The sequence below is a fragment of the Lycorma delicatula genome, chromosome 4, assembly GCF_047948215.1.
Source record: "Lycorma delicatula isolate Av1 chromosome 4, ASM4794821v1, whole genome shotgun sequence".
NCBI lineage: Eukaryota > Metazoa > Arthropoda > Insecta > Hemiptera > Fulgoridae > Lycorma > Lycorma delicatula.
In genome coordinates this window covers 43,360,885-43,481,185 of record NC_134458.1, presented here as the reverse complement: position 1 = coordinate 43,481,185, position 120,301 = coordinate 43,360,885, and the positions used below count along the sequence as shown (strand labels likewise).

General features: G+C 28.5%; 2 protein-coding genes across 4 annotated transcripts; one reads left to right on the top strand and one right to left on the bottom strand.

Annotated features, from left to right (window-relative positions):
- Positions 1 to 9,941: 9,941 nt before the first annotated feature.
- On the bottom strand, positions 9,942 to 43,655 carry sea (mitochondrial citrate transporter scheggia). The gene is made up of 5 exons (XM_075362812.1): positions 43,327 to 43,655; positions 23,086 to 23,296; positions 20,039 to 20,262; positions 17,708 to 18,002; positions 9,942 to 16,529 (listed from the first exon to the last, which is right to left on the bottom strand). Exons 1-5 carry the CDS (start codon positions 43,451 to 43,453, stop codon positions 16,421 to 16,423), a joined length of 966 nt encoding a protein of 321 aa, XP_075218927.1. The 5' UTR covers positions 43,454 to 43,655; the 3' UTR covers positions 9,942 to 16,420.
- Positions 43,656 to 44,010: 355 nt separating this feature from the next.
- Positions 44,011 to 111,117, top strand: Rilpl (Rab interacting lysosomal protein like). 3 transcript variants are annotated; one of them, XR_012756083.1, is made up of 8 exons: positions 44,011 to 44,752; positions 47,959 to 48,094; positions 54,200 to 54,327; positions 57,627 to 57,830; positions 61,925 to 62,097; positions 66,857 to 67,005; positions 68,448 to 68,561; positions 89,578 to 89,600. XR_012756083.1 is itself a non-coding variant. In XM_075362809.1 (7 exons), the coding sequence occupies exons 1-7, from the start codon at positions 44,453 to 44,455 to the stop codon at positions 110,768 to 110,770; spliced, it is 1,176 nt and encodes a 391-aa protein (XP_075218924.1). In that variant the 5' UTR covers positions 44,012 to 44,452; the 3' UTR covers positions 110,771 to 111,117. The 3 variants fall into 3 exon arrangements, 2 of the variants coding, with proteins under 2 accessions (XP_075218924.1, XP_075218925.1); XM_075362809.1 differs by lacking the exons at positions 66,857 to 67,005; positions 89,578 to 89,600 and adding an exon at positions 110,650 to 111,117 and having other exon boundaries at positions 44,012 to 44,752; XM_075362810.1 differs by lacking the exon at positions 66,857 to 67,005 and having other exon boundaries at positions 44,014 to 44,752; positions 89,578 to 89,970.
- The last annotated feature ends 9,184 nt before the right edge of the window (positions 111,118 to 120,301 follow it).

Here is a 120,301-nt window from a genome sequence, read left to right as displayed (position 1 = left end):
AAGTGTAAGGAAAAGTTAAAAAATCTTAAACTTTTATAGAAATTTCATAAAAAATAATTAAAAATTGAACCCTAGGAAAGATAAACGACTTTTTTATTTTATAAAAATAAAAAAGAATAAAAGTAGAAAAAGAAAGAAAAAGCATTATCCAGGGAAAAAATTCCGTAAAAGACATCACGGTAAGAATTGTAAATGGATATTAAGACAATGGCTATTAGCGATTTACGTCAATTTCATACTAGATGTAAAATTATTTTAGGATTTCTACAACTGTTTGTCAGTATTAGTTTAAATAAATTTCTATGGATAATTACTGCATTTAATTAATCTATAAATTTCTATTTCGGCTTGAATATAATGAAAAATCCAATTGCAATTACAACCAGTTATCAATGAAAAGTCTAATAAGACATTCCCAAACGAGCATTCTTATTGTTACTGTTCTCTCAATTATTAATTCATTACTAACAAAGTTATTATCTGTAACTGAAAATACTTAAATACGCATTTTAGCATATATTAATTTAACGCTAGTAGTATATTAGCGTATATTAACTTCCGCTACAAAGGCTAAGTTAATATAATTTATTTATCCCGTGTTTCCGCGGTTATACGGCTTTTTTTCAATTATTAAGAAGTTAGTTTTTCCGCCATTTTGGAGGTCTTATACTTGATTTACAATATTGATATTTATGTATTTTATACGTTTTAGTAGACCTTACATTAGTGAGTTTGAACCAACTTGATAACTTACACCGTTATTACATAATGATTATTATAAAATTTTTATTTTGGCGCCAATTTTGAGGTAAACCCGACGACCGATTGCTGTCATTCGTGTTTTTTTGTAATCCTGTAACGATGCTATTTCCGAATTCCAAATCAAAATAAAAATCCGAATCAATAAGCTTTCACACAGATTCATATTGAATTCAATTAAGCTGTTCATTGGATGAAAATTACGTAATTTGCAGTTAAAATCAGTTTTCATACATTTGATAAGATTAATAATAGTCCTTTTCACCTCGTTAATATAACAACCAATAGTACTGATCCTTTCTTTTACACTTTTTTACATTTGAATGATAAAGGCTTTGCTAAATATATCGAATTAGATTAAGGTAGTTATTTTTTTACTCTTATAATTATACTTGTTTTATATTCTTTACAATTGTTTAAATTAAGTATAATTTTAATATTATTTATTTTTATAATTAAACACAGTGTTCCAGGAGGTGTTGGCCAAACCTAAGGGACTTATTCAGGACATCGAAATAAACAAAAAAATAAATTCATGTAAAAAAAATGCTAAAAATAGAAAAAAAAAATTTTTTAGAAAAAAAATAAAAAACAAAAAAAAATAAATAGATTAAATAAATTAAAATTAAAAAGAAAATAGAAATTATTTTTAATTTAACTAATGAAAGAAGTGAAAACAGGCCCAAAGTTGTCAAACTGCGTCATTTTAGCTATCAATTATAACAATTTCAGCCACATCTCATCTGTTTACCAATCGATTTGAACAAATGACATGTTATTTGTTGTCAGTAATAAGCATTACATTTTATCTAATAAAACATAATTCGATGAAACTATTATTTATGAGCTATTATTATATATTAATGGTTAAAAATTTTAAATGGTCGTCATTTTGAAATTTCATTTAAGTATCTCAGTTTGTACTTAAGATATAAATTTTTATTAAGAAATCACAAGTTGGTGGGAAGGGGCAGGAAGAAAATGAAGAAATATGGCATTTGACCACATGAACTTCTTTGTTCATTTTGATGACTGAATCGGTCTCTTAAGTTTGACCAATACTTTGAAACGGTCTATTTTTCAGTATAAGACACTATACCCCAAGCATCCAGGGAACCCTATGGGGGTAAATTAAAAGATTTTAAATAGAAAGGGTAGGATTTGTGATAGATTAATTTAAGGGGCACTGAAAAGCAAATATTTTAACGTAAAATACTTCAAGCTATGTCAACACTACCCAAAATGATAATCATTTAATATTTTTCTTAGCTAGTTTCAGAAGTGGCTTTACAGTAAACCCCAAGTAGTGGTTTTATAATAAAAAAAATATATGAAGAGTATTCAACTTAAAAAAGGCCCCATCATTCAGTATTTTACACTAAATGCATATTTTTGTTAAAATTCATATATTGGTATGAAATGGGTAAAATAATGTGGAAGATGGTATGACTGGAGCTGAAATGGGAAGGACTGTTTATTGTCTGTTGACCATGTATTCACAATGAAAAACTATTTAAGACAAAATCTCATGTTGTGTCTGCAAATGTTCAGGGAGAAATTTGAAAAGGAGCACCAGTAAAAAGTGTGATACAGAAGTTAGTTAAACACTTTGTGAAACCAGGTTCAGTGTTAGACCAAAAATGTGCTCAACACAGGTCGGCTTTAATGATGCAGGTCATACAGGACATTAAAGCAGCAGTTACAAGATCTCCTTGTAAATCTTTGCATAAACTTAAGGTGGGAAAAGAACTTTTCACTTGGTCCAGCCCACACTACAATGAGAATGCTGAGATATTATCCATATCAAATGCAGGTTTTCCATAAGTTAACTAATACTGATTATGCTAAAAGGGTTTACTCAAAGGTCCAAGAACTTCATTAGAGACAACATGGACATTTTAGATCAAGCATTTTTCACAGATGAAGCATGGTTTCACCTTGGTAGGTATGTAAATAGTCAGAACTACCAGACCTGAGGTACTGAAAACCCACACGTTTTCTTTGATCTCCTCTACACCCATGAAAAAGATGCGTATGGTGTGTGGTTTCAAGGCAACAAATATCAGGACCCTTGTTCTTAGAAAAAACTTTGGATGTTGCCATCTTCCAAGAAATTATTCAACGATTCATAGCCTTACTACAAGAAGACAAGCGTGATTGCTGGTTGCAACAAGACAATGCCAATTGCCATATTCAGCTCGTTCTACTATGGTGATGCTGCAGGATTTTTTCAGTAGAAGAATCATTTTTAAAGGATTGTGGCCATCAAGATCCCCTGATCTGACTAGTCCAGACTTCTTTCTGGGGGTTAATTAAATTAAATTTTTTATAGGAGCAATCCACATACCCTGTAGGAATTGAAGACAAACACATTACCAATGCCATCCACGAATTTGACAGGGTAAAACCAACAAGTGTAGCCAGGAACATGGTCAAACGTATTGACAAGTGCACAAAAGTGGATGGACATCATTTTCAACACCTTCTGTAAATTATTAAGTAAGTTTTTTCCAATAAACTATTATTTAAAGATTAAACTAAATGATGTAGCTTCTATTAGGTTGAAAAGCATGTGTGTATGTGTATATATACATATATATATATATATATATATATATGTACACCAAAGATAAAAGTAAAATACAGTTTTGCACCAGCAGTACAGAATTCAATAATGCTTCTTACTTTATGATTATTGTTTTTCCATTTTAAAAGTACTTTCGAGGGTTTCCCTCATCGTCAGTTAATAAAGACTTTTTAAAATCACATTAAACTCAAAAACATTAAAATTGTTGCATATTATAAAAATATGTGATGGCCACATGAAATATTTTATTTTAATTTTTTGACTATGTATTTCTATAATATACGAAAATTTTAATGTTTTTGAGTTTAATATGTGATTTTAAAAAGTTTTTATTAACTGACAAAGATGAAAACCTTTGAAAGCACTCTTAAAATGGAAAAACAATAAACATAAGGTGAGGCATTATTGAATTCAGTACTGTTGGTGGAAAACTGTGTTATACTTTTGTCTTTGACATAACAGGTACAGAGGATATGGACAAATAAAATAACAAAAAAAGTATTGATTTTACTATATATATATATATATATACTGAGTGGATTTGAAATTATTATTATTATACATTCTGATTATATCTATTTTTATCTAAAAACATGCTACCATTTGTTACTTTTATAATAGTGTCATCTTCATACTCTGTCTGAAAGTTGATCAACTTGGAAATTCTTTTGTACATATTTATATAAAATCTCTCCAAAATGTCTAAACTTTTACTATTATTATTTAAATTAAATTTCTTGATTTCCACTATTTCTAAATTTTTCCGAATATCAGATACAGAATGTTTGTTATTAATAAAGTGGTCAGCAACATTAGATAAACCCAATTTACCATTTTTATAATTTGTTATGTATTAAAAAATCGTTTTAACTAATAGGTCTTTTAAAAATATGTGTTTTAAAACACATTAAAAAATAAAATATTACAAAACAAAATATCACTATAACTTTCTTATTAAGTAAAATATCGAATTCGTTTGAAGTTCCTACTATTCTTTGGATAAGGGCCTAAAACTTATGTAAGTAAAGTTTTTTGATATCACCAACCATTAGCCCAGGAGGTGGAAAAAATAGGATTTCGAAGATAAAAAAATTCTACCTGCTACCTGCTTTAATAGGCACAGTATCGAATCTGTTTAAAGTGATCGTTAGTCCTTTAAACATCACCTAAAACTTTTGTCTAAAACAATTTTTGATATGACCAACCCTTACAGCAAGGGATGACCAAAATGTTGCTGGAATTGTAAGACGGGGCTTGTCGTTTGCTAAACATGTGAAACTTTTTTCACATGCACCACTGTCGCATTGTATAAATTTGAAGTTTTTCTTAACTTTAAGGTGAAATTTTTTTTATCTCCTACTTAGCACCAGTGAAATCTACCTCCACCTTCCAGCGTACCAAAAGGAATATTTTTTTAAATCACAGTGCAACAATAACACTGTATCCTTTAAACACATAAAAATAAACCAAATAATTTTTTAAATCTTAGGTTTTATGGATAAAAAGTTTATTTAAACTTCAGTTTAAAAACACATATCTATAAATAGCCCATACAAAATAATATATTAATTAACATTCATCTTCCTTCTGCTGTTATTTTACTTAAAAGGATGCATAAAAAAAAATCTGGTGAAGATATTCTATTTTTCCTGGAATTTATAGGATGCCATGCAGATATTCCACTTACCCTAGGATAGGTGGATTATTTGTCCTAGTATCAGCATCTGTAATCTCTAAGGACACTGCATCCCCGTGAAACTCACACCTTACCTGCAGATGGTGTATGATTTCTCCAGTTTCTCTGTTATCAGGCAGTAAATCAAGTAATTTGTGTAAGATCTCAGATATGCATGAAATTACATCAAACTGGATCGAGAGGGGAGGCAGAAGAACATCCTTACGTCATTTGGGTCCCAATATCCTATAGATGACTCCCCAGGAATCCTTGTTCCCCTGCTCATGCACAAAGGAATGCCAGGAATCCCTTTTTGCAGTTCGACCGTTGTGAAAATATTGAGATCTACAATCTCTATATTCAGACACAAGAACTGCATGCTGTTCTGGATCACCTTCACATTTAGTTCTCCACAAATGACTGACAGCCTGTTTCAACACTGACTGTTCCCGACTCCACCGTGGAGCAAACCTCTTTCAACCAGAACTGCAAGGAAGTGAAATTTTGGCAGCATCAATAAAGGCTGCCAACAGAATCACTGCCAGGTCCTCCTTACTGATCCAAAACTCTAAGCCTGGCCGAAAGAAAATCAACAAATATTTTCCAGTCCCACATGCTTGTACAAAAAATGACCCTGCTTAACCAAATGTTACATTGATAGCGCTCACTCAAAACACCAGCAATCTCATAGAGAATCAATCAATGATCGCTTGAGCAATCATCAACTACCTTCCAGTTACAAACATTGGTAGTGATATACCTACCAACGATAATGTCGATGTTCATTCCTGCAAACAACCATCGCCCATCTACATTACCTGCGTAGGTGGGTAACTCCCCTGGTACATTAAATACCTGAAAACCATGCTAGGGTACGAAGCCCTCTACTAATTCACCACCATCATCGGTGAAACTACTATGCTGCAAAAGTGACTTAGCGTTCACATCCGCATCAATAAGGATTGGACTAGTACCAGAGAATCAAAGGATATTATCCCAGACCTCAAGATGATGATCAGCAGGATCAGTATACTGAAAGTATGAACTTGCAACATACAGATGCAAGTTGAGAATATCCACATGGTCCACAACATGATGATTATTTGAGCTGTCCATTGAAGACACAATCAAACTCTCTTCTGCACAAATAGCGGACATACTATCTGAACCAAAATAAAACCTCTTCCAATGAGAAAAACCTGGCAGTTCACCAGATATAATGTATGGATGCTGTAACAGAGCAACATCCAACCCTCAACATAGCGCTATCTCACCAAGCTCAATCTGAACAATATAGGCACCCTGTGCATTTTTACCAAATCTAACCATTAAATAGTTAGTTGTAATACATTTCGACAGCTCTCAAATATTGCTCACATTCTTTACTATTGACAGGGTGCTTGTGGTCTTTTCGAGAGCGCTTACAATTAATGCAAACTGGATCATCTGACTTCTTAGAACACTCTTCACACTTGTGCACCTTGTCGCCACAATGAGCACACATTGGAGGATGATTACAGAACTTAGCACTATGACCATACCTGCAGCACTTAAAACAACGCTGGACATCAAATATTCCTTAACTAGAGTAGAAGAGAAGTCTATAAACAACCTGCCCTCCTTAGTGAAGCTGTTAAATAAAGTATTACTGGCCTCAAAGATACTGTGGTAGTGCTCTGCCTCATGCCTACCCGATATAAACAACAGCCAACATTCAGATTTGAAATAAGCCTCGTCCATCTGAATATTCTGCTTTCTAACGAGAGTCATCAACTCATCCTCAGGTAGTCGCCGATCTATATCATAAAAAATGATTCTTGGGCGCCTCTTGTTCTTAGGGTCAACTTTCATATCGGACTTACCAACCTTTAGAGAGTCAGAAATGACCTTAATGGTTTCCTTGTCATCAGCAATGACAACTAACCCGTTTTTTGTTTCCTTAATATTACGAATCTTCAAGCTCGAGCATCTTTTGTTTAAGGACTATCTGAAATTCTTTATCCTTCATCTCCTTGCTGGATTTAGTGGTTGCCCATTCCCTTAAATTTACGAAGACCACCTCCGATTGTTTTCAGGTCAGACTTCCCTTGCACTTTTCTTTTAAAATATCTGCATATCGTTTACGGAGGAACTGAAACCGGCTGTTGAGCCAGGACCAAAACAGGAACAGTCTCCCTAACCACAACCTCCCAGCTGGCTTAGCAGCTAACCACTCATACCCCTTTGCCCCGGCAGTCATGATCGACTTAAGCTCCTTAGATTTAGGAATGATTTTTCTTCGAGCAGTCCTAGATTTCTCTATAATCTTTAACAACTCATCAAAGTGTTCATTAAATGCTCTAATGAGCACAATTGAACTTCCAACACCCCCAGCCACTCTCTCAAAATCTTGGATGTAAATACCCTTGTCAGTGTGTACAGACGTTCCTGACACCCCAGTCTGTGACTCCTCCTTTCCAGAAAATGAAGATGAATTGTTGAGTCGCACCTCAGCAATGACCTCTCCGGGTTTGCCCCACCTGGACCTACCCTGTTGTCTGCCTTCCTGCTTGGACATGATGTTAACACAAAAACTCTAAAATAGAAACAAACACCAGTACACAAAATGATGTTTGTTTACTAACAAGATCCAACTGATGGCAGACCTCTATAAAAATAAACAAACAAAATGTCGGCAAATCAACAGCTATTTTGAAAATAAACTAAATAAATCTAAAGAAATTAGAATAATTAAATTCATTATATAGTGTAAACAATAAAAAAGGACTAGGAAGGCAGTCCTGATAAATTACCAACCGAGGAGGGCTGTTTAAATAAATAAACTATCCACCTAAAAATATGGCCTAAATAGCCTATTGGCTAACCAAGCATCAAAATTTATAAATAATAAAATGGAAATATATTATTTACATTATCTAACCAACAAACCAAAAATTGGTAGAAAATAATATACGAATTCTAAAATTCTATATTCTGGAGCTCATACAAAACAAACCTATTGCTTCGTTGTTTCAACTCAATTCATTATATCCTTTTTTTTCATTTTTTATTAATTAACTTTATTTCTATTTTGCAATAAATATTTAAATTAAACTAATCGTTTAAAAAAAATATTAATTTATGATTATCAGTGAAAAAGTTAATTTTTGAACTGATGTTTTTCTATGCTCCAGAATTTAGTTTATCTAAATCCACCTGTAAAATTACAATTCTATTTTTATTAACTACAAATGTTACATATTTCTACATGAGCTTAATCAAAGTCCTGTATTTTTAGGGCAAGTATTTCTTGAATAATAAGTATCCAAAAAAAATTACATAATTGTTTAATTCTGATAATAATTTGAGATTCATAAAAACACATTTATCAAATATTTTTACTAGATTATGGTCATTTACTTTTCTATTTGTTCTACACCAATGTCTTAGAAAATAAAGCCATTTTATTATTTCTATAAATCACCTTTATACCCTAGCTTCTTGAAATAACCAAAATTCTTTGTATATTCAGTAGTAGCCAATAATCTTGAAGTAATACTAAACAATATGAAAGCCAAACCAAATTTAGTAATATCAAAAGTTCTTGTAATAGTAATTCTTCCTTACAGCCAAATAGTACGACAAAATAATTGAATTATATTGAGTAAGTAATTCTTAAATGGACAGAAGGAAATTAGTATGACATTTAACAAAAAAACAAATACTATAATATTCTGAGTGATTCATGCAATTTTACTTCCATTCGTGAACCATATGAAACAACAGTTTACATAAACTTAGGTCTGGGAACATTTTCATTTTGAGTTATGAGGAGTGAGAAATGTTTTCCATATTTGTGCTTAGAAGATAAAATAGTGAACTGGATGAACATTTAAATAAATTACAATTTTACAAAGAATTTTGTGCTCTATAGAAAACAGTACAGTATATTATATGAATGAAATCTAGTACAAATTTTTAGTTAACAAATCTCTTTGTTAACAGTATATGTAATCTACCTTGCTTTACATTTTATTTGGTAGTAATATACTTGAATAGTACTATTAGCAGCTTCCTTTATAAATTTATTGTTACTGTTGTATTTTTTCATAAGATCATTGTGTACTTGATCTATAATCTTAATTATAGTTATTAGATAATGAAAAATAAGCTATAAATATTACCTTGTAAAACAGTATTGGAATATCCTCTACCTATATCCAAATAAATTTTAGTCAACGACATAACCGTTATGTGTTATAAGTGTTATCTTGACAATATGTTGTCAAGAGATGCTTTGGGTCTGTGAGAAAGGTCCACAATCCCCTTTCTGGGCTGTTTTTTTTTTTAATCTTTGGTACAGTAAATTAAAAATTTTAAAATGTCATTTTCTTATATGTAGAATTTTCCCAGGTGTTATTCCAGACATTATGAGAGTTTTAGTATAAATAACAGTACATAGCAGTTAAAACTAGAGAAAAAACACACTAAGTGGGTTATAACTAAGTTATTATTATTAAAAAAAAATAATGCTTTCATTATTTCATTCCAGTGACTGAAATATTAACTAAGAATCAAACATTCTGTACTAATTTCATGTAAAACACTAAATAAAGTCATTGCAAGCATAGCACCCCATCTGTTAGGAACAGTACAGTCTCATAACACTGCTACACTATATGATGTATTTAAAACTTAAAAAGTATTCTCAAGAAAGATAATGAGACTATATAAGCGTGTTCAGATACATAATTCATAGTCACAATTTATAAAATTTGTATACAATTACGTTTTGCAGAATATCTATCATTCTTACTGAATGATAACCATAAAATGTAATTGAGTGAAAACACAAGAAATGGAGTGTCCTACAGGTTTTAATCAGTGAATTGAACACTGGCAGGGTAAAAATGTATTTAAAAACAAACAGTAAACCAAATGTTTAAAATTATTTTTTTATTAACAATAGAGATATTAGCCACAAAATATTTTGTGTTAACTGTAGATTTTCAACCTAATAAATATCATACTGCATCTACATATTATAAATATACATAATTATATATTATTCTTATTTTTATTCATTAGTTTTTTATTTATTTTTTTTTTACAAAATGTACAAACATCCATTACCATATTACCACCACACCAATATTATATAAAATCTATAAACATTTTAACTATTAAAGTGAACACACACACACACACACACACACACACACACATACAAATATAAATATATATCATACAATGCATTAGATTACATTATCATACATGATGATGCAGTTAACTAGAAGAAAATCTAACAACAGACAGTAACTAAGTTCAGAGTAAAATATAATCATTAAAAAATCTAGCATTATCATAATTTTAATGAAAAAAATCTGTTTAGAAAAATCAGTTTGTTTTCTTAATGAATAAAACAGAATAGTTTCAATACAGAACAAACACTCATTTAATCTATAATTTAAAATTAATACCTACATTAGGTCTTTCCTCCCAAAAAAAAGGAGTTCTATCGGCATAAACTTTGCAAAACGTAATCCTGTTGTCTAAAGAAAATGCTTATTTCTACACTGTCAGTTTGTTAAAGGTAAAAATTGCAATGTTGGTTCATATAAAAATGTAGTTATACTATTCATATTAAAAATATTAATATTAAAATAAGAGTACATGTTTAATTGATCACAATAAATTATTATTTAAAAGAAAAATATTTATGTACTATGTAAAATAAATATTATAAATTACATAAATAAAATTAACCTATCAAATGTCTACCTTTATGACAATTACTAGTTGAGAGCAAAACATTTCTAGATTTAATTAAAATATAACAAAAGAAATAATAAAATGCTAAAAAATTAGGAACACAGTACCACATTATTACTAGTACATTTTTCTACAATTTGCAAGCCTGAATGTATAATTATAATTAAAAAAAAAACAAACTTAAATTAATTATACGATGTACAAAAATTTTCTTAATTTTTACAGTATACTGTTCAGGAGATCGCTAGGTAAGGAATATATAACAATTTGTTCTCACTTAAAGAAATTTAAAAAGATTAGTAAATACCTGAGAGTAAAACGTTTAAACAAGATTCATTTAAGATTTCATAGGCTGTAATTTCTTTGAAAATGAAAACAAACTGTTATATGTACAGTGAAGCATTGGAATTCTATGGCCTTTTCTAAACATGAAGCTCCAAAATTGTGAAAGTGACTATCATACTGTTTTTCAACTGGATGATATCGATGATTACAGAGTAGTAAAAAATAGCTATTGAGAAAGATGTTCTTAGGATGTGCCAGATTCTGATAAAGGCATTTTTTAGGGTGTGATAATTAACTAGATTTAACTGCATATTACAATTTTTTCTGAAGTTACTTAAAAAGTTTGTCACAAAATCCGGGAAGATCTCAACTTAAGCACAGGATAAATGATAAGTTAAAAGGATCATAATAAATAGTATAAAAAATTGGAATGCTTTTGCTCTTTAGAACACAACAGTATGTACAGAATGGTGATACATATCTTCTCAATATGATTTTCAAAAAGATAGCTTCTTTCATGTATTTACTTTGAATTAAGAGTTAGTATTAAATTATATTAAAGAAAAGTTATTTTTTTATTAAAAGGCATCAGGTTTATCTAAAATAATATTTGTATAGAACTAAAGAAAAAATTATTATAACAACCACACATTATTCTACTACTTAATTTGAACCTAACATCTGACAGACTGTCAATTTAAACATCGCTATTAATATATTCTTACTTAAAGGAAAAGATTATGGAAAAGGAAGCTAATACATGCAGTCACTATCTGTAACTTTTCTCTCTATGAAAATAAGTAAAGAAGGCAACTGTAATGTTTCAAAGGCCGATCATCATGCATGATTAAAATGTATGCAAGTAATAAATAAACTATATTTCCCATTCACACATTACTTAGCTTACTACAGCAAGTTTTAAAAATATCTATAATATATAAAAAGCACCACAATAAAATGAATTTTCCAAAAATAAATAAAAATCATTTTGTACTTAGTAGCTCTAACACAAAATACATATTAGGAGTAGCAACACATATGTATATTATACCAAAACAAAACTTAAGACTAGAGTTTTCCATAAAATATGTTACCACAATTGAACTTAAAAGTAAAAAGTACAATTAAAATTTATAATTTTTTTTTCTGATAAAACAGTAAGCCATTTCAATATATTTCTGTTTCTCAAACTTTTCATGAACAGTGATCAAATTAGAGAATAAAGTTTAGAACTTTTTTTATATTTGATTTAAAATAAAACCATTGCTAGTGTAAATAATTTTTTTCAACTACTTTTATTATGACTACATTAAGAAGTAATATATATCTTACATTTATATTTTAAAATATTTCTTAATTTATATTTAACTTTCCCACCAATTAACACCATTTTCTTATTTTTTAAATATTTTTATTTGTTGTGTGTATATATATATATATATATATATTTTTTTTTTAAGTTTTCATCCATAAAAACAATATAAACTCTGTCTAATAGATTGTAATAAGCAGTTCTAAAATTTTTCTTCAGTTATGAGAATCTTAATTCTCAATTATTCATCAAGAACAGAAATAAAAAAAACTATGTCACAGTAAGTGTGCCAGAAAGGGATGTTGTACTGCTGTAATGATTTTTGAAAAACCCCGTTTTTTGCTAACTCCAGTTCTTGAGAACAAATTTGCTTGAAAATCAATAGGGTATTTCTACTAGGTTTACATCATCCTACAAATTTTCATCAGAGTTGGTAAAAAATTGTACCCAGTAGAATGAAAAAAGCTGAAAATGTACCCAAAAATCAAGTTTTTTGGATCTACCTCTGGTTCCTGGGAACCGATTTGCATGAAAATGAATAGGGCTTTATTCCCAATAGTTTTACATCACTCCACCAAGTTTTGTCAAAATCATTTAAGATTTGCGTCTGGTAGTGGACGAAGAACTCTTATAGGTACATACATACATATATATATATAAATAATCATTGCAGAATTGTATTCAGGAGGCTCCAAAATGTAAAGAAAAGTTGGTCCCCCCCATGTGACACTTCCTTAGAAAATCTGACCAGGTGCAGTAAAGACTTTTACAAATTCTTTGGAAATCCACTAAAAAGAGAACAATCTGAGTAGCTAATTTAACAACTTGCTTTAAAAAGATTATAATCTGCAAGACAGGGGGTGCCTCAATTTTCTATCATCATTTTAATTCTGAATGACTTATTCTTCTGAAGATTAAACCACATTACTATACTGCATATATTTATTATGTTAATTCCTTTCAAATAACCATTGATAACGGTGGTAAAAATGTACAGTATGTGCATTTTCATATAAACATTTATTACGAATAAATACAATGTTTATCCATTTACGAATATGTAAACATGAAAAGGTATTTTTCCAAACATTATATAATATCTTGTTCTGAATCACTGTCTAATGATGGATTAATAAATATTCAAACTGAAAACCGGTCCAAAAATGGTGGAAATGAAGAAACATTACCAATAAAAAGTCTGTTAAAAACTAGAGTAATTTTTCATCATTTGCAATATTCTTTATTATTAAACAATCTGATGCAAATAAGGTAATAAGTTCATAAGGTTACTGGAGCATTAAGAAATATATTACTAACTACAAACTTTTTTTACAATGAAAAAAAATAAAAAAAATGTGGAACCATTGTTGTCCTGTTATAAACATCACTATCAAAATCAGTCATCCACTCGAAAAAAATGCATAAAATATTTAAGTTTTATCAGAATATTTTTAATCTTATAAAGAAAAATTTTACTTCTTTGATTTTCATATTCATAGTTTTAATGAACTTTAAACATTACATAAATATTTTATATATTCTAAATTTAACTTGATGATAAATTATATATTAAAACCTTTTATATTCAGCAGAGATTTTTAATTAATTTTTTAAGATGAAGAAGATACTCTTTTGTTTTATATTCAAAGAAACTGTTAACGAGAAAATGCAAAAAAAAATTAAGTTTACATTTGGTATTTTCCAAATCTATAAGAAGCAGTATGTTTGCTGTGTGTTTAACATGCCCTCTTTATACTGATTTTTTGACTAGGTTTTCGATGGGTGTTTAAAAATCTTTTATTGCCAGTCGAATATAGAGATTAGGTAACTGCTTAGTCGAATGTTAACTTCACATCTTGTTAATACACTTTTTCACGATCTTTTGGTGCTGCCTGAGAAAAATTACATTTGAAATCCATAAACTTAGAAGAGATAGCTCTGTTGTTAATTAATAACTGTCCAGGACATCTGGACATTGAATAGTTAAGATGGAAAAATAATAATTACGTTCTTGCCACCAAACTGCACAGGCATCTTACAACCAATGGAGCAAAACAAGATCCAATTGATTAAAATTAAATACAGAAAAGACTTACTTTCAGTTATTTCTCAAAATGATAACATAATAGCTTGCTTAAAAAAAAAATAATCTGAAAAATATTGTAATTTCTCTTGCTGCTGCTGCTTGGGATTCCATCGACAAGGCTTTAATTCGAGGATTATGGAAAAAAAACATTTACATTCTATGATGAAAGATAATGAAAATGTAAGCACTAGTCTAAGTAAATGAATAAAAAGTGTAGTAGAAGTGACTACAACTGGAAATAACAAAAGAAGATAATATGAACCAGATTAATGTAGATGTGAAAGAATGTGTCTGACTTAAATCAATGACATTATTGAAGCAGTATGACAAGGGTTAAATGAAAACATTGAAAATGATGATGTTGATGAAATTGAAGTGGGAGTGAAAAGCATAAAGCATGAAGAAGCAGTAAAATGTTTTAACTCTTGTATTCAGTGGGCAACAGAGGGCAACATTCCACTGCATAAACTACTTTTATTGGCTGAAATACGAAAAGACGGAGTAGAAACATCACTAACTTCAATGAAACAGACAAAATTGCTGAATTTTTAAAGATACAATAATAAAAATCCATTTTTAAAATGTAAATATCAATACAGTAATAAAAGTGTTGTTTGTATACTAAAAGAAAGTTTCAGCACTTATTTTGACTTCCAAAACTCACCTCAATATACTGTGTATTCTGTACCTTTAAGTTGAACTCTTGATAATCTGGACAACGATGGAATTTTACTTGATTGGGTTATTTAGGGGCTTCTGCGTGTATATATATATATTTATATAAAACATAATTTAACAATACATAGGAATAATATGAATCTTAAAGATTAATTTCAGTAAAATAATATTTTATACATATAAATATAAACAGAATTTTTTCAGAATCACTGAATTTTTATATTATAATTTAAAAAAAAACAATTTTTTTGGAACATATTCCAACTGAGATTAACTAATCCTTAAATTCAATACAATTCAGTATGGAACACATGTTCTTTTCAGTACACTCTGACAATAAATTAATTGCTGTAGTACATGTAACTGAGATTATTTTAATTTAAGCATTACATGGTAATAATTTTTTTTGTTCTTATTAAGATATTACAGTACCAACAAAAGTGAAGGCAAAGGGCAAGAAATCACTATTTTATTATGTTAATAAACATAATTCATCAAATAAGACAAAATGAGTTGGATATGTTTCACGTTGACCCCTTTCTGCTGCATCAAGAATCATCTCATTGATGATCTTTTCCCCGTTAGAAACATGGCATTTTTAAAAAATACCACTTTTATTTGCTAATTTACATTTTCTTATTTTAGTTTTACATAATTTTATTTTTTTAGGACCACAACTACATCATTATACAACAGGTGGTTGAATATGATACTAAAAATTAAAAATAATTTGATTCTCAAAGTATATTGCACAAAACATTAACCAACTGAAAAACCTATCAGTAGGTTAAAAAATCTCAATTTTTTACTAACAATGAATTATTAAATCCATTTACTATAACCTATTTGTAAAATTAAGAAACTATAAATAAGAACTTTTAGTATTTTTATGTAAATATCAAATAAATAAAATTATGTCATATTATAAAAAAGTAAATGCTTGGTCAAAATTAATTACACTGATAAAATATTATATCAGTTTTAAATAAAATTGTATGATAAAAATCACATTCATGGAATGTTATGTATAAAAGGTAAATAGGCATCATATAAATATGATGCTAAGTTTTAATAAATGCAGTTATGGAATTACAATAGCATTTCATTATATCAAAATATTGTTAAGTAAAATTTCAATGATATAAAAATACACAGAAATATCTCTTTTTTTTCTTAGATATTATGGTATGAAAAATATATATACTTTTAAAATATAAAAACTAGCTAATGTTAATTGTGCTTTGTACTAAGTGCAAAGCATTTGACACCATCCTTCAATAAATAAACTTAAGGCCAGACTTTGTTAAATAACTCCATGAAGGAATCATATATCATGAATGTAATTGCGACGTCCAGACACACTCTACTCAGTCTAGGTACTGTTCCTTTGTAGAACCTGAAAAAATAAACAATTAATTATTAGTGTAACAATGAAAAATAAACAGGTGTATCTAAATATTTAAAAAAATAAATAATCTATAAAATTAAATTCAGAATTAAGAAGTAAAATCAAATTTATAGATATGTTGTGATAAAAAATTCTGCAAGTATACATAAATATACAATAAAGATAAGTATTAAAATACAGAACCACTCCATCTGAGTAACTACGATAATAGTTCTTTAAGAAACTTACCACCTTTTTAAGAAAGATGGTAATTTCTTGTGAAACATGGATCTGATATTTCATTACAATTACAACCATGTCATTAAAATTTACAGTGTTTGTGTAAATTGTAAAGTTTGTACATCTATACATGTTGGGAAATTACCATCTGCTTAGAATTTGTGGAACATTGAATTATTTTAAAAACTGCAAAACCGTTAAAATGAGCTTATACACTGATAAGTTTGTATGAAAAATCAATAATCAATATGTCTTCTAGTACTCTAATGGTTCTCCTTGCAGTCATTAATCTTTGGGATAGGTTCTAACAATATCTGAAACATGTTGGTATAAAATTACAAGTCACTTATTATACTTTCAAGATGAATGAACTAGCAAAATTAAGGAATATTCACTTTCATTTTGTTCTTGACTCTACAAATACCTTCAGAATACCCCCAAAATATTCTGCCACATTAAAATCAGAGAATTTCTGGCCAACTCTGTATTGAAAAAATGTCAATTCTACTTTAATGCAACATGTTTTGTCTTTCATTCTTTTTGAAACATGATGCTTTTTTGTGAAGAAAGCAAACAAAAACATTACAGCCTAGTGTATCATTAGGATCTCTTAAAAAGTAGGAAAAAAATGATTGCTTAAATGACATTCTGAAATATTGTTTATTTACATGATTTTCCTTTCTATTCCATGATCAACAAATATGCATACATATTGACATTACATATAAATGCATTTCTCTGAAAAAATTAAACAAAACATTTTTATCATGTTAAGCATAAACAAAATGGTATGTATGAAATGTGATAGAAATAATGATCTTTATGGCTAGGTTTCCTATAATCTAGTAACAGTTGTTCTTGGTAAATAAAATTTTCAATTTTTATTAATATTTAGTAAATTTTATAACCTAAATTAGAAATTTGGAAGTAAATTTTTATATACTTACGCTGTAGGTCCCTCATTCTTCCATATCTTCAAGAAGCAATCCATTGTGTTTGCATATTTTGATGCTTCCAGTCCCTGCATTCTTGTCTTAACAACATCAATAGGTGTATTACCAAACACAGAAGCAGCTCCAGCAACGGCTCCAAATGCACCAACAACTAACTTAGGTACTGGTTTAGAAGGATCACCACCACGGTAGTAATCTTTACATGTCTCCATAACAAAAAATCTAATGGCCTGATTACTACCCTGTTTTAATATTGTGGCAGTCAAACCTTGATAAACACCTCGGAATCCTAAAAATAAAAGAAAAAAATTAGTTAAATGAACGTTATTCATAACTTTATAAGAGAAGTGTAATATGTAATGGAGAGAGCTTGTCAAGGCTTAAATGCTAAACTTGTAAAAAGTTACAGGTGTACAAAAAAAGAATATCTGGGTTTTAAAGCTATTTAATAGCTCTAAACTTTGATTTAAAGTAATGAATTACAAATAAAATGAAAAAGTAACTTTTACAGCTTTTCCCAAAAAGTGTTCCATGTGAACACCTTTTTTCATGCAATACAAATCCACCTGATAGGAGAGTTTGTCCCCTACTTTAACCAGTATGTCTGGAGTAATGGAACTGACAGCTGCTTCAATTCTCTGTCTCGAATTGGGTAGATCAGTAGACAGTGGAGGCATATACACAAAATCCTTTATAAAACCCCAAAAGAAAAAAATTACATGAGTCAGACTGACTGACCTTGGTAACCACCACACACATGCTTGATATCTGGTCCATGCCAACTGATTCAGCAGTTGGGAAAAATGTCATTCAGCCAATCCCATATAGAGTTTTGCCAATCAGCAGGCACACCATCTTGTTGCCAAATAAAATTCTCTGGTTCATCTCGCAGTTAAGGAAAAAGCCATGTACACAGCATATGCAAATAAGCAACTCCTGGTTACACAACAAAAAAGAGCTGACCATAAACTTGATGTCTAGATATTGCACAGAAAAAGTCTAATTTTGGGGAGTCCCTTTCACATTGTTAAAGTTCATGGGAATTTACTGACCCTCCAGATATGAACACTGTGTGTTAACTTTTCCATTAAGATGAACTATTGACTAAAATAAATCACTAAATCTCAATACGATCAAGAAAGCTATCATCTTTATTCTGCAGCATTTTGATTGCAAAGTCAGCAAGCACAATAGGCTACTTGGTAGGCTTCAGTGTTTTTAACAGTCATAAATGGTATGGATGCACATGTAACAATTTTTTCTTTATATTTTTACACTGTCATTACTGGCATCATTGCTAGTTTGCTACTGACCTTCCTAACAAATTTTTTACGACTATGTAAGAAAAACTCCTAACAAGTTTAACAATTTTTTCAGCCACCCTCGGCTGTCCTGTGTTCTTCCCTTTACACAGACATCTGGTCATTTCAAACCGATTATGCCATTGACGAATGTTATTGTTACTTTGAGGATCACAATTAAACTTTCAACAGAATGAACGCTGAACTGTAACTACAAATTTACGTTTAACAAACTGCAAAACACAGAAGGATTTCTGTTCAGCAGCTGCAATCGCTGCTAGTGACATTATCAAGTGGAAATATAAGGAATCAATCTATGGGCATGCGCATAATTAAATTGTTCTTTTTGCTCTTTGATTCTAGTCTTAACTCAACACTGTATACCTAATCCAAGAGATATTACAACAAATTAAAACCCTGATATTCTCTTTTGTACATCCAGTAGTTTTAGGTGTAACTAATTTTTTTTTTTCAATCTAATAATAAATTGAGAATATTTTCTTATAAAAGTTATGTTACTTCATTGAAGTAAAATAGAGGTTTAAAGTCATTTTTAAACAATTTTTTTTAATAATTTTTAAATACATTTTTTAAGACTTATTTGAAGAACAAAAAAACTAAAAATATCTAATGCTACATGAACTTTTGTAGACTAACACAACTTTTTTTTAATTATGAATAAAAATTAAATTTATTAAAAATATCAAAATACATACAGTGCATTTCTAAATAAAAAAGAGTGGTTTGATTATTTTGGAGTGGTTTTACTTTAGTGACACAGTATATAATTAATTTTAATATTTTTACTTTAATGTGCAATTTAAAGAAATGAATTCAATCATGACTACACAGGTTCTTACACTGGTTTCCCATGATCATGTCTCTGTTGTATTATGTCCATAACACTGTTAGAAAGTATAATAATGTTGAACATAACTTTATTTTATATCTTATTCATATGTGACTTAAAAAAAATTAAGTTAGTAATACAGAAATCTAATTATCAACTGGCAGTATTACTCACCTTGTTCCTTTACAATACAACCAACACCATGAAAAAATCCTTTATATTTTGGATTACCAGAACGTTGGTCATTAATAAACTTTACTTTCACCGTTTCCATAGGTGTTACAGCAAATATAGCTTCACAAATACCAGCACCGAGACCACATGCCACTCTCATTTGCGGACTTAGGTTACCTCGTTCATCCACTGCTTGCTTTTTAAATGATTCAAAAGCACCAAACCTGAAGTAATAAATTAAGATATTATTGTTTCCAATCTGGTTTTATTAGGACATGCAACAGAACACAAAAATGGCACAAATCAATTTTCTACTAACAACATACTTGAGTATTAATTGCATGATCAGGATGGTCGAAAAGAAATATGAATATGAACAACTACAAATGTAATAGGTGTAAAACCAAATTAGAGGAAACTAAACAAGAAATAAGTAAATACTACAGGTTTGGATGACAAAGAGATCAGTGAATTTAATTTAAATAGTGGCAGAAACAAAATTCAAATACCCATTATTATCAAAAACAATTAGTTCTAAAAAATATATATATATATATATATTAATGCCAAAAACTATTTTGTAGGATGAAGATTCAAGCCTTTTGCAAATCAATAAAATAGATATGGTTCAGGAATTCAACAAACAACAGCATATTCATTGTATGCATTAAAAAAATATTAAAGGGCACTAATATTGGTATCTATGTATGGTACAGGGAGATATGTCCATAAACTTAAATCAATGACATCTTAACTATTGGCTATAGTTATGAAATTATAGCAAACACAACAATTTATGGCTTTCAGCCCTTTAACATTAATTATAAATAAAATATAATAAAATTAAAGGTAACTTGGAGAACATCTGAGAAAGGAAAGTACCTGTAATGATTACTACAACTAAGGAATTGGAAGTTGTGTTATATAAATATTGATAGAAAGAAGACAGTTAATATAAGGCTTGGAAAAGGCTTCTGAAAGTCTCCAAACCATTAACTTTTCCCTGCCATATATGGAAGAACTGATAAAATTTTAATGAAACATTATCAGGTTTAACATTGTAGTTAACTAGAGAACAAGCATTCAGCCCAGTTGTACAAGCGTAATGATAAGAAAAATCCCATCTTGAAAATTATCATGATTCAGTCAACAAACATTGAGAAAATCTGGCACTATATGAATTCAGCAATTAATTTACACTTATACTGGTCGCAGTCAAAGATGGCATTTGTGTTTAAACTATTGTATCTCATTTAAAAAGAACGCACAATAAAAATGAAGGTATTATTGGAAACTGCAATTATTTTTTTGCTAACTGGATTTAGCAGATTTTAGTTACCTTTATTCATTTGAAAATTAGGGGTGTGAAAAGCAGAAAACTCACAATTTTTTGTACTTTTTTTGGAAATGTCAACTTTAAGTTACTACTATAAAATCAAAACTGATAAGAGATAAAAATTTTCTACTTTTTGAGATAGATTAAACATTGTTTCTGCCCAAAATTAAGATTCAGCCCAAAACTACTATTATTTAAGTGTACAGGTTGTTTCAAGTAAAACCATCACATTTCAATTAACATTAGGTAAAGAAAAAATAAATTTCCACTAATATCAGGCATTAATTTTGTAGAATTTATATCTGTACAGTATAAATTAATAAACATTTGCATTTCATGATGATCATATACAAGATCATAAAAATCAATTTAAAAATGTGGCAATATATGACGGACTGAAGAAGCCATCTCAGCGAGCAGTATAGTCTCAACTATGTAATACCTTCTGTTTGTGTTCTATTCATAAATCCTTTACACCATTACATGTGTTAATCAATATTTATGTTAATTACATTATACATAAATAAATATATTATTACAACTATATGTACATTTCAAGTCATGCATGAAATGAAAAAGGGTCTTACTTTAGGTTTATAAAACAAATAATGAAATTATTAAATAAATATAAAATAATAAATTATTTATTACTAAATAAAAAATAATGAAGCTGTTAAGAAACACAGTTGTTTTCTTATTTAATTATTATTTGAATACTGATGTATGCCTAGTAGAATTAAATTTATGTCCCTCTTCATGGATAAGAGACTGTTATGCAACAGCAAATGTTATAGTAGAATGACTAATAACGTACAGAACTCATGTTATTGTTGCTATTTCTTTATGTTCTTCTCATATTATGATGTCATCGTATATTAGTATAAATTAATTGCAACATCATTATTCAGTCTGATGGGTTCATTAAGTCCTCAGCTGTGATATCTGATAAATTACTTGGTTTTTTTTATTTCCATACGTTCAGTTCACGTCAGTTTCTTAGCAAGTTTATATAACAGTGCCGCATTATGTTAGACAGTTTAGAATAGTATGTTAATTTATGTTTTTTTATCAAGATTTTTTGTTTTTCGTAATTTTTCTGTGACTATCTTAAGTGTATGAATGAGATGGAAACACCTTTGTTTTCTAGTCAACATGGTTGTACAATTAAGAGTAGTTCTGGAAATATAATCTACAACATAAACAAATTTTTTCAAAAGCTATCTGACTGAATTCTGTAGTGCAATTAACTTTGATAAAGTTCAAGAACTCACTGCTGAAGCATATGGCATTGGTTGAGGTCAGTACAAAGGTTATGTAGGACAGCTAAGGAGTGTGAAAGTAACAGTTGTGTTCAGCTTGAAATGCTAGGGAAAAATAAGCCACAAAATGCAAATCTGTTACTGAATGATTTCAACCATCATGTATTGTGTTGAATCATATATCTGCTACGATTGGAATGAAATCCCTACCATTTAGAAGCTCAGAGAGGAAATACGGGAAAAACTGGATGTAAATCTATCATCTACTACCATTTGTTTTTAAAAAAATTGGTTTTTTGTTATAAAAAAAATGAAAGATGGTCGATATTCCCTTATGGAAAAACCTGATATTGCATTAAAAAGAATTGAATTCTTAAAGGCATTTCACAAATTAAAAGCGTCAGGAGATGATCGACAATATTAGAAATAAATAAGAATACAAATAAGCACACCTAACTGCTGATTTTGGAATAGAACCATACAAAAGTACACTAAGGCCACGGTATAATCCAAAGAATCCATGGCTTTTAACAGTTTTCTTAACACAATCACCAATTCCAGTATACTGTTTTGATGCACCAGATTTTTCATCGAGCTGTAGCTGTGTTTTGACATATTCTGTAGGATATGTTATGCATATTTCAATACCACCAGTTATTCCACCTAAACAAAAACACCACAAAAAAAATTAATATTTTAAACCAACTATTTTTGTACAAAAGGGCAGAATACAATAAAATGGAATTTACTGTTAATTACACAGGGCCTGGTCATCAAATTAAATTTTTTTAGAATTATTTTTTATATTATTTTCATAATCACATATATTAATTGAGATTGCATTGTTACAACTTTATAAAATACTAATGACATTTTCAGGATTTTCCTCAAAAGTAAAATTGTTCTCATATCATTTTAATAATATTTACCCGTTAATAGAAACTTTAAATAAATTATATTATATTAAATATTTAACTAAAAATTCTGTAATCTAGAATCTTATTACAGATCGCTTTAAACAGAGTGTATATCTTTTTATATTGTATTTAAATAATATTTACTAAAATAAAATAAAAGTAAATATTACACACATGCAGTTAACACAATCAGTTTTAGGTAATGTTCTTCATATACTAGACAATCATTACCATGTAACAAGCCTGCTGCTGACTTACAAAGTACATGTAGATAATGAATTGACAGAAATAGTTACAATTAAATAATACGCATAGCAATTACAGGATACTCAATCAATCTCTTATGCCTGGAGCACAGAAAACACCATTAAAGTCATAATTATAAAATAGTTCTTAGCTTATTTTTTTTATTATCGACAGTTAAACTTCAATGAACTGGATGCTCAATTTACCTTCTAATTCCAGATTACAAAACACAGTTATTAAATAAATAATTCATATTTAAACTTATTATAAATAAATAATAGACTATTATCTGTATAACTGTTTATTACAAATCAGAATATATATTCTGATTCTCATTATATATTACATTCTCAATATATTATATTGTTTCTCACTAATTTTTAATTAAAAAAAAGTACACAAGTTACAACAGATGTAATACAAGAGCCTATAACAAATAGTTTACATATAATAACTGTTAACTGATCCATAATCAACCTTCTAATTTTAGATTTGTTAATTATAAAAAAAAGATAATCTAAGTTAAAAAAAAATATATATATATATAATTTATACTAAGAATATAAACAGTCAGATAAAAAGTAAACACAAATTTAAGACCATTATAGAATCACTAATTCTACACAGAAATGAAAGTCGGCCTTGCAAAGCCTAAGTAAATCAGTGAAGTAAAACAGTGAAAAGGCTGTGTAACAGTAAAATGAGGGATTTGGTTATAAGGACAGCAAAAGGAGTTAAGAGTGTAAAAGAATGATTGAAACTCAAGGCAGTTTACTTGTAAAAGATGTGTGTGAGGAATAAACAGCACATATAAGAAAGCCAGTTTAAGATGATTTGCGAAAAAAGTAAAGTCAGAGGGTGAAATGAACAGGATGACTACAGAAACAACGAAAATAGAAACGAAGAAGGGTAGGTAGTTTGAGTCACAAATCAAGCAATTGTCGAAGTAGAAAATTACCATGCTTACAATAAAAAAAAAACTTCTTTTATGGTAAAAATATGTATGACTCCAACAGTTAAAAGAAACCTTAATGGCAGTAAAATGTTAGAAATATAAATATCACTAGAATATAGATTTGGATACAAAAAAGTTACAAGATACATGCTCTATAGTTTTTAAAATTTAAAACCATAGAATTTATAAATTGGCAAATAACTGAATAGCATCAATATGTGATAACTACCACAATAATATAAGATACCATTCATCATTCAAAAAATAAAATTATCCTTATATGTTCACAAGCACATTACATCTACAATATTGGGCATTCTCCAAAATTTTCTACATATACGTTTTAGATTTTTTATATATTATGAATATTAGAATAACCTCTGTCATAATCTGTATAGCAAGAGAAGTCTGGTCAACCAAGGATGATTTTAACCATTGAAATTAAAAATGTGGTTCCTGACAAGAATACAGTAGTACAGTAATACAGTTGAATACATAGTCTACAATGCAAGCAAATAAAATTATGCTTTTTCTATTAATAATACAGAAAAAGGCTGACAGCATATTTTATTGCCTTCTGAGCTGCCAAATATACTCAAAATTTAAATATTCACTTTAAGACAACATAATAAATAATGAATTACAACATATCAGCTTAACAAATCAAACTAAAAGGACGTGCATTAAATCAGTAAAATAGAATAAAATTTTAATCACAGGGGTTGTTAAAAACTACACAATTGTTTTATTTTAAAAACAAAAATTCCAAAATCAAAATATAATAACATGCAAGTATATTTAACTGATTTTATATTATAATTGGATCAAAATTAATAAAAGAAAGGCATTTTATTACATGACAGACAGTAAAAACTTATCAAGGACACATGTCTATGACCAAAATAACTGGTAAAATATCTCTTGATACATCACTATATGTAAAGTAAATTTAAGAGTATACATAAATAATAATAATTATATGTGTATATGTGTATGTATATATATAAATTAAAAAATAAATTTCCTGTATTTATTTATTATAATTTTATTTAGCATGGCCTGTTGGTATATATAACGTAAAGATATATAAATTCCACTTACCAACCAATGTAATTAATTATTATGTCCTAACACTTTCGAAAGTTATTTTACCATCTTCTGGAACATCTGATAAACTTGTATATAAGTATTCACTTCACATATTAATTTGATGTAGTTCAAAATAAAAATAAAATTTCCATAAATATAACAATCGATTGTCAAGTTATAAAACAAGTCATACATTTGTACGTCTAGTCAATAAAAGCGTCTCAACTGTTATGTCTAGTATACAATCAGTTTAAACTACATCAAATTAATATGCAAAGTGAATACTTACATACAAATTTATCAGATATTCCTGAAGACGGAAAAATAACTTCCGAAAGTGCTAGGACAGAATAATTAATTACACTGGTTGGTAAATGGAATCTATAATTTTTATATTTATTTATTAATACACTATTAATCTATGGCACTCCACAGTATTTATACACCACAGGAAAGTTTTCAGAAAAATAGTAATTGACTTGATTCAAATGAAATGCTAGTGAATTCTAAGAATCTGTACAGTACTATTATTTGGAAGTATAAAACAGGACAATATTTATAAAATTGTATGCATTAGTAGAAAGTATTATTAATCTTAAAATGTATTAACATTTAGGATCATAATCATTTTAAGAATGTATGCATCATTCATGTCATATGGCAGGCAAGCTTGAAACTTAAATAAATGTGTAAAAAAAATATTTCACTTATAAAATGATTAAATTTAAAGTTATATGAATATTATAATACAAATAAATATAGAAAATTAGAATTTCTAAGAATGAGAAAGATTTTTTGTGCAACACCTGAGGATACTTTCAATTTAGCAGCCAAATTCTACATTTTCTTTTGCACAGGACAATGATAGGGTATCCAACTTTGTGAATTTCACTGTACCATACAATGAATTCTGAACTAATGTCTCTCCAAAAATTACTAATAAGTAATGAGCTGCTTGCAGCTGGATAAAAGTGCTTCACATTTCTGAGGAACAAAGGATGGGCATGTGCTATCTAGGTGAGACCATTTTAAGATAAATCATTCTTTCTTAGCATGCAATCCCTTTTCATTATCGTTGATCCTTTTCTTCCATTTTCAATTTTCTGGCTATATGTCTGACCATGGTAAGTTCATGCTTAGCAAGTCATGACCTGTACAGCCAGTGAATCCTTGATGTTATCTACCTATGGATTGAATTGGAGACTCAAGTTTTCTGTCCAGGACAATAAGCTTAATGTTGTAAATTAAAAAAAAAATTCTGATTTATTTAATTTATTACCATATTTAACTATTATTTATTATGAAAATTTTTTTTTACTTATTTACAAGATAGAAATATGAGGGGAACTTCTAAAAATAATTTATTTTAGAAAAGAAGGTAATAAAGAAAAATTTTGTTAAGAATTAATTAAAATCTTTACAAAAAATTATTAGTTGAAGGCAGGTTTCAGAAAATGTACTCTTTATGCATGTTGCATTCTTTTGACAATAAAACAGGATCTTAATAAGATGAAAGATCTCCAGAGGTAGAAATGACATACATTATAAGAAAACAAATTAATATTTGATGATTCATATAGAAGAGCAAACATATCATTTTTAATAATTTGCATTTAAATATAAAATAACTGGGGAAGATAAAAATTTTTTAAATATACTAAAAAATGTTTTTTATTATTTAGGCAATTTATGATTAATTATAATGGTATGATAATTGACAAGAATTGTGTATCTGCAACACTATTGAGTTATTTTTACTGTTTATTTTGTGTGTTAAACTTTATTGTAATTACTTAACAAAAATTTTTTTTCACCTACAGCTATGGTTCTTTATCCGCGTCTATCACCACATAAAGACTGCTCCTTCATCAGAAAGTTATTTATAAAATCTAATTAAAAACATTTAATCTAACAAGATGTGTGTTCCCCATTACAGTTATTGATCTAATACAATTTTTATATTACTGATTCTTTAGAGAAGAAGTTTTTTGTACAAACATTAACATTACTGGCCTTTGTAACTTTCAAATACAAAATTTTCTGAAACCCTGATAGCATTTACTTAAAACGGTTATTTAACAATGTAACAAACAACAATCCAAACAGTACAATTTGGTCCAGACGACTAAATAAACCAAAACTGAACTGTATAAAAAATGAAATGATCAAATAATTACTAATGTTCATCAAAATCAGTTTAAATAAATGAAAACTGTAAATGAAGACAATGAAATAGATTAGGAAATAAACAACAACTAATGAGACAAGGATTAAATTTCACTTGGTTGTAAAGACATGAACACAACCTGAGGAAAATCACAACAATAACATTTGCTGGTACAGATAAAACATAAACTCATTATAGAATAAATAATAAATAGCAGTTTAGCTGTAAATCATATTATATTGCTCGACTAATCAGAAAAACATAACAGTGGACTTGCAGAAACAACTTTTTTGTTATTGTATAAATTTAACTTATTTTTATTCTATGTAAAAGATTTTCATTATTTTTAGCAATAATTTCATGGCTAGATACATCTTTTAACACCAAGGTGTAATTACATCTTGCTATATTTTTAAAAAAATGGGTAAACTGATACAAAAGGTGAAATATGTTGACTCTTGTACCTGTAGATAAAATGCCAATGGCCAATCATAAATAATAAATAAACTATTTCCCACAGAACATAGAAGTTAAACAATGTTGAAACAACTCTTTGGATGAATTACTGGTTACTGTTGCTATTTATAAGTTAACAAATATAGAAATCAGCGACATAAAAACAAAATCATTATGACATCACATGCATCTGTTATCAAAATGTGCGAAGACAAGGCTGAGATTTAAATCCTTGACCTTCAGACCTGAATATTAAAATTAAGCAACTTGTCAACTACACTTTTGTTCCAAAATAATATAAAAACGATCATCGTACATAAAAAGATGAAAAAAAAAAACTGTTAAAAAAGAAGAAACCTGATAAATAAATGTTAAAAAATTAAGTCTATAATTAGTAAAAAGCAGGGTATAAATATTGGTTGAAGGGCATAAATAATAAAAATAGATAAAATTGAATAACTGATAAACTCTTGACTTATATTTAATTTGTAATAATGAGATTAAAGCACCATTCATCTTTAAATGAAAAAGAAAGAATAATCACATTAAATAATGAACATTTTATGGAATGGTATTAATTATACATTCCATAATAGTAAAATTATTTTATAGTATAAACATAAATATTTCACAAAAAAAGCTAACTAGTGCAAATTCAAAACATAAGCTAACACTACAAATGCATATGCTAGCTTACTTCAATTTATATTCTAATTAAAATTTTAGGGAAACAAAATGCACTTTTAAATAACAGACTAAATCAATGCTAGATTTAGAATACAATATATGTACAATGCATGCTAGATTTAGAATTCAATACATGTACAATGCATTCTTGAAACAAACCCTTTTTTCCTTGTTTATAACAGAACTTAAAATATTCATTGCTGACTGATTCCTTCATAAATTCCAGTCATATTTTCTAATTGGCTACTCAAATAGCAAATAAGTGTGGTATGTGCAGTGTGTGCAGTATACTCCCTTTCTGGATGCAGAACTAGTGCTATCAAAATTATTATATAAATAGCTATAATCATACAGCATAAACAATGTGTGTATTGCATTTAGTGGGAATCATTTTTTTTCTAGATGATCGAGTACTTCCTTGAGTTAAGTTTGTTTATATGAGGATAGTACTAAGGTAAAATATAGTATAGCTTTGTTGATTCACGGCCCACAAGCAACTGTGACATTGTTCATGGTTACCTGTCGTATATTAAATTCTTCATTGCCATGCCTGGATATGTTGTTAATTTAAATCCAACTACAGAATGCTGCTCAACACAGTTTTGAGTACATTTTCATGTTATAATACAATTAATCCAAGTGGGCTCTGATCTATCTGCCTCTAAAAAGGGCAACTACTAAACATCAGCTACATCTTATATTCTGACACATTATATTCTTGGTAACTTAATTCTTAGGTAACCGATTCAATATTCTACACAACCACAAGATTATTTAAATTTAAAATCAATACTGGTTCTATTTCAAACACAAAAAATTCTAAATTGTGAATGAAGAATCTTTATGATAATATGGATATTTCCAAGATATCTGATACAGTTTTATTCAGTTAGGAATTGGATACATGTGTTTAAGTTCAGACAGACTCATAAGTAACTTAAATATATCAGGATAGAATGAATTTTAATTAATAAATTTATCACAAATAAAGGGGCGGCAAATAGTACACAACTATTGACATTAAAATGTAACTGGTATTGCACATCTTTGATCAATTTTTACTTTTCACGTGGAAAAACAAGCAATTAACTTTTGCGCTTTCCATGCATAAAAAACCAAAAATTGCTTAACCTGTGAATGGTAGTGCTGGACTGCTTTACACTAGTTTGTTACACCTCATATCTTAACTTTCTTGTTTTCGTATAGAATGTACCAACATTTTAAGCACTTTTCTAACTAGAGACTGGATTATATGCAACATAAAAGGCTTGAAATACGCATGAAAAATGCTTAAAATATGCATGAAAAGTGTCAAAATATGCAACTTTAAATAATAAAAAAATAGTAACTTTTAGTTTTTTTTAATTTCAAAATCAGCATACAGTTAGTAAGTAGTTGAATAACATATGGATAAATTCGATAATTAACAATTGTTTAACATTTTGTTACTTTTGTAAACATAAACAATCAGAGGTACTGTTCCGCAGCTGCTAAAGTGCGTTCAAAGAGCTGTGCGGCTAATGGGTTTGGGTGGCTACAACTTAAGATTTCATTTATTAACAAGGTACCTTACCGAAAAATATTGTAAATATAGTGAAAATATACATCATCACTAGATTTTAAGGAAAATATGCAATAACCAGTGAGAATGGGCTTAATATGCAAATGCATATAGTCCGGTCCCTATTTATAACATTATTATAAAAAAAAAAACACATAATGATTTGATGCACTAGAAAAAAAGAATGGACAACAAGCTGAAAACATATAGAATTTATACATCAAAAAGACTTAATTTTCTTTTACATACAATTTGATGATCTTATGAGAAATAAGAAAATATTGACAAAGTGGTAATCATTAATTTAAATAAATGTATGAGAATTTTCTATAACACTTAAAAGAAAACTACATTTTGGGGCAGTACACTACACAGTAGCCAGGATATAGGAAACATCCCATGAAAGATGTCATCCTGACAATTTATTAAGTCTAAATGCAAACATATAAGGATAACATGAAAATTTAATAACACAAATATATAAGGATAACATGAAAATTTAATGGAGTAAATTTCCATTTTACTCAATTAAATAGAAATACTGTGTTAGATACATTTGATAATTGGTGATATTGAAGCTTGTGAGGACACATTTGCAAACTGATCGTAATTAGGAAATTGATTAGTAATTTTTTATGTAATAAGTTCATAATTACAGATGTAATTTATTACATAATACGTTTTTTCTTACTAAGAGTAATCTTATTGTATTTTTCAGATAAAATCAGACTAAGTGTACTTGAATATGGCTCAGTTTACAATAAATTTAGTTATTATTACGATAGGCATTTTATTAACCACAGGGACATTTTTTAATTTGAGATTTAGGCAAAAATTGTTTAAACTCACCTGTATCTAAAATGATATTTGTTACCAACAGCTGGGTTTTCCCTCATACCACTATAATTTTATATATATTTATGTTACACTGATTTTGTAAAGAATACTTTTAATTTAGATTATCACGCAAATTTGCATGTCTTATGCAAACATTTATTTTATTAATTCACTGTAGAAGTATAACAGGATTTTTCTCAAAAATATTTAATAAATATGAAAGAAACTTTTGACAAAATTCTTTCAGTTTTTTTCTAGTCACTACTACACAACAGATTATTTCTCACATTCTACATGCCATCTCTTTCTGTGATTCAGCCATGAATCACAGTCAGTTTATTTCCTTTCCATTGTACTTCCAATTTTATATTTTCAACAAACACTGGGTCTGTCTCTCTTTCTGTGTCCCAGCAGTACTCACTGAAATGCCTATATTGGCAAATAACTGATCAAGGAATATTAGCATTCCATGATATTATTTTTAGTCGTATATTAATGGTGGTATTGATATGTTATGGCATTTGGGAATTTTTAATCATCTAAATCTATATACTTATTCTTTATTAAAGAATGACACCAAATATTGATAATCTTAGCTTTATTACCACAATTCTTTACTCTCAAACAGCATGACAGATATCTATCAAAATGATTACAATTTTTTTTTTGAAATATCATTTACAATAAACGATTAAACTTTTTCTAATGTAAACACCAGCAAACAGCTGGTCTAACTCCAAAACTGTTAATGGTTTTAATTCAGTTATTAATGTAGACCTTCTTAAGTTAAGCAATTTATGTAAGCTTCAAAAATTTGTTATGAACTAACAATTAGGTGGATCTTAGAGTTAATTTAAAAAAAAAAAATCAATTATAAATAGGTTTTATCAGATTAAAGCTCAAACCCGTGCAAAAAAAATCACACCTGATAAAAATTATACATAGTAATTTACTTGAATAGATAAAAAGTGCTTGAAATTAAAAAGCGTAACATAAATAGATTAATCATTACCACTGGCATAGTGTATAATAGAATAAATATTTACTTTGTGTGTAGTGAAATATTTTTTAAATAGAATACTATTTACATATTTATCACTTGTACACATTCAATGTAACCATAAAACAGATGCTGCCAATTGATACTACATAATGAAATTATCTACAATGAAAAATTATTTCAGTGCTTAAGATTACATCTGCTTTCATTCCCCTTATTCTTTAATATTCTCAAAGCTTTTATACAAATTAAATGCTACATTTAATAATATATACAGTTCAGTTACCAAATGGAGAATTCTGGTCTACTACAGACTAAACATTAAATACTACAGACTTGCATGTCACACTTTTACATCACTTATAGTGATGCAACATGAGTACCGCTTTTAAATAGAAACTAATTTTTTTTTAATACAATTTAGTTATGCTATATTATTTCAAGTATTTGTAAATAATACATATGATTAATAAATATATAATTTTTAAATATTAATTAATTCTAAACACTTCTGAATTTATCATTGAATGACTTTTATGTCTGCTTTTTTATTTATTTGCATTGTCATAATAAATACCAGGGTTTATAAATACTGAATAAATAAATAAAATCATAAATTTATACAAATTTAAAATAAAAATTTGTTTTTAAAAACATACTGTATTTATTTCTGCTTATGAATTCACTCAAATGATATTGCTATATGCTCACATATTAAAAAAATACATATTAATTTTTTACTGCATCATATGTGCTAGTAACATGTATTTTCAGTTATGGATTATTATACTTTTTCATTGTATACTTTAATATAGAGAGAATGTACTGAAGATTGTGGATGCAGAAGAGCATATGAGTATTCAGCAACAAGTGGGCATGCTCAATCCAGTACTCTTACCAACTCAGTTTTTAAGATCATAATGTTAAAAAATCTAGTTATACAGAAAAGCGATCAGCTTCAAACTTCATTAATGTAATTCTAGTCAATGCAATAATTTAAAATGAAAATTTATTCAATTAGATGGCCTTATGTTCAAGACTGTCATAACAGAGCAATTATGAACAGATTTAAAAAATTCAAAATAGAAAATCTAATCAATGAAATCTGATGGGATGGTTTACATCTATTTTCAAGTGTTTTAACTTTTCTAGAAAGTATGGCAAGAAAGTACTGGTTTTATTTGAGAGTGAATAGTGACTTACGTCAGATTACCTACCACCACTGCAGTTATGCTGCCTACATTCCAAATTAAATTTCAAATTAACCATTAACAAAATAATGAAAGAAGTAAACTAATTGCAGTTTTTGGTATTTAACAAATATATATATATATATATATATATATTAAACAGAGAATATTGATAAAATTTTCAGTGTGTAAATGTTTACCTCTATTTACACCTATTTCTTTTGAAAATAAAAATCTCTTGAACTAGGGTTGCAGAACAATATCTGGTTAATAGAAAAGTACACATAAAAATAAAACTAAAAATACATTCATTGTTTTTAAAGATTATTAGCATTTTTAAAAACTGTTTAACTCAATTTAAATACAAATTAAAGAATGGTAATAATATAAAAAAAATTAAGTAATACATGGAAACGCATTAATTCTCTATTTTACAAGCTGTCTTTAATCTTCTATTCACTGGGTTAGATTTTTAACAGCGTATTATTTTTTTCTAAGGAAATGCATATATACTAATATTGAATATAAAAGTAACAGAAGAAAAAATCTTCATTTCCCCTTTTTTCCAACAAACAATTGGATGTTAACTTGCTTCAGACAAACATATTAATCAAATAAACAGAAACCAAAAGCAAGTGAAAATCACAGCACCTTCAACCACATTATAATAGATTTTATGTTTAATGCATGAAAATAATAATTAATTGATCAAACTGTAACAATAATACTGAAAAATAGTTAAGGTAGTAATAAAATGTGGAAATCTTAACTTCTATAAATTAATCAAATAAATATAACATGAAAAAATAAAAATAAATTAATAGTTTTTATAGCTAAAGTGAAAAAACTGGTTACTACGCAAGCCAAAATAAATAAAATCAAGCTGAAAACCAGTCATTTTTAAAAAAGCAGATATTTTGATAGAAAGTACCATTAAAATATTTCAACAGATAAAACAAGTGTGAAGGAGCAGTTACCACTGATTACACATATAGCTGAAAAAATTAAGAAAGAAAATAAATATCAGAGTTTCATTCATACAGTAACAAACAACTATAATACACAATAATATTAACAAATCAATTATATACAGTACATCATTAATTACACTGGTAAGCCCTATTCACAGATTATTCAATTAACAAATCATAAAATGAGTCCAATAGTCAACTGTAACAATGAAATGATTACTTAGCATTTACAATTTTTAATCACCAATGGTGTAGAAACAGGCTACACAGATACAGTGTTTTAAATCAAAACACTACATCTATGATGTTCCTACTGATCTGAATCTTCTATAACAGAGCACTTGGTTATCACTTATATTTCAACATTTACAAGGAATGATTCATTACTACCTCCTGTAGCATATAGGATAAGCTCATTATATGACCATTCTCATAAGAATGATCAGGCACAGACAACATTAGGGAAACAACAGCAGAATCAGGGCGATCTCATCAAAATGAAGAATGCTCATTTTACTTTAAGGGAACAAACTAGTAGTCCATGAACATCTTTAGATAGAATTTTTATCACACAATGTTTTTTATTTACTATTTATAATAGTAAAAATAGGAAGGAGAAATGTAGAACCATAAAACAAATTACAACTCATATATAAACTTTGCTATCTATATTTAAATAAATATAAATACAAAATAAAACTGTAAAAAAGACTACATACGGTATAAATTAATTGATAAAGGGAAAGAAAAACCTGCGACAACCTAAAAAAATGTTATGCTTATAAATAAGCATATAAAACAAAAAACTGAAAACCAAAATTAAATTTATTATAAAATTAATTCAATTCAGCAATGGATAGTCCAAGTTAAAACAACAAATTTTAACATGATATTCATATATTTAACTTTTTGCTTATATTGTAAGCTAACCTTTTTCTTTTACATAGACTGACCACAATTACATTGTATTTTATATACATTTACTTATTTTCGGTTTGTTGTTTTGTTTTAAAAATTCAGAAGGAAGTTTTTTAATGGCATATTACTACTGTCATTTACTAATTTGTTTTTATTACTTACTGAAATTTATTTGTTTTCTTTGTATCTATTTATAATCTTTTGACAGTTGTTATGCACATATAATTAAAGATTTTCATTTTTTAAAAATAGTTCTTGACACTTATTTCTTAAATAAACTGGAGAAAAAAAAGTTCTTTGATTTTATTATATATATATATATATATATATATAATATATATATGTATATTATATACTTTTTCTTTTCATTTTTGAAAATTGACTCGTAGTCTTAATATGTTAATAGTATGCAGTTGGCCTTTAAAAAAAAACCCGAACCCAATGTTAAAATTTAATATTGTAGGATTTATTAAATGTGCTTTTGATCATTAGAATATCCAAATTGTTTTTCAAACCAATGCTCAGTGAGATATTCTAGCTATTCTGAAACCATTAAATTACAAACTGATACAGTTTACTGTATTGACCAAAAACCCTACGGTACTAGGTGTGTAATATGAAACCGGAATTTGTCCATAGATGGCCCTAGCTGTCAATGTAGTTTCTGTCAAACCACATCACTGGCACCATTTTCTTTCTTTGACAGCTGAAAAAGATTTTAAACTCATAACAATACAAGTTTCATACAACAGCAAACATTTTAATTAGCGCTGAACATGTCAAGTTTTGTATCTACAAAACTACAATTTGCAGACAGCATTGATTTTCTGTTACCATTTAAAGAAAACTGCTGCAGAATCACATTGAATGATTGTCGAAGCTTACAGTGAGCATGCTCTTTGTAAATCACAGTGCTTTGAGTGGTTTAAAAAAAAAAAATTCAAAAGTGGCAATTTTGACATAAGAAATGAAGAATGAGAAAACCACTGAAAAAGTTTGAAGACAGTGAATTGCAAGCATTATTAAATGAGGATGATACTCAAACGCAACAACAACGCGGATTAATTAAATATAACACGAGAAGCCGCCTCCATACGTTTGAAAGCCATGGGAAAGATCCAGAAAATTGGTTCCACATGAACTGAATGAAAGACACCAAGAAAACTGAAAAACCACTTGCAAAATGCTGCTTGCCAGGTATAAAAGAAAGTCATTTCTCCATTGAATTGTGACAGGTGATGAAAAGTGGATATATTTTGAGAATCCTTAAGATTCTCAAATTTTATACTTAATATAAAAAATTATGGGTAACTCCAGGTGAACCATTAACACTGATTTCAAGGCCAAATCGCTATGGAAAGAAGACAATGCTCTGTGTTTGGTGGGATCAGAAGGGTATGAGCTGCTAAAAGCTGGCGAAACCATTAATAATGGACGCTACTGACAACAAATGATTGATTTGAATCAAGTATAGTGTGAAAAACTCCCAGAATATCAAAAAAGGCAACAAAAAGTGATTTTGCTTCATGATAATGCACCATCACTTACAACAAAACCGGTCAAGGAAACGATTGAGGGATTCAGTTGGGAAATACTTTCGCATGCAGCTTACTCAACTGACTTGGCAACCGTCCGACTACTATTTATTTGCATCGATGGGACATGCACTTGCTGAGCAGCACTTCACTTCTTATGAAAATGGCTCAATGACTGGTTTGTTTCAAAAGAGCAACAGTTTTTTTGGTGTGGCATTCATAAATTATCAGAGAGATGGGAAAATATGTAGCTAGCGATGGATAATATTTCGAATAAAATATTTTTTATAATTTTCATACAATAAATGTGTATTTTCTATACAAAAATTCTGGTTTCATATTTACACAGCTGGTAATTATTCAGCTTGCTCTACTATGGAGATGCTACAGGATTTTTTTGGTGGAAGAATCATTTATAAAGAATTGTGGCCACCAAGATCCCCTGATCTGACTGGTCCAGACTTCTTTCTGTAGAGTAACTTAAAAGAAATTGTTTATACGAGCATCCACACACCCTGCAGGAACTGAAGACAAATCATGCCATCCAGAAAATGGACAGGTTACAACTAACAATAGCCAGGAACGCTGACATGTGCATAAAAGTGGTTAGTCATCATTTTCAACATCTTCTATAAATTATTTTGTAAATCTTTGTCAATAAACTATTATTTACAGACTTAACTTAGTAATGGGGCTTCTCTAAAGTTAAACACCCTGTACCTAGTAAAAGTAAAAAAAGCTTGCATTTTTTTAACACACAGACTTTAGACTATCTAAACTTATTATAACATAATAAATTCATTAAATAATTCATATAAGTTGAATAAAATTTTATTACTAAATGATTAGTAGAATTATCTGATAAAGAAAAATTATATGTAATTTTAATGTAGAAACCGCAGATTCATGTGTACTTCAACAAGAGTAAATATACATCTTTAACGAATCAAAAAATTAATATTAAGCATTCAACTGAAAACACTCTTGTAAAAAATATAACCTTGAATGTGATGTGGTAATGAGCCTTGAACTTCTGCATACAAACAAGTGCAAACAATGCAGCTATAATGGATATCCAACTATATACCTCCGTAAAAATATTCTACATTTAAAACAAAGAGAAAATATTTCATGTATATTTCACACGAAAACAATAAATTCGGCTTAATTCAAATTAATTTACCAATTCTGGTACAACAAAACCCTAATTTTGCGTAAAAATATCTTTTAACTACTTTATCTAAATGTAAGACCAGTAAATAAGTAAATAATGAAACAATAAATCTACAAGCATAATTGGCAAAACCAAATAGCCTACTTATTGTTTATATCCTACAAATTTGCCAATATTATGCCAACCATGACATTATTCATCTATTATACTTTATTTTTTAGTATCATAAATATGGGATAATTGCTTATGCTGGTGCTTTTAGAAATAATTTGCATCTACTACAAGGATTGCCGAATACAATATTAAAAAATAAATTTGCATTGAATGATTATCTGATGAATCTAGTACAGCTACTTGGTTTAAAAGCTTTCGAAAATCATTACATTGATCTCAGAGGCATATATGAAAGTTCTAATAGCATAACTAGAAATAAGAATATATTGATGACAAAAATTACAAAACTATTAATGGGGAAAAATAGTTTTATTGTGGCAATTAAACTGTTTAATAGTATGTCAAATAATATGAAAATATTATCTAACAAAAAAGTTGCTATCAAACAAAAACTGAAAACATGGGTTAGGTTGAATGTTCAATAAAAATAATTCCTACAAGATAAAATTTTGTTATATATGGACCACTGTTACTGGGAAATGATATATTTATTACGTTTTTACATTCCATTATTTTTAGTTTGTAAATTTTTTATTGTACAACTACAGTGCACAGGATACTTGTTAACCTCAGTAGATTACATGTAAATGTAATATTTGGCTGAATAAATAAATATATAAGAAAAGATTTTTAAAAAAATGAATGAACAAAAAATTTTAATTATTCTAGCACTGAAATCAAATAACAGTTTCTTTCAGTATGTTGGAGGCAGTTTTAAATTTCATCTGTTAGTAGAAAAATGATTACAGTTTTTATTTTCTAAACACAGATAGCCTAGATATGTCCATTATATATTTCACATCATATCTTGAAGATATCAAAGATATCAGAATAATATTATTCATAAAACAATAAAGACTGTGAAATCAAACAAATAGTTCAACTAAACCTTGGATAAACAATTAACTCAGGATTATAGAATACATAAACTGTTATGGAATTTGTAAATAAACTAATCTTTTAATCTTTCTGTTGTTACAACAGCTGATGGATGATAAATTGTTTTACATGTAACACACTTATTAATTATATAAATAATCAAAATTTATTAACTTTTTATACATACTTTGGTGAGCTATTTTATTCATACAACACAAGTTTTTGTTACTAATTAATATAAAGCAAGAGTTTGGGCAGCGATAAACAGGCTAGCTTCAAAATAACTAGTTACAGTTTTGATTTCTAATGAAGGGTGTTGGCACTTTCCATCACTTTGATGATTTTGATTCAATTTTGATCAATGAAAAAGGTGATGGGAAACCAATTTACTCTTCACTGTACTTAGTAAACCTGGCATAAGATGTCATGACACTCCCTCTCCTCTTAATGTGTGTATGATAAACATTTAGTAGCTAAATATGCTATTAAACAAATACAATGGAATGACAATTATTTCAACAAACTTTAGAACATCTTGAGAATAACAGCTAAATAAATATAAGATTAAAAATGGATAATAAAATGTCAATGGTAATTGAGTTATGTTATGGTCAAGGATGAGTATGATTTCCATTCACATGGGTAACTGCACTAGCATTAGTAATACATATGTGCATAGTACTCCTGATCATAGGAATCAATAATTACTAAAAAAAAAAATTATAATTATATATACAGTATACAGACATATATGTTTTTGCATTATCTTTTCACTTTCCCATACTTTACTAATTTCAAGGAGTAACAAAGAAATCAGCTGACTGACTGGAAAAAAATCTTAAAAATTAAACCAAAATATAAAACCCCATCCATCCTAATTAGTACCAGCTATATAACAAGATACATTTGAAGTATATATTTTACTATTTGAATAAAAGATAACCAACCCTCATTTACTTTTCTGTTGTTGGGTATATCTTAATAAGCAAATAAATTATCAAAAAATAAGTAAATTCAATTAATAAAAAAATTATATTTGGGAAAACAATTACTGATATAAGATTAAAAAAAAACTACAAATAAGTTTTTAAGTTTTTGTAGATTACAATAAAATGAGTTATTTAAAAATAGTTCTTTAATTAAAATAATTATTTTAACAGTTGATATTACTCATAGTAAAGTATTTATGCAGTTCAAAATAAATGAAACATTACTACCGGATTTAATAAATTTTCTTCCAATTACCAAATTCGACAAAAAAATGTAATTAACCTACTTATACAAAAAAGTGAATGTCAAAAACACACACAATTTAAAATCATAGTAATTCTACTTTCAGTATTTCATTTTGCCTTTTTCAAGGTAATGAAAGTTACAGATATATATTAATATATTAACCATTATCGCATTAGAAATATATTCTAATGAGGTCTTCTAGAAATTAACAAAACATTACTGACACAGCATTTAAAATATTAATAGGATTTATTATTAAACAAAAAATTCTATATTTAATCTGCTAACATTAACTAAAAGATTTTCCATTTCATCTGACACAATCAAGTATACAATATATAAATGTCAAATTTTAATATTTAACAATTTGGTTTATTAATTTCACAAGTAAATCAAATATGAAAACGTCTCATGAAAACTAATAAGTACATGTTCATGGGATAGTCCTGAAACTGGTTACAGTATTGAACATTTTTTAATGAAAAATTCACCTGCTAAAGGTAAGTAAGAAACAATTTAAAATAAAAATATTCTTTAACAACTGCCAAATATAGTGATTACATAAATCTTACTAAATAGTTGAAGTTTTCAATTCTTAGCTTATCAATCTTTAATTTAATATATAAATCATGTGGATGAGTGTGCGTGAACATATTAAAAGAATAATAACATTATTTAATTTTAAAAATAACAACTGACTTTTTTTTGTATTTGATAATACAGATTTTTGTAATAAATTAAACATTATTATTATTGCACTAACAGAACAGATAACTTATATGGAAGAAGTAATTATAATAAAATTTTGATAGTTCATATAAGAATAACTTTTATGATTATTTTAATACTACACACATAAAATACATGAATGTGGTCATGTCATAAGTGAAATACACATTTTACTGTTTGAATAAATATAACTCTCATTTACTTTGCTGTTGTTAAGTACATCTTAATAACTAAATAAATTATCAAAAAATAAATAAATTCAATTAAGTAAAATAGAAAAATTATGTTTGGGGAAAACTAACAATTACTGATATGAGTTAAAAAACTATATGTAAGTTTTTAAACACAGTCCTTATCATGTTATCAAACATGGCAGCAGGATGCTTTTAATACATTTTACTACGGAAAAGATAATTTAATTTTAAGTATAGTAATAAGTGATATAAAAAAAGCTGATGTAAGGAAATTATACTAGTAAACAGCTTATAAACATGGCTGCTTGTATGAATGTTGCTAATTGTATTAAATTTACACACAAATAATAATAGAACCAGTAAACAATAAAATCACTTATTGTTTTTGTGAAGATATAATAATTTATAAATTGCATATAAACTTGATTACCAATATATGAAATCTTTAAAAAAAAAAAAAAAAAAAAAAAAAAAAAAAAGGCTGGCTCTAGGTGCACTTCACCAAGATAAAAGTGTTAACAGTAAAATAAAGTACTCTACAAAAGTTTTTTTATGAATGTGATCAGGTATGAGCTCATGAAAGTTGCTAGCAATTCTGATCAGCCAGTTGAAAAAAAAATGAATAGTGAAGAAAAGATGCATTGGTATGCCTTATAACCGACAGTAATTTTCTTAAGGATTTTTACATTGTTATAGACCTATATAGTGACACTAAGAATCATCACAAGTCAATTTTCAGATTGGGATTAGTCTTTATATTGTTACTATTTGACTGGCAAAAATGTCAGCAATGTTGTTGGGAATTAACAAAACTGCAGACCTTCAATTCAGCAAAAATTAAAAGCAATTAAATATCATAAGACTACATTAAACAACAGGAAAATGCAGTTACAGATTGCTAGGACCAGGATGTTAATAAAAAAAAACTTCAGCTATACTCCATAACTGCTATTATTTCACGATACATTGCTGATATTTCTATACAGAATTAAAAGATTGAAGTAAAATGTTTAAATTAAACTTCCTTCTTTAATTTAGCAACATAATAACAGACCCCTTTAAACAAATATTAGAATCTGACAAACAATAACAAGACATGCAACTTATATAAGTTAGTTGTAAAAAGTTAATGATTTAACAAATTAAATAAATAAAATATGTAACATGTAAACATAAACTTACTTTTTTGGCTTGTTGTAAAATATTGTAGAAAGCAAGAATATCATTTAGTCAAATTGTCACTAATTACTTTCAATAAAAAAAAAAGGAACCTCTTCTACATACTACAGGCATACATCATAAGCATAATATCATAAAACATTTAATTGTACATAAACTATACTTTATGATAAAGAAAGAAATATCTAAATAAGTAAATATCTATTTATTCACTGGTTAATTAATTAGAATATTTTAAAACTGAAATTATTTTACTTAATTTATTAATCTGTTTGTATGATTATTATAAATTTTAGATTCAATTTGACCTTGCTTGAAACTTTAATGAATTTAGTAGCATGATATCAAATCAGTAATAGCGTCAACATCAGCACCATTTAAACGAATCTGTAACAACTAAATGGAGTATAATACACGCGTCAGTAAACGAAAAGTGCACAGAATTGTAAATTTTATTAACACCTTTCAACCATAAAATTACCGAAAATCATTGGAATGAACGAAAAGCGCGAAAATTCAACAAATTCACTCATTCTTGAAACACAAAGATCACTACTTGTTTTTCAAATTAGGCAAATCTGTTAAATTTATAATATTACCTGCAATAATTCCTTTCACTCCTGTATTACCACCTCCTGCAGGAGCTGCTGCTCCGTTATTGAACATCCACGGACGGTAAAATGGGTTTTTGAAAGCGCCATGACCAATACAATTTTTTTTGTCCATGACCGGTAAAAATACAGGTACTAGAAATTAAGTTAAATTAAAGATATATTTAGAAAAAGAATATTAATCAAGAGATACTAAGATATTGGACAGAAGGAACTATCTTTTAAATACTATCCGATTAAAATCATTACAGGCTATAATACCTTCTGTTTCCTTCAAATGTCCTTAGAACATCTGATTTCAAAATCATGTCACTCTAGGTTATAGCAGGTTATACGAAGTAGATGACCTTCAGCGCAAAGCAGCTGCTACTTACATCGCCAACGAGATTTTTTAGGGGCGTTGTTTTTGTAGAAAAGCAATATTTTTGTAATAAAATAATTTTTATAACTACTTTAATTACATGATTTGTACAATGCGAATGAGTTTAAAGTAGGAAATAGATATTTAAAGAGATTAATCTATATTGTTAATATAATTACGATTTACTTTTCATATTTAACAACTCTTTACTGGAGTTTTTAATCTTATTAGAATTATTTTCTAATTTGTGATAAAAATTCATATTTAATTATATGGATTATAAAAAAGTGGTGGGATAATTAATATCTATGGAAATTACTTTAGCTGTGTGACAGTAATGTATACATTTGTGTGTACGAACTATTGGTCTTAAATGTCGAATGTAAATGTCATGATTTTTAAAATGTGTTGGCTTAATTAGAGATTAAATCAATTAAAAATCAGTGAGTTGTTGATTGTGCATAAAAATAGTTATTATGTTTCAGGATACAACATTTTGTCTTGACTGAGACGTTAAATCACCTGTTAACAGACGTAACAGTATCCAATTCGTAAAAGAAATTCTTTTTACGTATTTTTATTGAAGCTCCGCCTAATATGATGTACTGTTATTGTTTTTAGTTATAAATATGTTTGATCTGATTGGTGTTATTTTAGAGGTTTGAAGAAAATATTGTATATTCTGTCGATTTACACTAAAATCCGTGCAATATCGTGGTATACTTAACTTCTTTATTTTAAATAATAAAATTAATGCCTCTCCACTTACAGAATTCAAGAGAAATGGAAGATTATGAAGCTGAAATATCAGTAATTGATGTTTATGATATTGCAACGGAGATTGGAAAAGAATTTGAAAAAATAATAGATGCTCATGGGGTTGAGGCAGTTACTGGGTTAATGCCCAATGTTATAAACGCATTGGAGCATTTGGAAGTTTTAGCTACAAAAAATGAATGTGAAAATACTTTAATTGAAGAACTGAAAGCAAAAATAGTCAAACTAGAGAGTGATAAGGTAGAAAAAGCTGAAGATCGACAGCGTTTTGAAAGAGTAAGTTAGTTTTATAATTTATTAATTTTATAACCTGTATTTATACAAAATTAACTTAAGTGTTTTCAATAATCTACTTCTGAGATAATGCTGAAAAGTAGAATGTAGTGTTATTTGATGTTAATGTCTGATTTTTTTAATAACCCGTATATTTACTATGCTAGAGTATGTAAATTAAAGAGTGTAGTCACTCATTTTTAAGGAAACTTTTAATTACTGTAGTTTATGCACTCATTTGTCAAAATTACAAAAAATTTAAAGCAACTCCAAAATGATTCATACTGCTTGTGCAATGTTCGTGATATATGTATCAAAATAATAATTACATTGTCTCAATTTTTAATCATTCATCATCTGATGTATGTAAGTATTTTTATTTTTTATCCATACATGTCTTATTGAAATTGTCTTCATATTATTGATATTATTATCATGAGTTTCATAATTATATTAGTAATTAGCCGACTGGCTTATTACTACTAACAAAATTAAAGATGAAAGAAGAAATTTATGGAATTATTTTAATTATTCTGACGAGAAATTGTGTGATGGCAACCTTTATTAATAATAAAACCCAAATAAATTTGTTGGACATACTTTTTGTTGACTGTGAGAGTGTTAAATTAATGTTTATGTTAAACTTTTTAAGGCCTTTTAGGAACTCATTGCTAGTCTTTTAGGAACTCATTGCTACAAAATTGGGTAATTTTGAGCAATTATTCCCCCAACCTCAATTTTTCCCTTAGTGCAATATGTTATATTAGAGGTCAACTTGAAGACGCAACAAGAGAAAACATTTGCTGGAATGTTCGTAGATAACATGAATAAGCAGTTAAAGATAACGTAAAGGGCAGTGTCCGTGTTCAGTTATGAAATAAACAAATAAATATATATAATAAATAAATTTAAAAGTATAAATATAATCAAACCAAACTTAATCTACGCTCTCTAGTCAAGGTTAGCGAGCGTAGGTTAAGTTTGGCTAGATTATATTTATAACATTCCGGCAAATTTTTTCACTTGTTTCGTCTTCATGCTGACCTCTAATATAACATATTGCAGTATGGGAAAAATTGAGGCTGGGAGAATAATTGCTCAGAATTACCCAAAATTGTATCAGTTAATAACAAACATACTTTTCACAGATTGAGCTGTAGACATTACAAAAAGTAACATTTTTTGGTTTAAAAGCTTACTAAGTTTACCAGTGAGATGAGTTACTCTTCTCATTGCTGGCAGTTACTGTCCTCTTGCTTTTCCATACATTGCTGAGTGGATAGATAGCTTCCCTGCATATAGTAGTGAAAAATTACAGAAAAACTGTTTTAAGTATGATTATCTTATTTTTCTGAATCTCGAGAAAAATCTTTTCCATAGTGTAACCACAACTATGGGTGCGCTGGTAGATCTGCAGACCCTCAGCGCGCACGTCTTCAATGATAATCCTCATTAGGGGGTGACGCGCTGGTATCTTCTATAGGTGGTTTTAATTCTTGTGTGCAGCATGCTCAGGTCAGACCACCACTCTTTTCCAGGTTTCCACCTGCATCTAGCAAACGGCTCCCTGGAAGCGGAGGTCATGATGGCTCCAGGCACTTGCAGATCAGCGGACTGGCTACTATCCAAGGATCCATCCATTGGCCTAGGCCGCCGTAGGACCCTATCATAGCCAGTCTTGATGGCCTGGCCGAGTTGTTCAGCCATCAGTTCCATCTCCTCCCTGTCATTCCAACCCCTGTAAGGCAGCCAAATTATTGTACAGTCATAACCCCCATATTAAGTATAAAGGCTGTATAATCAGTCAAGTTAGAGCTCATAAGTATCTAGGTGTTTTGTTTGATGAGAAGTTGCTGTTTAGCAACTACATTAGGCAAGTAGCGGTGGACACCTTCTCTGTGATGCATATGCTTAGGAGGATTGCTCGAAAGGATTAAGGGCTGTTGGGCCATCATTTGCACATGGTTTACCAAGGTGTCTTCGAAAGTATGACTTTTTATGCTGTGTCCGTTTGGGCACATAGGTTGGAACGAAATTGAGCACTTATTCAAAATTTAAGCGGTGCCCAGCACAGAGCTTTAATCATATGCACTGGTGTGTTTAAAACAACTTTCTACGAAATTATCACTGTTTTGGGAAAGGCTCTCTCTCAATCGATTTAGTGGTGAAAATTCAGGTGCCTATGTGGAAATTGCAAGAGGTAGTGAGGTTGAGGTATTTGGGATGCGGTTTCAAGCTGGGCCTGTACCAGAGCAAAATGGTGATTGCAAGCACCAGTTCTAAATTTCGAACAGTTGTCCATCTCGCGCCTGCGTAGGAGGCTTTACAGCCTTGCAATGGAAGCATGGCAGCAAGAATGGTATGCTACGACTAAAGGTAGGTCCTTGTATAGATTTATAAAGGACTTAGGGGGGGATGGTACGCCTCTAGTTCATTTTTAAGGGCAACAGGAGCCCAAGTGCTCTCCAATCACGTGAATTTGAACCAATATTTGTTTTAGTTCCACCTGGCAGCTGATGAGCTGTGCGTCTGCGGGGAGATCCAGTCAAACGAACGCATGATGTTTGACTGCCCAGCTCTTGGGATGGGCCAGAACTCAGGCCACCCTGGAACTTAGAAGTCAAGGGGAAAATTGGCCACTCATAAGCGGCAAGTCAATGTGTTGTGAACCACATTGTCGAACTGTGTGGGAGTTCCTTGATGCCGTTGCTTTGTTCAGCCGGCATCAGTAGTTTAAGGGGTATAAGACTCCTACCACTTGCTGTAGGAAGCTACCCTTGAGAAATGGCGTGGCAGCAAATTTCTGTCCTTGATTGAATAAATTTTAATTTATTGACAAGTCATATATTTCAGTATGTAGACGGGGTGTGCCGCCTACCCATTTTAGTATTATATGACAAGTGAGCGGTGGAACACGCAAGTGAATGGTGTAAGGCACTATGCTTATTCCGCTCATGCAGTTAGGTAAGATCTAGGAGCTAATTAGGATATTGATCACTAAACCATTTTGAGGCACAGTAGCCGTTTGTAGCTCGGACATTCGGTCTTATGCTTAAGGGTGACCGAATGGAGTGATGCCAGACAAACCAAATAGTGTAGCCATCATTTTCTTAAGTACACATCAGTATCTGAAAATGTTAACTATTTAATAATAAGGATTAATTTAATAATAGATAAAGGTAAACTTCTTGTTCATCCATTTGTTGTAGGAGTTGGAACAAATAGAAGATCACTGGCGAGAAGAAACGCAAGACCTTGTTGCAATGGTTACAAAGCTTCAGGAAGAAAATAGAAAACTTATAAGTTCACTTGCTGCTAAAGAAGACAGCTCCTCTGATGGACCTTGTAATATATCAAATTGTATATTATAGAAATCTAATTTCACTAAAAATTAAGTAATTTTTAGTATGTGGGATTTTGTCCCTGTCTGTATTGATGGATGTTGGCAATATAAAAACCCGTATTAATTTGGAAATTTGAGGGGCATGGACCCGTTCAAAGAGTTTCTTTCAGTATGATTTCTAAAGAGAAACATTCTTGTTAAATTAATATGTTGCATTAAGTTAGCCAATTAAGTAAGACAGTAGAGCGATGATGAAGTCAGTGAATGGATTAATTTGCTATAATAAATGAAAGTAAAACAGACTGCAGCACAAAAATTAAAAATTATCTTAGTTACATTACTGAATAACTTATTTTTGTTTTTTTATGTAGTAGGGTGTAGCAGTAGTTTGATTATTTTTATTAATTTCTATATATGCTCCCTGTGCTTCTTAAGTAGTTTTTATCTAAATTTTTAAGAAATAATGTTTCATTATTGGAGAGTTCTGTAATATATTCTATATTTTTTGGTCTAATATTTAAAAATAATATGTAACTATTTAAAAACACATGTTTTAATGTATTTTATGTTACTTTAGTAAATTGCTTAAAATGGTTAAATACAGTTTATCAAAAAATATTTGTATGTAACTGCTTAGATGTTTCAAGCCATTGGATAGAAAAAAGATGCAGATATTTCTTCTCTGCTTTGTGTGCGCATCTGTGAATGTGTGAATAACTTAGTAAAGTATCACAGAAGTAGAATAATCTTCAAATTATTATAATAAAACCTTACTCTACTGTTTTCAATCTTTTATTAGCTCTTATTAAAAAATTAAAATAAAAAAAAAAATACAGCATGTAGAACAGATAAAAAGGATTTAATAAAGTAATGAAATAAATTCGACCTAAGTATTTATAATAGATAAAATTTATTTAAAAAAAGGTTTACATAGTTATGATCTATACAAGCTGAAAAAAATATTGTTAGGTACATTTACAAGCACACAAAGGTAATAAAATTTAACTACATGGATCTTACTTTCTCTAAAACGGAAGATGTAACAATATTAAAAGTTGATGTTAACAAATTATAATATCATACTCTTGAAAAATTATACATAATTACGATAAAAAGAGTGTAATAAATTAATAACTAAATAACTAGGTTGCAGCGTTATTTTTTCTCTCCCTGGTACTTTTTGTTTCACATAAAAACAGTTTTTTTTTTTACAAAATGTTTGTCATCACCATTGGCTAACATTTAGATTATCCTGGTGGATTTAAGTTTTACAGTAAACCTATTGTTTTTTGCAGCGTTAACAATAATCTCAGTGTATTCCATTGTAGAGTATATTTGGTCACATTTTCAGATAAATCATTTTATTAGGCTAAAGTCTCAGTCACGTGCATTAAACAAATGGTCTCTGACGGAAGAAATAATAAATTTTTTCAAATCATTTGGTCTCTGCTAAGTCTGTGGATGTTCTAATCAGAGAGTGATTTTTTTTTGTCCCACACATCCATCTGAGAAGGGATGGAATTGGGTTACTGTGTGAGGGACAAAATGTTTTATATAATCAAGAATGAAGAAAACTTTGGTAGCACTCTTTTTCCCTTCATATTCATGGTATACATACATAACAAATTTTCCTTATTTAGATTATATATGTTAAATACATAAACCCAAAGTTGTCTTAGATAAAATACATCCTGCACTGGGATCCATGGCAGGGGCAGGTTTAACATGAAGTCAGAACAGAGTAAGATAATTGTATTGTCTTTCTTACTTGCTTCTTTACTTTCTTTCATTTTGATAAAAATCTCTTTAGCATGGCGCTTGTGTACCATGTATTCAGTTGCAGGGACTTGTTGAGCACATTCATTTAGTGTGGGGCTTTTCATATTTACTACGAGTTGATTGCATGTAACACATTTGTCAGTTTGGGGTTGCCAAAAAGGAAGTTCCAAATTTTTATTGAAATATCTCAAATAGAACCTATATTTAACTTGACTAATGGGGTGCTTTTCTTTGAAAATTTCATAAATTTTTTTAATGTTCAACCTTACATCTAAATATAATGATATTCTTGTGATGGATAATGACTGCATTTCATAGGAAATTCTGAAATATGATCATAATTCACCACCAGATATCAGTGTGTTGGTTATAGAAAGGCCTCATTTCCTGAAGTTGTCACTTCTGAAATGAATGCAATATTCAAATGATTGTATCATTTGAATATTGCATAATTGATAGGATTGAGCCATTTCTTTACAGAATATATATTTACCCTATAGAAACACATATATACAAAAAAATGCATTTTGTACAGAAATTTTCGAGTCCTTTCTTAAATGACTGATTCAGTAGGATTTTGGTTATTTACTGTCACTACTGTATGTGTTTGTGAAGGTTAGAATTAATAATTTGGTTGTTTATTTATTAAATTACTGGAAGGAGACAGATGGTCCTTTTATATTTTAAATTCTGATTTTTTTTTTAACTTGCAGTATGCTCATCTGTTGAGGTGATTGCTACATGGGAATAAAGTGCATCATGAAAGAATTGAAAAATAGTAGAGCTCTCTTTCAACATAATGAAATCTATTATGATTCCATTATGTTTCATGATATTGATTGGGAATTTTAAATTATATGTCAATTTTGTTGATATTTTTATTAAATTTTGACACAATGTTTTTATTAAAAGTTTATATTTTGACAGTGAGTGTTCTTTAAGTGTGGTATGTTTTGTTCTTGTCAGTTAATCTGGTATTAAGTATTTTTAATATATAATTTTACTCTTTCAGTACAGTTTTGTTCATTGTTATAAATTATATATATATATATATATATATATAAAACTTTGTGAAAATTTAAATAATTCATCAACATACTGACCACTGTACCAAATAACAACAACAAATAACCACAAAACGCAGTATACAAGAAGTCAACTTTTGATATTACTTTTTAGGTTCTGTTATTGTGTTTGGTGGTTATTTTTTGTTGTTATTTTGTATATATTTATATAGTTTTTTAAAGTTTAATTTTATGTTATTTCAGTACTCATATGAGATAATTGTCTTTGTTATTTAGTTGATTAAAGAATTTTATTACATTTTTAGAAATCATGTCAATCTTTTGCTTATGTAACAGATAAAAACAAGCACAAACTTACTTTAACTGTATTTATTTTGATTAGATCATTTCTAATTGATGTTATCTGTGAATGCTTCTTTTTTTTAATATTAAACATAAACATTTAATAAAATGTTATGTAACGAGGGTGAATCAAATATAAACCGGAATTTTTGTTGTCATTGCACAGCTATTGGAGAGGGGTGTGGCTTCTCAGTGTTGTACATAGGAATATGTGTAGGGGATCCCACTCTTAGAAAGCCAGCTCACTACTTTTTCCTAGTTGTATCACATGTCAACAGGAGGTATCATTGTGCGTTGTGCAACGTATTATTAAATTTCTCACGGCAGATGATGTGAAACCGTCCAAAGTTTTGAGGAGACTTCAGGCACAGTTCAGGGACAACACACTTATAAAGACTCAAGTGTATGATTGGCATAAGCAGTTTTTGGAAGGACGAGAACTAGTCACCAAAATGAAGGTTGCCCAAGGACAAGTGCTACTGCGGGAAAATATTCTCATGGTTTATAGCCTTATTGAGGATGACCATTGATTAACAATTGTAGAAATCGCTTCTGAGATCAGAATAAGCTGCGGCAGTGATCAGGCAATCATTACTGGCGTTCTTGGATTTAAAAAACTGGCTGCATGATGGCTCCCTCGGCTTCTCATTGAAGGAGAAATTTTTTTGCGTCAAATCATGACCTGCTGAAACGGGTGCACCATTACATTCCAGAATCAAAACAGGCAAGAATGGAGTGGCGAAAAAAGGGAGAAACTGCACCCATTAAAGCCAAAACTCGACTGTCAACTGGAAAGGTTCTGGCTACAGTATTTTTTGATTTCAAAGGAGTTTTGCATGTTGATTTTCTCCATGAGTGTCGTTCATTGAATTCTGTGTACACCTACCAACTTTTAGATAAAGCAAAACTCGCATATCATCAAAAAAGATGTCAGTCTCCAATCCGAGATGTCATTCTGCTTCATGACAACGCTCAGTCCACACCGCAGCTCAAACTCAAGAAAAAATTGCATCCTTGTTCTGGAGTACCCTCCATACAGTCTGGATTTATCACCCTGCAATTATAATTTGTTTGGCCTGCTAAAAGAACATGTAGAGGGCAGAAATTTGAAGACAATGCTGCGTTTGAAGCATTTGTGTGCAATTGGTTGACGTCATGCCCACCTTTATGTTACAATAGTGTGATCAAAAAGCTACCTATCTGCTAGTAAAAATGTGTTTCCAAAAGAGGAAATTATATAGAAAAATAATATTGTAAGTATATATTTTTATTATTCTTCAATAAATTGTAAAACAAAAATTCCGCTTTTTATTTGATTTACCCTCATATTGTACTACTACTGATTTTCATATTAATTTTGGTATTCTTCATAATTGTCCAATTCTGTCTGCCCATGTAATCAAGTCCTGTTTCACTAATTTTGAAGAAACATTCTCAGCATTAAAGAAAAGAGGTGAGAGTGGAAGAAGAGTGAGAAAAGCAATAGGAAAAAGCCTTTGCAGATCAGCTCTTTAAAACTAACACTTTGTATAAACTTGGTTTTCACTCTCTTTTATGCTGTGTATTTTACACTAATATTGTCATTATCATGATTCAAGTTCTTCATGCTCTGAAGGAAGATGATTGTGCAAGCCAAACAAGAATTTGTCATAAAATGCTGTGCTTGATAAGTAAAAATGTAGGGCTTGTTAACAACTTGTGAGTGAGTGATGGATGAGTCTCATCTTTGCAGTTTCATAAGCAGCAAAATTTCCATTATTGGTCTGATGTAAATCTCAAACACTCCATGAAAGGTTTTTCTACAATGCTAAGGTGACATTGTGGTGTGTGATTTTATCTTTTGGAACAATCAGGGCTTAGTTTTGACTTCAGAAATGAAAATGTTGTAACTACCTTCAAGCTTTATGTAAACATGTTGCAAAACTTATTCCTGAATTTGCTTGTCAACAGTTAGCAAGGGCACATTTTGTCAGTACTGTTAATGTATAAAGCATACTGCTAGGGTGTCTGTGAACATTTTGAAGGGTTTGCTCACCAGTCGTGGAATGTATTCCTTGAATGGAAATATTTCTTTGCCTTCCAGATCACCTGATCTGAGTACATATGATTTCTTTCTGATGGGATACTTAAAGATAGAAGTCTACAACCATGAACAATTGAGGGACTGAATTTCAATAGAAGTTGCTTAAATCACTATGGATGTGCCTCGAAGTGTGATGGCTAGTCTCCATACAAGGCTTACTGAGTCCTTGCAACGAGATGGAGGTCATCTAACTAATGTCATTTTCAATAAATAAAACAAAAGGTTTCTTTATATATTTTTGTTTGATACCTATAATCTTTGTTATTGAAAAATCTATTTTTGATTATTTACTGGTTAAATCTCATTGACGACTGGTATGTTTATTAGTATGATCATTGGTAAATGCCAACAGCACATAGTGGAATTTACACCTTAGAGCGGACTGAATTTACATTCACCCTGATTTAAAGAATGTATCACTGTGCAATAGAAAAAACCTTCGTTAACCTATCAGCCTCATAGAAATATTATACACATATAAAGATATTAGCTGCGAAATACAATTTTATACATAACACAAAAAACCCATAATCTCAACATGGAATATGAAACTTACAGACACTGTGTTTGATAAAACATCCTATTTAACAAGCAAACTAACCCATGCCTGATGAAATGTTCTGATCCACAATATTTTAAATAGGTTTTCTAAGTCCTTCTAAAGAGTTACTACTAATAATAAAGGCATAACTAAAATACTAAAGAAAAGGAGTTGCAAATAACTTTGAAAAGGCCTTCTGAAAGCCTGATTCTTCTCTTGTAATTCCTGCTTAGAAAGTGAGCCTTGTATTTGTTTTTAATATAGTTTTGTCTTACTTTGTTAATCTGATCAGCAAATGGTAGTTAAATTTAAGTTTAAATGTTAATATCTTTTGCAGCTCAAGTTATGAGCCCTGAAGTTGATATCTGTGTTTTGCAAAGACTGAGAGGAATGGTTGATAAACTTCGTGAACAGTTAAGAGCCAAAGATAAAGAAATTGCTGCTAAAAATGCTGAAGTTGAAAATGTAAGTAGTATATGTATGTAATAAAAAAAAAATATATATATACATATATATATATTGCATTTTTGTAATAAAAAACCAGCTTGAATGACTCAAGTACAAAACTACAAAGTAAATGAAATGACACTTAACCTTATTTTTTTAATTCCAAAAGCACTGTCACAGGATCCCACACCATAAGATCAGTTAAATAAAATAACTACATATATATAAATATGATGTCATAATTAAAAAATTTTAATTTAAAATTAAATTAAAATTAAATTTAAAAATAGAATAAAATAAATAGAAAATTTATACTATGTAACCTGGCCAGCCAATGTTACATTACTGAATGGATTTGAATTAAATTGTATACATATGATTATTTTTATCTAAAAACGTGCTGCCATCTGTTGCTGCTTTTATAAGAGTGTCATCTTCATATTCTGTTTGAAAGTTGATCAAATTGGAAATTCTTCTTTTGTATTTATATATATAAAATCTCCAAAATATCCAAACTTTTACTGTTATTATTTAAATTAAATTTCTTGATTTCCACTATTTCCAAATTTGTCTAATATCAAATACAGTATGTTTGTTATTAATAAGGTGGTCAATCATTACGCTTTATTTTATAAATTCCGCATGAATTTATATAAGTCAGTGTGATTGATATTTTAAAAATATTTTATTATGTGATTGTTTGTCTTATATGCCAGTTTAAATTTACTTTTATCATAAATATTGGTTATATTTTCAACATTATCTGTGTATAAATATTTCAAATATATATTGTCAATTTTTTGTGTATCATTTATAGGTATAAGAGTTGTAGCATTATTAATTTCTGAATTGTGTTTTTTACATATATTATCAATTAAAGAAACATAACCATTATGTTCAGCAATTTGTTTTATAATATCTATTTCTGTGTTTAATTTACTTTTATTATTATTATATTGTGTATAATTAATTGCTCTATTAACCATGTCTACATGTACTAATTTTGGGTGACCATGAATGATTTGAATTTCTATGTATTGTAGTTTTATTGGTTGTGGGTTTCCTACATACTGACATTATAAATTGATTATTTTTGTTAATTTTGATACTAACATCTAGAAAATTTATTTTTCTCTTAATGTCAATTTCACAATCTGATATTCAGACAAATTTGGAAATACTGGAAATCAAGAAATTTAATTAAAATAATATACTAAAGTTTTGACATCTTGAAGAGATTTTATATATATATATATATATAAATACAAAATAATTTCCAACTTTATCAACTTTCAGACAGAATATGAAGATGACACTTATAAAAGCGGCAACAGATGGCAGCACGTTTTTAGATAAAAATAATTATGTATGTGTATGTGTGTGTATGTTGGTGTGTGCACGCACGTGCGTGTACAAATCCACTCAGTAATGTAACATTTCTGACTAGGTTATATAGTATAAATTTTCTATTTATTTTATTCTATTTTTAAATTTAATTTTAATTTTTTTAATTATGATGTCATATTTATATATATGTAATTATTTTATGTAATTGACTTCTCATATGTTGTATATATGATTGTAATTTTAGTTTAAAATAAAAATTATGTTTAATATATAATTTTATGTAAATATATCTTATATACAACTGATGATGCAGGATCCTGTGAAAGTGCTTTTGGAATAAAAAAATAAAGTAAGTGTCATTTCATTTACTTTATAATTCTGTACTTGAGTTGTTCAAGTTTGTTTTTGATTATAAAAATACAATATATTGGTACAGAGGAATATGGGTCTTACAAGTATTGACTTAGAAAAAAAAAAAAAATATATATATATATATTACACATACACATACAGGTGATTCAGGAGGAAAGGGAAATAATTTTGGAACTGGCCCTAAAGTTTGAAACAAAGAAAAATATTCATACAAACATATGTCCAAAAAGGCTTTGTTATTGAGTTTTTGGTAGCAAAAAGTTTCACCCGGATTTCAGTTCCCCTGCATTGAAATGGAATCATAGTGAAATTGGTACTACTTAAGTATGTGGTCTACCATCATGAGATCTATAACTATGGTACATGCAGTCTACTGCACCATTGTATATATAGTTTTGTATATTTAATGTTACTTAGACAAGGTTAGCAAGCAAAGTGAGCATTAGGTTATGTTGATATCGTATGATGTTACTTAACCTAATGCTTGTCTTACTCATTTACCTCGTCTGATTAACATTATAGAATTTGTATATAATATTAATTTATTATTTAAAATAAATTAGGTGGGACACTAATCAAGTACGTGGGACGGTGCTACTTTAGATCTCAGGGTAATGGTAGATCACATAGTACAGTAGACTGTGGCATTTTTAAGGCGTTATGTAAGGGGGATAAACTTCATGATTTCTTATGTTTTATAACCTGAAAAATTGAATAAAACAGGTTCCACAACTTTATTTCCCGTAGTTTTCTTGATATCCAATGTAAAACAGAAAAATTTAATGATGAAAAACATGCTTTTTTAGGTTTGAAGTACAATAAATTTGTTAAATGACTAATAAATGCATAAATTTTATAATTAAAACTTGGAAAAAATTTAATTCTGAAAAATTGATGTAATAAAGTTTATGAAAAAAAATCAGCTTTTAAGTACAAAAATTAACAGAAAAATGTTACTAAAATGTAAAAATTATAAACATCAATTTTTAGTATAATAAATTTAGAACTTTGAGAAATTAAATTAGCTGGAAAGTCTCTTTTTTTTATTAATTTGGTTTCATGTATGGTGGAATATTTTAAATAATTCTAAATTATATGTTCAGTGTGAATACTGTTCTTATTTCTTATTATGATTATATCTTCGTTCTGTTTCAATACTAAATACAAAACTAATACAAAATTTTATAGTTTTAAAAATGTTATTTTATAGTTTAATATTTTTATAAATTGAGATTTTCTTTAAATCTAATGAAACAAAAATCCTGTTTACGTAGCTGTTTCCCATTTTACAAATTTTGTGAAATTTAGAACATGGTGAAGCTCCTGACAAAAAGTTTAATACTTAGCACAGGCATAATGAGAACTTGGTAATTGCTGTATTTAATTTATCTTTCAGTCCTGCAATTTTTTCTAATATTCCTATACACCAGATGCTGCTTTACCATATGACATCACCTATTTATTCCGTAATAATTTTAGTCAGTGGCTGCCCTAGAAATCATTCACCTAACATTTTCAGTGTTTAGTATTGCTAAGTTTTTATTATTTATTTTGAAATCTAGTAAAAGTTTTATTTTTGTGTTTGATATTGATTACAGTTAAGGGGTCAGCATGAACGATTGACTAATCTTGGTAAAGAACTGCGACGTAAGCATCGGCTTAGTCAGATTCAAATACGAAATGTGATTGATGAAAGAGCTGATTTATTTGCTCAGGCTCAAGAACAAATGCGTGAATTAGAATATCTTCGCCAACATTTGGGATTAGCTCAGAAAGAAAATGAGGATCTATCAAGGCTATCGGTTGGTGTTGAAGATGTGTTTTTTTATTGTTTATATAGTTGATCAGTTTTTTAACGATGCTTTATGTTATGGTTTATGTAGTCTTATTTATTGTTTGTGAATTTGAGTAAGTCAAAATAAGATTTTCTGCTGTTTGAAAAAAAAACCATCCTAATTTGTGAAATCCCTTTGAGTTACAAAATCAAAATGATTAAAAATGACTGAATATATTGTTTAGTAAGATAAAAAATGAGGCATGAGGAGTAAAGTCTTGATTTTTCATCTGGAGGTCCTGGGTTCAAATCCTGGTCAGGCATGGCATTTTCATGTGTTACAAAATTCTCATTTCACATCTCATCCTCTGAAGCAATATCTAAAGGTGGTCTCAGAGGCTTAAAAAAAAGCAAGCCTCTCAGCTGAAGTGTGACTTACAGATCTGTAATGTTTTTAAAACTGGGAACTAGAAGCTGGAAGAAGAGCATGGAGACTGGTAGAAACTAAATGTTTGATGTCAAATTGAAAGTGCTAGATTGGTCTTTAAACTGACCTAAACATAAACACAACAAAAGTTATGTGCAATAATTAAAACTGACAAGGTGTTTCTTTTTTTGGATTCATAGATAATTTTCTTTCCCAAGTTCTGGTAAATATAGTTTTCCTCCTAAAAATGTGACTATTCAGAATAAAGACAAAAAAGAAAAAAATCTGTTAATTATTCTGGCAACAAAGGTTTAGATAGTTTTCTGTTTTTTTCATAGTGAAAGTGAAGGGTAGAACAATAAGTGCTTGTGAAGAAATCACCTAGTCTTTGAAGAAGTAATAAAAAGGGCTTAATAAAGGGAACTTGTAGTGCATGATAAATCAAACATTTATTTGCTGTTAGCCAGCTGTTGACATACTTCATTTTTTTATATTTACAATATTGATGTTATATTTAGTAGGCTATAAAAATGCATTAAATAATAACAAATTTGAATTTAATTACATTCTATTAAAAATTAAAGTTTATTTAGTCTAGTGTTTGATACTAAAAATAGAGTATTACCTCAGAATTCTTTCGGACAACATCGATATTCATGAAAATTTGTAATTAAGCTTATCTAACCCTCTGCTTCAAAAGTTATGTGTTCCTGATGTGTGCTTTTTGTTTTTTGGCGGTAAAAACTATCCCTTGTTAAAAAAATTCAAAAACATAGATTTAAATGTTTCATAGATTGAAGTCATGTTTAAATATGTACAATAAACATTCTTTTATATTGTGGAATATAATGTATGATTTTTTTACTACGTTTCAACCCTTAGAAACTACCCCTTATGATGAAATTAAAAAAAATTAGTTTTCAACAGTTTGAAATGTTTTAATGGTGTATTTATAATGAATTAAAATCCCTTTACTGTTTATATTATGATTTATGGCAACATTTCAACCCTTAATAACCACTCCTAATGAGCGGCCTTCGTGGTGTGAGTGGTAGCGTCTCGGCCTTTCATCCAGAGGTCCTGGGTTCGAATCCCGGTCAGGCATGGCATTTTCACACATGCTACAAATCATTCATCTCATCCTCTAGAGAATGCCTAACGGTGGCTCTGGAGGTAAAAAAAAACCTTTAATTTCATTTATAACACTATTCATATGGACCATTTTATGTTTGAATAAATTTATGAGGTAATAAAAAAAATTGTTAAAATTATTAACTGGGGTAAAAGCAGATGCAAGAGTATGTGGCTTAAAATAATTTAAATGTGTAAGATAAACATTTTTCCTTATTCTCTAACATAATTTATGACGTGTTACAACATTGAAACCCCTGGAATCCACCCTAATGACAAAAAAAAAAGAAGTTTTCAACAGCTTAAAATGTTTTAATGGTGTATTTATAATGAATTATAAACTTTTTACAGTTGTTAATGTAATTTATAATTTATTGCAACATTGAATATATTGCAACTGTCAAGAATATAAAAATTTACATGCTCTGAAAATTTCACTAAAAAAATGCGATTGGTAACTATTAAAAAAACCATTTTGCATGGAATTTCAAGGGCTACAAGGCATGCAAAGTTCAGGTTCCTTGAGCCCTTTGTTTTTGATATTTTTGACTTTAAAGGGCTTGGGGAAGGTGGCCTTCGCACTCAAATGGAAACTTTTAATGATTATATCTAGATCAATTTTTATTCTACGGAAATAAAAAAAAAAAAAAAAACAGAATTTTCAGTAAAGAAAATAACTAAATTTTTGTACTATATTTTTTACATATTTTCTTTAGTTTTGAATTATTGAGAAAAAAAGAAAATTTTTTAAGAAATTTCAAAAATATTTTCAAATTTGAATCAACCTTTTTTTCAAATCTAGGCATTCCAAATTAGTCAAACTTCTAGAAAATATTGTTAGTACTTAAGTAAAGTAATTTGTAAAAGGATTACGTTCAATCCAATTCTTGCAGAAAAGCCATTTGTTACATTACTGTTTCTTTTCTCCGAAAAAGCAAGACAACCATTTTATTTTCATCATAACTTTGTTATTTTTCATTCTAATTACTTTTACCAAACCTAATTTTAAAGGTCTTTTCAAGTACTTTGAAAAATATCCTATAAGTCTTCCTCAAAAAATTTTCCGTTATTTAACATTGAAAGGTTTGACTTCAGTTTTCGGTGAACAAAAAGTTACCTTCAATAAGGCATAACTCACTTTGTATTACATCTACATTTATAAAAAAAACAATCTCTTTATTATTTTATAAGCTTCATTTTTGCTAATAATAATTTTTTCGATAAAAGGTAAGATTTTTGGGTTTTTGTGAAAAATTGTTTAATGGTTGGATGAAAAATAAAAATTTTTAATCACGAATAACTCAAAAAGTATTGACTCTCAAAAAATTTTTATAGAACATTTTTTGCTTAGAATTTATTCCTCCATCAATTTCTGTTGTTATTTGTAATGTAATAATTTCCACCCCCGAGAAGGGGTGGCATCCACTCCTCAGGGTAAAAGCACACATCAGCACTATATAACTTTTGTTCCTTAAGCTGTTCCCTAATTACTGTCCAAATTTCACATCAATCAGTTTTGTCCAAAAGAATTCTGAGTGAAAAACCGTCAAACACTGGACTAATTCTAAACACATGTTAAGTGATTTTGATCTTGAGAAATAGTCAACACAGATTTAGCAGAATTAACCAATATTAATATGAATAGTTTTACTTTATTGTAAAAAAAGACTTTCTTGTAGGCTGTATAAACCTAAGAGTTCTTAAATTTGCATTATTGGAAGTAGGACAAGTCATTCAAGTCTATTTAATAAAATGTTAAGAATTTTTTTCTAATTTCTTTTTTTTATTATATAAAACAATATATTTTTATATGAATAATTTGCCTGTTTCTCAGTTTCCAGATGATTTATCTCAGAGATTCATTCATACTTCTACAGTAATAATTTCACATCTTTTAAAATAAAAATAATTATTTTTATGTGATCAATACTTTAAGCATGTAATTTTACATTTTGTTCAAATATAAATAAGGTAGATAATTTACGATTGATTAAACTGAACTGAATAATTTTTACCAAATCTGTGCTTTAGTGGCTTTAATTTAATTTATAACACTATTCATGTGGACCATTTTATGTTTGATTAAATTAATGAAATTTTACTACAGATGTTAATAAACCACCAAAACAGAATATATATAATCTTACAACTTACTACACTTAATGCTGAAGTTTTTCATGGTATTCTTCAACTGTATGTACAGTATTATAAAATTGTGTATTAATATATTTAAAAAATATATATTGTGTATAATATTGAGCATTATAATGTAATGATTGTTGGACTATTAAGTTTGTGACATAAAATTGATTTTTAATAAGTTAACAATAATTTTATTGAATTTTTTATTTATTTAAAAAATATATATATATATATAATTTTATATTGATGTTTATACAGCTGAATTTGAGGACATCCTCAGAGGTACTGATGTATGTTTAATATGCGTGGTTACTAGTGCAACCACGCGTATATGTTATGCTGGTTTGTTAATATTTTAACAAATCAGTTGTTAAGTTTTAAAATTGACAATTTTAATGAATAATTTCAATTTTTTTTTTCAGGCTGAAACTCCAAATATTGTAAATAAAGCAGTGTATGATCTTGATGATCCAAATAGACCTAGATTTACAACGTCTGAACTGAAAGGTATACTACATGAACGAAATGAACTGAAGGCTAGAGTGAGTGATTTAGAAGATGAATTAGAAATGTATCGTCCAAAGCAAGCAGAAATGTAAGTTATAGTTTATCTTACCAATGTCTTATTTTAATAATATTGTTTTGTCACAGCTTTTTTTTGTTTGAAATAAAACTACCAACAGCCCTCTACTTTTTATATATTTTTTTAAATTTCTTTGTTGTTAATTCAGAGCAGAGGAGTTGAATTAGGATTAGGAATTGTTAATTCCTGTTGTGATTGTTGTGACTGAAATGTTTATTATTGTGGTATTACTGCCATTCTTAAATTATTTGGAAGTTATAAAACATTTATTAAATTGTTATGTAGTTCACACTCGGGCAGTTTTTAATTCTACTCAGCTAAAATCTGACTCTGGCTATAACATTTATGTTTTCACACATTTACTGAGTTTCCAAATACCATTTTTAGCTACAACTGGGAAACAAAAATTAAAATTAATATTATCTATGTGTTAACTAATGTTGTAAATTTATAATATTTATAATGTCATTTTGAGTTGTAAATTACAGTATATAGTAGTGTAGGTTGTGTAAAAATGTTGCTAAGTTGAAATTGAATACTTCTTTCCACTTCCTTTTTTCTTAATCTTTTAAAAACAAATAAAAATCTAAACTAAATTATACATAAAGTTTTCCCCCATCCCAGAACCTTTTAATAAGTTGTTCAGCTTAAATAAAAATGACATTTTTAAACGATTTGATCATCTTAATTTCCGAAAAATCGTAAAAATTTAAGGAAAATTAAAAGGACAGATATATAATTACATAATATCAAAAAGAGTGAATAAGATAAATGTTTCACAGATGTTGGTAGTAGAGGTGGTTACTACCACCTTCACTAAACTGTCAATAAACTGTAATTAAATTTGAATTTTGTTCTGTCAATTTCAGTTCTGGTTGCAACTTCAATATAGATGGTTGGGTTAGATTTAACGATAATGTAGTATAATGTTTAGGTGCTCTAATAAATCCAGTCAGCTTTTCTGTTTTCAAATATAAATTTAAGATGATTGAAGTATATATAGAAAGAAAGAACAGTCGTCTGAAAAATGTGTTTATTACAAATTTTTTTTGTTGTCCAGCACAGCTCATTTGATGTTCATCATTGGGTGGCTTTTTATATACTATATATCAAAGTAAAATCTGTTAATAACAAATATTTCCACAAACTCATGAATTTTAGTAAAAAAATTATATTTCTTTTGTAATAACAGAACCTGTTATTACTGTGTTATTTTTGTAACAGAATTGGACTGGAAGTCGCTTGCGAAAACCTTTTTGTCAGATATACTACATTACGCAAAACGTATTGATATTAAATGTGTGCATGCATTTTTTTTTAATATTTTTTTTATGCAAAATATAAATTGTACACTATAAACAAAGAATAGTCGCTTTAGATTTTAGATTTTTAAGTTGATTGTTTTCTGTGCTTTTAATTATATGCATTTTCATTATTTAACTTATATAAGTGGAATGTAATTGTATATAATTATTAATCACTCTAGGGAACAATAGAATAATTAAAACAGCTTGTCAATTATTTTGATTATAATAATAACTATTGTAATTATTCTTATTATCATGTAAATGATGTTTAAACACTTAGTATGTGATTGGCCACCCACAAAATTAAAACAACAAAGATAAAAGCAACTCTGATGACACATCCATATCTAATGATGTTACAATAGTGAAGCAAATTGCATGAAAATCAAATCCTTTAATGTAGGGTTGTCAACATTCTAAATTTTATCTATTTCCTCTTACAGATATAAAAATGAGATTTAAAAAAATATATATATTATTAATAAATAAACCAAAATTCACTAAAATATTAAATTTAGTGGGAATGGTATTATTAAAATGCAAGTAAATAATGAATTTAAAAAATAATATAATTATTAACCATTTTTTTTAACAGATTTTTTGTAAATTATTGTTTTTTTAAATCTATTTATTGAAGCGTATCAAGGAATGGTGAACTATATTTGCTTGCAACTAAGCTTTTATTTCTTTGAACATTGATATTCTTATTATTTTTTCTTTTATGCTTGTTTCCTCCAGTTTTACAAGGATTAGGCAGGAGGGATTTGGTAGATTCCTTTTGAAGAAATTGCAGGATTCAGTTTTTAAAACAATTAAATCCTTGTGTAATAATGTTAGAATATTTAAAAATGTATTTAGAAATTAGAAAATTCAGTTGTGATTATGCGTTTTCAATTATTATTTTAAATCAGAGATCCACTTCCTATAACTATTGCTGATATTATAATAATGTTATGTTTCTTAAATTGTTTTTTTCAGTGTTTTATTGTGCAGTATTAATTTTGTTTTTAAAATGATATGCATTTTATTTGTTTTTATTATTGTTTAGTTCAAATTTGTGTTTTTATTTATTTAAGTGCCATATTTTCTTGATCATAAGATACTTCAATATTAAGCAGTTAAAATTTGAATTAACGTTAAATTTAAGGATATTTTTCCTTTTGTAGTAAATGATTTTAAAAAGCTATTTCCTCCCTTGCAAAAAATAAAATAAAATAAATGGATTGGTTTAGTTTGATTTTATTGTTACTTACATTACTATTTTAAATTACGTTCAAGATTTGTGTATTTACACATAGTGTTTTATAAGAATATACTTATGTTACTATATTTCATTTCTGAGTCTGTAGTTTTCATTGGTGAATTTTTCCAATCTTTTGGAAAGAGCGTTTATAAAGTATTAAAATATATAGACTAATTTAAATGTAATTTCTCATAGCAGCTCTTATTTTTGTACTACTAGTGCAGGCTAGTTTGAATTAAAACAGTTTAGTATTATATATATATATATATATATATATATATATAAAACCAGAGTTAAACCGTGTAAGTTAATTAATTAATTATTAACAAATTAATTAAATTAATTAAGTAAATTAAATTAATTAAGTTAATTAATTATTCAACAAAACCTTTTGATAAATTAAATAAAAACCAGTGAATTAAATCTCCAGTTATGTCTGTCTCAAAAAATATAAATCTTTATGAATGCTATCATTATTATGTTATGTGGAACTAAACAGCTCTTTCTGTAGGTGAGGTAACTTGCAGATAATCAAGTGGTTCTTGTTTGGTGGTTGATAGTTCTTGTTTCAAGTTATGTATCAAATAATTTTAGGCCATGCCAATTCATAATTTTCTTATATTTGTTAGTTGTCTCCAGTCCTAGATTATTGTCTTAAGGTTAATTTTTATGGCCATTAAGCATGGCCGTGACTTTTTATGCAGATATGGCCATGCTTAACCACTACAGGAAAACTTTCTAGTTGTAAAAAGTGAAATAATTTAATAAGTACATTATTAGATATTGGTACCAGATTTTTCACATATTTCATATCTTGTTTAGAAATACTCTGATACAGAGCTCTAAAATATTTTCTTTAGATCTTACTGGGAGGTGCTTCTCTTTAACAAGTCCAGCTTTAATGCCTGTATAATGAAGCTTTCCACTGCATCATCCTTTCTAACACTGTTTCATGCTTTATTGATTGGTGATAATCAGTTTTTAATATAGTATTAGATTCCAGCATTTGTTATTATCACTGTGCATTTAAAAATTATTTATAGTATAGAACATTTCATAATTTAACAGGATTCAGGTCCTTAGATCAAAACAGATAAATTATAAAATAACCGATATGTACAGGACAGGAGAGCGAACATTGCAATTACAATGGGTTCATAAAACCTTACAACTAGTAGTGCATCACACAACATAGGATAACAACAGCGATAGTTGTGATTTTTTATTTTTTTTGAAAACATTAAAATTGGTTTTTCCAATCATTGCTTTGAGCCCACATTAGTATTCCATGTAATAACAAAGACCGAAAGTGAGCATAGTAAAAAATAAATCAATCTATTGAAACTCTGTAGTATTAAGTAAATCTACGTAAGTAACATTTCCTTTAGAAAATCAATGTAATTTTTAAAAGACAATTTAGGATCCAAATAGAAGCCCAAAAATTTTACAGCTTTATCACGCTTGCTGGTAGTGAGTGTTTAAATTAAAAATAGTCAACCTGCTTTTCTCATTGAATATAAACTAACTCATTTGTCTCATATCAGTTAAAAACACTACTACCACCTGTTTTTAACCTACCTAAAAGCAAATCTAAGTTATTGTCAGGTTAGACTTCTGTATGTGAGATAGTCATAATTTTAATTATCACTCATAGCTGGTTGTGAAAGGTATGATTGAGTAAAAAAAGGTAATTGCAAAACAAAATCAGGCTCAAACCTGAGCTTGTGAAACATTCTCTAGAAAAAATACCATACTTTTTATTTTTGTGGAACATAATTTGTTTTGCTCAGAAAGGTATCACTCGAGAACAAGAGTGGCCCCCTCTTGTGATCATATAGTATCAGAATGTTTCTGGCAAAAGACCATCGAATGCAGCTAAATACTTTACTTAAGTATTATTTGGCATTGGTGTGACACTTTTTCTCAAAATTACTATATGCAGTATCTGTTAATTCAGATCAGTCTTACTACTGATTTAACCTTTATTTATTTAAAATTATATTCATAAAATATGAACTATATCAGTTGTGGGACTATTATCAGTTAAAATTAGTTAACATCAACAAGGTGCTTAAAAAATGTTTCTTTGATATTTTCTGCAAGAAATGTCTTTTGATTATGAAAATGTGGTATATAAATAAATTTATTTAGTTTTGCCTGTATTAACACATTATGCTTGTATATTTGTGCATGTGTGTTTTGTTGGTCCATGTTGTACCAGGTTGGTACGAGAAGAGGGTGTAGCATCTTCCAACTCCTCGGAACCTCGTCACCTCGTCAAATACTGCTGGCCACGTCTCCTCTTCCAAACCGTACCTGTCAGTTCCAAAAATTCCTCTACCCATCCATGACTAATCCTGAATAAAGCTGGTGAGTTACTGTTCTTAAATGTATAGGTGTAAGTGAGCTCTTCTATCAATGTTTAAGTTTATTAATTATAGCAAGGACTTCCTCAAAATAATAAAATTGTTAATGGAGTTACACACTTTTTTTTGACTGATGAATTAATTCATCGCAGAAGTACACAAAGAGCTTATACATGGGAATATGAAGATGGAAATTTGTAGCATATGAAAAATGCCATAATTGACCAGGATTCGAACCTGGGACCTCCAGATGAAAGGCTGAGATGCTACCACTGTGCTACGGAGATTGGCACTTATTGTTAAGGAACTAATTATAACACCATCCCATTTTCATTAATTTTAAATTTGAACTAAAAAAAAGAAGAGTTTTGAGGATCGAGTGCTGCATATGAAATTTTAGTTTGGGGTGAATCATGTGCAGGGTAAAATTGAAAAATTTAAGTACTACTACTCTGAAAAATAAAGTACAGAAAGAAACTTTAATAATTTTATGATATGACATCAATCTCAGCTTTTCTGTGAGGAGCAGAAGCATTGTGTCTTATTAAGCAAACCAAGAAAAGAATTCAGTCAGCAGAAATGTGCTATTTATGATATATTGTAGGATACAGCTTAATACTAGAAGTGAAATAAATTTAAAATGTTTTTAATGTATGATTAAAAGAGATTAAAAGTTATAGGGAAATTTTAACAGATTATGTGAAAAGAAAGAATTATTAAGAATATTTAGGCTGTTATATAAATTTAAGGCAGTCGGAAAAAGAGGTTTAGGTCATCCAAGAAAGTATTGGAAGTTGAGCTTCTATAGTTGCCCTAAAACATGAAGAAAAAGAAAATGTATGCTATTTTTCAATACGTTGTTATTATCTGTAACTACTTATAGTGGTTGCACTATTTTTATATCGTATGAAAATAATGATAGATGTTAGTATTATATTTTTAATGCCTCAAGTTAGTTTCTTTATCTTAATAGAAGCAAATGATAATTTTAGGTAATATGAAAAAAAGAAATTAACTTTTAAAAACCTATATTTTTTATTTAAAATTTATTTGTTTTCATTTTTTATTTAGTTCCCTTCTTATGGTTGTAGAAACAAATTGATTTTCAAATTTTGTTTAAAATGGGAAAAATTGTTAGAGCATTTAATGTTGATATAATATTATTGAGAAAAAACACAAACACGTACTTAATATTTCAATTATTTCTTTTTATCAAGATTTACATTAAGTTATTTTCACAAGATTTTTTTCCCGAAACAAATGTTATCTAAGTATATAATTTAAAAAAATACTGTGGATGCATAATTAATTAACCACTAATAAAGTAGTGCTTGTTTTTACTTTATATATACGTATCTATGAAAGGTTCTCTTTGGCATTTTGTTTTTAAACTTATTTAAAGATAAATCATTTATTATTTAGTTATAATTTATTGTTATTTTACAGTCCTAGGTCAGCCTCTGGATCTGGCAGCGAAGAAGAATTGCCTGTACAGGGTCCCCTTCCTTATGAACCTGATGATGCACCCTGGAAGAGGTCGGATTCTGGAATTAGGAAGTTGTAAGTTTTTATTTTTTTTTTACTCTACTATTAACTTGCTCTTAGTATTTTTTTACGGTAGTTTTCCTAAGGAGGTTAATAATTTTATGTAGAAAATGATATTTAAATATGTAAGTTTGTAAAAATGTCAACTATACCTTGTACAATAAAAGTTAAAGCCTAATTTAAAACAGTTTACTCATCAGTGTAAATTAATAAAAATAAGATGCATGTTGCATTTTAATCCTTGTTTTATTCTGAATTTAGTTTGGTACAATACCCATTATAGAAATGATTTCATGTATTATGCAACTATTAATAAAAATTACTTAATTCTTTACCAATTTCTACGCTGGTCATTTTTGACATTGTAGTTCATCCAGTAGCTAGAAAAAAATAATAAACTGAAGTATTTAATTGAGTATGTCAGTGAAATTGCCGCACTGTAATGTGAGGGACTCATGAGTTCAACAATTCACAAAAAAAAAAGAAGTGTTTGTCATTCCTAGATCTATAGCTTAGAGTTCTAAGAATTTATTAAATATGTAAGTTTATAAAAATGTCAACTATACCTTGTACAATAAAAGTTAAAGCCTAATTTAAAACAGTTTACTCATCAGTGTAAATTAATAAAAATAAGATGCATGTTGCATTTTAATCCTTGTTTTATTCTGAATTTGGTTTGGTACAATACCCATTATAGAAATGATTTCATGTATTATGCAACTATTAATAAAAATTACTTAATTCTTTACCAATTTCTACGCTGGTCATTTTTGACATTGTAGTTCATCCAGTAGCTAGAAAAAAATAATAAACTGAAGTATTTAATTGAGTATGTCAGTGAAATTGCCGCACTCTAATGTGAGGGACTCATGAGTTCAACAATTCACAAAAAAAAAAGAAGTGTTTGTCATTCCTAGATCTATAGGTTAGAGTTCTAAGGTTCAAATCCTAGTAAAGGCAACTACTTTTATACGAATTTGAATACTAGATTGTGGATACCGGTGTTCTTTGGTGGTTGGGTCTCAATTGACCACACAGAAATGGTTGAGCTTAGACTATACAAGACTGCACTTCATTTACACTCAATATATATCATCCTAATTCATCCTCTGAAATAATACTAATGGTGGTTCCAGGGGCTAAACAGAAAAAGAAAAATACCTACAGCTTAATAGTTCAAACACTCATTTTAGTTCACTACTACGTTTATCAATTCTTTAAAGAAATGCTGGATACCTTTTGTTGAAAGGATCATGATGTCTTGGTCATTTTTGTTTTTGTGTCTTCCATGGATCCAATATAGGAGGTTGCTTGACTAAACTTTTGATTTTCAGGAATAAATAGAAATCACTGGTATTAGATCTGGATAGGGTGAACGTTGCTAAATTGTGATTCATTATCTAGACATGATTATTTTGATAAACAAAGCGCAGTGTACATGTGTTGTATCATGGTGTTTAATCCAATTCTAATTTTTTAATGAATTCAGCCACTTCGAAATATTTTTTTGTGAATATTTGCTTGAACTTCAAGTTGTATTGACTAAATATTTAAGCTTAAAATACTCCAGTTTTTATTTCATAATAAAATAACTAACTTTATACAACTTTTTTATAACTTATTTTATAACAACATAGAAATTACTTGAATAGTGTTTATTAAAAATTATTTTAATTATGATGACATTATTGATGTTATTATGAAATAATATTTATTTGATTGATAAAATTCTAGTATTTTTAATGTATATTAGTAAAAAAAAATGATGGAATGTTGCAAAGCAACCGCAATCAAATATTTTCTGAAAACATTTATTTTTATATTGTAAAGTTTTACTGCAGTAACACACTGCGATTGATTTATCTGATTTATTTATTTATTTTTATGTTTATAAACAATAATTATGACAGTAATTTGAGTTTTTCTTTTAATATAGTATACATTGTTTAAAAATCATCTTTTTAAAAATTTTAGTACATTGAATAAAAGAGGTGGTTTTCATATCTATATACATAAAACATTTTACTGTTGATGCACACATCTGAAAAGAAACAACCCTCCTCTTTTTGTATTCCTTTGATTACATAAATATGAGTAAACAAAACATATGTGTTTTATCCTGTAATTCAACATAATAAGCTAGAAATGTCGAGCTGAAATCAACAGTTTTTTATGACCGATCTCAAATTAAGTTACTGATGTAATAATTGGTATTGTTGGATAAATGTGACTTTCCTGATTGTTTTGTATAAGATTAATATGTAAAAATTAATATTAAGTTTGTAAGATTAGTATATAATAATTAATATTAAGTTTTACAATTGAGTACTTGAGTACTGTTGGTAATGCTGCTAATGGGTAAATGGTGTTATTAAATTTTACTGACTTTCATAGCTCTACTTTAAACTTGCTTCTAAAATGGTACTGCATATAATAATCTGGATTTATAATTTTAGAGAAACTTTCTAGTTGTACTATGATTTCTCACAGTTCTTCCATTTTCCCATATAATATAGCCATATAATATCTGTTTTGGGTTTTGACTTTTTCTATATTGTAGCTAATTTTTACTTTAATGTCTCCAGAATATCATCAGAAATGCTTATTTCGTTATGCGCCAGTTGAAAAAGGGTGCTTAAATTTTTATTAAACAAAATGTATAAAAATTTCAAAAATATCCATTTTTCTCCTGTTTCCCTAGATAACTTGATAATTCTTTATTTTAGAGAGAAGATCGAGATAGAAAAAAGTTTTGTTATTAAATTTTACACACAGTATTATTGATTGCAAATCGGAAAATACAAGATTTTCTGGGAATTTTTTTTGAGTACTTTTACATAGGACCTTCAGATTTTGCCTCAAAGAACTTGTTATGATAAAGCAACACACCAAATTTCAACAAAATCGGTCTGACAGTTTTTGCACATTAATTTTGCAATCCAGATTTAAAAAAAGAAAGCGATTTTTCCAAATTGTGTAGAGCCAGAAATAATGTAGAACTTAAAAATTTAATCGTATATAATAGAGCACTCAAACTTTCAAATTAATTTTGAAAAATTTAAATCGGTTAATTAGAAGAGCCTAGAGAGTTTTTAAAACATACTTGTAATTTTAACAAAATTTCAATTTTAATAAACTAACTTTTTTTTTTTTTAAATCGATGTCTTGTAAGCTAAAAGGTTCAAATATCATACTGGCAAATGCGAATTATTGCTAAATATCAGTCTGTTAATTTATTAATAATAATTTATTTCAAAAGTTGCATAATGGCATTCAACTTTGATCGGTTATATCTCTGGAAATAATTAACGAATCAAAACTTTTTTTAAAAAAAAAAAGTGTCTTCTGAGTACTTTTAATCTGTGCTTTTTAAAATTTATTAGATAGAAATTCATGACGATATTCAGTTTGTTTTAAAGCAAAAAATTGCAATTATGTTTGAAAAATTCCCTAGGTTCTCCAAGTTAACTGATTTAATTTTTAAAAATGCATTTGAAAGTTTGAGTGTTCTGTTATATGTGATTAAATTTTCTAGTATCTAGAGACTTTATTTCTGGCTCTAAACAATTTGGAAAATTCACATTTTTTTTTATAAATCTGGATTCCAAAATTATTGTCCAAAAACTGTCAGATCGTTTTTTTGAAATTTGGTGTGTTGCTTTATCATACCAAAAAGTTATTTGATGCAAAATCTGAAGATCCTATATATAAGTACTCAAAAAAAATTTCCAAAAAATCTTGTTTTTAATTTTTTTGACAGTTATTGCCATTTTTGCATCAATAATATCATATTTTCAATTAGCAATCGATAATATTGTGTGTAAAATTTAATAACAAAACTTTTTTCTGTCTTGATCTTTTCTCTAAAATGAAGAGTTATCAAGTTATCTAGGGAAATAGAGAAAAAAATTGTTTTTTTTTTTTTTTAATAAAAATTTAAGCACGTCTTTTTAAATGAAATAATCATTTCTGATGATATTCCGGAAGCATTGAAGCAAAGATTAGCAATCATTGAAAAAGTCCAAATATACCCATTTTAAAACAGATACCGCCTGGGCTAATATAAGAATAACAGATAATATTTGGACTATTTTTGTACATTTTTGGAGTTAAAAGAGCAATTATTTTTTCAATTGCCGAAACGCATGAATCATTTTCAAAATGCATTTAAACTTGATTCATAATCAAAAAATGTCAAATAAAATTGACTTTTCATGGTAACTTTTTCAGTTATAGATTAATTTTACATGACAAACAAATCCAAAATACAACATACTAAGAAAACTGAGCTAAAAATTTTAATTTTATTGAACATAGTAGCTGTTAGTGCCAAAATCATTATTTCACAATATAAGTCATGTCTATGTACTACTAAATTTAGAAAAGAACAAGCTTTAAAATGAGCCATGTTTCAAGGAATTTATTAATTTACACGGATGAGTGTGTGATTATAATATCACTCTTCATCTTTCATATGTATTATACTTACCCACTGCATTTTCAGTATATATTCTAACCGGTTTTTTAAATTTATAATTTTTATTACTATAAATATAATTAGTATAATAATCTTTGTGTTATTAATAGAAGATGCTTTTTTTTGTATATGCTACTGTATTATAAGTCTTCGATTAAAAAAGACCAATACTGCATAGTTCAGATAGTATTATCATCATTAATATTTAATCTTAATTAAAACTGTACATAATACAGTGTATTTAGTTAAAATAATGAACACAATTGATATTTTACTGGAGCAGGTTGTATCTTATCTTATACTAGCTGGATTGCATGAGGTTTTCATTTAAGCTTGAGAATAATTGTAAAAATGTGATAATTTGCTTGTGTATAATTTTTTATTTGTAGCATTGTTTCATAATAATCTTTCATGAAGAATTTTTCAGTGCTTTAATGCGTTCTTGAAATGTGCTTTTATCAGTATATTTTGGATACTGACAGTTGACGTCAAGATGAATTTATGATTATAATTAAAACTAGAGAAATAATATGTACTGTGTTTCTACCAATCCATCATTGTTGGTAATTTTAGTTAAATATGATTAAGTTCTTCCTAAACCATAAAAAATTAGTTTTTAACGTAAACTAATGTATTCCAATTAAATGATCTGTATAGATATAAAATATACAAATGTATTGATACTTAAATATGTACTCTCTGTAAAGTACCCTACTTTTGAACAGGTAACTTATTGACCTTTGAAGTGCATAGTCAAAGTTTCTTCTTAATTTAGCAATATTTTGTTTTGTTTTATTTAATTTTATTACATTTTATTAATTACATATATTTTGATATATAGAGATATAATTTAATTTATTTTAATATTGCAATGTGGTTGTAGAAACATTTTAATTGCTTCTATGTTCTTTTTTAACTCCTATGATGTTTGTTTATTAAAAAAAAAAAAAAATTACCTGCATGTAAATGTAATTCAGTTTTATCTTGTTTCCTAATCTCAACTATTGAGGTTTTTCTTTTGTAAGTAAAATATCTGTATAGTTGTTTTTGATGAAACATTCATTTGCTATAAGAAAAAGAATTTGTTGGATTATAAACACTGATAAATGTAATTTTTGTTTCCTAACATGCGATATGTGATTTTAATCTGTTTTTTGATGCTGAAAACGAATTTGAACTCAGAATCTTTCTATTACCCACCATTTCTGAAAATTTTTTAAAGTTTAATTAAAGGATTTTTTTTCCTTTTCAACGTATAGTTAACAATTTAAGCTCCTATATTGTATTTTGTTAGCTCATTTTTTATTGTTATAACTTTTTTAACATAATTTGTAAGGTATAAATAAATAATACTAGATAAAGAATTATATCATATCATACTGAAGAGTGAGCTTTCATGAACAAGATTAATCATGTCTGCGCAGGTCAAAACATGTAGCTGAAAACACAGGGGTGTTGTTTGTATTAAGCACTGGATTTAGGAATGAATTAATTTTGTTCAGTCTTATTGCTGTCTTAAGTTTGTTAACAGTGCAGTGTTATAATCCCTCGAAATTGTGTAAATGATGTGGATGCCTTTTATTATGTATGTGGTGAGTTTACCGTAAAATCAAATAGAAAAAACATTATACCTTTAATTAAAAAAGTATATCATTTGTACTTTCAGTGTAAAATTTGTGATCAGGGTAAGATGTGGGCTCCTCATATACTGTGTACTAATTGTACTGTATATTTAAGAGGATGGCTGAAAGGTAAATGGAAGGCTTTGCCATTTGGTGTAGCTATGGTTTGACATGAACCAAAGAATCATCACCGATTGTTACTTTTGTTTAACAAGTGTGTCTGGAATTTCTAAAAAATTTAAACATACTGTAAAATATCCTTCATTGCAATCTGCAATAAGACCTGTACTTCACAGTGAAATTATTCCAGTTCCAGAGCCACCTGTGAATGTATGTTTCGAAAGCAGCGATGAAGAATCAGGCAGTACTGAAGAAGACAACAATGATTTTGATTTTGAATTATCTTCCAATAAGCCAAATCTTATATCACAAGGTGAACTGAATGACTTGCTTAGGGATCTAAATTTCTCAAAAAATCAAGCTGAAGGATCAAGACTGCTAGGTTGGAATTTACTTTAAAAAAAAATAAAAAAATTTCAGGCTTTCGAAGCCAACAAAAAGAACTTTTTCAGTACTTTATTGATGAAAATAATTTGGTGTATTGCACAAATTTGAGCCTATGTTGCACTTAGGACAAGTTCATAAACCTGAGGACTGGTGCCTTTTCATAGATTCGTCCAAGTATAGTTTATAAGTGGTTCTACTACACAATGGTAACAAATATCCTTCGATACCAATCGCTTATGGTATTAATTTGAAAGAGACATACAATGTGATGAAAGACATTCTTGAAAAAATAAATTATAAAAAACAAAGCTGGAACATATGTGGTGATTTGAAAGTTATAGCTATTTTGTTAGGGATGGAGTTAGGCTATACTAAGTACATCTGTCTTCTTTGTGAATGGGACAGCCAAGCTAGAGATAAACATTATGTTATCAAAGAGTGGAAGAAACGAGTCAACTTAACTCCCAATGGGAAAAATCTTATTCATGAGCTCTTAGTTAAATCCAAAAAAATATTTTTATCCTCTCTCCAAATCAAGGTAGGAGTAATGAAAGTTTTGTTAAAAGCAATGAAGGATAGTCCTAGATTTTTGTACAACAGGCACAGATTTCCACATCTAAGTGAAGGAAAAATTAAAGAAGGAGTTTTTGTTGATCCTCGAAAAAGAGAGTTGGTCATAGATGATGTATGTAACTCAATGTTAAATAATGTAGCTAGGGCTTCATTCGAAAAAAATTTCTCAGCAAACAAAAATCCGACAATTACCATGATATTGTTAATCAACTTCTTACTTTATACAGAGCTATGGGATGTAATATGTCTTTGAAAATACATTTCCTCTACTTGCATCTAAATTTTTTCCCGGACAACCTCAGAGATGTAAGTGACAAACACTGTGAACGTTTCCACTGACATTTTGGTGATGGAAAGTCAGTATAAAGGGAAATTGAATAGTAACATGCTAACCGATTACTGATAGACATTAATTCAGGAAGTGCCTGAGGCTATTTATAAAAGAAAAGCATCAGTGACATCATTCTAATACAGATATGGCCATGCAGAATTATAAATTTTACAGATTTTAAGTATATTTTCACTTAATTTTTCTTGAAGCATAATTTATTTGAAACTAAGTGTAATAGAAAAATTGTATTTACAGATCTGTAATGTACGCAGAAAAGCAATTCAAGAAATGGTATCTTACTTAGAGAAACATTAAAAAAACTTTTTTTTGTCTATCAATGTTATCTGTTATATCTATTACAATTACCATATGAAATATAACACTTAACACGTACTGTGATTTATTTTTTCTTTATCTGGTTAGAGATTTCCTAATTGTTAAGACTTAGGTCCCGCAAAGGGTTTGCATTTTTTTTAATGCTCTGTTGAGGAAATCACGGATAGCAATGTCATTGATCATTTCTATCGCACTGAAAGATTACCATAGCACATTATATCCTATTCCACAATTTTTAAGAAAGTAATTGAAGAAACATTTTATATCCCAATGTATTCAGCACAAATGTCAGCAAAGAATATTTAAAAAAATAATTCTTATGACTAAAAGAATTTATTCACTGATAATTTTATGTTTTTTTATTATAAAATAAAAACTTGCTATTCTATTGAAAAAGTCATTTTACACATCTACTCAATAAATACCTTGTTAAAAAATTATGACTAACTGTCTAATACAAAAGAAACACTTTTTTTTTAAATTGTACTTACCAGCAGAATATCAAAAATTTTTTCTCCTGTTCATTCTCATTGCTCAAAGGTACATTTTTAAACTTTGCATTACATGATTTTTTAACTTCAATTAAAAACGAATCTTAAATGAGCAAAAGAGGAAGAGAAAATATTATTTAACCCTGTTGATTTATTGTTAATAGTATTTAAATAAAATTCAATTTTTTTTTTTCAATCTTATTAAACAACCCTCCAAGGAAACCAGCCTCCTCCCGTTAGGACATAGCATGGCCGCCTTAGTGTGTCGTGGCAGCAGTCTCTGCCCACCCTAGCTGCCTCCTTCCAGAGGATCTCCCACCGGGGTCCCCAAAGCCTCATCGGAGCAAGCCAACCACCTCTTCCGGACAGCCAACTCCCTCCTTCGCTATAGGGCTACCCTCCCGTCCCTATCCTACTTGCAGCCAGCATGCCTTCCGCGCACCGCTGCCCCCTCGCGTTCCTCTCATACCTGAGGATCCTTAATGCCATCTTCGGGGAGCCCCGACCCCACTACACTTGCCAGTGAAGCCAGAACACCCTAGGCAATAAGGCTACCTCCCTGGCCCTAATCTTTGCCACGATTCATCCCCAGCCTCCAGAATTTTTTGAAGCTTTTATTTTTTTTTTATCTGGACGTTTCAACGTCGTATCTCCTGGTCCGGCCATCCTTCACTAATGCCCGGACCAGAACAAGTAGTATGTACACATCCCGCACATACAATATGCACAAATATTAACATCAAATATACAAACACAGAAAACTACTAAATCTAAACAAACCATAAATATTTTTTTTTTTCCTGAAGTGGTGAGCCACTCCCACCCTTTGAGTGCCGTGATCACGCCACCACGGCTCTACCCAACACACGCAACAATACAATTAAAGAATACAATTACAAGACTACAACTATAAACAATACAATACTAAATCTAACAAACAGTAACGCATATCCACACACCATGTCACCGCAGATTACCACAAGCCGCAGCCCATAACCGTTTTGACATCACTGCAGTAACCCACTTCTACATACAACGACGAGCATTTTATCTCTTCATCACAGTACCTGCACATTGCTGATCTTCTTCGCCGAAACCTGTGCAGGTAACTGTTGATACCGCCGTGGTCCGTGAGTAGCTGAGTGAGGAAATAATTTACTTCTCCATGACCCCTCCCCACCCAGGCCCTCACGTCCGGGATCAGATGTCGGGTCCACTGGCCCGCCTGACTCACCTCCCAACGCTCCTGCCACTGATCTAGACTCTGTGTCCTCGCCTCTTCTTTTGAGACCCCGCCAAACCATAAACATCTCTCCTCGACTAGTAAGTCGATTGGCAGGGATCCCGCGACGACACAGATTGCATCATAGGAGACCGTTCTATACGCACTGGCTGTGCGTAGGAGCAGTCTCCTATGTATCGACACCAGTTGCTTCCTGTATTTATCCACAGACATGGCCCTGCTCCACGCAGGGGCCACGTAGAGTAACACCGAAGTCACCGTCGTCGCAATGACCTTTCTCTTCTTCTCAGTTGGCCCTGCTGTGTTGGCCATGAGGCGAGAGATCGCCGCCAGGAGGCGCTCGCCCTTCAACAATGCTTCTTTGACGTGGGGCCCGAATGAACAAATAAAATTCAATTTGCCCAACAGAAACTCAACCTTTTTATTTGGCAAAAATTTGATAAAATGAACTCAAGAATTGCTAAAATTAATAGAATTTTCAATTGACTTTAAACATACATACTGTTGGTAGGCCCTTTAAAAAAATTCAATACATATTACTCAGTGAAACAGTCACTCCTTAATTACAGAAGATGATAAACATATGAAACCAAATTTCAATATATTTTTTACATGAATAAAAAATTAATTTACCCTTACAATAGCACAGGTAGCTAAAAAACTTCTATTGTACTTGACGAAAGATGATGTTTGGTTTTAAAAACACAAATCCTGTGATCACCAAAATTTGTGATCTGGATTGGTAATCTGTGCAAATTAATAATAAAAGTTGTATACATGGCTTGGTTAAAATCTGTTTTTCTTAATTTACTCATATATATATATATATGATTCTAACGGCAGGCTACAAATCACATTGTACTGCGTATAGACTTACCATGTTTTGTGTTTGTCAGTTTTATAGTAGGCACTAATTTAAATATATTGATAAGTATTGATACATATCCATATAATTTTGAAATTTATTAACTGGAACGCATGATTAATATTAATAAGTGTGTTTTAAAGTATTTTGTTTATTTAGGTATTTTGTATGTTAAAATACTGAGGTATCTCACCTAATGAACAGAAAATAGACTGTAATAATATCTTAATGGTGTTATCATCTCCGGTCATAGATTAGGCAGCAGTGCCTATTTTAGTTTCAAAATTTTATTTCCATTGACATATCTGGTTTCTTTGACAATATTTCATCTTCCTACTGGAGCATAGTTTATTGACATATATTCTCTCACCAAATTCATTCTATGAAGAGAAACCCTAAGATCCTTTATAATATTCTCATTTTCTTTTATCTGATTTTTATACCCAACAACTGAACATAGTAGCCTCATTTCAGTTGCTTTTACCCTGTTTAAGACTATCGGTATGCATATTTCTGTAGAGTGGTAGGAACAAGCATCATGCTTTAAAATTCATTTGTATATATGGTCTTGTTTTTCTCTCTAAAATTCTTTTAGTCGTTCCATTCATTGTTAAAAATCTATTAGTGGCACAAAAACCATTTCAAAGAATGTTTAAAATAATTGAATATAAATAGTGAATAGATATGATTTTTCGAGCTGTAAATAGTTTAATCTGAAGTTGTTTATGATTTATTGTTTCTTATCTTACCTTGCTTATCTTTATCCACTTGATCTATTTTTGTAATAATACACCCTGTCCATATCTTTTTCAGTGATTTTGTAACTTTTGTTAAATCAAGTTACTCAGGTTTACCCTTGCTCACTGTTAGATTATTTAAACTAAAAAAAGCCATGACCATCATTAAGGTAACACTCATACTATTAAATAACAAAACGGTGGCTTCTGGAATAGCTGTTTTTAAGTTTGATTCTTCATAAGGTCTGACTACTCATACTATCAAATAACAGAATGGTGGCTTCTGGATTAGCTGATTTTAGGTTTGATTCCTAGTAAGGTCTGACATTTTTTCACCTGTCATTTCATCAGTCTCACTTTCTTCATTAAAATACATTTCCACCATATCCAAGGTTTTAACACCTATTACAAAAAAATCAGCCATTACAGCAAGTAATCAAATAAAAAAGTATTATTCTAGGGCAGTGTGCTGTAAAATATATCCCTTACAACTGGATGATACCATTTGTCTTTGAACATCTGAATATTTATATCCTAATCAATTCTTAGACGTGAATATAAATCCAACAGTTAAATCCATGTGGATTTATCTTTCAGATCACTTATGTTAAGTAACATTGCCATTTGTTTCCATCAACTGAGTGATTTTTTTTCTGTTATTTGATTAATTTAAAAGATTATAAATGTTATACAAAAAATTCTGGGTGCAAATAAAAGACATTAAATTAATTGTATTAATAATTAATTAATACACATTAATTGTATTCTAAAAGAAAAAAATAAATTTTAGTTTTTTGTAATTTGACATAAAATATTTGTCCTTTTTATTTACAAACCTTCAACACTTATATTTTTGTGTAGTATGAAAGATATTACTAAGACTTACTAAATAATTATTCATTTAACGACTTAATGGAGAGAGTATGAAATATTTAATTAATATATACTTTTTGCTTAAATGTTATTCTTGTGTGGGAGGAGTACAGTGGCAAACAAATTAATCCAAACACAGTTTTTTAACAGAAAATTATGTTTTTAAAAGAAACATTGTTTAGTTGTTTACTCAAATTTAATAGTTTGTGTCCTCCTTTGTTTTTTATTATCTCTTTAATCCTCTTTGGCATTGATTCCACTAAGGTAGAACAATGATTTTTGATTCTTCATCTTGAAACCAAACCTGTATCATTGAACTAATAAGGTCAGTTTTTGTGCTGCTATTCATTTTCCCAAATCTTCTTTTTTATATGGTCAATAAATTTTCGATGGGATTCAGATCAGGGGACTTCCTGTCCATGAGAGCACTCAAATTTTTTGTTTTTTGAAGAACTCTTTTGCTTTCTTTGTGACACGGTGCAAGGTGCTGTTGGAAAATGAGTTCTGGGTTCTTCTGCATAAGTGGGAATATTTTTCTTTGGCATATGTTAATTTATTGGTCCAATTTCATCATCCCATCCACAGGCATAAGTGCTTCCTGATCCTTCATGTGTAAAACGTCCCCAAAACATATTTTTGGCTGGGTGTTTGGGAGCTTGTTGCAGGTATGCTGGCATAGTAGTCTTCTCATCTGCTGATATAAGAATGTAGGCTATACTCTCTCCTTGGACAAAGAAATGAGCCTTGTCTGAAAAATTAAATGTTTTTCACATCTCAATAGTCCATTCTTTTCGTTCCTTTGCCCATTGAAGTCTTTTTGTCCTCCCTCTATGACTCATGAGACCTTGCCAGTGGCGAGGGGGCTTATGTGCTCAGTAATAAGAGTAGCTTGACCGAAGGTGCAACCATATCGGAGAGGTATTCCTTAGTCTGGCTCTGTTCAGAGCCAGACTAAGGAATGATTTCTGAAAGAGGGCAGCAGCTCTTTCAATAGTTGTTAAGGGCGTAGGTCAGGACGACTTAAATGGCCATATCAACATCATTCAATCCTCTGAGTACTGCACAGCTGAAAGCAGTGGAAAATTACAGCTGCTTTTCTTCCAAGAAAATGTAGCTCTCTGCATTTTCATATAACAAAGATGGAGGCTCCTTCCTTGGTAAAATATTCCGGAGATAAACTAGTCCCCGTTCGGATCTCCGGGTGGGGACTACTAAGGAAGGGGCCACCAGAAAATTAAAAAATAACGTTCTACGAGTCCGAGTGTGGAATGTTAGAAGTCTAAAAAAGGTTGGTAGGTTAGAAAATTTAAAGAGGGAGATGGATAGGATAAATGTAGATGCAGTAGGAATTAGCGAGGTTTGGTGGGAAGAGGAAAATGACTTTTGGTCAGGTGATTTTAGAATAATTAACTCATCTTCAAATAATGGGCAGGCAGGAATATGTTTCGTAATGAACAAGAAGGTAGGGAAGAGAGTAGAGTATTTCAAAATGCATAACGATAGAATCATTGTAATAACGATAAAATCGAAACCTAAACCGATAATTGTTAACGTTGTCGATATGCCTACAAGCGCCTATGATGATGATGAGGTAGAGTGTGTATAAGAAGAAATTGACAAAGCAATTAAACACATAAAAAGGGATGAAAATTTAATAATAGTTGGAGATTGGAATGCGAGCATTGGAAAAGGCAAGGATGGAAATATAGTGGATGAAAACGGGCTGGGCAAAAGGAATGAAAGAGGGGATTAACTTATAGAGTTTTGCATGAAGTATAATTTAGTAATTGCCAACACCCAGTTTAAAAATCATAATAGAAGAATATACACATGAAAAAAGCCAGGTGATACTGCAAGGTATCAGATAGATTATGTCATGCTTAAGCAAAGATTTAGAAATCAACTCATCGACTGTGAAACTTACCCTGGAGCAGACATTGATAGCGACCATAATTTAGTGATAATGAAATATAGATTGTGGTTTAAAACCGAAGAAAAGGTGTCAGATGAATCGGTAGAATTTAGAGAAGTTTGAGGAAGAGGAGGTAAAGAAGATTTTTGAGGACATCACAAGAGGTCTGAGTAAAAAAATAAGGTAGAAAATGTAGAAGAAGAATGGGAGAATGTTAAAAAGGAAATTCTTAAATCAGCAGAAGCGAACTTAGGCAGAACAAAGAGAACTGGTAGAAAACCTTGAATTTCAGACGATATATTGCAGCTGATGGATGAACGTAGAAAATATAAGAATGCTAGTGATGAAGAAAGTAAAAGGAACTATCAACAATTAAGAAATACTATAAACAGGAAGTGCGAACTAGCGAAAGAAGAGTGGATTAAAGAAAATTGTTCAGAAGTGGAAAGAGAAATGAACATTGGTAAAATAGACGGAGCATACAGAAAAGTTAAGGAAAATTTTGTGGTACATAAATTAAAATCTAATAATGTGTTAAACAAAGATGGTACACCGATTTATAATACAAAAGGCAAAGTTGATAGGTGGGTGGAATATATTAAAGCGTTATATAGAGGAAATGAATTAGAAAATGGTTTATAGAGGAAGAAGAGGATGAAAGGGGAGAAACAATACTGAGATCTGAATTTAAGAGAGCATTACAAGATTGAAATAGCAGAAAGGCTCCTGGAATCGACGGAATACCTGTAGAATTACTGCGCAGTGCAGTTGAGGAAGCAATTGGTAGGTTATACAAACTGGTGTGTAATATTTATGAAAAAGGGGAAGTTCCATCAGACTTCACAAAGAGTGTTAAATCATGATATCAAAGAAAGCAGGAGCAGATAAATGTGAAGAATACAGAACAACTAGCTTAACTAGCCATGCATAAAAAATCTTAACTAGAATTCTGTACAGAAGAATTGAGAGGAGAGTGGAAAAAGTGTTTGGTGAAGACCAGTTTGGTGTCAGGAAAAGTATAGGGACAAGGGAAGCAATTTTAGGCCTCAGATTAATAGTAGAAGAAAGATTAAAGAAAAACAAACCAACATACTTGGCGTTTATAGACCTAGAAAAGGCATTGGATAACGTAGACTGGAATAAAATTTTCAGCATTTAAAAAATATTAGGGTTCAAATACAGAGATAGAAGAATGACTGCTAACATTTACAGGAACCAAACAGCAACCAGTAATAATTGAAGAACATAAGAAAGAAGCCATAATAAGAAAGAGATTCTGACAAGGATGTTCCCTATCCCCGTTACTTTTTAATCTTTACATAGAACTAGCAGTTAACGAAGTTAAAGAACAATTTAGATCCGGACTAACAGTACAAGGTGAAACGATAAAGATGCTACGATTTGCTGATGATATAGTAATTGTAGCTGAGAGTAAAAGGGATTTAGAAGGAACAATGAACAGCATGGATGAACTACCGCATGAAAATAAACAAGAACAAAACTAAAGTAATGAAATGTAGAAATAATGAAGATGGACCACTCAATGTAAAAATAGGAAAAGAAGAGATTATGGAGGTAGAAGAATTTTGTTATTTGGGAAGTAGAATTACTTAACATGGACGAAGCAGGAGCAATATAAAATACCGAATAGCATAGGCGAAACGAGCCTTCATCCAGAAATATAATTTGTTTACATCAAAAATTAATTTAAACATCAAGAAAAGATTTTTGAAAATATATGTTTGGAGTATAGCTTTATATGGAAGTGAAACTTGGACAATCAGAATACCTGAGAAGAAAATATTAGAAGCTTTTGAAATGTGGTGCTGTAGAAGAATGTTAAAAATCAGATGGGTGGATAAAATGACATATGAAAAGGTGTTGCAGCAAATCGATGAAGAAAGAAGCATTTGGAAAAATATAGTTAAAAGAAGTGACAGACTTAAAGCCCACATTTTAAGGCATCCTGGAATAGTCGCTTTAATATTGGAGGGACAGGTAGAAGGGAAAAATTGTACAGGCAGGCAATGTTTGGAATATGTAAAACAAATTGTTAGGGATGTAGGATGTAGAGGGTATACCGAAATGAAACAACTGGCACTAGATAGGGAATCTTGGAGAGCTGCATCAAACCAGTCAAATGACTGAAGACAAAAAAAACTGTCAGTAACTGCTTCCTTTTAGGTTTCCAAGCAATCCTTCTCACTGCCAACAATCTTCTACGAACTGTCATATCAGAAACATTACTCCCACTGGCTCTCAAGTCCCTATTAAGGTCAACAGCTGACAAGCATGGATTAATTTTGCTTTTTCTTAATTAGTAATCAATCCTGTGTAGGCGTGGTTTCCTTTTTCTGTCCACATTTTCCTTTTTCTTTGGAGACAGAACCTGTTTCCCTAAACCTTTTTATGGTTTCATTTACAGTACCAAGCCCCAACACTACACTCACTTGCAATCTGTCTTTGAGTTATTTGTTTGTGTTGGGGACAAAGCAACAATTTTTTATTGCTTTTGTGGGGTTATATCTATTGTATTAACTAGAAACGAATAACAAACGTATAACAGAAACTCACAAGGTCACCGAAAACTAATTGTCAATGAATTATAAAAGCACATAAATCACTAATTCTATTTGTATATGAACTAACAAAATAACCTGAAACACAAAACAACAAGCAATTACCACAGAATGAAAATTCACTACAACTGAACAAAAATTCTCTTTGTTTAGATTAATTTGTTCGCTACTATTATTTATCATTAAATGTTTTATCTAGTGTGAAAAACATGTTTTATATTTTTGAAAAGTAATGTATAAGCTAATCGTATTAACTTGAAGTTTTCTATATTGGATAGTTTTCTGTTTAGTAAAATTCTTCATTAACTTATTATAGATGTGTGATTTATGTCACATTGATGCAAAGTAGAAACTCAGTTTATTTGGTGAATAAAAAATGTTATATAGAATTTTAGAACAAAGAAAGTGAAGTAATAATACTTAAAAATTGGCTTTTATTAAATATAATACTCATGTAGTAAAAAAATCTGAAAATGTTCTGTTACTTGCTGTTTTTTTTTCCATTCAGTAAATTATGCTTTGTAATAATTGACCTATGTAATACATACATTTTTTCTTTGAAAACATGAAGTGTTTTAAAAAGTTCCTGAATTTACTGTTTATATACAGAGATTGAGTGCAATGGTGACTTAGATGGCAACACTATGCAGCCATAACTTAGATGAGCAAATGTTTTTGTGTGGTATCAGGCTATAAACAATAGTTATTAGTATTTGTCACTTATGTTATTAGTATTACTTTGTTATGTTCCTATTTTGCAATCAACTAATTCACCATGTTAGTTCAAAGCATATAAAGGGCTTTTCTGATTAAAAACTGAGATGCTTCTATTCTGATGTAGAGGTCACCAATTATGATTCACTTTTTGAACAGCTTGGTTTCTTTTTTATAATCCAACATTTTCTAAAAGATTGCACTTCTGTCTTTTCACTAACGTAGGATGAATTAAGCTGAAATGTTCAGCTTAATTTGCTGAAATTCAGCTGAAATGTTCAGTTTGTTTCCAGAATTATTCTGATGTGATTTCGTGATATAAACCAATTTAAATATTGAAATCTAAATTTTATTGTATGTTTCAATGTTAAATAAGTCACTTTATTGTTTTTTTTATGAGTTTTCAATTAGTGGTTGATAGATATCCTGAATGAGAGTCATGATATATTGACTCATGGCCACTTTTAAACCATATAAACTACTTAAAAGACTGGATTTAGTTGAAATAACAACCATAAGTTCATTGCTTTATTTGATGCATCTTAAAAAAATTTAACTCCTTTGACATAAAGTTTAATGTCAGTAAAGTAGGACTCTCTGAAAAGTTGCAAAATGCATACACCAGTACTGCTTAAACTGTCAAATTTATGACTCATGTTTCACCTACCACAGCCAAGACTCACAGGCAGGATTATGGCTATATAACCCTACAAATGCACTCTTGCTATTTAATCTGTTTATCCACAATACAACAAGTTTAGGAACTGTTTGAACTGACATGTCTCCATTGATAAATATGTATTGATATACTGAATTCACTTTAAGAACTATCCTGTTGTAAACAAACTGTATGACATTGTAACAGTCTCGAAAGTTATGTGTACAATTAAGTAAATAATGTAAGAATGATTCATTTATTATTTGATGTTTTCATTTGGCACCAACTGAATCAAGTTATTTATGAATTAATTACATGGCAGCTATATTTATGAAGTTATATCACTGTTGACAAACACATGATAGATGATAAAGTATTATAAATACTGGTGAGAACTAACAAATTGAATCACCTGCTACATTACTGCTCTATCACGATTGCACATATTGCAGTAAAATCTCACTACTGCAAACAGCAGCTAGGATTGTTTGTACGCCGATCACAATATATTGCATCCCGTAACTTATTTTTACTATTAATTTAAATATTATGAAAAACCAAGAACATATCTTATAAAGTTACAAAAAATAGATAATAATGATGTGTTATGAGTTTTTGATGGATCAATTATCATCAGAAGCATAAATAAATATATTTTCTGTTAATTGAAATAAATATAATAAAACATGTAGCTTTAACAAGTAATTTTAGTAGTTAGAACATTTATAAAACTTTAATTAGAGTTAAATTTAAAATAAATTTACAACATAAGTATAACACTAAACTTAATAGCTTAATTAAAAATACAGAACATAAATAATAAATCTTTCCAATATACAATAAAATAATTATTAATAAGTTAATATTTAAAGAAAATACCTTAAAATAGTATTATAAATACCACATAAACTACTTAAAAGACTGGATATAGTTGAAATAATAACTACCATAAGCTCGTTGCTTTATTTGATGCATCTCACTAAAAATTTAACTCCTTTGACATAAAGTTTAATGTCAGTAAAGTAGGACCCTTTGAAAAGTTGCAAAATGCATACACCAGTACTGCTTAAACTGTCAAATTTGTGACTCATATTTTGCCTACCACACCCAAGACTCACAGACAGCATTATGACTATATAACCCTATTAATGCTGTCTTTTTTTGACATTTTTATTACTGTAAAAAACAATAATACAGAATTAATCAATATAGATTATCAATGTAATAATAAATCTGAGAATAAAAGTTCATATAAAAGTTAAATCTGTTAACAAAAGACTATGGTAGAAAAATTATGGACATTTTTTACAAGATACAAAGACATGCCTTTGAAGTGTGGTGTACTGTAAAAATGTATCAATTTATTTTTCAAGTCTTTTAAAACAAAATAGAAAATTATTGAAATATATAAAGTTAAATATTGGAATTATTTGACATATATACTAACTTAAATTTAAACAAAGGTAATACTATTAATCATTGATTGATTAAAAAATTATTTTAATTATTACTACTGCTTTCATATTTAATGATAAAGGTATTAATTTACTCCATCCCAGGTAAGGCAGTAAATTGTGTCCCCCTGAGTTCCTTTACACGTGGAATATCTCAAGGAGTAACAGCTTACAATTAATAGAGCTGTGAAGTAGGGTAAAAAGATTGGTTACTGAGTCTTGGTGGGGAATTTATGTCAAGTAAGTGCAATAAGTACCAAGAAATGCTGTATATAACAAGGAAGTCTTATCCGTGGTGGGAAAGGTGAGAGATCACATCTTTTTTTTTTTTTTGTCTTCAGTCATTTGACTGGTTTGATGCAGCTCTCCAAGATTCCCTATCTAGTACCTATCAGTTTTGAGGTGCCATATCTGGCACCTCAAAACTGATTTTGAGGTGTGTGAGGTGTTTGAGGTGAAAAACTGGACTAACTTTGTTAAGGTATGGTAACCCTGACAGAAAGAGTCCTTGATCCTTTATGTTGGTGGTTGTTTATAGTGTTGGGACAGTTCTACATTGGAAAAAGAACCTTGTTTGTTATGAATTTAAAGGAAAAGCCTCAGGTAGAACTGGGAAAACGGTATAAACATAAATGGAACAACATAATTATGGTTATATGGAATATATACTGTAAAAAAGAAGGGTAAACGAAGGTTGAAATGACTGGATGATTTGTTGATGGATTTGAGAGCAGTGTAGGTTACAGCATGGGATGAGAGGGTGAGGGATAGAGAGAAGATAGAGGTAAAAAGGAGGCTAATTGTTGAGGAGGCCATATTGAATTGTAGCATTCAGCTTTAACTTATCTAACTAATGAAAAAGTTTTTCTCTTTTATATTTTTAAGGTTTAATGTAGTTTATAGTTCAGAAATTGTGCCTGCAATCCATATTGTGTGGTTAACATTAATATATATATATATTTTTTTTTTATTAATTTTATAAAGGTATTTTTGTTGTTCTACATTTTATTTTTTTAATGTATATATTTATTATTTATGACAAAAGTGTTTTCAAAGAAAAGTTGTATATTTTTTATAAACTTTTCATTAGTTATGTAGGGGGTTATTTTGTTATTTATAGAGACATAAAGCCATAAAATAGAAAAGAAAGAAAAATATTGTCATTTTTATCCATTTACCTCATTGCAAAAAAGGAGATGCACATTAATTTTGAGCTGTAACCTAATTGTTTGGCGTTTATTGTACATTTATCAAGATTAAAATATTTTATGAGCAATAAAAAATCATTTGAAAATTTTTAAATATGTACAGTAATGTATGGATTAAATAAAAAATCTTTCAAAAGAAGGTGTATGTGGTTTTAATTCTCTTTCATTGTGATCTTATAAGATTACTAAGATATAGCTGAAAACTTAAAAAGGCCACCATTTTACTTTTCAAAGATATTAATGTGTTTAACCAATAGGGAGAATTTGATATGCATCGTTAATGATAATTTTTTAATTATGTTTAATTTTCATGATAATTAAAGCAATTGAATTTTTTCAAAGGATTAAAATTTTTAAAGTATTTTTATTTTAGATTTTTTTCATTATTTAAACAGAAAGTTGTTTGCTTATCTTTTTTTTTCTTTTTTTTATTATTATTCATTTCTTACAGATTGTCTAGATTCTGGAGCTAATCATCTTCCATATTTCTTGGGACTTCAGTTGCTTCACTTCCAGATTTGTATTTGTGTTTTTCTTTTTGTTTTATTTAACATCAGTGATAGCATAATTGACAGTTTCATATTACCATTTCGCTTTTGTTGTATAAATACTTGCAGATTTTGTTTTTAAGAATTTTATTAGCTTTACTTCGGTTGTTATAAATATATGACTGTTATCTTTTTATTATGTATCATTTAATATTTTTGCTTGAAATAAAAGTTGAAAATTAATCTTTATATTCTATATTTATGTATTCTAAATGAATTTCACTCTAATGGTAATTATGAGGGTGGTTCAAATATAAATGAGAATTTTGTTCTCTTCCTTACCATAATAAATCTGTGATGTATTACTTGTTTTATTGTTTGTTTGTTTAATATGTTTTTTAAATGTTATTTATTATGTTTTATGTTATGCTTATTTAAACTTGTAAATATTTCATGTTAAACTTATACTACAAAAAAAAATAAATTGTAGTGGCCTAAGCATTCTCTAACATCATGTCAGTCACTGCTATGATTTTTGAGGTGTATGAAGTAAAGTTGCACAATAAATCATAAAACCTCTTAAACAAAGATTAAGTCTTCTGAAATTTTTAGTTTAAAATGCTATTTCAGAACACCATTTTACTTCTGAGTAACAAGAGCAAACATTCATTGAAAATATAGTTACTCGGCTCTACCAAGAAAAGCAAAAATAGCTTCTTCAAAGTTTAAATTCATGATTGCCATATCTGAAGTTCAAAATGTTTTGTTTTTGAGTTCCTTATCGATATAAAAAATATTTTAAATAAATGTTAAAAATCAATATTCACTATTCAATTGTCCATTGACTGTAGACAGCAAATATTTCTTGACAAAGATTATCAAGCTTCAGTCATGTTTCTTTAAAAGATGCCTATTTTTATATGGCTGGTTTAACATGGCAATTTTCTGTTAACGTGTAGGAAATTTTCTGTCATAACCATCCCTGACCTGACATTTCTATCTTAAACTGACTTGGCTCTGTCTGATTTTCATTTATTTGGGGAGTTCTATGTATTTAAAATACATAAAAAATTCAGTAATGTTGATTGAAATTGAAATTGCAAACAGCTGGTTTGAGAAATGAACCAGTCTGTTTTGAGATTAAAATTAAAAAATATCCGCAGTGATGGAACAAGTGTGTCAGGGGATGTTTTGTCTATCTAATTTTTGCAGGACCTAAACATTTATCCCTTGCTTTTGAATTTTTATAATTAAATGGTGGGCGTTTTTTTTTACTGACAGAAGTAGATTAAGTTTGTGTTTTAAAGTGGATTGAGTTTGGGATTGCTTTCTGATCCTTTTGTAGATATGAGTATAGTAAAATCTAACTGGAGTTATTTTTTGGGAGAATTGTAAAATTTTGCATTCTCCTGGCACAATTTCATTTCATCTGTCCTCTGAAGGCCGTTTGGTTTAGCAGGAACACACCTGGTGCATTTCAGTCAAAGGAGACTCATTTAACAGTATTTGGTAATGAATTTTGATAAGTTGTATGTGACATTTTTACAAATAAATAACTGTTTATTTTTGAACTATCCTCATGTAATATCAAAATATTTAAATATTAATAAGTTTTGTAATTTGTATAGTTAGTAAGACTAGTTTTTTAAGTTTTTAGACATTTAAGTCCCTAATGTCACATATATTTAATAAGAATGTAGCAACCAAAGCTTAATTGTTTTAAGAAATAAGATGTTACTGCACTTGCTTTAAGTACTAATCAGAATTGTTTCGTTATTAAAATTGTGATTTTAGTTACACATATTTTTCAATTCTATAAAATTATTTCTCAAAATAGTTGGTTCAGTTAGAAAATCAAACTTCTTATGTTTTATTTTATTTGACTGATATTCTATATTAAATATGTTACATGTTACCTCTCTGAAACAGTCTAATCGAATATAATACTTTATTTTTCTTCAAACCACACATATAAACTATTAGAACTGATATGAGTTCTTTCCATTTTGAAGGCCTTACCGAGTATCATCTACGTATAAGCTAAATGTTATAACATTATTTGTACATTGTTAATACAAAAATTAACCTATTGTTACATTTTTTTTTAGAAAAGGGATCTCTTAATTATAGTTAAGATTATTGTGAAAAATAAGTTTTATAAAATATTAATAGAAAAACACTGGCTTAATTTCTATATTATTTTGTATTTGATATGCTGTAATTATGTCTAAATGTGATTCATGTTGATGATGTCCATAAAAGCACTTTTAAATTGATGTTCCATTTTCCTTTTGAAGTTTCTATGTGATTTGAAGTTAAAATAATTTTTTTTCTAAATGTGTCTGTCACTATAAATTATTTTTATTTAACTAAAATAAAAATCAAATTAACAATAATAAATAGGAATTTTAGGGATTGAGTTTAAAGTGAGTACAAAATTTTTTGTAGTTGTTAGGGTATATGTATATTTTTTTTAGGATATAGAATTATATAGAAAGTGTGTATTTCATTACTTTTTTAATTTTTGTCTTGTTTACTGTTGTTTTTTTAATCTTTGTAATTAAATACAGATATAGCTGGTTGATCTCTGCATTGCAGAGTTTGGTGGGTATAAATACATAAGATGGCTGGAACAAGTTATCGCCATTACTATAGCCATTTTTATTATAATGCACTCCACTATTTACATGCAGATAGAGGGAGAGAGTTACATATATATTTGAGTATGCTCATAAAAATTATTTTTTTATAACGAAAACTTTTTTATTAATATTTTAGATAATTTTACAAAATTAAATTTACCTGTTGGGGTTTATCAGCTACCATTATTCCACCCCTGAACAGTTGTCTTGTAATGCTCCAAAATCCACACTTGAACCAAAGTTGCTTTTAGTTAAATGTGGCCATTCAGTGGGATTAAGAATGCAATATGAAACTGTACTTTCAAAGTAAGTGTTTTTTCTTTTAATATTTTTGTAATTATCACACCGTTGTTATCTGCAAGAAGTGGTCATTGTGTAACATAAAGTTTTTTTTTTACAGTGATCTTAAGTTTTATAAGTACATGATTACACTTCAATCTTACTTTTTTTAATTGCAATTAACCCTTTACCCAAGTTGTTTTGGTGTAAAAAAATCCCTAGAAATGGGAAAATGTTTTTAAACATATTAACCTATTTAAAGTTATGTATTAAACAGAAATTACCATTATTTCATGCAAATGTATAAATATTTTTACCATTAAGTCTTGGTCGACATTGATAAAATGTCGATCGACACAAAAAAGTATTTAAAATAATATTTGACTGGCTTTTGAATAAATGTGTAAATAGACATACAATTATGCGTACAATCATTTATTTATACAGTGCAAGTGGCTATTTTGAGAAAAAAAAGTGTTTTACTACAATGTGAAACCTTATGACATGCAGAAAAACTCAAAATTATTTTATTACTGGCAGATTTTAGTTTTGAATTATCAAAGAGTGAAAATCAATACACTGTCTAAGTGTTTCGTATTTCCCAAAACAGAAAGCAAAGTTTTTTTTTGGTAAACAAAGCTTTTAGTTTTGCTTTAATAAGATTAAATGTTTCAACTTCTAAAAATGAGTATGTGACTACCAATCAGAAAATAACTACTGCTCCAGTATTTTAGATAGTACCCACCGGTTTGGTCTAGTGGTGAATGCGTCTTTCCAAATCAGCTGATTTGGAAGTCGAGAGTTCCAGTGTTCAAGTCCTAGTAAAAGTCAGATATTTTTACACAGGTTTGAATACAATATCGTTGATACCAGTGTTCTTTGGTGGTTGGGTTTCAATTAACCACTCATCTCAGGAATGGTTGAACTGAGACTGTACAAGACTACACTTCATTTACACTCATACATATCATCATAAAAAAGTATCTAAAAAAGATACCATAGTATCGTAGAAAAAATCTAAAGATACCATAGAGTATCATTTAGATATCATAGTATCTATCTAAAAGAAGTATTTTAGATAGAAACATCACGGAATTAATTTGAGTGTGGTAAACAACTGTTAAGGTGATTTTCATATTAAGATATTTTCAAATGTAATTAGAAGTTATTTTAGTTTCTTGTTTTAATTACTAAATTCTTCAAATACTTCTGTCAGGTTTATAATAAATGGCAATAATATAAACATTTAAATATCAGGTGCAAAAATTGTCTACTTTCATTAATCACAAATTTACCTTTAAAATAAAATCTATTGATTATTAAATTTTTCTTCTTGACCAAAAACTGTGTCTCATCAGTTGGCTAGAGGATTTAAACAGTTACAGTCATTTTATTTTGTAGTTAACAGTACATTAGAGAATGATATACTATGTCTGATAGCTTTTTATTCTTAAACGTAATTCAGCCATGCAAGAAAGATTAGCCCATCCATTGCAGTTACGTTGATTGAGAATTATTTGCTAGACTATGAATTATTATCAGGAGCTTTTTCTATTAACAATCTTCACACAAGAAAGTTTTAATTCAACGTCTAAACTCTTGTTTCCCTATAAACAGGCACATTTTTCCGTAAAGTGGGTTTTTTTATAGATAGTTAATGATAAAGAGTACAAAAAGATAAGCAAAATAATAACTCATCAAAAATTAACTTCATTTGTAAACAAATAAAAAAATAATATTTCTTCAAAGAAAATCTATGAATATAGCACATTTTACAATTTTTAAATGACACTCACTGTTAATATCATATTGTATCTCTGTGAGGAGTCTTTGAATCAGAGTATGAATAAGTACATTTGGGCATTGGTACTCATGTATTTATTGAATCTACACTGAACAAAAGAGGTGTTGTAAATCCAGGTACCATCACATTTCAAGGTGCTAATGAGAATAACAAAAACTTTGCTTTCTCTTAAGTTCTATGACAAAACAATCATCAGAAAACTACACAATTGATGTTCAGTTTTACCAAATGTTTCCTGCACTTATTCAGAATGAAGTAGTGATTTCAATATAATGAGCCATATGAGTAGATCTTGTTCTTCCTTCATATAATTATTTATTTATTCATACATTTTGTCTATATATAAGGTGTATACATTGAATTTTTTTTAAGAAAATGGCTAAAAAATATTTTGAGCTATGTAAAAAAATCCAAATGGTTTTTTCATCAAGGATAAAAAGGAACAATCAAAATATGTTGTGAAATTGTTAAAAACAACTAAAATATTAAAATCATATAGCTTTATAGAAAACACTTAGGAAACTCTTTAACCTATTGCATGCCAATGCAGTAACTGAGTATTTAGACAGCAGCTGGACCTTGTTCATGGTCAAGTTGCCTGCCGTTGCAGAGCTGTAACGCTGGTGTACAAACAAAGTAAATGATTTTTTTTTATATAAACTTTTTTTTTGTATTTGTTTGTTTACTTTTTAAAAATTTTTGTACCTATAATATTTAAATCTACATTTAATAAAACAAAACAAAATTGTTCTAGAACTTTTTTGTAATTTATTGCCATATACACACATTTTATATAATTTAGTTAAATTTTATAAAAATGTTTGTTAAAATAACTGATAAACATTGAGTTAGTAAGTAAAACAAAATAAAACAATAATGAATATAATTATAACGATAGGTACAATATGATCAAATTTTTAAATTTATACTTACAAATACATAAATAAAAAGTTATATAACAGGGAATAATATTGAAAAAGATTTTCACAGTGCACATAGAGCAGGCTTATTTGGACACTTGAGGACAGTAATAAATAATTAAAATTTGTTTCCTGTTCTGTGAACAATATTGACATCTCCTATGTGAAATTTCTTCCTTTCCATTTCTTTTTTCAACTTTCTTCATTTTATGATCTGCTATTAGATTCTTTAGAATCGGAACTTTTGATGTTCAGGAATCTTTGGTAAAGTTGTTATAATAGCCATTCTAAAATCATGAAAATTAAGGTTTCGTCCAATGGTATATCTGCGGTGAAGGTAAAATGAATTTAGTAACATTATTTGAAATATATGTAAGGCTAATTTTTTATATTACTAAATTTTTCATTTACACAAGTAATACATTATTTGGTCTTGAAAGTCTAGCCCACCCTTGTAATTATTATATTCTTTCACTGCAAGCAGTTTTACCTCAGTTAGTTGGTACTTCGACCAAAATGAATTTGTGTTCAAAAGAGTTCATTATAATATCTTGTTTTCCCACCATTTTCCAACACAGATTTTTGCAGTTGAATATTTGTAATTGATTTGTCCTTTACATAATTATGATTCAGTTACAGTTTTTGGAAGGCCAGTTCTATTCATTCGTAATGTACCTGTACAATACGTACCTAATTGCAGTAGATTTTCTGCCAAACATACACTGTTATAATAGTGATCTAAATAAAGGGAATGTCCATTATTTAATTTCTCTTCCATTAAATTTATTACAACTTTATGTGAATGATATTTTCCTACTAAAGCAATATCATTTACACCAGCATACACAAAATGTTTATGTACCATTCTAGCACTTTCTGACAGCAAATATAATTTCACTCCATGTTTGTGGTGCATATTTTTAAATATTGTCTAAAAATAAGATGACCACGCCAAAGCATTATGCTTTCATTGAAACACAATTATTTTTCTGTGTTGCTTTTCATTGTGTTGTTTAAATGGTCAATGACAGGTTTAATTTTATATAACCTGTCTTAAACATTGCCATCATTATATGAAAAATGGAGGCATAGTAACAATAAATAAAACCAGTTTCTACTCATCGACTTACTAATGTTACTGAAAAGTGGTGACTGTTTCCAATAATCACTGAGTCTATCAATTTTAATATTCCCCAATATGAAAAATAATGAATAGTATTGCATTCATACACAGAATGTGATATATCGCTTTCTAATTCCAAAGAAGCCGAATAATTGTCCAGATCATCATCACTCTCCACTAAACCTTGCAGGATTTGTGATATTTCTTCATCTGAAACTCAGTCAGTAGGAGAGCATGTGCTTGAGGGACCAAGACGCTGATCTATTATAACAATGTTTTACACAAAAAATTTGGTAAATATTAAAACGTATTCGTGAAAACACTATATGGAAAATGAAGAAACATATAAAACTTAATCATTTATAAAAAAAAAAGAAAAACTATTATATAAAAACAGGCACAATAGAAGCAGATTGTAAGTGAAAAACATTCCAGAATGACATGGACAAAATGGAGTCTGATTTAGAAACCAGTATAATAAACACACTCTATAAACTATAACGATTGGCCATTAGTAAAGTGGAATATATGTGAATAGTGCTTCTCTCTAGACAGACGATAGAAAAAACATCTGTCTGATATATTGGGATCGATATGCTGGTTGCTAATGTAAACAGATAAATGTATCGGAGCCATATTCGCATACAACGGGTTAATATTAAAAACATTGTACAAACACTTTTTATTTATATATTTAGACTTTTTTTTGTAGTATAATTATAATGTTATTTGTTACTTCTAAATCATGTCATATAGATAGAATTCAAATCACTATCAATAAACTTGTAGTGTCACTCAGCAGTTAGTAATTTTTTCAATTTAAGACTATCAACATCTGTACCTGTGCAATAATCTGTACATTGTTATGCATAACATCTTCTCCAGGCAAGAATATACAAATGTGAATTTCATCACAATCATCAGATGTTAATACAATGAAAAAAGTGTTAAGAATTTACATTGAAACTCAATTGACTCTTCTGTTAGAAGAGTGTGGCCACTTCATGAAAGAATAGAGACTGTGTACTTGTCTATATGACTTTACCTTTAGAGTGTTGTGAAGCAGCTGAACTCTCCTAAAAATATATGGCCAAAATTTCTACCGCTTTTAATAATTAAATCACAAATTTTTTCTATCCCTTTATTAATTATAAAAATTTAAAAACGACATATTACCATGTTAAATATTACATATTACCAAGACAAGAAACAGTGGAAAAAATGACAATCCATTGATAACCAAATAACTTTTTTTTAAGTAGCTGTCATATTGAAAACAAACATTGGAATTTTTAAAGATAAGTAAACAACAGGTAAAACTCTTTTATTAAAGTTCATAGCACCAGTTTTTGTTATTTTGTAACAAAGTTATTGAATGTTGAAATTGCTTTGCCAGGAAAAAGAAGATTGGGAAAATGGAACATTTTGGTGTAATTTTTCATAATTCCTACAGATTTTAAAGTTGTTTCTTTTCTCATGCATACAATGAAAAAATAACTGAATTGTTAATGTGTTTTTACATTGCACAAATCTCTTTCTTTTATTATTTGCAAATTATGAAAAGGTAAATGAATTTTCAGTAAATGATGAAATACTAGAAAATGAAGGGAATTTTTTTATTCAGTTTTCCCTTTTTGTGACAGCTATAACATGCAGCCATAAAAGGTCGTTTATAGACATAACAAAATATTTCTTTAATAGTTTTAACTGCCAACAATGCAATATGACTGTTTTAAATAAATGCAGATGCAAAATTTCACTTTCTGTTCATGTTTACATAGCTCAGAATGTATTTTGGACTGCTTATTTGGATAATGAATGATTTTAATATTCAGTATAAGATTTTAAATTATATATATAAAAATATGTGTGTGTATTTGTGTATATATCTATATATGTATATGCATATCAAGAATATAATGTTCACTATGGGCTTAGTTAGATAAATTTTGTTTGTACTTTTCTTTTAATGTCATCCATTATCACAACTTATTGTATGAATATTTAAAATTATATAATTGTTAGAATTTTTTTTTGTGCCATTACTTTTTATAATTATTATTATTTACTAGTATAGGAAGCATCATGAAGTTTTCTTTGTTGTTTTATTATTTTTATTAAAGCATTATAACATTTATTTACTTCTTTAATTTATTTACTTATTTTTAATGTCTAATCCTGATAATATGAATCCATATCTCTCCTACCTTCCTTTGTAGGTCAGCATTGCACAGCCATTATACAGAGTGATTCATGAAGAATGTAACAAATTTTCAGGACACTGCGTGTGAAAATAAAGAAGAAAGTTCATATAAACATAGGTTCAGAAACGCTTCATTAGTGTGTCAGTTGGCAAAATATTTCACTCTTTTTTTTGCACCTTTGATAAAATTAGCCCAGACTGTAATTCATGAGACCCAAATTAAAGTATAAATTTAGTGGTTTTATAAGAAATCTAACCTGAAAAATTGAAAAAAGTAGATCTAAGAACTGTATTTTTAGTCGTTTTTGAGAAATCTGGGGTAAAAGACAAAAGATTGGGGTCAAAAACATAGTTTTCATTTTTGGTGTAAAATAAGATTGTTAAACGGGTAATAAAGACAATATTTTTCCACAAAACTTGTAGAGATTTTTATTCTTAGTAATATGGTATGAATAAAATCCACAGAAACTAACATAAGATTTAAAAGTTAATAGGTTATAAGTTGTATTTTAAAAAAATAAGTAATTTTCAAATATAAAAATGTGGCAGATTTTTACTATGTTTTAGAAAAACAACAGATTTAGGTGAAAGTAATTTTAATTTGTTTTAAGGATATCCAATAAGTTGTTTGATTGATGTGTTGTTTTTCTTATTCATTTTTTTCTTAATTTTGATTGTTTATTTTTCTAAAATATTTAATTATTTTGTTTTGTAATATTGTAATACCTAGTTAAAATCTGCCACATTTTGAAGTTTTTAACCTTCAAAATTCTTACATTTATATAGTTTCTGTGAACTTAATTCATACCATTTTACTGGGAATCAAATTCTCTACAACTTTTGTTTGAAACATTTATGTGCCATAAATATTGGCACAATAAATACCCATTTAACCCATTACCCATTTAACAAAGTTATTGTATGGCAAATGTAAAATAATGTGTTTTTGATCTCACCAATCCTTAGTATATTACTCCAGATTTCTTAAAAATTACTAAAAATATTGTCACAGGACCTATTTTTTCAGGTTAAATTTCTTAGAAAACCACTAAATTTACCCCTTAATTTAGCTCCCAAGAATTACAATCTGGCTAATTTTACTGAAGGAACAGAAATCTTTGTCGACACACTATTGAAGCATTTCTGAACCTATGTTTGTATGAATTTTCTTCTCTATCTTTACCAATAGAACATGTCCTGAAACTGTTACACTCTTTGTGAGGCACTTGTAGTTTTCATTTTAATTCACTATTTGTTTTATGGCAACATATCTTGCTGTCATAAAAAACTAATGTGACTGCACGATTGGTGGGAGGTTATCTACATGAGCAGGTGATGTTCTTTACTTTCTGAACAATCCTTGTGTATTATAAATTTCAGTAACTTCTTTTGAATGCTTATAGATATTGGTATTGTAGCTGGTAAATTAAATTATTATTATTACTGGAATTTTATTGAAAAAAAAAAAAATTAAAATTGTTTATTAAAAGTTATCAGTCATATATCCACCTTTTAATTTTTTATTTCTAAGCTCATTTTTTAGATTTTTTGTATATTTTCTGAAAAATTATTATTTATATTTAGAATATAATTTTAGTTATATTGATATTTTATAAGCATATTGCTGTAAACATAAACTATAATAGAATATCATGTAATATAACATTTTATGTATATACATGTATAAAATATATTGTGGTGTATTTAAAACAAAATAAGAAACTACAAAATGGGACAAAGATTCACAAATTATTACAGAATCATATTTTCAACTCATCATCATTATGGTCCTCAGGGTTTTTTGTATACAACTTTGAAACAAAGTGAACTACATTGGCCAACATGTTATGTATGTGTTAAGTATTGTAAATTTGATTGAAGTGTTATTGTAAATCATATTAAAGAATCATTTATGACAACAAATTGTCATTATAAATAACTTTGGAAAAGGTGTTAAATTCCTTATACTTGAAACACAATGAAATAGTTTATTTTGCTACATAATGTTTCAGGATTGTTTCAGTGGTTTTGGCATGATGATGATGGATGATCATGATTATACTCAGACGATCACCTAGTGTTAATTGTACCAAGTCATGTTCAATACATTTTTTGAAGTTTAAAAATTTGCTTATGCTATTAGTATTAGAAATTTTGTTAATAAAATAGTACTTTCATGGAATTATTAAAGTAAATAAATAATAATATGTTATTTATTGTTCCTCATAATAACAATAACCAGCTATAAACTACACTGAACAGAAGTAGCCATTCTATAGGTTGATGATAATCCTATCCTATCCTACCTTTACTTATTATTTATTCCCTCTTCCTTGCAGTAGGTATTCGCCAGCTTCCATCTGTGATGTTACCACCATCTAGTAGCCAGTCGGATAGTTCTTTTTTAGGGCTCAGTGGGAAGAGATTCTGCTTGTAGGAATTTCCAGAAACTCTGTTTTCTAACCTGACTTTTTACAAAAAGCCAAAATGAAGGGTGAAGTAGTTTTTGTGTAAAACTGGTCCTTCTACAACTCCTAAAATCAATCTAAACATATAATTATTATCCAACCTTGCAATATATAATTACTACATCTGTACTTTAATTGAAGCTAGATTAATTAGTCTAGATTAGTTTTAATATGAGGCCTTATTTTACTGAGTAGCCTCCTCAGCTGCTAATTAAAATTTTTCTGCAATCCCTGGATAGAAAACAAGAATCTTCAGACCATTCCATAGGTACAAAGGGCCATTATGTAATGAACTCCACTAAAGAAGTGGTTTCCTTCCTGGTTACTAGTAGATGCTACCTTGATTCTGGAACTAAGGCTGCAGTTGACCCCATCCTCTTGGCATTCATTCAAGGAAAAAGGATAAATATGAGGGAAGAGATAGGAGATAGCAAACTCACAGAGGAATGCTTCTGGTTGGGATAGTTTCTGCCTTGGTCAGGCTGTCGTATGGTATGATGTAAACATAGACTAAAACTATAGTGATTTACTTTAATGTAACACTGCTACCGTAAATGTTAATCCTTTTTTGTATGATTCTTATTACATTATGGTTACATAGAACCAGTAAATTATTCATTTTATGAAGATTTATTACTAGAATATATATGGTAAACAATCTTTAATATTAAGTAAATAATTTTAGTTACTTCAATGCCTCATGTAATCTAGTTTTTATTCACATATTACTTAATTGTTTTATACGTAAAATCTGATTAAAACTGTTGGATTTTTTTCATACAGAAATCTGTATACTACATTTAAACTTTTTTATTAGCTCAGAAGCATGCATGAATATTTAACTAAGTAAATCTATATGGTAAATAAATTATTTATTAAGATTTATATTAATTTATTTTGATTGTTTTGCTTAATTATGACAGCTAATGTATGTAAGTAAGAATATACATTTTCTTATCAATTTTTTGCTATTTAAGCCGCTTGTGTAAAATTTATGTAGTTTATGTTTCCACATGTCATATATGTGTAATAGCTTTTAATTTTTTTGTTATAGATTACTATGTATTGAATAATTATTTTTTATATTAACTAGTAAAATTAACATAATAGAATCCATCTAAAAAACATTTTCATACCTAAACTGGAACTTGGGATCCAGGAAATATTTCTAAATAATTTAGTATTAGTTAATTCTACTGCACTTGCTCATTTGCTGCTTTCAATAAAAGAAGTAAAAAGTATATCAGAAAATTTTAAAAATAATCTACTTTTTTTATTTATAAGGGTAAAATTCTGCATTTGAGAAAAAGTATCTTAAAAATAATGATTAATTAACTTCTATTCTTCTACAACCATATAAAATGTGTAATCCACGTGTCATACTCGCATAATAATTTGTATAAATAAACCTATTCTTTTATTTTTTATTGTATTTTAATACTTTCAGTATTGTTGTTTTTCTTGGAAACCTTTTTCTGTTACTTAAGGTGGTGATGGTATCTAATTTTTATTGTAAACAATAAAAGAAATAAAAAGAAGCATCAGTTTTCAATACATACAAAATTGATGTGTCTAGTATAAAAGGGTTGATTACAAAGAGTAACAAAATTAAATAACACAAATCACAAAGAATTAACTAAAAGGCTATAAGAACAAGCATTTAAAAATATTGATAAAATGCCATTACTGTTGTCGTACATGAGCTACAACAGCAATATTACCCTATAACCTTTTTATCTGGTTTCGGTGATTTTTTCTTCTCTGGTCCTTGGCAAAATTGTTAACTACCTTGATCAAAAACACTTACTCAGTAGATTGATTGTTCCTTCTCTCATTTCCTATCCTTACCCTTTATTCCTTCCTTGGACAAGCGATATATGAGAGTTGGAGCAGCCACTCTGGTTGCATCTGTAGTACGCAGTAGCAGGTTTTTGATTTTATCATCATTTCTAAAATTACTTATCATCTAAGAATTGTTTTAGTTTGGAACAGATAAAAATCAATGGGGATCAGATCAGGGCTGTATGATGGGATCTCTAATATTTCTAGCCAAATTGTTGAATCGTAGTTTAAATTGTTGCAGTTCAGTTTATTATGAAATTGAACAATGCTTCGTGACAGTAAGACATATCATTTGTTTTTCTTTAACAAGTGTTTTGAAGTAAGCTTATGAATTTATTGTTTTCCATTTGGTGTGAAATCAGTAAGCCTGAGTCAGTGAGATAAAATCAATTGATAAACATATCAATATAAATTGATATTGAAATTTATATGTATAAATATGCAGATCGTTCTGGATATTTCTTGCTAAACATTTCAGATGTGTTCCTCTGATTAAAATAATCTAAATTATTCTTATAAACATTAATTCAAATACACTTACATTTTTCAAGCTATGGCTAACAAAAAATTTCACTGTGATAACTGCTTTGATGATAAAAAGAAGCTACCATCAGAACTAGAAGTTTTTTGAAGAAAAATGAAAATTCTTGCGAAGTTCAAAAAATTGGAGCTGAAAAACAATATTTTAGATTTTAAACAAATTTACTCTTTTAAATGGTCACCAAGTAAATAATACTTTATAAAACTATGCGTACAGAATTTAATTGTGAGAGTATTTATGTAAGTGTAATCAAATAAAAATAAAATATTTAACTAAAACAAACCAAAACTTGATAGAAAAATGTCATCATTTTAATATAAACCAAATCAAAAAATCTTAAATATCACAAAAAAAAATTGTAGCAACAAAATTAACAACTCAGAATAAAGGAAAACTGGAAACACCTTGATCAGAGCAGTATTAAAGTGTACATACTTATAAATAAAAAAAAAGAAATGGTTATAGTACGTATTATTGCATAAAAATATTTTTTTAGGTATGAAATAATAGTATTTTTGTGTGAAGATAATAAATAAATTGTTTTCAATGCAAAATAACAATTTTAAAGCTGTTAATTGTTAAATATTTAAGTATATTTTAAACGAAGTATGAAAAAAGGTCTACATTACATTATATTTAATTATTTATAAACTCATCAACAAATATTGTTTCTGTAAAAGGAAACATTTTAATCCAATTTTAAATAAATTTATTAGATTTTTTACTTTATTATTAAGTAATTTGTTAAAAATATAGATTGAAGCATAAATAAGGTCCTTATTGTAGGCAGCTGTTTTATGCAAAAATTGTGTTGCTTGATTTTATAAAAGTGATTGTTATTTTTTAAGAATAAATTACTATTTTTTACTCTATGAACATTGCACGTTGGTAAATATAAATGCAAAATCATGTCTAAGAAATTTATCAGTAAACAGTTTGACTACAAATTTATCTTTTAATGTTCAAAAACTTCATTCTCTTGAAAAGTTTTAAAATCAAATATACTTTATACTCAGTAAAAAGTATACTTTATACTTTATCAAATATACTTTATATTAAGGAGCATGTTATAAAATGATCATCCATATTTATAACTTATCAAAATTCAATAGTATTTTTACAGGATAAATTTTAAGATAATGTTAGATGAAGTACACTAGCTTTCCCTCATCCTATATTGATGATGATAGTAGAAACATGCAAGTGTACCCTGTCTCAAAAGGGCTAAATTAAAATGTTTAATGTTTGTGATTAAAATTTAATGATTTTTTTTTTTTTTTTAGTAATTCACTATTTATCAGCTTTCATGTATTTAACTTTGTCAGTGTAAATAAAAAAATTTATTAATGTATATATTTTCTTAAAAAACAAAAATAGTTAGTAAACAGCTAGTTTGTTTAAAAAGATGAATGCTGATGGATGGTGGTAACAGGTTGGGCCAGATTCTGCTTTGAATGAATTTATATGATCAGCGTATACTTATATAAGTTGTTTTGAAAACAGCCATGTATATTTTTTCGTATGTACATAGTGCTGGTATGGTTATAAAAGTATATACATCTATAAGATTTGATATATTGATCCAAAGTCTAGATTAATGAGGTTTACTGCATAGTTATAAGTAACTGTGTAAATGCTTATTGTTTTATTAATATAAATTCATCAAAAAAATTAGTGAATTAGGGAATATTTCAGTAGTTACAGTGACAGAAATGTTTTATATTAATCGTTCATTAAATGAATAATTTCCATTTCCAATATGGAAGGAAGGAGTTCTACTTCTGATAAAATCAAATATGTGTAGATTTTAATTTTAATATTGTAGATCTGTTGACAGTTGAAAAACAATGTTCTTTTGTTTATAATTTTACCTTTGCTATCAGTATTTTTAGTTGCTTATATTTGTATGTTTGTTTATTTGCAAACCTAATTTATTATTTCCTTTTGCATAGTAACAGTAGGGTTTATTTGATTTAGTATTTATATTTTAGTAGGAATTATAAGATCCGGCCTTATCCGATGGCCACTTCAGACATTAGATTTATTGTGAAACCACCAGACAGCAGACAGGAAACAGATTTTCCAAGTTCGTCCACTCGGTGTATCACACTAAGGAGGCTTTTTAGGTACTTCCATCTTCAGCATGTTCAGACCTATATCCGCATAACCAAAAATAGGGATCAGGGTAAGGAAGAGGGGAAGAAGGAGAATCTATCTTCAGGGAACCATAGAACATAACAAACAACCTAATCTTTCAAGAGACCTTGCTCATCACCCTTACAATCTGTCTGGAATTCAGGGCAATTTTTTTCCAGATGTGAGCAGCACAATACTCACCAACAATTTTTCATTCACCCTCTTAATATGCTACAACAAAAATTGCTTTTTCTTCAAAACCTAAGAGAATGAAAACAGATTGCTAGGAACAATCTAGCCCAATGCTGAAATTATATGTTATGTGGGAGGATCCAGCGTAAATATAAATCATTCAGTCAGTCTCTTGTTGTAGATATCTGGTTTAATAACTTATTGTTTACTGTGAAAACACTTCTGTTCATATTTGTATTAATTTACTAATGCCAGTAGTATTTAATCATCCCTTTAAAGTGGAAACCCATAGGAAGTTATATGACTGGAGATACATTTTTAAGGCTTTTGTAAACTGCTTATAAAATTATTGAAAATGTTATGATACTATTGTATATGGCTATACATGAAGTATAAGCAAAGAAGAAGATAGTAGATTTATCAAGATATCTTAAGTAAAAGAGAAAATAAAATTCTGTTAAATTTTAATACTTGGTGAAAGATCTCAATGAAGGTTCAAACATTATAAATCCATTACCGATTCTGTATTTTGAATTCATGTCATTCATTTTTGGGTTTAAATAAATTCTATCAATCAAACAAGTATACTCCAGTGCCTCAGTTAGACTTTTCCAAAGCAAAAGAAAATATTTTCATGAATAGGGGAATACTTAAATCTTTTTTCATTTCATGGCAGTATTATCTGATATGTTTCTAGAAAAGCAGATATTTTTTTATATCTTTGCTGTCATCATTAACTGGTAATATTAGTAGCAAAATTGTCAAGAGGACATACACCTTAAGTGGACATTTATCTTATTGCACAATACTGAATGGATTTTAATATAACTTTTTTATTTATAAGATTGAAATTTTGTTTCTATAATTATGAGAATATATTGTCTGCTTCATATTACCTTTACATTCCATGTAAATATGAAGCAAATGAATTCTTTATCCTCATTTATGTATCATACAAGAACAGCCATATCAGTTTTAATTAAAATAAAAATTAGGTTAAGTTTATCTTTAATGTGATTAAATTTTCAGCTGTTTAACTTAAATATATTTTATAGAATCAATCCCCTTCTAAAAAAAAATCTCTTTTTTTGGTTTAGTCATTCAGGATACCCTTAAACAAGAATATAATGAGACAGTAATTAAATATATAAAATTTACTATAATTTCTAAGATTTTCTCATTGAGGAAATGCTAGGAAAAATATCAAGGGACCATAAATTAAATAGATTAAAACGTACAATAACTTTTAAGAAAATATTTTCTAACATTTGGTGAAATTGTTTTTGTAGTGATTTACACTTTCGGGTCCCTCTTACAATACTTCATTGATAAAAAGAAAAACAACTTTAAAAAATCCTTAAAAACATTTTTTTTTTAACTTTTGATAGGCTCACATCTCTTTTCCCCTTGAGCAAAATTATTTTTTCATAATTTTTACACGGAAGATGCATTTTTCACAAGATAAAAGGAAATAGAATTTTAAGTAATTTCAAAAGGATCATTTTCGTTTTAAAATTTTGAACTGAGTTCCATCCTAGTAGTTGTAAAGAAGTGGTGAGTTAGATTGTTTTATTGTAATATTGTAGCTGTATTGATAAAAATACTTTAGTTTTTATCCTAAAAGTTACTAATCAGGTGGTCCTGATTTAATTTTATTTTGTATAAGTTTTCATGTTCTAGCAATTACCATGATTTTATTCACAGTAAATTCTTGAATATTAGTTAAGATTTTGGAACTAACAGATAATTAAAATAATAGGAATCAGTTTGAACAGTATATGATATTAAACAAATAAAGTGAGAAATACCAGCATGGTTTAGAAAGTTAGGTGCTAAAAAAAAGTGGTGAGCTCTAGATGAACAAACATGAATGAATGTGAACAAAGGTTTATATTTGTTTGTGATAATGTTATTTGGAATATCCACAAATATAAATTTATGCTCATTTGCATTAGTTTGTCTGATGTGGACCAGTCTTAATGATTTCTTTAAACACTGTCAGGATCACATTTTTATTAGTGACTTGAGCTTGATGCTGTCACAGCATTGAGTAACATTATATTTATCAGTGTAATACATTCTACAATTTATATTTACACAACAGATTTTTCTTCAATTCTCCAAAATAAAGTTACCCTTATGTATTATTTCTGGTAATTATATCATTGTATCCACGTTCATTTATTTTCCTAAATAATAATAGGCTGTGACCCAATTACTTCTGTAAGAAAGATGATATATGTACTGTGTGTAAAATACAAAGCGTGATTGAAATACTGGAGTGATGAGGGAGTACACTGCCCTATAAAAGTGAAATGAATATGGACAAAAATTCAGCTTAATTATAATTTTTCTAATATTTGGTTCATTCTATCTAGTTGAGTTATAAATGTGTACCATTATCTCCTGCACCAGATTGTCTAATAAATGTTACTTTATTCTCCTCTTCTTATGCAAAGTAAATTTCTTTGTTTTACTGCTAATCCAGCCATTTTATTTTTGCCATCAAAAAATCATTTTAATGCAGTACATACAATATATATATATTACTTTGTGAAAAGCACCTAAATTCTCTAATACTGAAACTAATGAAGCAATTTGTCATCCTGATTAAATACTGTATATTTTATTAAAAAAAATTCTATCAGTTTGGCTGTTTACTTGGAATATAATTTTAAAACTTAAGAATTCTATTCCCCACTTATAGTTTATCAAGCAGCAAGCTTGCTACTTCATATAAAATTCCACTAGTGACTTATTAGATAATTTTATTGATGTAGACATATTCTCAATATACAGTTTATAAGAGAAATAAGCTGATAACATTATTTCAATAATTCTTTCAAATGACAATTTTTATCTTATTCTTTTCCTTATTTCCACTTTTATCCTCAATTTAAGTATAGCATCTATGGCTGTGAAGATTTTTCATTAAGTACAAACAATGTAAGTTATCCCCCATAACTTTTTCTCTCATAAAAGGGGGCTCGACCTATAAGCAGGGCTGACTTTCATTTGGATCCAGGATTTTAAATTATTTCATAATTTATTTTGATTTCTATATTCATAATGAGGGGCTTATTACAGTTTATAGTAATAAATACCTTCAGTTATTATTATTGTTATTAATAAAAGTAGGTAATTGAAATTTTGTTATTTTTATAGAATATTGACTTTTTAAATTATATTTAAAAATCATCAGGGATGATGAAATGAGTATGTAACTATTAAATGTTTTTAATTTTCCCATTTATGTGAAACCATGTGTTTTTATTTCATTTATTTTAATATTTTCCTCAAATAATAGTTAAACATTAAACAAATATGTATAAGTTTTTAAAATAGTATAATAAAATACTAATATAATAGTATAATAAAAAGAGTATGTATTATATATAATTAATTTTGAAATTAATTTCTTATTGGTGAAAAAAAATTTCTACGAACTTTTTGCCTGAATAATGGGGGGGGGGGGGGTTGACATATATTCAAGCAAATACAATAATGTAAATCTGCTTAAAAATGTCCTCTTTTTATTATAAGTAAATGATTTTGCATATATATATATATATATATATATATATATATATATATATATATATATATACATATATATATACACACACTAATATACTGTTTCTACTGCAAGGAAAATGTTCAAATTATGTTTTTAGTATTTATAATTTATTCGCACTAACATTTTTCTTAATGTTAAAAACTTTGAAGTCATTTTATAAACATAGAAATGAAATTTGGATATTTTTTATCAGTTTTTTTATAAGTAAGACTAATATTTGTTACTTTATAAGTTGTGTTTTATGTGTATAAACGTGTTTTGTGATATAATGTGTCAGTCAGGTAATTTGAATGACATGCATTTTTTATCACTAGCATCTTGGGTAAAAGATTATTAGTGGAGTTATTTACATCTTATAACCATCTGCACTAGAACTAGCCAGCCTCTACGTTATAGTGTCTTCATATAATACTTTATTTATAACTTAAACTTTGCCATTATTTCCCTCAAGAAGTTAAGACTTAAGAACAGTACCAGCACATAAAAAATGTTTTTTTAAGGTATTGTTGCATCCATAGATATTGCATTTGAAGTTGTATAAAAATTTTAATCCCCTTTTAAATTAAAACGACATGATGTTTGTTTACTCAAAAAGTAAGTACATTACAGAATCAGTCTGTCCATCTAGCGTTTGTTTCAACAATTTCTATGGGTTTCCGTGATGAACTAAATTCACCCAAAATTTACTGGTTTAATGCAGAATATAACAAAAATAATAGTCTGTGGTTTATGGAAAAAAAAAACATTTTTACTATTCACCACTAAAGGATTGGTAGCTGATTAGATTATTTATTTAAATCTGAAATAACTATTCTTAGTTTGAAATCGCATTTGTTTAATTACTTTTTTTGCAACAAAATATTATTTTTCATCCTTAGAACTTTAAAAATATTTTAAGCTGAAAAACTAATTGTTATTAATACTTAGATTAAGTCAATGGTTTCTTTACTAATAAACATTGTTCATGTTATTTTATAAAAATGTTACCTTTGTGGATTATTTATGATTGGCTATACATAAAAAAAGTAATTTTAAATAGTTTAAAAACAAATTTATTGTGTATTAAATGGTATCTTTTTATGCATAAAATGAGTATGTGGGTAAAGAATTATTTTTAGTATTAAATACATTGGTAAATAAATATAAGCTATTTATTCTTGTGTTGGCTCTATGTAAATACATTGAGATGTATTACAGTTGTTTTGTATTTCTGAAAATAAATGAATTAGCTTTAACAATATTGACTGAAAAACATAAAAATTGCTCTTTGTTACTGTTTTACTAAATATGTGTATTTCTTTGTTACAGTTTTCGGAAGATATTTAGTGAGACGAATGTTACGTTTCTTGGAAATAGCCCAAAACGGAGTCTTTCATCTTTATCCAAAATGGCCCTTTCTGGTGGCACATCTGTGGATGCTTCACTCTGAAGACATAAAGCCGACATTTCTTCAGATAATTGTAGATAGCTGTGGAAATTTGGACACATTTCTATCACCAAGTATAATAACCACTTACCCTATAGCTGAGAAAGTACATTTAAAATCAACATTAAAATATTACGGTGCAGGTTCTAGTTTATTGTATATTGTAATAAGTTTATTGTTTTATGTTTTATATAATTATTACTAGATATTTTTATTTTTTACTGTGATATTATTATTATTATTGTCATATTATGCATTTATTTGTTTTTTTTAAAATTCATATTGACTATAGTTATCAGTTTCTGTGAGCATTAAACTATTTAATACTCACACAGTATTAAAATAAAGTGAATTTACAAGCAATAAAATTTTGGTACCTTTGCTCAAAGTAGTTAAAAGGTTTTAATTATTCATTTGCCTTTTTATTATTAATCATTAGTAGTTTCCATATCATTATTGAGTTATGTATTTTCTAATCCATTTAATTGAAAAATTGGCAAATTTTTATATTTAAAATTAGTAGTTGTCTGAAAATTTACATGGAAGTCTAAATCTGTTTCATAGAAGAGAATTCTCATTCTCCTTAAACTGAAATATTTGATAGGATCATGTTCAAATTATGAATTGTTTAATCTCTGACTAATAGGCTGATTATTTAGTGTCTTAAGAATTTTATATCCCAGATATAAAATATAAATCAACTACTGACGTGTTGATTGTCTTCAAAAAATTAATTTTTTGCCATAACTGCTATAGCCATTAGCTACTGATAAACAACAGTAGCAGTTATCTATCCGAAGAGAAACTAAACTTGGCATTGTTTATCTTTGGTGATCTATGAGAGTCAGTCTAGCGTAATCCCACCGGGTTGGTCTAGTGGTGAACTCGTCATTGCAAATCAGCTGATTCTGAAGTCATGAGTTCTATGATTCAAATCCTAGTAAAGGCAGTTACTTTTATACAGATTTGAATACTAGATCATGGATATTGGTGTTCTTTGGTGGTTGGGTTTCAATTAACCACACATCTCAGGAATGGTTGGCCTGAGACTATCTAAGGCTACACTTCATTTACATTCATACATATCATCCTCATTCATCTTCTGAAGTAATACCTTATGCTGGTTTTGGAGGCTAAGAGAAAAGAGAGTCTAGCATTTCCCATTTTACATGCTTGTGAACACTGCTGGTATCCCAGGGATTTTTTGTAATATCTGACGTACTATATTAAATTGCTTATAATTGCAACTTATCTGTTTATAAAAATATAAGGATATATTTTTTAAATAGCTGAAAAATGAATTAAAATAAAAGGAAAGATTTAAAAAAAAAATAATAATTTATAAAAAAGCATTGTAAATAAATGTTATTTATAACATTTATAAATGATTCTATGATTAAATGTACAAACAAAATAATGATTCATTATTCTACGTTTGTACTTATGTTTATAAATTTTATAAAATACATTTATAAATGTTATAAAATAATAACATTGGATAGGACTGTAAGCTGCATCCTTACAACCTTACTGTTCTGTATCATCTGAAATATTTCAGAGTAGAATAATGAAAATTGAAAAGTGTAGAGAAAGGATAAAAATGTCAGTAGCTGTAGCCACGTTATTAAAGCCATTGCTGTAGATAACCAAATTTAAATAATGCTGGGTGCAGTTAATTTTGGTAAATATGTATACACAATATATATATATATGTTAATTTAGTAAAATTAATTCTTTTTTTATTGTATTTGTCCATACTTTCCTCTATACTAATTATATCAAAGTAAAAAGTAAAACTTAGCTTTCCACCAACAGTACAGAATCTAACAACGTTTCTTACCTTATCTTATTGCTTCTCCAATTTTTACGTTAAAAGTGCTTTCAAGGGATTCCCTCATCATCAGTTAATCAAACATTTAAAAAAAATTACATATTAAAATTAAAACATTAAAAATTTTCATATATACTGTAATATGCAGTCAAAAATTAAAATAAAATAAAAATATTGTCTGTAGCCAGCCACACATACAATACTATACAGTACTTATACTTAGTACAGTACTGTATGTGTAACTGGCCACACGCAATATTTTTATTTTATTTTTATTATAGTTTATTTTAATTAGCGACTACATATTATAGTATGTGCAACTATTTTTAATGTTTTAATTTTAATGTGTAATTTTAAAAAAAATTTTGATTAACGGATAAGGGAAACCCTCGAAAGCACTTTTAATGTAAAAATTGAGTAGCAATCAGGTAAGGTAAGAAATATTGTTAGATTCTGTATTGTTGGTGGAAAGCTAAGTTTTACTTTTGTCTTTGATATTTATATATATATATTACATTTTTTTAAAGATAAAGTTTAATTTTATAAGTAAGCCACTAATTTATATAACTATTAACTACATTTCTGATTAAAAACTTGCTTAAATATCAAAATAAATAAAGGAAGTTTGTAAATATATAAAGTTTTAGTTTAAAAAAGTGCAGTTACTGTGTGAACTATTTGCACTTGTGCCAAATATGCTTTATTAGAAATAAAATTGTTCCTTGTGCCAATGAACTTTATAAAATTTCCATTAGAGTATAGAATTGCTAAATAATATACTTTTGTCTGCATCTAAACAGTTCTGTTTGATCATTATTGATATCAGCCATGTTAAGGCATGATAGACTCGCACAACTACTTCAACAAAATTTTACATAGCATGGCTTGGAAATAAAAGTGTTAAAACTTGATGTCAGCTATTACCATTTTTTTCTTACTTTACACTTTTTAATTTTCTGTAATCACACTCCTTAACGAATGCAGGTGATATGGAATTATTATATTACAAGGTGGTTGACATAACATGTGCTGTTTTTTTTTATTTGTTAAAATAAATTTGGTGTTTTAAACAACTTTAAATATCATTTAAAACTTTTATATAATAGTTAATATAATTTACTCTATTATATTATACTATACATCTGCACAGAAATAATTGATTTGGAAATTTGTTGCCATTGATATGAAAATTTAGGATGAAAAAGCAAGTTCTGTTCAGACTAAAAAATATCATTAATTGTTATTCTAGAAGTCTTGGATCTCAATTTATTATTCATTTTATTGATTTATATTTGATCTTATCATTTTTACCTTTTATAAAATAAAATTACTAATAACACTGATCACATTTGTGAACAAATTGTTGACAGTTTTTAACAAACTGTTGATCTACAAATATGTTTCATTTTCAAATTATTGATTGATATGATATTCAAAAAATCTACTGTATTTCACTTAATGTAAGTCTAGCAAATGCATCCTTTCTACAGTGAGTAATCTGAATCTGATTACTGCTCTGCTCTGGATTGATTGCCAGGCCAGGTTGTGTTGTTAATTAGAAGTGAACGATTATAAAAATGATTAGCAGAACATATTAGAGTGTGTTTAGTGTTAAAATTAACTGGTTTGGCTGGGTCTCAAATCATCTGCCTGTATAGGAAAGTAGGTGCTAACCTGTGTGCCACTCAGATTTTTATGACACACAAATCTGTTTTTATGAATGTATGTATATGCTTAGGGCTAAGGACCCAGTTTTATTCTTGGCATCGCAGTCAATTTGCTTATGCAACTCTAGATAAGGAAACAGAGTCTTACCTTAATTAAGAAGGATTCCTGTGTTTTTTGTTGTTTTTTTTTTGTATGGTGGGTATTGACTACTATGGTCATTAGCCCTTGTCCTAAGCTATAACTTTTCCATCCAATAGAAAAAGCAACCAAGTCAAAAGACCTTCTTCTCAAACAGATCATCCTGAAAACAGACTTGTTATAGAACATAAAAACCCTAAAAGAACACAAGATGACTAGGGTATATATGGCCGTTGTGACTTAAAATACAATCCACTTTTGGAGTTCAAAAGTGATTTTTGTACTGGATTTCATCAATCCAGTACAAAAATCATTTGAAATACAGACCTGAGCATAGATTTTTTGAAAGGAAGTTATTTTGGGAAAAACCTTTTTTATAACATTTATTATTCCATCTCTTACTTACCCAAATGGAAGTTAAACCGCTAAACCTACATTTTTTTGTTTGTACTTATGTTCAACCTTGCCTAAATTACAGTGATTTGTGACATTTATTTTTCATCTTTTTTATGAAAATAATATTACGATAATTTGTAGCTAAATTCTTCGCTATATGTTTTTTTACATTTATAAATGACATTATTATCATATTTTATTTTTAAACCAAAAATGAAACAATGAATTGTTAATAATATGATAAAGTAGCGTATAATTTCTGTATAATGTTAACATTTTGATAGCTTATAACCAAATCTGCCTGATATATATCTTTTATTGTCTTCATCAAAACCTTGCAGATAAGATGAATAGTACACTAATAGTACTTGGATTTACCAATATAGTTAATGAAATTAGTTCTACCTTTTATCCACTAACTTTTATAAAATGAATCAACAAATTTTTATATATGATAATACTTCGTTTAATGTTGTGTAGCTTATGTAATGCATTAAATTGGCAATAATTATATTACATGTAACCTAATGTAACTGCATATATATATATATAAAATATAATCAAGAGATTGCTGTATTTTGTATATTTCTGTGAACACTTCAAAAATCATTTTCATTGTGTATTTTCAGTAATATATAATGATACAGAATTTTCACATTATTATTCATATCTTATCATGTGTCAGCTGCTTGATAGAAATCTATTGTGATAAAAATTTGTAATATTTTTAATAATAATTTTTGTGCCATTATGTTAAATAATTTTTTTTTATTGATTTGCATATATGTGTTCTGTATATATATATATATATATATATACTTAAAAATTACTAGTTGTTATATTTAAAATGTATTATTTTACTTTTATTGTATGTTAAGTTATTAAAAAATATATTTTTGTAATTTGACATATTAAAAATAAGTTTAAACTTATTATTTTCAATTTATAATTGATGATTGGCACTCAGCTGAGAACTTGTTTTTGTAGATTGGTTTAACTAGAGTATAAGTAGCATTATATAGTCTAATAAGAGTCTTGAAAATTTGTTTATTAGCGTAATAATCAGATTTGTGAAATTACTGTGGCTACACCAGGAAAATTTACATAGATTGTTACAGCTGATATTTGAGTTGGTTGTTGTAAGTTATAATGCACATTCATTGTTTATTAATTTACCTGAAAACTTAGATTGAGATTTTTGTCTGTTTTTTGATATGTCAGTGAAAACACACGGACAGTAAAAGAGAAATTTATCTTACTTCCGCTATCATGTAATTTTTCCTGGCTTAACTATATTATATATTAATGCTTAGGGTCATTTGAAAATATTGTGATGAACTTGAGGTTGATTATTGAACTTAAGGTTCAAAGACGGTTGAAATATTTTGTGATAGAGTGTATGATATTGGGGATAGAAGTTGTTAGTATTTACATATCATTACCTACACCAATAGTTTCATCAGTTTTTTGTGATTCAGGTATATGGTTAATGCTACATGAAAAAACATATGTGTGAGTATGTGAGTTATAAAAAGGAGGTGCAGAGTCATTCTCCAAAAAAACCTTAGGAATTTCTAGGGTGAGGAAGTTCTTGGGAGAAATTATACTTGTAGTTCCTAATCTTTAAAGACAAATTTTTTTTTTGCAACATAATGTTCCATTCCAGACAAATCACACTTAACACTTATGCAGGTGCTTTGCAGGTCTGTAACTATTGTAATTAAAGCATTTGTTTTTTAACTCAATTTACAGTATAAATTTTTTAAATTTCATTCTTACCCCATCCTATATCCAGTTTTTAGTACTAATCGTGTAGTAAAACCTGCCTTTGTAATTGCTGATTTTATCCTTGCAAGTTTTTCAGGTAAATAAAGTGTTATAGTAATTTTTACACTATTTTGAGCAAGGTAATGTTATTTGTTACATATAATTTTATTAGTTTTATTTTTTGAGTATTTAAAAATTGTGGTCAAATAAGTTGCCTTTTAATTTTTTTTTTTAATCAAACCCATTTTTATGTTATATAATTAATAATGTTGTCAGCTATATCTATTAAAAGTTAATAACTTTATTGTAATTTACTCTTAATAACTTACTGGTTATAAAAATTTTCATATTTTTAATTCAATTTTACATTAACGATTTATACTACTTAGTTATTGATTTTTCAAAATTCAATGAAAATTTTAAAAGAAATAATATAAGAAAACTTTATCTCCATTGTTTAAAATGTTTACATGAAATGCAAAACAATTTATAATCAAACTGTAAATTAAGTGTATTTAAAAAAAAAACAATTACAAATTTTAAAGCCTCTTATATATAATATAATACCAAAAAATAAGTACTCAATATATAAACTGTATAACATCTAAGTATTCTCTTTAATAAATAGTTGCATGCTTAGGGTTGAATTCTCTGAAGGTTCTTTGAATTGATAAGGATGTAAATTGGATAATGGGGGTTATTATTTACTTCAAAGGAAACTTCATTAATAGTGAAATGTGTTAAAAATTGTTATTACAATCATAGACTAACGTTAATAAATATAGCAAAATGTTTTGCATAGGCAGTTTGTGAGCTACATCATGTAATAGCCATCAGGTTTTAATCTGACAATTACTATGAACAATGTGTCCTCAAACGTATAACAAAAATAATGTGCATTTTTCTGCTTACTTTATTAATTTTTCAAAACATTTTTACACAGTAAAGGTTGAACAAGTTTTTAATAGTGAGAAGGCTGTTGAAAATATAACATTCTATTAAAAGGAGAAGACATTTCTAAAATTATCTAGAAATGTGTTTCATTGTTTGTAAATGACCCACATGTAGCAATGTTTAAAAAGCGGTTTGTGTTATAAAAAAAATTTTCTGAGATATTTTAGTGTTTTAATATAGGAATTCTGTTAACTGTGGGAGTGTATCTGCTTCAGTCAAAGTTATGCAGAGTTTCTTTATGTGTTTCCAGAATTAGTTTGTCACTGCAAAATCACTATATACTTAGAAATAGAAAAAATAACTTGTCTATTTTATTCATAGTATATCATATTTACCTGGACTCCTCTCTTTTTCTTTCATTAGTATTAATCTCAGGACCGTTGTTTTATGAGGGTAGTACAGTACATGCAAATACACGGATTTGAATACTAGATCGTGCAGGAATGATCGATCTGAGACTGTACAGACTACACTCATACATATCTTCCTCATTCATCCTCTGAAGTATTATCTGAAAGGTAATTACTGGAGACTAAACAGGAAAAAGAAAGTACATGCAAACACAAAAAACTACATTAAACTGAGGTGTTTATTTTTAATGATTTAATTAATTTCAAGTTTATTAGCCTTAAAAAGAATATTAAACATTGTGTAATAAAAAAAAAGTCTATTTTTGTCCCCTTACTGTGTTGAAACAATGTATGTAGTATATTGTTTCTCAACAGAAAGGCTTACATTAATTTCTTGCTTTGTACTCTCTCTTAGTCTTCTTTATGGCTGTGACACTTTTATAGCACCTGAGGTATTAGAGTACTTCAAATTAGCTTTCTTTTAAAGTAATTGAGTTCTCTATACATCCAATCCCTGTGGTGTACATCAGTACATTTGGTTCAGCAAAGAAGGCTTTGTGTGTAACTTCACTTTTCAGTTTTATTACTAATCCTGTTATGGGATGCTTGTTATTCTTGAGATTGTCTATCTTTTTTTAGGAGTAACTTGTCTCAGAACAAGTCACCAAAAACTATTAGATTACAGCACGTAACAAATAATATTTATCAATATTTACATAAATGTAAATATTGATCGATTATTGTTACTGATCGATTAATCTATGGTATTTATATATGTTAGATGATGAAATGTCCATAATTTGAATCTGTGAGTTTTATCTTCTCAGGATAGAAAAAAGGTTGATTTTTTTTTGTATTTGTAACCACACTGGTATTGATGTTTGTTCAGGAATTATGAAAAATGTGTTTTTTATTATGTAAAATTTGAAATTTAAAATTAAAAAAGTTTTTTTAAAGAAATATTAATTTCAACTCTTTGTTCAGCTCATTTCATTTGATAAATTTTTATTTTATGATTTATTAATTTTTATATTATATCTTATTTTTATGTGGAGATTTGCTTTTAAGTATTACTTACAGTTATTCAATTGTTCTTGTAATATTGAATGTTTTTAAAAAAACTAATTTATATGTCAATGAATTATCACCGGTAACTTTGTAACTGTCTTTATATTCTTTTGTAATTTTTTAGTCATCATTTGTTTATATTATTCTACATATATATGTATTGTATGTATATATATTCAAAAAATATCAACTTAACCACCAAATCACAGTAACAGCAAAATCTAAAATAATAAATACCAATAGTCAACTGATAATGCGGGATCCCGCAAAAGTCAACTATTGTTATTAGTTATTTTAAGTTTTTCTGTTACTGTGTTTTGGTGGTTAAGTTGTAATTTTTTTTTTTTAATTTAATTAGGACAGTGATCAATATGTTGATGAATTATTTGAATTTTCAAAAAAAAAAGAATAAAAAAATATATGTGTGTGGGTGGGTGTTCAGTATTTAAAAAAAATCTGATTATATCACAATAAACTAAACTTAATGGTACCAATATACATTTGAATGTGTATTAGCCGTACCTCTATAAATTGTTGTTTCTGTCTATTTAGAAACATGATAAACCAAGACTAAATACCATACTATTGAGAGATTAGATAGGAACAGAGAGGCTGATGAGCATGATTGTGTACACAATACATTGTGCATTTTTACTGACTACTAATGCCAAGGATTGGTGTAATCATGCAGTAGCAGAATGAATTATTATTCTTTTGTAGAAAGAGCTATGGATTATTGTAAGACCCACTGAACTTTATGGTAACACAGCACACACTAAAAAAAATGTTATGTGCTGTGTATTTCTAAAAAGTTTTTTAATGTGTGTACCATATGAGTATAACGTTTTAATTTTAACATGTGTATACCTTTTCTGTTTGATTAAAGTTTTTTGACTTGCTTTACATGTTGGCATTTTAATTGTACCTTAACATTTATACTAGTTAATATTTCTTTGCACGTGACATTGTAAAGTTATTTATGAAGTGAATTGAAACGTTAGTTTTTAATTGTTTGTTTAATCTAAAAAAAGGAGTAGTAAGCCTACTTATAGTAAAAGTCTGTATAAACAAATTTTATTGAGTTTAATAAAACATTCTTGTCCATTTGCAAAGAAAGTGTTACTGATTTCTGAAAAATTAGATTGTCCTCTTATAATTATTAATATTAAACAGAGTATATTACAAAGTTCTCCCGGGACTTTCATAATCTATTTTAATCATGAAAATAATGGAAAAGATTCATATAAAAATATGTCCTAAAATGCTTCATTCACGAGTTATGGTTAGCGAAAAATTTGATTGGATTTCAGCTACCCTGGTGAAATGAGGTCATACTGAAATTTTTAGAAAATTAATTAAGGG

What these genes read in the sequence shown, in the direction of transcription:
- sea (XM_075362812.1), bottom strand. Translation starts at nt 43,453, where the DNA reads ATGGACAAAAAAAATTGTATTGGTCATGGCGCTTTCAAAAACCCATTT. An exon ending in AGTGAAAGGAATTATTGCAG is followed by an intron (nt 23,297 to 43,326) that starts GTAATATTATAA and finishes GTTTTTGTTTAG; the next exon opens with GTGGAATAACTGGTGGTATT. An exon ending in AAGAATGAGGGACCTACAGC is followed by an intron (nt 16,530 to 17,707) that starts GTAAGTATATAA and finishes TTATTTTTTCAG; the next exon opens with GTTCTACAAAGGAACAGTAC.
- Rilpl (XM_075362809.1), top strand. Translation starts at nt 44,453, where the DNA reads ATGCCTCTCCACTTACAGAATTCAAGAGAAATGGAAGATTATGAAGCT. An exon ending in ATCGACAGCGTTTTGAAAGA is followed by an intron (nt 44,753 to 47,958) that starts GTAAGTTAGTTT and finishes CATTTGTTGTAG; the next exon opens with GAGTTGGAACAAATAGAAGA. An exon ending in CGTCCAAAGCAAGCAGAAAT is followed by an intron (nt 62,098 to 68,447) that starts GTAAGTTATAGT and finishes GTTATTTTACAG; the next exon opens with TCCTAGGTCAGCCTCTGGAT.